At 43.1% G+C, this 144,179-nt stretch overlaps 1 protein-coding gene across 1 annotated transcript; it reads left to right on the top strand.

The window, feature by feature from the left end:
* Positions 1-48,586: 48,586 nt before the first annotated feature.
* KCMF1 (potassium channel modulatory factor 1) lies at positions 48,587-128,578 on the top strand. Its single transcript, XM_073543153.1, has 7 exons — positions 48,587-48,943; positions 108,044-108,211; positions 112,942-113,081; positions 124,180-124,281; positions 125,717-125,891; positions 126,854-127,136; positions 127,867-128,578. Exons 1-7 carry the CDS (start codon positions 48,928-48,930, stop codon positions 128,126-128,128), a joined length of 1,146 nt encoding a protein of 381 aa, XP_073399254.1. The 5' UTR covers positions 48,587-48,927; the 3' UTR covers positions 128,129-128,578.
* Positions 128,579-144,179: the final 15,601 nt, after the last annotated feature.

Here is a 144,179-nt window from a genome sequence, read left to right as displayed (position 1 = left end):
TCTGGTCTCGTCCTCTCTATGTCCTGGAGGATCTGACCCAGAAGTCCAGGTGATCATGTGCTATATCAGGCTACCTCCCCCTGTGGGAGGTGCCTGATTATTGCTGTGCTTCCTGGCTTGGTCGCTTTGGTCCTTGCTTGGCTGCGTGCTATACTCGGGTCCTCTGCCTTTTGCCCAGTCACTGTGCTTTGCTCTGCGTGCCTCCTGGACCTGCTCGGTACCTACGCTCTGCTCTGTGCCCTGTCTGTCCCTTACTTTGGTGTGCTTCCTTACACACATCCTGCTCTGCCCGCTCCCAGGCGTGCTCGCACTCTTTATGGCCCTATACCCTGCGTACTCCTGAGACCACACTTTGCACTCTCCTGTCTCCTGTTTACTCTCCATGGCATCCTGCAAACACACTCATTCCTGTCTCCTGTGAGCCAGCCACCTGGTTCCAACAGTCGTGGTATCTTACCCCCTTGGGCTGCCCCTGACACTCCCTGTATAGGGGGTGATCCTCACTAGGCCAGCTCGACCCAGAGGGTCCACTCCGGAGTCATCACAGTATAACAGTATAATCAGGCCATGGACCTCGCTGGGACCTCTGCGCAGAAGGAACTGGTGTTTATGCGAGAGAACCAGACTCGCATTATGTCTTTCATGAAGACAATGGACTCTCACCTGTCTGCTTTACAGGACGCAGATTCTGGTAATGCCTCCCAGATCACCAGTCTCCAGCAAGAGCTGGTCCAGCAGCGTGATACCCAGTCTCGCATTTTATCTTATATGGCCTCCATGGATGACCGCCTGCTCGCCATGCAGTCTGCTTCTTTGCAGGCGCCATCCCGCATCTCTGATTCCGTGTCTGCACCCCTCCCCCGTCTCGCTAAACCGAAACCGCCTCGTTATGGCGGAGATCCCAAGCTGTGTCGGGGTTTTTTTAATCAATGTTGCCTGCACTTTGAGTTGTAGCCCCAGCAGTACCCCGCCAACCTGGCCAAGGTGGCTTTTATCATGTCACATCTGGAGGGAGAGGCTTTATCTTGGGTGAATCCTCTTTGGGAACGAGACGACCCCATTGTGTCCAGTATTGCTACCTTTTTGGACACTTTTTGGTGAGCCTGGGCGTCTCGCTTCCGCCACAGAGTCCTTCTTTAATCTCCAGCAGGGCACTCTCACGGCCAGACAATTCGCGATCCGCTTTCGCACGTTGTCTTTGGAACGGGGCTGGAACAACGAGACCTTGGTTGGAGCTTTTTGGAGGGGGTTGACTGGCAAGATCAAAGATGAGCTCTCTGGATGGGATACTCCGACCACCTTGGAGGATCTCATTTCTCTCGCCACGCGCATTGATTTGCGCTTTCAAGAGCGTTCACTAGAGGCTGCCAGGGAGAGGAGATCCTTTAGGCCTTCCTCTTCTTCTGTCCATAGACCATCCAGTCCTTGACCTTCGGGTTCCTCCGGCTGCTCTGCGCCTGAGCCTATGCAGGTAGACTGGGTTAAGTTGTCGGAACAACATCGGAGAGAGAGGTTGACACAAGGCTTGTGCTTACACTGCGGTGGAACGTCTTACTTCTTCACTCTTGTCCGGCGAGGCCGGGAAACGCCTCCACCTAGGTCTGGTAAGAGAGGCCTCCCTAGGTGTGTCTGATTCCTCTCTTCCTCTGACTCTTTCTGTTTTGATTGTCCAAGGTCCGAGACGTGGTTCTGAGGTGGCGTACGTGGATTCGGGCGCGGCAGGTAACTTTATTCGGCTTAAGGACATGAAGAAATACCGGATTCCCGTGATCTCCTTAATGCACCCTCGGATGATTGCTTCCATAGATGGTAAACTTCTGCAAGAGCCTGTCACCATGGTCACGGAAGAGGTGGTTTTGCAAATTGGGGCCTTACATCAAGAGAAGATCGCCTTCTATGTTCTGACTAACCTGTCTCATGCACTGCTTCTCGGTCTTCCTTGGCTTCGGACACATGAGTCCATTCTGGATTGGCATTCCGGAAAGGTCCTTCATTGGGGGCATCCTTGTCAAGAGAGATGCTTGGGGCCTGTCAGTCCAGTCATTTCCCCTCAACCCTCTCCAGGCCCTGCAGGACTGCCTTCTGCCTACTGGTCTTTTAGGATGTTTTTGAAAAAAAGGAGGCAGAAACCCTACCACCTCATCGGCCCTACGACTGCCCATTTGAGCTTCGACCGGGAACTACCCCGCCAAGGGGCCGAATATATCCACTCTCTCCGGCCGAGACATCCGCCATGTCCGAGTATATCCATGAGAACCTGGCCAGGGGGTTTATATGAAAATCCTTCCCGCCCGCAGGGGCCGGCTTCTTCTTAGTAACAAAGAAGGACGTTCTCTTCGGCCATGCATCAATTACAGAGGTCTGAATGACATCACGATCAAGAATAAGTAGCCCCTACCGCTCATCTATGAGCTCTTTGATCGCCTGAGAGGGGCCAGGGTGTTCTCCAAATTAGACTTACGTGGAGCCTACAACCTCATTCAAATCCGCCCTGGAGACGAGTGGAAGACCGCGTTTAATACCCGGGACGGTCATTACGAATACCTCGTCATGCCTTTTGGCCTATGTAATGCTCCTGCAGTATTTCAGGAAATTGTCAATGACATCTTCCGGGACCTGCTGTACTCCAGCGTTGTGGTCTACCTAGACGACATCCTCGTCTTCTCCCCGGATCTGTCTTCCCACCGGAGGAGCGTCTGTCTGGTACTACAGCGTCTTTGTGAGAACCGCCTATAAAGCTAAGATGGAGAAGGGCATCTTCAAGCAGTCTTCATTGCCCTTCCTGGCCTACATTGTCTCTGAGTCTGGATTGGAAATGGACCCTGAAAAATAGTCTGCTATCCTTCAGTGGCCACGCCCGGTAGGAGTCAAAGCTATGCAACGTTTCCTCGGTTTTGCCAACTACTACCGTCAGTTTATTCCACATTTCTCATCCATGATCAAGCCAATCTCGTACCTCACTCGAAAAGGAGCCTGCTCCGCAACTTGGTCTCCGGTGGCTGAAGATGTTTTCCAAAGCCTGAAACAAGATTTTGCAGCTGCGCCTGTACTACATCGGCCCGAGGCGAACAAACCTTCATTGGTGCTGGTGCAGTGCTGTCTCAGAGGTCTTCTTCTGGTCAATTGGTCACCTGTGGGTTCTTTTCGAAGGCCTTCTCTCCAGCGGAGTGCAACTATGCCATCAGGGACCAAGAGCTATTAGTCATAAAGATGAGTTTGGAGGAATGGCGCTACCTACTGGAGGGGGCAGTCCATCCTTTTACTATCTTCGCTGACCATGAGAACCTGGCCTACCTTCAGTCAGCTCAGAGGCTAAACCCCCGATAGGCCCGGTGGTCCCTGTACTTTGTCCGATTCGACTTCGAGTTGCATTTCCGTCCTGGTCAGAAGAATGTCAAGGCTGAAGCATTATCTCGGTCTCTCCTGCCTCCAGACTTGGTGGAGGAGCCTTCGCACATTATTGATCCACTCAAAATCGCCACGGCGGTGCCCCTAAAGCTTATCACCTCGCCTCCAGGCTAAACCTTCGTTCTTGAGGCTGATAGGAGAGAGGTTCTGCGTTGGGGTAACTCCTCCAAGATCTGTGGACATGTCGGAGTAAAGAAGACTCTGGATCTCATTTCAAGGTTCTACTGGTGGCCTTCTTTCCGCCAAGACGTGCTTCACTGCTTCATGTCCCTCGGCCAGGCCCTAGCTATTACATCAGCTGCCGAGGTGTGCATTAGCAGCCAACTTAATGGCCAGCCTTGGGGCTTTTGCACCCTGATCCCTCTTGTGCTATGCAGCTAGTGCAGCGTGACCACTACCTCTTACTGCGAACTGCCCACATCACTCGGATGACATTGACTCCATGTGGAGGCCTGAACCTCATCATCCCCCATCACATGATCACACCTCTCCAGTCTGTCCTTAACTCTGCTGCCCTATTATTCCACTTCTGTCCTCACTACTTTTCTACTTCTCCCCTCTGTTGATTCCTTCATTGTCTCCCAGTTCCAGAACATATTCACTTCAAGCTACTAACACTGACCTACAAAGCAGTCCATAATCTGTCTGCCCCATATATCTCTGAACTACTCTCACGATACCTCCCACCACGTAATCTCTGGTCCTCCCAAGACCTCCTTCTCTCTTCCACACGTTCCTTATCCAATCGCCTTCAAGACTTCTCCCGAGTATACCCCATCCTGTAGAATTCTGTGACCTAACACATTCGATTATCCCCTACATTCTGATATTTCAAACGGATCTTGAAAACCTATGTCTTCAGAACAGCTTACTGTCTACAATAGCTCCACTGCCACCTCTCCAACACCAGAACTGCTGACGCCCCCGAACCTACTGTTCCCTTCCCCATTGTTCTCTAGAAAGAAATGCCGCAAGGGTAGGGTCCTCTCTCCTCTGTACCTGTCTATCACTATTAGTTTGTTCATTGTAATTTCTATTTGTGTTTTGTATGTAACCTCTCCTCATGTACAGCAGCATGGAATCAATGATGTTCTAAAAAAATTGCTAATAATAATAATCCTCCATATGATGGTCCATCCAGTCTTCACCGCTGCCCTCCTTACCAGACTACAAACAGCAGAAAGCTGCAGCAGCTGGCACCTGTTTCCTCAACATCAGAGATGTGCTGCGGTGGTCCGCTGACCATTTGCACTACCCCTCCCACGTACTCATACTCCAACACAACAAGTGGTTGGGCATCAGTGCACTTAATTTCTTGACATTGTTGACCAGGTCCAGGTGGATGGCCCTCAGAACCACAACCAGCATAGTCATCAAAAAGCAGAAGTGACTGCTGCATGACTTGAGGCACAAACTGCTTGCCTGTTTTGCAAGGGGTTGAGGTGGAAGACAGATGCCCTTGGGCCGCAGGTGCAAAATCTGCTCTTTCAGTAGGGGATCAGGTGGAAGACCAAGCAAAGGAACTGAAGGCACTTTTAGCCAACCAATCTAAAACAACCTCTACCTATTCTGTCCTCACTTTTCATCAAGCATTACTCGTGCATACAAAATTATGCAGAACGTCCTGACGCCTGCATCCACCAGACAAAGATATTTTATTTGGGCACGTAACAGGCAGGGCCATGGAGATAGTAAGCCAAATCTACGACTCCTCAATAGAGTTGGGCGAATTTGGAACATGTTTGCCAATCTCAAATTCTGCAAGAATGTAGCTTATTCAGATTCCTGTTCAGATTCTCGAGCATTTTCCCTCAAAGTCGGCAGTTCAGTAAATAATCGTATTTCCATTAATGCTATTGTTAGGACTTTGGCTAAGATAGTGGTGCTGTATGATGAATGGGGAGACATGTTTGATGAAGGGAGCGAATGGAGTGAGGTCAGAGGAGCGGCGCGGACTGTTATTTTTTTTTAAATTAATTTAATGTGTGGAGATTCGTGCAGCTATTCAGGGCGCAGAAACCATCCACAATGTCCAGACACAAGGGCTTCTGTCATTGGCTTCTGAAGTCACATGTCCCTCTCCATCTAAAAAGTGGAAATGTTTTGGTAGCACCATTTTGTCACTTTAACAGCGCACAGAGGGTGCTCCTGCTGCTGCAAGTTGTCAGATAGGTGGTTTATTGTCAGCTAATTTAGCTAGATAGTACACTGTGTGAAATTAACTTTCCAGAATCTAACTTTGTGCTATTTGTATTGTGCAGACAGGGGGCAACATTTCCTAATCAAAATGGTTTGGGTTAATATTGTTGCCCAGGCAGGAGGCCACATTTCCTAATCAAAATCATTTGGGCTAATGTTGTTCGGCATCAGGCCACTTTTCCTAATCAAAATTGTTTGGGCTAAAACTGTGGTGCAGGCACCAGGACACATTTCCTAATAAAAATCGCTTGGGCTAATATTGTGCTGCAGGCATGAGGCCAAATTTCCTAATGAAAATGGTTTGGGCTAATATTGTATTGCAGGTACACTGGCCAAATTTCCTAATGAAAATGTTTTGGGCTAATACTGTGGTGCCGGCATGAGGCCACATTTCCTAATAAAAATAGTTTTGGCTAATAGTGTGGTGCAGACATGAGGCCACATTTCCTAATCAAAATCGTTTGGACTAATATTGTGGTGGAGGCACACTATCTCAGCAGATAAATACTGATTGTTAATTTAGTGACAGGTCTGGGTTTAGGGTTGTGAAACAGCTGGTTAAAAGAAGGGAAAGGTACATCCAACATGAGTAGGAAAAAGCGAGGTCGTGGTAGAAGGGGGAATTGGCTTGGTGTTTGACGTCTATGCGGGTTAGGTGATAATGTTACTGAAAGCTCTACTGAACAAACACCGTCCTATTCAAAGTCAACTAACAACATCTGTTACTGGACAGGCTATTCGACTCCCTTTCTTTGTCAGCCACACAGCGGTACGCCTTGTACATGAGAGCTAAAAGATAATGTGTTCCAGTGCAGCAAGCTCTGTATCAAGTGGCCTCTCCTTCTCTTCATCCACCTTTACATCACACACAGTACAATCCTTAGAGGTGGCATCCTAATTACTCTTGTTTCCCCCCAAGTCACAACTCTCCAACAACCCAACTGACTGTGGGGAACCACAGATCGGTCAGTCTGGAGAATTGTTGACACATTCTATTCCTTGGGCATCAGAGGTCAGCTCCAAAGATTCACAGACTCAAGAGGAGGCAAGCATTTGCACCGATGCCCCAAAGATTTCCTGTTGGATCCGGGGTCGGACGAAGTAGAGTCCTAGCAGAATCCAGACTCTCGTCACCAGATGTTAACCCCCAAGGGTGGAGGTGATCCTGATGAGACTTAGATACCTGAGGTGCATGCAGACTGCACTGTGCTGTCAGGGTAGGAAGAGGAGGAGGGTGACTCTCAGGACGAGGAGTGTGAGAACATAGAGAATGATGATGAGGTTGTAAATCCCACTTGGTGTGAAACCAGAGGCACGCAGCTGTGTAGGGTTAAATTTGACCAACGATTTCTCATTTTTTCCCAACAAAATTTACAAAACTATTTTTTTTAGGGACCACCTCACATTTGAAGTGAGTTTGGGAGGTCAATATGACAGAAAATACCCAAAAGTGGCACCATTCTAAAAACTTCATTCCTCAAGGTGCATAAAAACCACATTCAAGAAGTTTATTAACTCTTCAGGTGCTTCATGAGAACTAAAGCAATGTGGAAGGAAAAAATGAACATTTTACTTTTTCACAAAAAAATTTACTTTGACACCAACTTTTTTTTATTTTCACAAGGGTATTAGAAAATGGACCAAAAAATTTGTTGTGAAATTTCTCCTGAGTATGCCGATACCCCATATGTGGGGGAAAGCCACTGTTTGGGAGCATTGCAGGGCTTAGAAAGGAGGGAGCACCGCTTGACTTTTTTAACGCAAAATTGGCTGGAATCAATGGCGGGCGCCATGTCGCATTTATAGGCTCCCTGATGTACCTAAACAGTGGAAACCCCCCAATTCTAACTCCAACCCTAACACAGTCCTAACCCCAACACACCCCTAACCCTAGTCCCAAACCTAACTATAACCACAACCCTAACCCCAACATCACAACCTTAACCTCAACTCTAGACCAACCCTAACCCTAGCTTTAACCCTATCCCCAACCCTAACCCTAGCTCTAACCCTAGTCCCAACCATTACCATAGCCCGAACCCTAACCCTTATTTTTACCTAGCTAAGGCCAGTTTCACATTTGCGTTAAAGGCTGCAGCGTCGGCCTGCGCACGGTCGCCGCTAAGCCACGCCCTTGCCACGCCTCCGCTGGTAGCTCCGCCTTCGGGCGCATGACGCTGCATGCGTCATGCGTCCCCTATCTTTATCACTGAGGGTGCAGGCCATGCGCAGTATGCGTTTGGCGGCGCCTGCGTCCTTTTGACGGTGTGCCGAGCGCAACAAAATTGCAACATGTTGCATTTGGCGCTGGTCGGCACACCGTCAAAAGGACGCAGGCGCCACCAAAACGCATACTGCACACGGCCTGCGTCCTCAGTGATAAAGATAGGGGACGCATGACGCATGCAGCGTCATGCGCCCGGAGGCGGAGCTACCAGCGGAGGTGTGGCAGGGGCGGGGCTTAGCGGTGGCCGTGCGCAGGCCTACGCTGCGGCCTTTAACGCAAATGTGAAACTGGCCTAAGGTGGTGATAAAGAGGGGTTTATGAGTTACTGTTTTTTTATATTGATCACTGTGATAGGGTCTATCACAGTGATCAAAATGAACCAATAGGAGAAATCTTCTATTGCTGCCAGGTGCTGGCTGGCAGATCTCGGCAGGCGCACATCGCAGGTGCCTGCCATTTTCTTCCTGGAAGAAGACGCCGATGGCTGGGGGACAGGACCGGGGAATGCAGGAGGGTCCAGGGACACCAGAGGTACCGGGGGGGGGCTCAGGGGACCCCATTTCTCTCTTCTCTGATGTGCTAGATCATATCATAGGAGAGAGAAATTAAATGGGAAATTGGACTTTTTTTTTTATTCTGTGAATAATGGTGATCGTCACACTGGGGTCAGTAAAAACCAACCCGGATCAAGTTCTCCGTTCCCACAGTAGCCGAGACCCCTTAGAATTTCTAATGGTGATGTGTGCTATAACCTTATTTATCAGCGCCGTTAAAAAGCGGCGCTGAGGAATAAGTACCCTTAACTGCCGCCGTTAAAAGGCGTATCTGCGGTCGTTAAGGGGTTAAAATACAATAACGGGCAATCAAAAGATCGTCTCTGCACTAAAATAGAACCATTAAAAACATCAGCTTGGCATGCAAAAATAAGCCTTCATCCAACTCCAGGTCACGTAAAATGAAGGCGCTACGGGTATTGGAAAATCAAATATAAGAAAGTCCTCAAAATATCAAATAGTTCCAAACAGAACATGAAATCAACAATGTAGATCCAGACAATCACCACTGTCCAGAGCACACAACATGAACCATGAAAACAATTGGTTTCGTTTAAAATTATTATTTTTTTTTATTATTTTTTTATTTTATAAAAAATAATTTTAAACGAAACCAATTGTTTTCATGGTTCATGTTGTGTGCTCTGGACAGTGGTGATTGTCTGGATCCACATTGTTGATTTTACGGGTGTTGGAAAATGGCACAATTTTTTTTTTTATTAAACAAACTTTGGAAATTTTTTTCACCACTTAAATAAAAAAGAATCTATACATGTTTGGTGTCTATGAACTCCTAATGACCTGGAAAATTATAATGGCAGTTCGGTTTTAGCATTTAGTGAACATAGTAAAAAAAAAACAACAACTCTGGGATTACACATTTCTTTTGCAATTTTACCGCATTTCAAATTTTTTTCCCGTTTTCCAATACACGATATGTTAAAACCAATGGTGTCGTTCAAAAGTACAACTCATCCCATAAAAAGCAAGCCCTCACATGGCCATTTTGAAAAGAAAAATGAAAAAGTTATGGCTCTGGGAAGAAGGGGAGCAAAAAACGAAAATGCAAAAACAAAAATACCTCTGGTCATCAAGGAGTTAAATTAATATGCCTTGGAGATCGCAGTCACACAGCTCAAGAGTTGTGGACAGCTATCTAGGCCAAGTTTGAGCAATGGCTGTCTCCACAGCCTGAAATCAGGGAAGGCCCTGTGCGATTACAGTGCAAACCTGGTGGCAGCCTTACAGCGTGGCAACCTCACACATGTGCCTTGCATGCCTCACGTCCTGAACCTGGTGATACAGCAATATATCAGCCACTATCCCTACCTGGATATGCTACTGCAGAAAGCACAGTCGCTGTGCGTTCACTTCCACTGTTCGCACCCCACAGGTCATCGACTTGCATCGTCACAGAAGTCTTTCGGTCTACCGGTTAACCAGTTGATATTTCAGTGTGCTGACATGCAGGAATTCCTCTTTGCACATGTTTCAGAGACCGGAGAAGCAGCAATGAGCCCTCATGCAGTATGTCCTTTTGCATAGCCTGGGCCAACGTAGTACCGATGTGGTACAAATTACGCTTGTGGAGTGGGCACAAATTAAAGACCTCTGCACCCTTCTACACAGTTTCAAAATGGCTACTAAGATGGTTAGCACTGATGATGCCGTCATCAGCATCACTATTCCGGTCTTCCACATACTGGAACACAGTTTGAATAGTCTGCAGGAGGAGGTGGGGGTCCTAAAGGAAGAGGTGAAAGCAGAGTCGGATGCGGAAGGGATAACAATATTTCTATTCCAATAATTTTTATTGAACATTTAAATACAAATAAGAAATGAGGGGAGTGGGACGGGGAAAGGGGGAAGGGGGGGGAGGGGGAAGGGTAATAACAAGGAGAGAACCACAAGGTCCAAACAGGCTCTATATAGTGTCTACATTAAACATATAATCATATAGTCATGCAATCATACAAACATGTAATCAGATGGTTTGAAATCAGTTTGGTGCACATTTATAAACTAGTTCAGTGCGTTGCATATGTTTCCAGCCACTTCGCCCATTTCTTGGCATATTTGTTGAAATAGTCATGGGTAATAGCAAACCTATACTCATATGTTTTGTGTAAATTTATTTTATTTATCACGTCAGAGAAGATAGGAGGATCTGGACTTTTCCAGTGGTAGGCAATTTCATTTTTGACGACCAGAAATATATGGATTATAATAGCTCTCATAGAGGGATTTATATTTTCTATTCCTAGGGACAGGAGTGCTAGCTGCGGAGTGAATATGATTTTGCTCTTGTAAATTTTGTTTATCAACTTGCCAGCTTGGGTCCAAATGTGTTTGATTTTGGGGCACTGCCAAAACATATGAAGCAAGCTCCCATGGCGGCCGCATCCTCTCCAGCAGAGAGGGGAGTTGTTCGGTTCTATGTGTGACATTCGTGCAGGGGTGTAATACCATATTGTAACTGTCTTGAAGTATGTCTCCTGCAGAGACATGGAAATATTAGCCCCATATGAATAGTATATAGCGTTTTTCCATTGTTCAGTGATTTGTGAAGTGAAGTATTCATTTCTTTATCCCATTTAACCATATATGGCAGCCTAGTTATTTCCGTATCGTTATTGAACCATTTATATATGTTCTGCTTGATCCAGAAGATTTTGTGTTTAATATTCCCTAGCAGGTTAATAGTTGCTTCAGTTATTAAAGGTTTACTGCTTAGGAAGTTCTGTATCTGGTCTTTCAGGTGTATAAATTGCATAAATGCGGATGCAGGGAGTTTAAAGTTCTTTTTCAAGTCACTAAAAGTGGTAAATTTATTCCCATTATGAATGTCTCTGATCCTTTTGATATTATTTTCTGGCCAGAAGGGGTTAAGGGCGAGGTTTTGTATTTTTGCCGCTAGGGATATTGGGCAGTTTAAAAGAAATTTAGTTCTGTTCATACCCTTTTTGCTTTTGGATAATTGTTTCCAAGCGTATATTGCTGCTTCAAAAATGGGATGATTTAGGGTGCTAAATTTTTTATTGAGCAGGAGTTTGAAGAGAAGTTCTTTCGGGGATCTATGATTTTTTTATCTTGTGTTCTAGTTCCTTTTCCAAACAATTTTATTAACATTTTATAACAGAGCATACATAAATGCAATATCATGAGGCATTTAAGACACATGAAAGAAAAAATAAAAAAACAACCAGACTATAAATAATAATAATAAGAACTCATGGAAACATTTCCTGCCAGCGAGACCATTTCTTTATAAAGGAAGGAAGACAGCCATTCAGCAACGCCAATTTTTGCTCATATGACTTGTGTAAAGTCAGCTTTGCAATAATATCGAGTGAAGAGGGCACTCGAGTGGATTTCCAATAAAACGCAATTTCATTTTTTGAAACCAAAAGTAAATGAATAACCAATTTCCTAACAGAAGGATTCAAACGACTTGCATCCAACGAGAGCAGGGCGAACTGGGCAGTCAGTGAAAAATCTGATTGATTTAAAATATGAGAAATGAGAGAGGAGATGTCGTCCCAAAAATGCCAAAGACGTGGACAAAACCAAAATAAATGGGAAAGGCTACCATGTTGCCCGCAATCCCTCCAACAGAGAGGGGAAGTGGAAGGGTTGATAAAAGCTAGACAAGATGGTGAGTAATACCATCTCGATATGATTTTAAAGTAGGACTCATGGAGAGCCATAGACATGGTAGCAGAATAGGTTAGAGACATGGTCAGTTCCCAAACATCTGGAGTAACAGAAAAATTCAAAACCGATTCCCATTTTTTCATATATGGGGATTTTATAAATACAGAATCGTTGTTGAACCACTGGTAGATATAACAAGTGGACCAAAAAATATGGCCTGAGTTGCATAAAATATTGACTGCTGGCTTCGATAGCGGAGGGCAACGAGTCACCAGTGGAGTCAAAGTTCCTAGTTCCAGCCAGGCCGGTGTATTGTCATCACATAACCAGTAAACACTTTGTTTTATGAGGTTTGTCAGGTAATATGCAGAAATGTTAGGCAACCCCATTCCTCCAAAGGCCTTGTTTTTATATAGCAATTTGGTAGAGGATCTGGCTTTTTTTCTGAACCAGATAAATGAATTGATTGCCATCTGAATACTACTGAGGTATAAGGTCGATATTTTAAAGGGAAGAGTCCTAAAAATATGTAGTATCTTCGGAAGGATGAAGGTTTTGGTCACCAAATTCCTTCCCCACCATGACAAGTCCCGATTTTCAAAAGAATGGAGATCTCTAGCTATAGTATCAGATAAAATCCTTAAATTGGTGGGCATCAGAACGTTATTGTTCTTAGTAATAGTAATTCTTAAGTATTCAATGTCATTGTCTGTCCAGCTTAACTCTGAGCTTTGGCTTATTTCGTGAATTTGGGATTTATCCATATGGAAATGCAAGATTTTTGATTTTTTTCGTTAATTTAAAAAAAAGAGACTTCCGAGAAGGCCTTAAGGGTACTTTGCAATTCTTTGAGGGATTTTTGGGGATTTGTTAGTGTTAAAATCATATCATCAGCAAAAAGGCTGATCTTGAATTCACGGGATGTTGTTTCAATTCCTTTTATTGCCTTATTCCGCCTTATAATTTGTGCCAGAATAAAGAGAAGGGGTGAAAGGGGGCACCCCTGTCTAGTCCCATTAGATATCTGAAACAGATTAGAGGAATTCAGGTAAAGCTTAGCTTTTGGTTTTGTATATAAGGCCATAATTGTTGTTATGAAGTTTTCTGAGAAGCCATATTTCCTAAGCGAATGTCTTAGGTAATCCCAATTTATACGGTCGAAGGCCTTCTCGGCATCTAGGGTAACTTTAACGGTGGGGTTTTCTGAGGATTGGATTAGTTTAATGGAATTGATTATTCTTCTAGTCCCATTCCGTGGCCTGTCGGCCTTTAACAAATCCAATCTGGTCTTTGTCTATTAGGCTGGGAAGAAGATTTTTAATTCTGTCAGATAGGATTTTCGAATATATCTTCAGGTCAGAGTTGATGAGTGAAATGGGGCGGTAATTAGTTACCTTAGTTAAGTCAGCATTGGGTTTGGGGATTAGGATAATTGTAGATTCTAGCATTTCCTCTGGAAAAGTACCAGATGTGGAGGCCTTGTTGAAGATTTTTGAAAGGTGTGGGGATAGGATTTTGTTGAAGGATTTATAATAGTTGTTCCCAAAACAGTCGGGGCCCGGGGATTTAAATAGTTTTAAGGCCTGTTTCACACCTCCGTTTTTTGACGTCAGTCAAACATAACATCACTGTTTTTTGTGACGTTATAGCGATATTGCTAGCGATATCGCTATGTCTGATACTTACCTCCGACTGCTCCCCCGCTGGTTATCGCTGATCACTCGAGAACGTCCTGGACTGTTTCTCGTCGTCAGCTTCCTGCTGGGCTTCCTGTGGCGCTGATGAGCAACGCGTGGACGCAGGCGGGAGGACGCAGGATCGCCTCGTTTGACAGGTAAGTAGCAACCCCCGACCGCTGCTATGTCGCTGGTGAGATCTGCTTGTGTGGCAGCTCACTAGCGACCACTTAGCGATGCACCAGCGATCCTGACCGCGTCATATCGCTGGTCGGCATTGCTGGTGCATCGCTAAGTGTGACAGTACCTTTAAAGAAGAAGTTACAGGTCTGTGAGAGCCAGAAATCTTGCATGTTTCTAGGTGACCAAATACTTATTTTCCACCATAATTTTCAAAATAAATCTTGCCCAATCAGACAAGGTGATTTTCTGGATTTGTTTTCTAATTTTGACTCTCATAGTTGTGGTCAACCTATGATGTCAATTACAGGCCTCTCTCATCTTTTTAAGTGGGAGAACTTGCATAATTGGTGACTGACTAAATACTTTTTTCCCCACTGTAACTGTAAACTATAACTAATAGCATCAAACTGTATGTAAATATATTTAAAAAAAATAAAAAGTTCATTTTTTCTATATAAAATGGTAAATATGGTTCATGGTGTTAAATTTACTGTTTGCATTCATCACTAGTATAATTTACATGTCTTTTGCATAAGTACTTTGCAGAACTGCAACATATCACATTTGTTTTGTGATTACTTGATGTTGACAGAAGGCACATCGTTTCCGTTTTAGGCTGGTTGTGTTGCTTTTGGAGGCCGTGGGTATCGTAGCAGTGCTGGTGGAAGCTGTTGGTTCACTTTCTTTAGCATGATGTTGGATCCTATTGATAATGGCTGCCGCTCCATCATCTCTGGGTGTTACTTTTCTTTCTTCGATATATGGACTAACTAGTGATTTTCCCAACTCCTCTATAAAAATTATTCTTTTATATAGTTTATTATTTGTGTCTGTGTTCTCTCCAACTGTACTGAAAGTGAAGTAAAGGGTACTTCACACTAAGCGAGATCGCTAACGAGATCGCTGATGCGCCACCGATTTTGTGCGCATCAGCGATCTCGCCAGCGATCTCGCTGTGTGTGCCATGCATCAGCGACCGCCCCCCCCCCCCGGGTATCGCTGATCGTGGGCCATTCCTGGGCCATTTTTTGATCATTGGTCTCCCGCTGGCCAGCACGCATCGCTGCGTGTGGCAGCGGGAGACCAACGATCAGCGAGCTCCCAGTGCTGTAAGCAGACGCTGGGAGCTGGTAACCAGGATAAATAGAGGGTAACTAAGCGCACGCGTACCTTAGTTACCCGCTGTGTACCCTGGATACCAGCGTGCTCGCGTTGGGAGCCGGTATCCAAGGTAAACAGCGGGTATCTAAGCGCCGCACCAACGATCTTGACCAGGTCGTATCGTTGTCGGGATTGCTGGTGGGTCGTTTAGTGTAACGGGACCCTATGTGTATAGACTAGTATGGTAATTGTCTACTGATAAGATCAGAGAAAACATTACCCTTTAGCATAAGATAACCCACTGTAAAACAAACACATTTGCCAGACAGAATTTATTAGTTCTCTTTTCAGGTCAGCATTACACAGTAATAGAACCAGCTAACACAAGGAAAATAAGAAAATCTTTTCATTTACAATGTGAAATGTTGACAACTGAATTTAACTATTTCTATATGAACAGCAGGTTACATAAGATGCAGCGAAAATTTTTTGCACATAACTATACTGGAAGCGAATCATATGCAGTATCGTAATTTGAAAATGTATGTATATGTAAATCTGCAGGGACGAAAAGAACCTACATAAATTAATAAATAGTAGTATATGCAATATATAGTCCAAAATGACATTATAACTCCTTTATTTTACTCAAAAATGGCTGGAGATTAGTATAAAAGGCTATCTGCCATTTTTGACCAAACAGTACAAGTGTAAAAAAAGTGTAAAAAAGTGGAGCAAAAAGTAAATAATAAAAAAATTAAATAAATAAAAAATACCCATAGTAAGAACCCGTCAAATGAGGAAAAGTCAAATAACCATAAGTTTCAGAACCGCATAATGAATATCTAAAAAAAAAAATCAAATTTCAAATTTGGTCATTTTTGACCGAATAGAATAGCAGGTTGTGACAGGGTCACTGGAACGATGTAGGGGAGACGTGTCACGGAGACTGCTTTTCTCCATTATATAGAAACTCATAAGTTTTTAAGCATGATATGTGCTGAAGAAGTTAAGCAGCCATGTTATTGGTGGATTTTTAGGTGAGTAGGTAAGAGATGGGCGGGACGCCTATTCACCATATCTCCACCTCAAGGGTGTGGCTTGGAAGATAAATGTCCAGCCAGTTTTTTTTTCTGTGGTCTGTGTTGTGGAGAGGCAAGCAAAAGCCCTAGACTGACGCTCCTGTGAGAGCTGCCATATTTGTTGGCCCAGAAGTGCTGGGCCGGACTGTCTATGAACTTTTTATTTCCTTTTGAGCCAGAAAGGCTGTATTTCTTTTAACATTTGGGGTTTATGATATAACAAACCACCCAGAGACTTTAACCCCTTTGTGACATTGGACGTACTATTCCATCCATGTGCCCTGGGACTTAATGCCCATGGACGGAATAGTATGTCATACGCGATCAACCTCGCTCAAGGGGGAGTGTGGCTGATTGCGGCCAGATGTCAGCTGATTCTCAATATTATATTCTCAATATGATAATCAATATTTATTCTATCATTAAAGGGAACCTGTCATCAATTTTGCTGCAGCCACCGGCATCAGGGGCTTATCTACAGCATTCTGTAATGCTGTAGATAAGCCGCCGATGTTACCTGAAACAGAAGAATAAAGAGTTAGATTATACTCACCCAGTGGCTTTCCGGGTCCGGAGGGAGTCGCGGTCCGGTCTGGCGCCTCCCATCTTGCAGCGATGACGTCCTCTTCATTCCTGGCCGTCGCGGCTCAGGCGCACTGCTCTGCCCTGTTGAGGTGTTGAGGGCAGAGCAGATTACTGCAGTGCGCAGGCGCCGGAAGAGGTCCAGCGCCTGCGCGCTGCAGGACTCTGCTCTGGCCTCAAGAGGGCAGAGCAATATGCCTGCGCCTGCGTCGCGACAGGAAGGAAAGAATAGGATGTTATCCCTGCAACATGGGAGGCGCCGGACCGGAACGCGACTCCCTCCGGACCCGAATCGGACCCGGAAAGCCCGTGGGTGAGTATAATCTAAGTCTTTTTTCTTCTCTTTCAGGTAACATCGAGGGCTTATCTACAGCATTACAGAATGCTGTAGATAAGCCCCTGATGCCGGTGGCTGCAGCTGATAAGCAAAAAAATTGATGACAGATTCCATTTAAATCAATATTTGACAAGACCTTATATGACTCTGTGGGCCAAAATATGGAAAAATGATAGCTCTCAAAATGTGGTGATGCAAAAACTATTTTTTGCCATAAAAAACGTCTTTTAGTGTGTGACAGCTGCCAAGTATAAAAACCCGCTATAAATAGTAAATCAAACCCCCCTTTATCACCCCTTAGTTAGGGAAAAATAATAAAATAAAAAAATGTATTTATTTCCATTTTCCAATTAGGGTTAGGATTAGGGTTGGGGCAAAATTTAGGTTTAGGGTTGGGGCTAAAGTTAGGGTTTGGGCTAAAGTTAGGGTTGGGGCTAAAGTTAGGGTTGGAGATAGAATTGGGGGGTTTGCACTGTTTAGGCACATCAGGGGCTCTCCAAACGCGACATGCGTCTGATCTCAATTCCAGCCAATTCTGCATTGAAAAAGTCAAATGGTGCTCCTTCCCTTCTGAGCTCTGCCATGCACCCAAACAGTGGTTTACCCCCAAATAGGGGGTATCAGCGTACTCAGGACAAAATGTACAACAACTTTTGGGGTCCAAATTCTCCTGTTACCCTTGGTAAGATAAAGCAAATTGGATCTGAAGTACCGTAATTATTTTGTGAAAAAAGTTAAATGTTTTTGTTTTTTTTAAACATTCCAAAAATTTCTGTGAAGCACCTTAAGGGTTAATAAACTTCTTGAATGTGGTTTTGAGCACCTTCAGAGGGGCAGTTTTTAGAATGGTGTCACTTTTGGGTATTTTCTATCATATAGACCCCTGTTGTGAATTCTCTCTCTGGCTTCCTGAAGATAGTGGAGCTGGTCAGATTGAGAGTTCTTTTTCTGGGCTCCCTCTGGTGGTTACTGGAGGTAGTGGAGCTGATCTGATTGACAGAGGCTTGCCACCTGATAATGAGGAAAACGATTGGAGATCTGCGGTTTCTGATTGGGATTTAAGACAGCTGATTCCCTCTATCCCTGCTGATTTTTTTCCTGTGCCTCCTGAGTGTCATGATCCCAGTGCAGGTTTTTGAGCTGCACACCGGGGGTTAATGTCTGGAGCTCTGTGCAGGTTTTGACCTGCACACTTGGGGTTAATGACTGTGGCCTCTTTCTGGTTCTGGGAGAGCTTCATAAACCTCTGGGTAGCTTCAATCCCTGCCAGTTATACTTTTGCCTTTGGCCTAGTGTGCTGACCCCCGTGTGCCTGTTTGTTGCTATAGCTTGTTTATATGGTTCTGACCCGATTCTGTTTCCCGTTGTGAGTTTGCCTGTTGATTTTGTACTGCGTTATTATCTGTGTATGACTCATTGCCTGTGACCTGACTACTCTCTGCTCGCCCCTCTTGTACCTTGCAGCTATCTCTGTGTGTGACTCATTGGCTACGCCCTGACTATTCTCCCTGTCTATGCCCCTTGGTAACTTTGTCTCGCAGTTACTCTGCTAGGAATTGACTTGAAGCTCCTAGCTCTGTGGAGTTTAGGCCACGCCTCTAACAGTCACGTGCTTCAGGCCCTGCAGCTCTGAAGTACGCATCTATTCGGTTGCTGCCCGCTCCACAGGTATCTTTGAGCACGCTTTCGCTTTACTCAGGGCACGCGCACTGGCTCAGTGAGCAAGTTCAGTGCGGTGTCTCTGACATTATAACTGGCCTACAATTTTTTTTTCTCTTCTCTCTTCTGCAGCATGGACCCAATGTGTGCTTTATCTGAGCAGGTGAAAAGCTTGACTCAGTCACTGCAGAAGCTTAGTTTGGAACACCAAGCTCTGGCCCAGTCCCAACGGCGGGTTGAGGACTCAGTTCAGGGGGTACTTTCCGCTGGCTTCCAGCAGGTGGGGAATAGAGATGTCATTTTAGTCCCACCTGAATCCCCGGTTAAATTACCAGATATGTTTTCTGGTAACAAGGATGATTTCAGGGCATTTAAGGAGGGCTGTAAGCTTTTTTTTTCTTTGAGACCCCGCTCCTCTGGGGATGAGAAACAGAGGGTGGGGGTGGTGATGTCCCTGCTTAGGGGGTCCCCACAAGCCTGGGCATTCTCGCTTTCCTCTTCTGCCCCTGAGAGAATGTCTGTGGATGCATTTTTTGAAGCCTTAGGGCTTATTTATGATGAGCCTGATAGAGTGCGGTTGGCTGAGGACAAAGTGATGAGTGTCTGTCAGGGGGAGCACTCGGCCGAATGGTTCTGTACTGAATTCAGACGTTGGGCAGCGGAGATTTCCTGGAGTGACGCTGCCCTGCGCGGGCTGTTCCACAGAGGCCTGTGTGAACGTCTGAAGGATGCTTTGGCACTTCATCCTCCGCCTGACTCCCTGGAAGATGCCATGGTCCAAGCGGTTCGCATGGATCGCAGGCTGCGGGCTAGAGGCATTATGCAACGGGAAACGCCCTTATTCTTCAGTGGAGATGAACGCTGTCACCTGTGAGGGAAAGGAAAGAAGACGCCGCCGGGAAAAGCAGTTGTGCTTCTATTGTGGGAAATCTGGACATTGGAAGAAGGACTGCCCCTCCTGTCCGTCATCCTCCAAGATGGCGGGAAACGACTAGGTCTGGGTAGTAATCGAGGAGGCTACCCAGACCTTCAGGTACAATTTTCCTCATGTGCAAAAATGGTGCTGCAGGTGGAACTGGAACTTGGTTATGGTCCTGTTCAGACTACTGCTTTTATTGACTGCGGTTCGGCTGTGAACCTGATTGATACCAAGGTTATGACTCTTTATAAGATAGGGACAGTCAGGCTTCACGATCCTGTTAAACTTGTGGCAATTGACTCATCTCCTCTTACCCAAAACGGTATCTGTTGCAGGTCTGAACTTTTTTCTCTAAAAGTGGGTTCCACTCATGTGGAGAAACTAAGTTGTCTGGTGGTAGATAACTTTCCTGCAGGACTGGTACTGGGGATGCCTTGGCTTCAATGCCATAATCCTACCATTGATTGGGTTACAGGGGAAATCACTCAATGGGGATGCAATAGTAAATGTGGTAACCGGGGACATCTTGTTAACGCTGTTAAATCAGTGTCTGTGTCGTCTGTCGATCTGGAAGGTATTCCGGAGTACCTGAAAGATTTTGAAGACGTTTTTTCCGAAAGTGAGGCTGAGGCGCTGCCACCACATAGACCCTATGATTGTGCCATTGATTTAGTACCCGGAGCCAAGTTACCTAAGGCTCGATTGTTCAATTTGTCTGGGCCTGAGCGCCAAGCCATGAAGGAGTACATAGCTGAGAGTCTCCGCAAAGGGCATATCAGGCCTTCTGTGTCACCTGTGGCAGCAGGGTTCTTCTTTGTGAAGAAAAAAGATGGTGGTTTGCGGCCGTGCCTCGACTTTCGGGAACTGAACAAGATAACGATTAGGAACTCTTACCCGCTTCCCCTCATCCCAGACTTATGCAACCAGTTAGCTGGGGCCCAATGGTTCTCCAAGTTGGATCTGCGGGGGGCCTACAATCTGATAAGGGTTCGGGAAGGGGACGAGTGGAAAATGGCATTCCTCACATCAGAAGGACTCTTCGAGAACCTGGTAATGCCATTTGGGTTAACTAATGCACTCGCTATTTTCCAAAACTTCATCAATGTTGTGTTTTCTGATCTGATAGGCCGTTTTGTTATTATTTATTTGGATGATATATTGGTGTATTCCCCGGACAGTCAATCTCACTTGCAACATCTAAAGACAGTTCTCCAGAGACTCAGGGAGAACCAATTGTTCGCCAAATTGGAAAAATGTTCGTTTTTTTGTACAGGAGCTGTCTTTTTTGGGGTTGATTGTGTCCTGTGAGGGGTTTCGTATGGATCCTAAGAAGGTGCTGGCGGTCGCTGACTGGGTTCAGGCTCGAGATCTCAAGGGGCTCCAGCGCTTCTTAGGATTTGCGAACTATTACCGGAGATTCATTAAAGGTTTCTCACAAGTGGTTAAACCACTCACGGATCTTACCCAGAAGGGAGCTGATGTAAAAAATTGGTATGTACTCGCTAAGGAATCCTTCTCAGCTATTAAGAAATGTTTTATGTCTGCCCCGGTGTTGGTGCAACCTGACCCGTCCAAACCATTCATTGTGGAGGTGGATGCTTCTGAAGTGGGGGTGGGGGCTGTGCTGTCCCAGGGTCCGGCCACCCTTACCAATCTCAAACCCTGTGCCTTCTTCTCCAAGAAGTTCTCTTCAGCTGAGAAAAACTATGATGTAGGCAATAGGGAACTTCTTGCTGTCAAGCTGGCATTTGAGGAATGGAGGCACTTTTTGGAAGGGGCGGCTCACCCTATCACGGTTGTCACAGATCACAAAAATTTTGCATACCTTGAATCTGCTAAGAGGCTTACTCCTAGACAGGCCCGTTGGTCAGTTTTTTTTTCACGATTTCAGTTCTCAATTACTTTTCGAACGGGATCCAAAAATGTTAAAGCGGATGCCCTGTCCAGAAGTTTTGATCCAGTGTCTCCCCCTGAGCCGCCGTCCTCCATTCTTCCCCCAGGGGTGGTAGTGGCGGGGGTCTCATCTGAGTTGGAACAAGAAATCCTAAGGGCTCAGGCCCTAGCACCGGCAACCAGGCCAAGCGATAAACTGTTTGTTCCTGATTCATTGCGGCCTATACTTCTGCAGGAGTTTCATGATTCTAGGCTGAGTGCTCATCCAGGTATCACGGCCACTAGAGAGGCAGTAACCAGGGGTTTTTGGTGGCCTTCATTAAGGTCCGATGTCAAGGAATTTGTCTCTGCTTGTGGCATGTGTGCCCGTTCCAAAAGCTCGCATAACCGACCGGCTGGGGAACTCATACCTTTACCGGTTCCTGATAGGCCATGGACTCATCTTTCCATGGATTTTATTACCGGTCTTCCACCTTCCAGGGGCAATACCGTGATCTGGGTGGTGGTGGACAGGTTTTCTAAACAGGCCCATTTCATTCCCTTGGCAGCATTACCTTCAGCAGAAACATTGTCAAGGTTGTTTGTGCTGCATGTAGTCCGATTGCATGGGGTACCCCTGAATGTTGTGTCTGACAGAGGTGTGCAGTTTGTGGCCAAATTTTGGAGGGCGTTCTGTATGAAATTGGGCATCTCACTCTCCTTCTCGTCAGCATATCACCCGGAGAGCAATGGTCAGACGGAACGCACCAATCAATCCCTGGAACAAATTCTCAGGTGTCTGACCTCCGCCAGACAGGAGGATTGGTGTGATGCGTTACCGTTGGCTGAATTCGCTTTTAACAACCAGGTGAGTCAGTCCACCAACATGTCCCTATTTCTGATTAACTACGGCTTTAATCCGCATTTTGGGGAGTTTTCTCGGGTGGATTCCGGTTGTCCAGGAGCAGAGGGGTCCGTTCAGCGGTTAAAAAACCTCTGGGCTGAAGTCCGGCGTAATATCTCTCGGGCCCAGGGGAGATACAAATATTTTGCGGACAAAAAGAGAGCCTCGGGAGACATGTTTCAGGTGGGAGAGAAGGTTTGGCTCTCCACGCGTAACATCAACTTAAAGGTACCATCAGTTAAGTTGGGACCAAAGTTCATTGGTCCGTACGAGATTATGGAGATAGTCAACCCTGTGGCATATAGGTTTGCGTCTCCCCGCCTCCTTAAAAATATCTAATGTGTTCCATAAGTCTCTGTTGAAACCAGCAGGATCTGTCAAAGAGAACTCTGAGACTGTTGTTCCTCCAGTGCTGGTGGAGGGTCAATTGGAGTATGAGGTCGGACATATTGTGGACTCTCGGCGGGTGCGCCGCTCTTTGCAGTACCTGGTCCACTGGAAGGGATATGGACCAGAAGAGTGCTCGTGGGTCCCTGCTCGTTCGGTACATGCAGATCGCCTGGTTCGGGCTTTCCATGCCAAGTACCCGGGGAAGCCTGGGGGTCCAGAGGCCCCCCGTTGAGAGGGGGGTACTGTCATGATCCCAGTGCAGGTTTTTGAGCTGCACACCGGGGGTTAATGTCTGGAGCTCTGTGCAGGTTTTGACCTGCACACTTGGGGTTAATGACTGTGGCCTCTTTCTGGTTCTGGGAGAGCTTCATAAACCTCTGGGTAGCTTCAATCCCTGCCAGTTATACTTTTGCCTTTGGCCTAGTGTGCTGACTCCCGTGTGCCTGTTTGTTGCTATAGCTTGTTTATATGGTTCTGACCCGATTCTGTTTCCCCTTGTGAGTTTGCCTGTTGATTTTGTACTGCGTTATTATCTGTGTATGACTCATTGCCTGTGACCTGACTACTCTCTGCTCGCCCTTCTTGTACCTTGCAGCTATCTCTGTGTGTTACTCATTGGCTACGTCCTGACTATTCTCCCTGTCTATGCCCCTTGGTAACTTTGTCTCGCAGATACTCTGCTAGGAATTGTCTTGCAGCTCCTAGCTCTGTGGAGTTTAGGCCACGCCTCTAGCAGTCACGTGCTTCAGGCCCTGCAGCTCTGAAGTACGCATCTATTCGGTTGCTGCCCGCTCCACAGGTATCTTTGAGCATGCTTTCGCTTTACTCAGGGCACGCGCACTGGCTCAGTGAGCAAGTTCAGTGCGGTGTCTCTGACACTGAGGTCTGATGTCTCCTGCTCTTTCCGTGCATGTTCAGCTAAGTGTTTCATTTGCTATTCTATTTGCATTTGATCTGGTTTTGCTTATTTCTGCTTTGTGTGGGTCAGCTAGCTCCGGCTGGGGCTGTGCTGAATCACCGCCCATATTACTTCATGTGCCAGTTTGTTTTGTCCCCTTTTATATTGGTCTCTTTTTGCTTTGCTTTCAGATTATACCAGAGTGCTGATATAGTGGGGGAGAAGTCGTGTGACTTCAGTGTTTTTTGCATCAGATGTGTTGGACTTTTGCAGGGTTTTTTTGCGTGATTGCAGACAGTGTCTTTCCTTTCCTGTCCTGTCTAGTCAGTGTGGGCCCCATCGTTTGCTCAGTCTATTTTTCTGCCTGCGTTTGTGTTTTCATCTTGTCTCACTGACAATATATGTTTGAGAGCTATTTATTCCTTTGGGGTCTGCTCCGGGGCAGTTTAGATTTCCCCTTTCTTGCTTTAGGCTGTTAGCTCTCCGGCTGTGCCGAGGCGTCTAGGATCATCGTAGGTACGCTCCACAGCTACTGCTAGTTGTGTGGACAGGATCAGGGGGTCTGCGTCTGCTTAGTTACCAACCTTTCTGGTTTTCTGTGGCTTAGCCTGGGCCTGCTATCCTCCTCGGTGACCCATTCATAACAGACCCCTCAAAGTGACTTCAAATGTGATGTGGTCTCTAAAAAAATGGTGTTGTAAAAATGAGAAATCGCTGGTCAACTTTAAACCCTTATAACTTCCTAACAAAAACAAATTTTGGTTCCAAAATTGTACTCGTGTAAAGTAGACATGTGGGAAGTGTTGTTTATTAAGTATTTTGTGTGACATATTTCTCTGGTTTAAGGGCATGAAGATTCAAAGTTGTAAAATTGCAAGATTTTCAAAATTTTCAACAAATTTCCGTTTTTTTTTCACAAAAAAGCAAGTCATATCAAAGAAATATTACCGCTCTCATGAAGTACAATATGTCATGAGAAAACAATGTCAGACTCACCGGGATCCATGGAAGCGTTCCAGAGTTATACCTCATAAAGGGACAGAGGTCAGAATTGTAAAAATTGGCCTGGTCTTTAACATGTGAACCACCATTGGAGGTAAAGGGGTTAACCCACATGTGCCTGTGTCTACCTCATGGAGCAGCTAAGTGAGCTGACCTGCCTCATCTCTGTGAAAAGGTGAGATTTTTGTTTTTTTACTTCTTTTGCAGATGATGAAGGCATTGGAGGAATAGATGAGGTTGTAAGTATGGTTTAATTACGAATATTAAAGAAGACTGTCTCTCTTTCAATTAAAGAACTTTTTTTGGTCTGTGTTTTCTTACAAAGTGACTAAGGTGTTAGTAATGGGGGCATCTTACTGACGCCTCTCCATTACTAACCTTGGGGCTTGATGTCACCTGATAACACAAAGGTGACATCAACCCCCCAAATATCACCCCACTTGCCACCACTAGAGGGCAAGTGGGAAGAGGGAGGCTAAGTACCAGATTTGTCGCATCTTAGAATTGGCATCAATAAGAAAATAAGAGACACCAGACCCAACAATTTAGATGAGTTGAAGGCTGCTATAAAAGCAACCTTGGCTTCCATAACACCTCAGCAGTGCCAAAGGCTGATCGCCTCCATGCCACGCCGCATTGATGCAGTAACTGATGCCAAAGGAGCCCCGACCAAGTATTGAGTGCATTTAATGAATATACATTTCAGTATGCCAACAATTCACATTTTAAAATCATTTTTTCAAGCTGGTGTTTTAAAGTATTTTAATTTACTGAGATATTAACTTTTGAGCTTTCATTGGCTGTAAGCCATAATCATGAAAATTATCAGAAATAAACACTTCAAATACATCATTCTGTTTGTAATGACTATCTAATACATGAGTTTCCCTTTTTTGCATTGAAGAACTGAAATAAATTAACTATTTGATGATATTCTAATTTTTTGAGATGCACGTGTATATATGTGTCACTGACATCGATATATCTATGTAATCTACACTCACTGGCCACTTTATTAGGTACACCATGCTAGTAAGGGGTTGGACCCCCTTTTGCCTTCAGAACTGCCTCAATTCTTCGTGGCAGAGATTCAACAAGGTGCTGGAAGCATTCCTCAGAGATTTTGGACCATATTGACATGATGGCATCACACAGTTGGCGCAGATTTGTCGGCTGCACATCCCTGATGCGAATCTCCCGTTCCACCACATCCCAAAGATGCTCTATTGGATTGAGATCTGGTGACTGAGGAGGCCATTTGAGTACAGTAAACTCATTGTCATGTTCAAGAAACCAATCTGAGATGATTCGAGCTTTATGACATGGCGCATTATCCTGCTGAAAGTAGCCATCAGATGTTGGGTACATTGTGGTCATAAAGGGATGGACATGGTCAGCAACAATACTCAGGTAGGCTGTGGCGTTGCAACGATGCTCAATTGGTACCAAGGGGCCCAAAGAGTGCCCAGAAAAAATTCCCCACACCATGACACCACCACCACCAGCCTGAACCGTTGATACAAGGCAGGATGGATCCATGCTTTCATGTTGTTTACGCCAAATTCTGACCCTACCATCCGAATGTCGCAGCAGAAATCGAGACTCATCAGACCAGGCAACGTTTTTCCAATCTTCTACTGTCCAATTTCGATGAGCTTGTGCAAATTGTAGCCTCAGTTTCCTGTTCTTAGCTGAGAGGAGTGGTACCCAGTGTGGTCTTCTGCTGCTGTAGCCCATCTGCCTCAAAGTTCGACGCACTGTGCGTTCAGAGATGCTCTTCTGCCTACCTTGGTTGTAACGGGTGGCAATTTGAGTCACTGTTGCCTTTCTATCAGCTCGAACCAGTCTGCCCATTCTCCTCTGACCTCTGGCATCAACATGGCATTTCCGGCCACAGAACTGCCGCTCACTGGATTTTTTTTCTTTTTCGGACCATTCTCTGTAAACCCTAGAGACGGTTGTGCGTGAAAATCCCAGTAGATCAGCAGTTTCTGAAATTCTCAGACCAGCCCTTCTGGCACCAACAATCATGCCACGTTCAAAGGCACTCAAATCACCTTTCTTCCCCATACTGATGCTCGGTTTGAACTGCAGGAGATTGTCTTGACCATGTCTACATGCCTAAATGCACTGAGTTGCCGCCATGTGATTGGCTGATTAGAAATTAAGTCTTAACACACAGTTGGACAGGTGTACCTAATAAAGTGGCCAGTGAGTGTATGTGTATATATCTATTCTATCTTTTCTATTCTAACCTGGCAGTGTGATTTTACTGTAGGTGGCACATGAATTGCCGGCTTTTATTCTATCTACTAGTAGAATACCAGCGGAAAATATGTTAAATTGTTGGTTATGGTAGCTAAAGTAAAATTTTCAGTGTCACCCTGAAATTGACATTTTCAGAGTGCTACGGTAATTTTTTTTTCCATTTTAAATTTTTATTATTTTGGCATTTTACTAATTTGTCGTAGCATTGATGTGAACAACTTTTTATATTTCAACATTTTTTATTGATTTTACATATTCAATACATATTGTGTAGTATAAACTATTACAACTATTTTTTTAAACTATTTTTTTATCAAAAATGAAAATGTATGCACCTTACACAAACATATAAAACATTTACACCCAATTAACAACATAGTGCAACCCTTCCCCCCTCCCTCCAGTTTAATCTATAAGTAGTTCACGGACAAGAGTGAAATTGGTTTACAGTGAAACAACTATCTATTGTAGGGCTTTTTGGTAAACAATGTTTCTGGTTTCACCTTCAGGTGCATATATGAAAAGATTTTGGGGGTAACCCACAATAGAGCAAGCACTGTACAACTGTCCATGTGAAAAACACGGGCTCTCCAAATTAATGCCGGGTACTTTAAGTGATTGACCTTTGTGCTTTGTTTATAGACATAGCAAATGCAAGTCGGATTGAGAACTGCAAACGCTTAAAATTGAAGCAAAGGAATACGCGGAATGAAAACATTTGCTCCCTTAGAGTTTCCCATAAGAATAGTGGCTTCAATATCATTGGGCATGAGACTCTTAATGCACAATCTTGTGCCGTTACACATTTTTGGTGGGTCAAGGTTCCGAAGCAAATTATTGAGGCTCCTATTTTTAAAGTGAGCTTATGTTGTGGCATTCCAGGAGGCTACAAAGAATTCAGGAACTCCAATGGATACATTATGGCTTGTTCACTCACCATTACTGAATCAATGGACATGTATCTAATCGCTAGACCAGGCAGCCTTCCATGAATTGGTCGATATATGGAGCTGACACTATCATTTTTAGGCACTAGGATTGCACGTTAACAAATCCATTGATGGTTGTTAAAATTGTTACAAATATCAGGGAAAACTTGGTCAATAAGTTCCATTACCGAAGATGTCATTTTACAAAAATCTTCTGGAAAGGAAATGGACCAGTAGGGAACCTGTCATTTTCAAGGCATAGTAGCTGGTGTGTAAATTTGTCCGCAGTTGTAGTTCCCATCAAATGAATCTGCATATTAGTAGTAAGAGTTTGCTTCTGAACTTGTATCCACAGATAAGATTTTAGACAGGCATTCAGCTCATGCGCTGGTGTTGCTCCCTTAAGAACAGGTAATGTCTGTCAGAAGTCACCTGCAAATATTACAATTACCCCCATTAAACGATCATTTCCCCGCAGATCTTTCAAGGTGCGATCAAGGGCCTCGACTGCTTTCTTGTGCGCCATGGTACATTCATCCCAAACAATTACTTTGCAAGTTTGTAATACCTTAGCTTTCCCAGAGCCCTTAGTGATATTACAGACAGGAGTTTCTGACAGCGCTAGATTAAAGGGCAATCCTAGTGCTGAATGAGCCGTGCGCCCTCCATCTAAAAGAGTGCCCGCAATCCCAGATGATGCAAAAGCCAAGGCAATGTCATTGTTTGAGCGAATTTCTGCAAACAGCAAATTAATTAAAAATGTTTTACCAGTACCTCCTGATGCATCTAAGAAAAATAGTCCTCCATTTCCACTGGAAATCTGAGCCATAATTGCCATATAGGCCGATCTTTGGTCATCAACCAAAAGAGGCTTATTTAATATGACAAATTCTTTACATTTTTCCAAATCATAGCTTTTTTGCAGAATATCTCTGTTCATAATATCAAAGTCTGGTCGATTTGGTGCAGGTAAACCTATTTCTACTAGTAAAGAGTTTTACTCTTGATAGATATGCACCTTTCTTCTAACATAAAGAGGGCTTTGTTGAATATGTCAGCAGTGAAATTTAAGTCTAAGTCTGGATTAACTCTCCTTTGCACTCTAAGAATATCTTCACTAAGATATTCTTTGTATTTGTCCCAAAGCGCACAGGGATTCGAAGGTGCGCATGTTGTAAATATTATCGCGAACAGGTCTCTTAGTTGAGGTGGAAAGCGAGTGAGAGATGCTTCCTGCAATATCAAGTCCTAGTGTTGATCGTCTTCGATCAGACCATGCTTTTGGCATGATTCCCTGTAAGTTTGACACAGCTCTCCATCAACTATTTTCAAATCTGTGAAAGAAGTTGGCCCATGGACAGTATGAAGCTGTAATTGGAGGTAGTAACACTCTGCGTTGTTTGGATGCACTGAATACACACGTCAAGGGCATCACTGGAACGTCTGTCCCATCCTGGGACCCTTGCACCTTGCTTCCTCTTGCAAAACTTTTTTCGATTTATTCCATGTATAATATTTTAGAACATCTGAATTTGATAAAGTCCTTGCAAATGGATCTGCTTGACATAAGAGAAAGAAAGCTTTCAATGTTGTATTGGGTGGTCGAGCAGCTCTTTCCTCTGCATTGTTGGGAGTAAAATAAACTTGTCCATTTTCAAGATGGACACTGAGATGAACTACAGTCGGATGTCTTTCATGGATGAGAAAATTTAGTAATCGCCACACGGCTTCATTACTACTTATATACTTTCCCATTTGATACAGCATAATCTCATCAGATGTACATTTTGGATTATCTAGCTGGAAAATTGCCATACCACTACCCTTGTTAACGTTTGCAAGTGTATTTAATTGACTTAACAGAGTTACAATATTCTACGTTAATGTGCGCATCATTGAAAGCAGTGGAGAGTAAGGTACAACCCATCGATTATCTATTTCAATATCTGTTTTGTTTAACCCTTTTTTATCCAATTGTTGCAGTATATCCTCCCTGTTCAGGTTTCCGTCTTAGGCCTCTTTCACACTTCAGTTTTTTTGCATCAGTTCAAATGCGCCAAAAAGTCAGACAAGCGGATCCGTTCTCAACTGTTGTGAACGGATGGCACAGGAACCGTTTTCAGACGGATCCTGAAATGAGGAAATTTAAAGGAACCGCTGGCCGGGAAGGAGAGAGGAGAGAGAGAGAGAGAGAGAGAGAGAGAGCGAGAGAGAGACTTTTTTTTTGTCCGGCACCCAGAAAGAATTTAGGGTTAAATGAGTGTCTGGAGGATCCGCCAGAGAAAAAAACGTTACAAGCTCCGTTTTGAAATCTTTGAGGATGGTGACGGACAGCAACTTTTGGCGGATCCTCAAAAAAAACGGATGCAACGGACAGCAATCCGTCACAATCCGCCATTAATGAAAGTCAATGGGGAAAAAAAACGGATCCTCAAAAGAAAATTGAGGATCCGTTTTTTTCAAAACCTGGCGGATTGTGACTGATTGTAAAAAACTGAAGTGTGAAAGAGGCCTTAGGTAAAGAGGATAACCATCAACTCCTGTTTGTGTTTCTACAATCAGGTTGCAAGGATACTTTTTAGTACATTTTCCTTCCTTCATACATGGCGATCTTGGGTTAAGTGGCCCACATAGGCCATGTATCATATTTTTAGAAATAGTTTCAAAAATACTGAGTCCTCTTCTGGATTTGGAAGCTCAGCAGAAGTAACACTGTCAATTTGATCAGGGTGTATTTTATCCTTTAGCCATATCAGTAAATGAGCATGTGGAAGATCTCTTTTTTGAAACTAAATTGAATACATTCAACACTGACTTTCACCAAAAGTGTAACAGTTTGTAATTACGTCCATGAGCTTGATCAGTTTTTGTTTAAAAACCCTTGCTGTTAAATCATGTTGATCAGAGGGGCCCTGACCATTCAGAAGTTCTTCCCTTATCTCTGGCCAAGTTGGATTACATACAGTATAACTGTAATAAACAAATCAGGATGACCATATATCCCAACATATGCCCTGAGCATACTTATGCATATGTCTGGGACTTCCTGTAAATGTAGCTGGTAAAATAAACATACGCCCAATGTCAGCCATGTTGCCATCATTAGCAATAGCATCCCTTAAATGAATGTATTCATCCACTCTAAGTTTTTGTTGGTTCAATCGTATGTACAAAAGACGCTCACTTTCCACCTTGGCATACATATCAACTATAAATTGATGAAAAAGTTGCCTACATTGTAAAACGTGGTTAGAAGACCCATGTATGATCATTATTTGGCAGGCATAAAAGTCCATAGCTGATATTTTTTTATTGGTTGGCCTAGCAGTCTTGGGATCAGTCAGTATTAGATTAAAGTGATAGCTTTCTTGGCCATTCTAAAATATTATCGGATATTGCAGAGCATCATTTGATCTATGTGTTTCTGCAATACGTTGAAGATTGTTGCTTCGTCGCTGAATAATTATATCTTGGCTTTGGAAGTCCTGTCCAACCATTACAATAGCTACTTCGCTAACAGTGGGAGAATTAAATCGCCTTTCATGCTCGCCAACCAGTGTCTTGTCTGCTCTTATTACAAACTTGATATTCATCACTTGGCATTCTTTCTAAGGCTATTTTGAAAAGGTTTACTAACTGATTGTGCTGATGGAAAAATCTTTGCAAATTCAACACAATCTCTTTTTTTTGTCTCAAGTATAGCTTCACAACGTCTATCAGCTTGCATTTGTTCTCCCAAAAAATACATTTGTAAAAACTTTGGATCTTGACTGTGTCCGCTTTTGTATGTACCATATATACTCGCGTATAAGCCGAGATTTTCAGCCCATTTTTTTGGGCTGAAAGTCCTCCTCTCGGCTTATACACGAGTCACATACCGAGGGTCGGCGGGGGAGCGGGGATGTCAGAGATCATACTGACCCCCCTGATGCGTCTCTGCAGCCCCGCTTCTCCCACAGTCTCCCTTCTTTCCTTCAGCGGTCATGTGGTACTGCTCATTAAACTCATGAATATGCGCATATTCATGAGTTTAATGAGCGGTACCACATGACCGGTGAAGGATGGAAGGGAGCCCATGGGAGAAGCGGGGCTGCAGAGACCGCGCCAGGAAGGGGTAAGTATATCCAATATTCACCTGTCCCCGGTCCATCGCTGCTTGCCGCTGTCTGCTGCGTCATGTGTCAGTGATGTTTAGGCAGCAGAGGGCGCGATGACTTGGTTAGTGCGCACCGCGCCCTCTGCTGCCTAAACAGGCACTGACAGATGACGCAGCAGACAGCAGCGATGGACTGGGGACAGGTGAATATCTCAGGTGCAGGGTCCTGAGCCAGCTGCGACACCTGTCCCCCATAGCGCGCCGTTGTCCCCGCCTGCTCAGGATCCGGCACCTGGCCTCCAGTGAGGAGAGGTGAGCATGGCATTTTTTTTTTGCAGCAGCATATGGGGTATAATCTATGGAGCATCTTATGGGGGCAGCATATGGGGGCGTAGTTCATGGAGCAGCATATGGGGCATATTCTCTGGAGCAGCATATGGGGGCCTATTCTATGGAGCATCTTATGGGTCATAATCTATGGAGCATCTTATGGGGCAGCATATTGGGCAGAATCTATGGAGCATTTTATGGGGGCATAATCTATAGAGCATCTTATGGGCATAATCTATGGAGCATAATCTGTGGAGCATCTTATGGGGCATATTCTATGGAGCATTTTATGGGGCCATAACCTTTATGGAGCATTATATGGGACATATTATTCTATGGAGCATCTTATGGGGCCATCATGGACTGTATGGAGCATTATATGGGGCTCCTGATTCAATATGGATATTCAAAAACATTTAACCTACTAATGTCTCAATTAATTTTACTTTTATTGGTATCTATAATTATTTTTTAAATTTACCAGCAGCTGCTGCATTTTCCACCCCAGGCTTATACGCGGGTGGTCAATAAGCTCAGGACCCGGCACCTGGCCCCCAGTGAGGAGAGGTGAGTATGGCATTTTTTTTTTGCAGCAGCATATGGGGTATAATCTATGGAGCATCTAATGGGGGCAGCATATGGGGGCATAGTCTATGGAGCAGCATATGGTAGCATATTCTATGGAGCAGCATATGGGGGCATATTCTATGTGGCAGCATATGAGGGCATATTCTATGGAGCATCTTATGGGGGCCTGTTCTATGGAGCATCTTATGGGGGCCTGTTCTATGGAGCATCTTATGGGGCACAATCTATGGAGCATCTTATGGGGCTTAATCTATGGCGCATTTTATGGGGCAGCATATGGGGTATAATCTATGGAACATCTTATGGGGCATAATCTATGGAAAATCTTATGGGGGCATAATCTATGGAGCATCTTATGGGGAATAATCTATGGAGCATCTTATTGGGGCATAATCTATGGAGCATCTTATGGGGCATATTCTATGGAGCATCTTATGAAGCCATTACCTTTATGGAGCATTATCTATAATAATAAATGCCCTAACCAGCTTCCGGTTGTAACAACTTCCGTCCAGTTGTAACCGGTGACGTCACCACACACACGCACATGTTAACCCTCAACACACCACACTGCCTCAACACACACTCCTCTCACCTTTCACCTCCAATCATGTCCACTCACTCTTTCACTCCACATACGTTCCTTTCTCTCACTCCGTTTCTCATACTCACACCGTCATCATCGCTGCCCCGACATCTTCCTCCGCCGCCGCGATCCAGGATCCAGACGTTCTCCAGGCCGCCGACATGTTCTTGCGGGACGCCATCTTGGATTTCGTAAAATCCCGCGATATTCAAGATTGCGTCGTCGCAACATGTCGCTGGCGTGGACGACATCGGGTTCCAAAAAGATGGCGTCGGCGAAATCTCGCGAGATTACGCCGACGCCATCTTGCATTCGTGAAATTGCGTCATTTACCTCACGCCGACTTGCTGTGCGGACGCTTGGCATTGCCTGTACCACCATAACTACTGCTGCCTTGGTCCTATGCCTGTTTATTGCCGGTGTCTAATTACTGGACCAATTTGCCTGTACTGCCATAACTATTGCTACCTTGCTACTCTGCCGGTGTCTAATTACAGGGCTAATTTGCCTATACTGCCATAACTACTGCTGCCTTTGTCCTCTGCAAGTGTCTAATTACAGGGCCAATTTGCCTCTACCGCCAAAACTACTGCTGCCTTGCTCCTCTGCCGGTGTCTAATTACAGGGCCAATTTGCCTCTATCGCCATAACTACTGCTGCTTTGGTCATCTGCCTGTTTACTGCCGGTGTCTAATTACAAGGCCAATTTGCCTCTACCGCCATAACTACTGCTGCCTTGCTCCTCTGCCGGTGTCTAATTACAAGGCTAATTTGCCTCTACCGCCATAACTACTGCTGCATTGCTCCTCTGCAGGTGTCTAATTACAGGGCCAATTTGCCTATACCGCCATAACTACTGCTGCCTTGCTCCTCTGCCGGTGTCTAATTACAGGGCTAATTTGCCTCTACCGCCATAACTACTGCTGCCTTGCTCCTCTGCCGGTGTCTAATTACAGGGCCAATTTGCCTCTACCGCCATAACTACTGCTGCCTTGCTCCTCTGCCGGTGTCTAATTACAGGGCCAATTTGCCTCTACCGCCATAACTACTGCTGCCTTGCTCCTCTGCCGGTGTCTAATTACAGGATCAATTTGCCTCTACCGCCATAACTACTGCTGCATTGCTCCTCTGCTGGTGTCTAATTACAGGGCCAATTTGCCAATACCGCCATAACTACTGCTGCCTTGCTCCTCTGCCGGTGTCTAATTACAGGGCCAATTTGCCTCTACCGCCATAAGTACTGCTGCCTTGCTCCTCTGACTGTTCACTGCCTGTGTCTAATTACAGGGCCAATTTGCCTCTACCGCCATAACTACTGCTGCCTTGCTCCTCTGCCGGTGTCTAATTACAGGGCCAATTTGCCTCTACCGCCATAACTACTGCTGCCTTGCTCCTCTGCCGGTGTCTAATTACTGGGCTAATTTGCCTCTACCGCCATAACTACTGCTGCCTTGCTCCTCTGCCGGTGTCTAATTACAGGGCTAATTTGCCTCTACCGCCATAACTACTGCTGCCTTGCTCCTCTGCCGGTGTCTAATTACAGGGCCAATTTGCCTCTACCGCCACAACTACTGCTGCCTTGCTCCTCTGCCGGTGTCTAATTATAGGATCAATTTGCCTCTACCGTCATAACTACTGCTGCATTGCTCCTCTGCTGGTGTCTAATTACAGGGCCAATTTGCCAATACCGCCATAACTACTGCTGCCTTGCTCCTCTGCCGTATCTAATTACAGGGCCAATTTGCCTCTACCGCCATAAGTACTGCTGCCTTGCTCCTCTGACTGTTCACTGCCTGTGTCTAATTACAGGGCCAATTTGCCTCTACCGCCATAACTACTGCTGCCTTGCTCCTCTGCCGGTGTCTAATTACAGGATCAATTTGCCTCTACCGCCATAACTACTGCTGCATTGCTCCTCTGCCGGTGTCTAATTACAGGGCCAATTTGCCTATACCGCCATAACTACTGCTGCCTTGCTCCTCTGCCGGTGTCTAATTACAGGGCTAATTTGCCTCTACCGCCATAACTACTGCTGCCTTGCTCCTCTGCCGGTGTCTAATTACAGGGCCAATTTGCCTCTACCGCCATAACTACTGCTGCCTTGCTCCTCTGCCGGTGTCTAATTACAGGGCTAATTTGCCTCTACCGCCATAAGTACTGCTGCCTTGCTCCTCTGACTGTTCACTGCCTGTGTCTAATTACAGGGCTAATTTGCCTCTACCGCCATAACTACTGCTGCCTTGCTCCTCGGCCGGTGTCTAATTACAGGGCCAATTTGCCTCTACCGCCATAACTACTGCTGCCTTGCTCCTCTGCCGGTGTCTAATTACAGGGCCAATTTGCCTCTACCGCCATAACTACTGCTGCCTTGCTCCTCTGCCGGTGTCTAATTACAGGATCAATTTGCCTCTACCGCCATAACTACTGCTGCATTGCTCCTCTGCTGGTGTCTAATTACAGGGCCAATTTGCCAATACCGCCATAACTACTGCTGCCTTGCTCCTCTGCCGGTGTCTAATTACAGGGCCAATTTGCCTCTACCGCCATAAGTACTGCTGCCTTGCTCCTCTGACTGTTCACTGCCTGTGTCTAATTACAGGGCCAATTTGCCTCTACCGCCATAACTACTGCTGCCTTGCTCCTCTGCCGGTGTCTAATTACAGGGCCAATTTGCCTCTACCGCCATAACTACTGCTGCCTTGCTCCTCTGCCGGTGTCTAATTACAGGGCCAATTTGCCTCTACCGCCATAACTACTGCTGCCTTGCTCCTCTGCCGGTGTCTAACTACAGGGCCAATTTGCCACTACCACTTCATAACTACTGCTGGGCAATTACAGGGTCAATTAGTATCTGTTTACTCTACAATTCTCCAGGACGCCTTCTTCACTGCCAGATAACTGCCAAATAGACTCCTTTAGGCTGGTTTCACATTAGCGCTTTTGTGCGCAGCGCATCGGGCGCACCAGTGCGCATGCGCACTGCGCACCTATATTTTACATGATGTGCGCATGGTCTTGCGCATATTTGCGCTTTCGTGCGCATGCGTTTTTTTGTCTTTTGCGCCAGGCGCGTCAGACGCAACATGTTGCATTTTTGGTTCCGCCCTGTCTCGTTAAAACAACGCATGCGCACGGAATGCGCACGGAATGCGCAAAAACACCACATTGGAGCCTATGGGAGCGCAATACTTGCGCATGGTCTTGCGTTTTTATGCGCATGCGTTTTTTACATAAACATGACTGAAATTTGGTCTAGACAGTAAAAAAACAAAATTGAACCAAGGTGATAAAATGGTGTGGGCACTGGGATTCCACAATACTTTAAGGATTGCTCACTAGTGGACACACAGCACAAGCTGCACCAATGTAAGTATGAAAAACCTAATGTCTGGCTGAAATTTCAATACATTTCTATGTACTTATGTCTCTTTTTTTTTTTATTGCAGCATGTCTTCATCTGGTGAAGAATATGTCCCCGGGACAGGGCAAGAGGCAGAAGAAGTGAGTACTATGCTTCCGTATGGATTTGAAAAAATAAACACATGTGATTAATTTTTTTGGTTTAATTTTCAGAGCTCATCCTCCATCACGCCACCACCACCGGAGGAACGGCAGGAGCAGCAAGGCCAAGTGCGGGCGGGTAGACGTGATGTAAGTACAGACGGACTGTTTGTTTTTTTTTTTTTACTTATTTTCTAGTCTGGTTTTTTTTTTTTTTTTTTTTTTTTTTTGTATTTTTTAATTTTATTTTTTTTAAATTTTCATGGTTGTTTTTTTCGATGTTTGTTGTTTTTTTTCCATTTATTTCCATTTAAAACAAATAATTTTTTCATGGATTGTTTATCAATATCTAGGGCTCAAAGTGTGTATGTGTGTGTGTGTGTTTGTGTGTGTGTGTGTGTATGTTTGTTTGTTTGGGTATATGGGCACGGGACTATGGGATGGAGGATATATATGATGGGTATATGGGCATGGGATAGAGGATATGTATGATGGTATATGGGCACGGGACTATGGGATGGCGAACATGTATCATGTGTATATGGGCACAGGCATATGAGATGGCGAATATGTATGATGGGTATATGGGCACAGGACTATGGGATGGAGGATATGTATGATGGAATATGGGCACGGGACTATGGGATGGAGGATATATATGATGGGTATATGGGCATGGGATGGAGGATATGTATGATGGTATATGGGCACGGGACTATGGGATGGCGAATATGTATGATGGGTATATGAGCATGGGACTATGGGATGGAGGATGTGTGATGGGTATATGGGCACTGGACTATGGGATGGAGGATATGTATGATGGAATATGGGCACGGGACTATGGGATGGAGGATAATTTTAAATTTATATAACTAACCACAGTTAGTTACTATGCCCGGGCAGCGCCGGGCTCTTCAGCTAGTTATCGATATTTTTTTTTTTTTAAATCTTTCAAAGATTAATGTTTGTCTTTCTTTTCTAGGCTCCACAGCGGGAGGAGGACCTCGCCCTGGACAACGACGAGCTCATCCGTCTAGTCCAGGAGCGAGTCCCGTTGTGGGACACCCGTCACCAACTGCACTCGGACAACGTGGTGATCCGGCGGCTCTGGAACGAGGTGGCCGCATCGCTGATGGATGGCTGGGACAATGCCTCTCCCCGGGTCCGCAAGGATTTTCGTAAGTATTTAAATGCAGTGTGATGCAGCAGTGATCTTGGCCGGGATCACCCAACTGTGTGTGATGCTATTAACTCCATGGAGTTTCTATCATCACACACAGTTGGATGATCACAGCCTCCAGTGCATAGTCTTACTTTTTTTCTTTTTTTTTTTTTTTCCATCACAGTGAACAAAGTCAGAACCCGTTGGCGCTCGATGAAGGACCGCTTCAACAGGGATATCCGTCAGGAGAATAAGGTTCGCAGTGGTGCTGCGGCAAGGACCGGCACGAAGTACCGATACCATCGTGCCTTGGCATTTTTAAGACCGGTCCTTGCCTCCCGAACGTAAGTATTTTCTAGTTGTATTGTGTTTTATTCTGTGCTTTTCTATTCCACAGGAGTTGGCGATTGTTAATTTATGGTAGTAATTTCTTTCTTTTCTTTTCACAGCACCTGGAGCAGCACCCTGCAACCTGGTCCCGAAGCGGTCCTTCATCAAGCTGCCCCGGACCCCTCCCAGCCATCCATCAGCGAGGAAGCACCTTGCAGGTCTGCACCACAGTCATCTGGAGACCAGGAAGCTGGTCGCTCAGGTGTTCCCCTGTCCCAGGTCTCTGCCACTGGTTTTGCGGGCACTTCCCGCCAGCAGCGGCAGAGGACCTTGGACAGGCCTCTCATGCCCGAGTTCGTTGAATTGAGCTCGGTCTTTCAGAGTAGCCTCAAGGCACTCTCCGATAGACTTGAGAGTGGTTTCCTCCTTTTGGACCAACGCTACAAGTCTATCGAGGGTCGCCTTGAGCGCCTGGAAGTCGACCTCGCCAGACCAGCGCATCATTTTTATACCCAAATAGCTCGGGACACGGCGGAACACCTTACCCCTGACCTCCAGTTGACTGTCATGCAGGCCTGCAACAATGCTTTTATGCAGGCTATGCAGCAGAGTAGGATTATGCAGCAGTCAGTGGTGGCATTTCCACCGGTGCCACCACTGACTCGTTTTACAGCATTACCTACTTCTGCTGCATATCACTGCACAGCCACCACACTTCCAAGCCTCGCCGGACACCAATATACCGCCCCAAGTCCGAGTGCAGCTGGACACTTACCCGCCAACACCATGCCAAGCGCTGCTCCTGCCTGGCCCACCACTGCTGCCGCCACCACCACTGGATGGCCCGTCGTCACCACCCCTGCCTTGAGCGCCGCAACCACCACCACCAGCGGGAGGACCACCCCGGTATGGACCGCCACAGCCACCACGCCTGCATGGACCGCCACCACCACCACCACCACCTCGGAGCAGCATCAGCTGGGGGACCCGCATTCAATATTTACGGCCCCTGCCAGGACATCCACCACCTCCAGCATGCCACAGCTGGAACAAGATCCTGGCAGGCGGTCAACAAGTGCCAGGCGGTCCCCCAGCTCCAGCCAGTCCCCAGCCTCCAGGCGTTCCAGAGGCTCAAGGCAGTCCAGAGGCTCAAGGCGGTCCAGAGGCTCAAGGCGGTCCCCGGGGTCTAGCCAGTCCTCAGGCTCAAGCGAGGACAGCAGGAAGACGACGGGCCACCGTCCTAAAAAAACAAAGAGGAGGACTCTTACCCTCCCTCCTCCCTCACCTCCCACTTCACAACTTTCCTTGCCTCAGCTCCCTTCCCCCACTTCTTTGGTTCCTCCTTCCCCTAGAACCCCTTACTCCACCCAAAGCCGTTCCTCATCCCTCCACACCCCCCAGTTTCCAGCAACTAAAAAATAATTTAAATAAATGTTATATTTTTTTTTCAAAATAATGTTTGGTTATTGTGTCTTTCGCCGCCTGCACACACTGCGCCCTACACTATGGTTTGTTTTTCTTTACTTTATACCGGATGGTCAGCCATCCAACTCTGAAAGGGATACTATATTTCTTTTTTTTTTATATATATATATATATATATATATATATATATATATATATATATATATAAATAAAACAAAAATGAAATATAGTATCCCTTTCAGAGTTGGATGGCTGACCATCCGGTAGAAAGTAAAGAAAGGGAAACCACCAAAAAAAACAAAAAATTTATATATATATATATATAAAAATAAATATATAAATAAATATATATATATAAATATATAAATATATATATATATATATATATATATATTTATATATAAATATATATATATATATATATATATTTATATATAAATATATATATATATATATATATATTTATATATATATATATATATATATATATTTATATATATATTATAATATATATATATATATATATATAATATATATATATATATATATATATATTATAATATATATATATATATATATTATAAAATATATATATATATATTTTATAATATAAAATAATTATATATATATTTTATAATATAAAATAATTATATATATATATTATAATATATATATATATATATATTATAATATATATATATATATATATTATAATATATATATATATATATTATAATATATATATATATATATATTATAATATATATATATATATATATATATTATAATATATATATATATATATATATATAATAATATATATATATATATATATATATAATAATATATATATATATATATATAATAATATATATATATATATATATATATAATAATATATATATATATATATATATAATAATATATATATATATATATATATATAATAATATATATATATATATATATATATATATAATAATATATATATATATATATATATATAATAATATATATATATATATATAATAATATATATATATATATATATAATAATATATATATATATATATAATAATATATATATATATATATATAATAATATATATAATAATATATATAATAATATATATATATATATATATATATATATATTATAATATATATATATATATATTATAATATATATATATATATATATTTTTTTTTATGGTGGTTTCCCTTTCTTCAATTTAACCTGGGCAGATGAGTAGTGGAGTTTATTAAGACACAGTACACTGGGTACAGGTATAAAAAACCATGTATTTTATTTTTAACAAACAACAAAACTATTAAACCATTTGATCCTGCCATGCTACACGACCAACATCGGATAAAAAGTAGTCCGCAAATTGGTCCCTCATTTGGGCAACTTCGACTGAGGACCGAAGAGGGTGCTGAGTAAAATCTGGCAAAGGGTTGGCAGCAGGCTCATCCATGTCAAAGTTCGGCCGCTCCTTTGCCATAACAAAATTGTGGAGAACCACGCATGCCTTCACGACCTCATCAACTGTTTCCATTTTGAGATTGATGGCGGTGCTGAGAATTCGCCATCTGGCCACTAGAATGCCAAAGGCGCACTCTACAGTCCTGCGAGCCCTCGTAAGCCTGTAGTTGAAAATTTTCTTGCGGTGGTCCAAGTCACGGCTGGAGTACGGCTTCAGCAGGTTTGGGCACATCTGAAATGCCTCATCCCCAACCACTACAAATGGCAGTGGTGGAGTTTGGGTTTGGGGAAGAGGCCGTGCCAGTGGAAAATTGAAATGGTTGCCGTACAACCTCCAGCCCATATCAGAGTTCTTAAAAGTCTGTGAATCGTTGCCCCGTCCGAATGCCCCTATGTCCACCGCCACAAACCGGCAGTCTGCATCCGCAATGGCCATTAGGACTGTGGAAAAGTACTTCTTGTAGTTGTAGTACTCGGAGCCACTTCTTGCGGGTTTTGTGATGCGGATGTGCTTCCCGTCCACCGCTCCTAGGCAGTTCGGGAAATTGCAGACTGCCCAGAATTTCTCCGATATTTGAAGCCACTTTTCGGCAGTGGGCAATGGCAGAAACTCCGGACACAGAACATCCCACAGAGCCCTGCAGGTGTCGGCAACAATCCCAGATAAAGTTGAGATTCCCAGCCGGTACTGGAAATGCAGGGATGAAAGACTCTCTCCAGTTGCCAGGAACCTGCCAAACATAAAAAGAAAAAATAATTATATTTCTGTCTTGGGTATTACTAAAAACACTGAAAATAAAAAAGTACATGGCCTAACTATTTTGCATGTTTTTTTAATACAACATAGCAAAAAAACATTTTATAAAGGCTTGGGATTAGTACATGCCAGAAGAAAAACCATTATGCAAAAAAGCAATTTCACAAAAATAATGTTAAAAATCAATAGCCAAAAAAAACCTAATTTTTTGGACCAAAAAAAAAAAAAAATAAAAAGCCAAAAAAATTATGCAAACATAACAACATACATACCGTAAGGTGACAAGGAGCCTTTCTTCGGGAGGAATGGCACGCCGGAGCTGAGTGTCCCTTCTCCGGATGTTTCCTTCAACCATACCCAGCAAGTCAAGGAAGCTTTCCTGGGACATCCGTGTATAGTCAGCAAATTTCTCCGGGTTTTCCTGTAGCTCGCTGTACAGCGTGTGATATGCTCCACGGCTTGGCCGGAGTTCGATGATTGGATGTCTCCAAAACCTACGCCGCTGCCGTCTCTGCTGTCTCTCCCTCTCCCTTTCTTGCTGGCAACAAAAGACATACGCCTGAGACAGCGCAATGTCAAGATCCAGCTTGAAGCGGAAATTATCCAGACGCAAGTCCATCTTGACACCGGAAACAGCAGCAAAATCTGATGAATTCAGCAGTACAGGGTCTATAAAACATTCCAATGAAACACGCCCACTGGTGACCCATTGGTGGTCAAAGATTTTGCTATTGTGAAATGTCACACCTAAAAACGCATGCGCATAAAAAACGCAACCGCATGCAAAAACGCATGTAAAACGCAAGTAACACTGCGTTATTTTGACGCATCAGCGTGCGCATGAAGAAAAAAAAACGCACATTTGTTTTGCGTTTTTCTTTGCGTTTTTTATGCGCACGATGCGCTGCGCAAAAAAACGCTAATGTGAAACTAGCCTTACCTGTGCCAACATGAGTCATAACAAAAAGTATGCCAATGCCAGTGAAAGGAAAGCAGCTTTAGCACTACAACAAAAACAACGCCATGCTAATGAGACTCCTGAGGAAAAACACCATCGCCTTGAGAAGATTAAGGCTTATAAACGCCGTCGTCTCACACACGAATCCCCTAACTCTAAATCTATTACATTGGCTGAAGAAGCCTCTACACGCCATCACCGCCAACAACAGACGGCTTCTTCCTCATCATTATTAGTAGACTCACAACAGGATGTTTCCACATCAGCATGTGGAACAAGTTACTACCTCACTTCATCCTATATGCCGTTCACTGACATAACTAAGCAGCAATCTGTTTCTGCCCTATCAATACCACCATTAGTCAATACCAACGCACAGTTTCTTCACATACAAGCTGCAGTTAGCCCGCAGAAAGTGCAACCAAGACAAATATATGTTGGTCTCAAAACTAGGCGCACCCCATCGGTTGGACATGCACTTCTACTACAACCTCACATTTTCACTAATGATGAAAATAGTATTACCGAACACAGCTGTGGTGACATGACCCATGTACAGTGGGGCAAAAAAGTATTTAGTCAGTCAGCAATAGTGCAAGTTCCACCACTTAAAAAGATGAGAGGCGTCTGTAATTTACATCATAGGTAGACCTCAACTATGGGAGACAAACTGAGAAAAAAAAATCCAGAAAATCACATTGTCTGGTTTTGTTTCATTTTATTTGCATATTATGGTGGAAAATAAGTATTTGGTCAGAAACAAAATTTCATCTCAATACTTTGTGATATATCCTTTGTTGGCAATGACAGAGGTCAAACGTTTTCTGTAAGTCTTCACAAGGTTGCCACACACTGTTGTTGGTATGTTGGCCCATTCCTCCATGCAGATCTCCTCTAGAGCAGTGATGTTTTTGGCTTTTCGCTTGGCAACACGGACTTTCAACTCCCTCCAAAGGTTTTCTATAGGGTTGAGATCTGGAGACTGGCTAGGCCACTCCAGGACCTTGAAATGCTTCTTACGAAGCCACTCCTTCGTTGCCCTGGCGGTGTGCTTTGGATCATTGTCATGTTGAAAGACCCAGCCACGTTTCATCTTCAATGCCCTTACTGATGGAAGGAGGTTTGCACTCAAAATCTCATGATACATGGCCCCATTCATTCTTTCATGTACCCGGATCAGTCGTCCTGGCCCCTTTGCAGAGAAACAGCCCCAAAGCATGATGTTTCCACCACCATGCTTTACAGTAGGTATGGTGTTTGATGGATGCAACTCAGTATTCTTTTTCCTCCAAACACGACAAGTTGTGTTTCTACCAAACAGTTCCAGTTTGGTTTCATCAGACCATAGGACATTCTCCCAAAACTCCTCTGGATCATCCAAATGCTCTCTAGCAAACTTCAGACGGGCCCGGACATGTACAGGCTTAAGCAGTGGGACACGTCTGGCACTGCAGGATCTGAGTCCATGGTGGCATAGTGTGTTACTTATGGTAGGCCTTGTTACATTGGTCCCAGCTCTCTGCAGTTCATTCACTAGGTCCCCCCGCGTGGTTCTGGGATTTTTGCTCACCGTTCTTGTGATCATTCTGACCCCACGGGGTGGGACTTTGCGTGGAGCACCAGATCGAGGGAGATTATCAGTTGTATTGTATGTCTTCCATTTTCTAATTATTGCTCCCACAGTTGATTTCTTCACTCCAAGCTGGTTGGCTATTGCAGATTCAGTCTTCCCAGCCTGGTGCAGGGCTACAATTTTGTTTCTGGTGTCCTTTGACAGCTCTTTGGTCTTCACCATAGTGGAGTTTGGAGTCAGACTGTTTGAGGGTGTGCACAGGTGTCTTTTTATACTGATAACAAGTTTAAACAGGTGCCATTACTACAGGTAATGAGTGGAGGAAAGAGGAGACTCTTAAAGAAGATGTTACAGGTCTGTGAGAGCCAGAAATCTTGATTGCTTGTTTCTGACCAAATACTTATTTTCCACCATAATATGCAAATAAAGTGAAACAAAAACAGACAATGTGATTTTCTGGATTTTTTTTCTCAGTTTGTCTCCCATAGTTGAGGTCTACCTATGATGTAAATTACAGACGCCTCTCATCTTTTTAAGTGGTGGAACTTGCACTATTGCTGACTGACTAAATACTTTTTTGCCCCACTGTATGTGAGCATTGCGAAGCTTTGCATTTTGTAGCAGAGATACCTTCTGATAACAACTTTACGCTCTGCTGTCAGAAGGGTAAAGTCCATGTACCCATACTACAATATCCTGATGTCTTTACACGTTTGCTGAAAGGGCAAAGTGAATTTAGCAAAAATTTCATGGATAATATTCGAAGTATTAACAGTTCCTTTGCTTTTGCCTCCATGGGTGCAAATATTTCACCACCTCCTGGATATGGCCCATACTGTTTCCGCATACATGGCCAGATCTATCATAGAACTGAAACACTACATCCCTCAGATGACCAGCAACGCGCATTTGCCCAACTTTACATTCTCGATACCACTACCGCAAACGAACAACGCTTACGATGTAAAGAAAATCAAAAATGTCATCCTACATTGATGAACATTATTGCCCTTCAAATCCAAACTATTAATCCTTTTGTGGAAGCTTATCAAATGTTACGTGATGTGGAAGAACAAGTAAAAATTAAGTCTCTACAAAACGGAACTGTCATGCCAAACATCACTATGGCTATTAAACAAGATCGTACTCAAGACCCTCGACGCTACAATAATCCCACTGTCAGTGAAGTAGCAGTCGTGTTTCAAAATGACAATGGTGAGCCACTAATGTCCACTCGCAGGATTTCAGAATACTCAAGATGGCATGGCTGCAAGAACATGTCGCCGGCGTGGACAATGTCGGGATCCAGGATGGCGCCGGCGGAAGATGTCGGGGATCGTGGAGCAGCGACGATGACGGTGTGAGTATGAGAGACGGAGTGAGAGAAAGGGTCGTATGTGGAGTGAAAGAGTGAATGGACGTGAGTGGAGATGGTGAAAGGTGAGAGGAGTGTGTGTTGAGGCGGTGTGGTGTGTTGAGGAGGTGTGTGTGTATTGAGGGTTAACATGGCAAGAGGTGTGTCACTATCCTCTCGATGCGATAGCATCGGGCCTTAATCTACTATAATAAATGCGCTAAGCAGCTTCCGGGTTGTAACAACTTCCATCCAGTTGTAACTGGTGACGTCACAGCACACCTCTTGTCATGTTAACCCTCAACACACCACTCCTCAACACACACTCCTCTCACCTTTCACTATCTCCACTAATGTCCACTCGCAGGATTTCAGAATACTCAAGATGGCAGGGCCGCAAGAACATGTCGCCGGCACGGACAACGTCGGGATCCAGGATGGCGCCGGCGGAAGATGTCGGGGATCATGGAGCAGCGACGATGACCGTGTGAGTATGAGAGACGGAGTGAGAGAAAGGGTCGTATGTGGAGTGAAAGAGTGAGTGGATGTGAGTGGAGATGGTGAAAGGTGAGAGGAGTGTGTGTTGAGGAGGTGTGTGTGTATTGAGGGTTAACATGGCAAGAGGTGTGTCACTATCCTCTCGATGCGATAGCATCGGGCCTTAATCTAGTATGGGACATATTATTCTATGGAGCATCTTATGGGGCCATTATTAACTTTTATGGAGCATTATATGGGGTGCATTTTGTATGGAGCATCTTATGGGGCCATCATGGACTGTATTGAGCATTATATGGGGCTCCTGATTCAATATGGATGTTCAAAAACATTTAACCTACTGATGTCTCAATTAATTTTACTTTTATTGGCATCTAATTTTATTTTTGAAATTTACCAGCATGCGCCAGTATTTTTCAGCGCAGTCTATGCCCCGGAAGTCTTCACATGCAGGACACACTTCGGGGGCATAGACCGCGCTGAAAAATACTGGTGCATGCGCAGTACCAATTATATGCTTTGCCCACAGTTGGGCAAAGTATACTGCGCAAGCGCCGGAGGCCTTTTTAATGCGCAAGCGTGGAAAACTACGGCATCTGTGATATTCACAGATGAAGATTACGTTCAGCAAGCCGAGGGGGGGGGGACAAGGCGAATAAGCCCCGCCTATCGGATCAGATGGTGGTGATTTCCATACATCTCCACCAAGAAAAAAAAAGTATTTATGCATCAAAGGTGCGAGGTCGGGGGGAATCAAAAGTCCTAATAGGATCCTTATGGGACGCACAATTGGGTGATATCTTTACATGATATCACTAAAAATGCGTTACAGATTCCCTTTAACAGTATGAAGGAGGGGACAGTGATGCCAGAGCTGATTGGACCAGGTTCCCCGCATCATGTTCCCACATGCATCTATTAGCCCTCTGTGTCTGTACTGTTACACACTTAACATTATGGCTGGTCCATACAATCAGGGCTACTGTTACCAACCACCTTTTGTGTCTACATGTTTCCTCATACTGTAGATTGTAAGTTTCTGAGCAGGGCTCTCATTCCTCTTGGTATCTGTTATGATCTATGTGATTATTGTTATGCTGTAATGTCTATCATCTGTACAAGTCCCCTCTGAAATGTAAAGTGCTGCTGAATATGTCGGCGCTATAGAAATAAAATTTATTATTATTATACTATTATTGGACGCAGGGCTCACATGTCATAACAACCGCATGAGAGCCCCGGGACTGCGAGTGCCTACACCGCTGGAACAGCACCGACTCCGGAGGTGAGTATAGGCTTTTTTATTTTATCAGCGCCAAACATTTAGATCAGGTAGGGGCTGTCCTAGAAGTGGACAACCCCTTTAAGCATCTAATGAGCATGTGCAAACATCATTGTGTGAGGAAGGTCAGCTGTGACATCCCTATTGTGACTGATGGATCCTGTGTATAGAGGCGTTACCTGTCCTTGTGATCAGGGCTGCGGAGTCGGTGTCATGGAAATTGAGGAGTCGGAGGTTTGGCTTACCGACTCCACAGCCCTGCTGTAATCCGGTCTCTGCTGATAAAAAAAAACCCTGCTGAAAACTCTTCCTGAAAGGACAGGAATTAGGTCAATAAAAGCCTCACTGGCCAGTGTATTTATGGGTGGATTGCTCTAGCTTTCTAGAACTAGTTTTGGACCAGGCTATTTCCCCCTTTCCTCACAAGGTATATTTTTTCATATATGCCTTTTAATAGTTAAGCATTTTTTTTCTAATTCGGATATTCACATTTTTGTCTTTTTTTCCGGGACATTTATGTGATTTTTATATTCTTTTGATGAAATTGAGAATAATGTAAAGAAAAATAGGGAATAAGTCTATTTTATTTTCTGACATAAAACAACGCTCACAGAAAAAGGGAAACACAAACAGATGAGCTGGAAAATGCCCTGGAAACTGTGGCAAACAGGGATGTAAACATGCAGAACAATCAGCCCGTGAGCGGCCTGTGACCAGGGGACCCCACTGCTGCCCCGGTACACCTGAGGGAGGGCTGACGCCTTCTAATGCCCCCATTATACTACACACGGCTGGCGGAAGATGAGGCTTGTGCCGGGGGGGAAACTGACGAGACGCCCAGAGCGACCAGGCGCAGGCTTCCATTGCGGCCTACTTGGTTGCCAATGGCAACCCCTCAGGAGCGCTGCCAGCTCGCCTCCATAGCGCGCCATTGTGTGTGCCCGGCCCCTGCACAGCTACATTCTGGTCTGTGCCCTCAGTATCACAGGAGTCCGGTGTGAGGAGCGCCCCGTACAGGCAGGCAGCGGAGGCAGTCGGTGCAGTGTGTCAGGAGGAAGAGGAGGGGAGTGAGGAGGAAGCACACCAGTCTCTGCTCTCTCACTAGGAGGAGGAGTCGGAGCAGCAGCTGCAGCGGCGGCGGCCTGAGCGGTAGGATGTCCCGACATGAAGGTGAGAGCCGGGGGGAGGACAGTGGCGAGGACCCGGGCTCCCCGGGTGTAGGCACAGGCTGGCACAGGGCGCCCGCGGCCATTACATAGGCTCCCGCTCAGCTCTCCAGGCCTGGGCCTCCTCCCCCGGCGTAGCCGGCTCCTGTCTCCATGTCCGGGTGGCCTTGTGGTCGCGACATGTCGCCACGTCCCTGCCCGTAGCTGTCGCCCTGTCCTGTGCCCACCTCGCCCAGAGCTTGCTCCTGCGGTGCCCGGGGCCTTCCTTGCCTTGAGGCCGAGGCTTGCGGCCCGGCACCGGAGAGCGGCCGCCCGTGTCACTGTACACACGTGTGGCGCCTGCCTCCCCCACGCACATGCTGGTGTGGAGCTCCGTGTGCCCGGCAGGCGGCTGCCCGGCAGGCTGGGTGACTGGTGGCGGCGGGCAGGAGGGAGAGGCCCGGGAGGAGGGATTGCACTGTCATCCGAGGGAGGAGGGGAGCACACCGGCACACGTCCATGGCCGCTGTGTACATGTGCTGAGGGGCCGTGTCCGGTGCTCGTCTCTTGTGCTATGTGTGGTAATGTCCTGCCATTGTGGCTCACATTCATGAAAGCTGCTGGAGTGGCTCCACTGACCAATCAGACTCCTGCTATCATTCTTGCTGGGCAGGTTCAGAAATGAAACCAGCCTCCTGATTGGTTATGATTAGACCAGCACTCCTAATGGACTAGTTGACGGGTACAGGTTAACCATGCATGTGACCACATAGAGCAGGGACGTGGTATCTAACAATGCGCTCCCTCGCTATGGTAGTAGATGGAAAGGAGCACAAAAAATACTGGAACGGAAAACAGACCCCGACGTGAATTGTAGATTGGCAGCGTACGCCACTTTCATAGACATTTGTAGGAAACCTAAAGTGTTAATGTAGATATTGACTACCTCATTGTGGCATCCGGCCAGCTCCGTGGTGTATATACTGGTAGGATAACCATCTTCTGAGATTTTCTCTCGTTTATGATAAAAACCCTTCAATCCGATGCAAGTCCATGGAGGTGTTAGAGATGAGTATGATGGGAAGGTGAGATGGCTCGCTTATATCCAGTGGGCATAGGTTGTCTTGTCGGCTAGTCATCTACCCACCCTGGGCCTGCTGCAATGACTTAAGGGCTGGTAGACACATATCCCTTTTTGGTATTAGTACAGCTGTTCTTGGATCGTTCTCTCATATACCTTTTTTTCTGATACAGCGTATTGGGTTTATTCACAGATGGGCAGGTACGCTGTGGATTCTTTGTCCCGTGTCTGCAGCATGCAGCTTTTACCGAGTAGCCACTCGGAGTGGATCATCAATTTACATTCTCACTGTGGATAAGTGATTGTGTAAAGCTTTTGCTACAGACAGGCGATGAAATCCCCCAACAAGTTGATAAAGAAAGTCTACCACAAATCTGAGCCCACACCGTTCCATCCACAGCATGTGGGTAAGGCCACATGCACACATTCAGTATTTGGTGAGTTTTTTACCCCAGTATCTGTAAGCCAAAACCAGGAGTGGGTGATAAACACAGAAGTGGTGACGTGTTTCTATTATACTTCTCCTCTGATTGTTCCACTCCTGGTTTTGGCTTACAAATACAGGGGTAAAAAACTCACCAAATACTCTGTGTGCACATTATCCTAACAGTGATGTATCTGGTAACATTGTCCCGACCAATGCAGCCCCTTCATCAGACCCCTACAGATGGCACCAGTGTTGTATATTCTAGTGCTCACACACAGTAAGGATCTCTGTAAGGCCTCATGCACACTTCAGTATTTCCTAAGTATTTGTTTTTAACCATCCGTCTTTTCAAGGAGTGGATCCTGACCTTAAAACTAAAATTTCTACTACTTCCCTTTTTTCGCATACTCTCCTCGAATACTGAAGTGTTGATTGGGCTCTTGTTGGCAAATCTTTTGAAAATGAAAGTGGTTCTTAAAGTAAAGGTTTGCTTTTAGGACCTTGCCCCTGGAACACCGCAGAATATTAAGCAGCTCTCCTCTCAGTACTGTGCCCGTTAGGGTAATGGTGTCTAAGGCTGGTTTCACACTAGCGTTTTGCAGGGTTGCGGATGGCAGCCTTCTTCCTCTGTGAAGCCCCGCCCACTGCCACACCTCTTCCTTCAGCTCCGCCTACATCTGCCTGCCTCCTGCGTACCCTATCTTTAACATTGGGTACGCAGGCCATGCGGATGTATGCGGATGCCTCTGCCTGCGTCGTTTTGACACTGCGACGACCGCAACAAAATGCAACATGTTGCGTACGAAAACAGATTCAGACATCCACATGGCCTGCGTACCCAATGTTACAGATAGGTACGCAGGAGGCAGGCAGACGTAGGCACAGCTGAAGAAAGTAGTGCGGCAGTGGGCAAGGCTTAACAGAGGAACTACGCAGCCATCCGCAGCCCTGCCGAGAGGTAAAGTTTTTCCCGTGGAGAGAGAAGTTGACGTAGGGAGACTTATAGGAAATGCAGAGTTCAAGTGGAATTTGGCTACTAAAGTACTCTTTAGAGGGAAAGAGGACTGAAAATATAGCTCCACATATTAAAGAAGGGTCCCTAAAATTCAATATTGGCTCTTTGAAGGGCCTTGCCACATGACTTGGGATATGAAGCCAAACCATAAATGCCCATTTGCTGACTTGGAAACCCCTCAGCTGAAGTTCCGATTCACTTCTATGAGATGGCGTACACATTGCAGGCTCACATTTCTTCTGCCTATGGGCCTGTATTAAACCCATGTGTCATTATTGTGTAGGTATTTTCATATCAGCATTATGTGACTTGTGGAGGGAACCAACAATCCTTAAGGAACGTCTTGAAAGTGTTGCATCATCTACACATCATGTATACTGATGTCCTGTATCTGCAATACCTCTCTGGTGCTTCAGAACTTTAATGGGAAAAGAGTGAGCAGTCATCTCATGTTTAACTTTCATATTAAAGATGAACTATTGGCTGACAATTTGGGCAGATTTGTTAGGTAAAGTGGCTGACCTATGAGGATAACTTCTGTCAATATGCCCTAATAGGACTTGACATTATACAGGTCAATCACCCACTTGGACCCCCTGCCTCATACTGCTCTGATGGACCTGGCCTTTATTTCATAGGATAGGATGTAATTTTACATTTCCCCTGCTTAGGAAAAATACATGCCACTTTCCATGGTGTTATCGACTGATCACTGCATGAGTCTTTATTCCAGTTTCACACGTCCAAAACAACAAGGACTGTGCTTAGATCGCAGGTCTCGGCCTGACTTTTGGTTCTCCTGATCTGAGTCAAATGCCTTATAGGCCAAGATCAGGAGACCCAACGATCAGGCTGAGTTTTATGGGTATGTGAAACCCCACTGCGGTTTCTTTCGCCGCTGAAGCTGATCTATCTGTTTCCATGCTTTAGAGCTCATACTCACATGCGAGTATCTTGGACTAGTGTCGCACGTCAATACCCGGCACTGCCGCTGGCAGTCGTATCGGAGCATTCAGCGGCATGTATTTCTATGCAGCTGATCGCTCCGCTCCCGAGTGTTGGGTATTGACGTTCGAGACTCATCTGAGTTTCTCGCATGTGAGTATGAGCCCTTAGACAAAGTTCAGACAATGAGTATTTGGTGAGTTTATTTCAGTATCTGTAAGCCAAAACCAGGAGTGGAACAATCAGAGGAAAATTATAATAGAAACACATCACCACTTCTGTATTTATCACCCACTCCTGGTTTTGGCTTACAGATACTGATGTAATACTGACCAAATACTAAATAATAATAATAATAAATTTTATTTTTATATCGCCGACATATTCCGCAGCACTTTACATTTCAGAGGGGATTTGTACAGACAATAGACATTACAGCATAACAATAATCACATACAGTAGATTATAACAAATAACAAGAGGAGTGAGGACCCTGCTCGCAAGCTTACAGTCTATGAGGAAAGAGGGAGACACGAAAGGTGGGTGGCAACAGTTGCTCTGATTGTATGGACCAGCCATAATGTTAAGTGTGTAACAGTACAGACACAGAGGGCTAATGGATGCATAAAGCATGTGGGAACATGATGCTGGGAACCTGGTTATGGTAAAACTTTTGGCTCTGCCACACAGGGATAGGTTAGGTTAATGTGTTGAGGCGATAGGCCAGTCTGAATAAATGCGTTTTCAGGACACGCTTAAAATTGTGGGGATTGGGGACTAATCGTATTGACCTGGGAAGTGCATTCCAAAGAATTGGCGCCGCACGTGTAAAGTCTTGGAGACGGGAGTGGGAGGTTCTGACTATTGAGGATACTAACCTCAGGTCATCAGCAGAACGGAGGGCGCGGGTAGGGTGGTATACTGAAACAAGGGAGGAGATGTAGGGTGGTGCTGAGCCATGGAGGGCTTTGTGGGTGAGGGTAATAAGTTTATACTGAATTCTGGAGTGGATGGGTAGCCAGTGTAATGACTGGCACAAGGTAGAGGCATCGGTGTAACGATTGGCGAGGAATATGATCCTGGCTGCAGCATTCAAGACAGATTGGAGAGGGGAGAGTTTGGTAAGAGGGAGACCGATTAGAAGAGAGTTACAATAGTCGAGACGAGAATGAATAAGAGAAACAGTAAGAGTTTTTGCAGAGTCAAAAGTAAGAAAAGGTCGAATTCTAGAAATGTTTTTGAGGTGCAGATGACAAGAGCGAGCCAGTGATCGAATGTGGGGGGCAAAGGAAAGCTCGGAATCAAGTATGACCCCAAGACAGCGGGCATGTTGCTGGGGAGTAATAGTGGAACCACACACAGAAATAGCAATGTCGGGTATAGGTACATTAGTAGAGGGAGGAAACACCAGGAGTTCAGTCTTTGACAGGTTCAGTTTCAGATATAGTGAGGACATGATATTAGACACAGCGTTTAGACAATCGCCAGTGTTTTCTAGAAAGGCTGGCGTGATGTCAGGAGAAGAAGCGTATAATTGGGTGTCATCAGCATAGAGATGGTACTGGAAACCAAATCTACTGATTGTTTGACCAATAGGGGCAGTGTACAAGGAGAAGAGGAGGGGGCCTAGAACTGATCCTTGAGGAACCCCAACAGTAAGGGGAAGGTGAGAGGAGGAGGAACCGGCAAAAGAAACAGTAAAGGAGCGGTCGGAGAGATAGGAGGAGAACCAGGAGAGAACGGTGTCCTTGAGGCCAATGGAATGGAGCATAGTGAGGAGGAGCTGATGATCCACAGTGTCGAATGCTGCAGAGAGATCCAAGAGAATTAGCATGGAGTAATGACCATTTGATTTAGCTGTTAGCAGATCATTAGAGACTTTAGTGAGGGCAGTTTCAGTGGAGTGTAAAGAGCGGAAACCGGATTGGAGAGGGTCGAGAACAGAGTTTTCTGAGAGATAGCGGATAAGACGGGAGTGGACCAGGCGTTCCAGGAGTTTAGAGATGAAGGGAAGATTAGAGACAGGTCTATAGTTAGCGGCACAGTTTTGGTCGAGGGATGGTTTTTTAAGTAGTGGATGTATGATGGCATGCTTAAATGAGGAGGGAAAAATACCAGAAGAGAGAGAGAGGTTAAATATTTTAGTTAGGTGAGGGGTGACAGCAGGGGAAAGGGACTGGAGGAGATGTGACGGAAATGGGTCACTGGTGCAAGTAGTTGGGCGAGAAGATGCAAGGAGCCTGCTTACTTCTTCTTCTGTGACTGGTTCAAAATCAGAGAGTGAGTTAGATGCAGTGGGGGAGGGAGGACAGTGCATGGTATGAGGGGATTTGGAGATAATTTCCTGTCGGATCTGGTCAATTTTTTCTTTGAAGTAATTGGCCAGATCGTCAGCTCGGAGCTCCGTGGTTGGGGCCTGTACTCTTGGATTGAGTAGAGAATGAAAAGTGTCAAAGAGACGTTTCGGGTTATTGGACAGTGAGGTGATGAGGGTGTTGAAATAGGTTTGTTTGGAGAGGTGAAGGGCAGTGTTGTATGTTCTAAGCATAAACTTAAAATGGATGAAATCTTCGTGTAGATTGGATTTTCTCCACAGACGTTCGGTGCACCTGGAGCACCTCTGCAGGAAACGTGTTTGCACCGTGTGCCAGGGTTGTCGCCGTCTGTGTTGTGGTGTTCTATTTATAGGGGGTGCAAATTCATCCAGGGCACTTTGAAGTGTTTCATTGTAATGCTTCAATGCAGAATCAGGACATGAGAGGGAGGAGATAGGGGCCAATGAAGACTGCAAGTTCTTCAGAAGTTTCTGGGTGTTAATGGCCTGTATGTTTCTATAAGTCTGGACAGTGTGGGTGACCTGAGCAGCCTGGCAGTTCTGTATAGAGAATGAAAGAAGATTGTGGTCAGAGAGCGGGAGAGGGGAGTTTGCAAAATCATCCACTGCACAAAGCCGAGAGAAGACCAAGTCGAGGGAGTTTCCGTCTTCATGCGTTGGAGAATTAGTAAGCTGCGAAAGGCCAAATGAGGAGGTTAGAGATAAAAGGTGAGTAGCAGATGGGGAGAGGGGAAGAGCAATGGGGATGTTGAAATCTCCCATGATGAGGGTAGGGATGTCACAGGAGAGAAAATGTGGAAGCCAAGTGGCAAAATGATCCAGGAACTGATGGGAGGGGCCGGGAGGACGATACACCACCGCCACTTGCATGGAGAAGGGGGTGTAGAGTCTGACGGCATGGACCTCAAAAGAAGGGAAGACAAGTGAGGGTACTTGAGGGAAACCTGAAAGGTACATTTTGGTGATAGGAGCAGACCAACGCCTCCACCAGCTCTATTGTCTGATCTTGGGGTATGAGAGAAGTGTAGCCCCCCGTATGAAAGAGCAGCAGCAGCGGTAGTATCTGACTGCTGGATCCAGGTTTCAGTAAGAGCCAGGAGGTTAAGAGAATTAGAAAGGAAGAAGTCATGAATGAAGGAGAGTTTGTTACACACTGAGCGAGAATTCCAAAGTGCACAATTAAGAGAGACAGATGGCATGCAGGGAATATTAATAAGATTAGAGGGGTTTCTGAGTGTAGCAGTGGGGGGGTTTGACTTTCTATAACATGGGGGACCAGGGTTGGGAGCAATGTCTCTAAATGTGTGAATGTGGTCATACACAGCAGCTCTTTTTGTAGCACATGGTCACAATAAGGCTAGGTTTACACCAATGTATTTTCTCTCATTGGACCCATTATGCAAATGCAAGTTTGATCAGAGAGTGATCCGATTTTCTGGGATGATGAGAAAATGGGGAAAAAAAATCTCTACTTGTCAGTCTCTGAAAATCTGACAGCACTGAGATATTATCTCAGCACAGTTCAATGTTTTCTAAGGATTCCTTGACTTGCATAACCTAGTGTGATCTAAATTTTGGATCAAAGCTGGGCATGCTGCTCAATCCAAGGAAAAAAATCGGACATGTGCATATAGAATAACATTGGTCTGAATGCAATCCAATGTTTTGTCTGGTCACACTCGGACCAAAAATACGGTCATGTGCCTAAACCCTCAGTGAGATTAGTTTGAAGCTGATTTCCCTTACAAGAGTGATAATCATAACAAGCTACAAGTCAGTAAAAAATGTGAAACTATGGGGAGAGTGAGCTTCTTGCCACATGTGGTTGGTTCTGGTCGGCAGAAGCACATCTGGCCCGTGACTTGTTTCCTCCATACAGACAGTACAATATGGTAATGTGATGACTGTCAGTGTGATTGAGGCCGTAGTAGAAGAAAACCGTAGGATCTGCTTGGTAACTGCTTGACTAGCTAAGGCCTGTTTCACACTTCTATTTTTGTGTCCGCCAAACGGATCCGTTGCCGCTTTTTTGACGGAAACTGATGCAAACGGATCTGTTTTTAAAAAAAACGGATCCGTTTTTTTGACGGATCCGCGGTAACCACTAATGGAAGTCTATGGGACAAAAAAAACGGATCCTGCAAAAAAATGGCGGATCCGTTTTTTTACGGAAACCAACGGATTTTGACGGATTTGAAAAAACGGAAGTGTGAAACAGGCCATACCAAATGATAGGCATTTGTATGAAAGAAAGGTCAGTCTATACCAATGCCTTAGGGCCCTGTCACACATAGCGATCTCGCTACCGAGATCGCTGCTAGGTCACAAGTTTTGTGACACTACAGCGATCTCACCAGCGAGATCGCTGTGTGTGGCAGCGATCAGCGACTGGCCCCCCTGCCGGTATCGCTGATCGCTCTTGGAAAGCCCTGGACATTTCTTTGATCGCTGGTCTCCCGCTGGCCAGCACGCATCGCTGTGTGTGACAGGAGAGAGACCAGCGATCCACTGGTAACTAAGGTACACATCGGGTATCTAAGGGACGTGCGTCACTTAGAAACCCGATGTGTACCTTAGTTACCAGCTCCCTGCATCAGCGTACTGGTAGCTAATGTACACAGCGACGCCGCGTGCTCGGCGTCGCTGGTGAAGCTGTCTGTTTGACAGCTCACCAGCGATCACATAGCAACTCACCAGCGATCCTGACACGTTGATATCGTTGTCGGGATCGCTGGTGAGTCGCTATGTGTGACGGGGCCTTTACCATTGATGGCCACTGATGGATCTGTCTGTTTACACAGTGGCCATCAGTCACTGAGGGGCAGGAGCACCAGGCTCATCAACACAGCAAATTGTAATGAAATCTACTGTTTTCTTGCTGTACTATACAATGGTGTAATTTTTTTACCGTTTATACGACATTATATTTATAAAGTGACTACCTTAGGTTGCCATAACACCTTAATTTTAAGGCTGAGTGCAGACGTACTTTTTGGCCCTGCGGATTTTTCCGCGCAGAATGGAAGAAATCCGCAGGTCAAATGACCTGCATTTTTCCTGTGGATTTCTTCCATTTTTCATGCGGTTTTCTTGCAGTTTTTGTGCGGTTTTCCATTGCGGTTTTCCCCCTGCGGATTTGGTGACAGGGGAGATAGAAAACTGCACAAAAGAAGTAACATGCTGTGGATTTTGTACCGCGGAAAAATCCGCAGCGTCTGCACAGCGTTTTTTTTTTTACATTCATTTTAAGGTTACTGTACATCACAATGCGGATATGCAACGTTTCTGCGCGGTAAAATCCGCTGCGGAACCGCTGCAAATCTGCATCGTGTGCACACAGCCTAATATTGCCAGCAAAGTACCAGTATAGGTTGCTTTTTCACTGTTTCAGGAGACACAATCAGAAAGCATATATTACGGTAATATCTATGCGTAAAGGTGATCCGTCCTTACATGCCAGCCCGAAACCAGAACTTACAGCACCCACTCACCTGTACCAATCGTAGCACTTTAATATAAATCCACAGTGCAGTTGTCATCCTCGTACACTTAGACAAGTGCACACCCTCACATCCTTTACTGACCGGTGCTCCAGCATGGAAGTCTCATAGTTTACCCCATGGAACCTCACACCCTGTCAGCTGCTCTGAAATGGTCACATGACTGCTTAGACAGGAGTCCTGACGCTAAGTGGAACTACGTTACACAACCCAGGAAGTGATTTTTTTTTTTTTTTTTTTTTTTTTTTTATAAATAAAGCACTCTCGTTTTACGCTTATGAATGGAATTGCACACCTGGTATAATCCCCTTTTTATTAGGTCTGCCACATACACAATATTGCAGATGCAACCAATTGAAGGGGGTTTCCACCTATTAGGGCCTTTTTTTCCTTATACCGTGTTTAAATGTATGTTTTTGCAGCTAATGATTCTTGCAATTGGGTTTCATTTAAAACTGTTACTTTCTTTTGCTTTTACAGGCTCTTTGATGTTGTCTCTGATGATAAATTTGCAAGCTCCATATCTGACCCTTAGAACCAGCACACAGATGGATTTTTAGTTCATGCATTCTACTGACAGCAATAGACAGTGTAACAATAGACAGTGTAACACAGAGGCTATAGTAGGCAAGCGGTGCAACATTTTTAATGAAGCCCAATTGCAGAAATTATTATTTTTTTTAGTCAAAAATACAAGCATTCTAGTAAGAAAAAAAATGTATCGATAGGTGGGACAACTTGTTGACTAGTCAGATGAAAAAAATAAGTACTTGGAATATGGTGTGGGGCAAATACAGGTGCCCGGAAGAAGATGCACCTAGAAATCTGCATTATTATTATTATTATACATTTTTATAGCGCCATTTATTCCATGGCGCTTTACATATGAAAAGGGGTGGGCAAATATGGACAAGTACAATAAACATTAGCAAAACAAGGCCCACACAAGTACAGAAGGAGAGAGGACTCTGACCGCAAGGGCTCACAGTCTACAGGGGATGGGTGAGGATACACTAGGAGAGGGTAGAGCTGGTCATGCGGCTGTTCAGTAGAATGAAGATCACTGCAGGTTTTAGGCTTGTCGGAAGAGGTGGGTCTTCAGGTTCTTTTTGAAGGTTTCCATGGTAGGCGAGAGTCTGATGTGTTGGGATAGAGAATTCCAGAGTATGGGGGAAGCATGGGAGAAGTCTTGTATGCGGTTGTAGGAAGAAGAGATAAGAGGCAAGTAGAGAAGGAGATGGTTGTAGGAAGAAGATATGAGGCAAGTAGAGAAGGAGATCTTGAGAGGATCGAAGGTTGCGTGTAGGTAAGTACTGGGAGTCCATATCACAGACGTATGGGGGAGACAGGTTGTGGATGGCTTTGTATGTCATAGTTAGGGTTTTGAACTGGAGCCTCTGGATTATAGGAAGCCAATGAAGGGCTTGGTATAGGGGAGGGGCTGGGGAATAATGGGGATAAAGGTGGATTAGACGGGTAGCAGAGTATAGGATGGATTGGAGTGGTGCCAGAGTGCTAGAGGGGAGGCCAGTGAGTAGGAGGTTGCAGTAGTCGATGCGGGAGATAAGGGCATGCACTAGTGTTTTTGTGATTTCATGGTCAAGAAATGCACGGATCTGGGAAATATTTTTGAGTTTGAGATGGCAGGAGGAGGCAAGGGCTTGGATATGTGGCTTGAAAGAGAGGGCAGAATCAAGGATCACCCCAGGGCACCGAGTACGTGGGACTGGGGAAAGTGAACAGCCGTTGACATTGATGGATAGGTCTGGTGGAGGGGTTGAGATAGATGGGGGAAAGATGATGAATTCTGTTTTGTCCATGTTCAGTTTTAGAAAGTGAGCAGAGAAGAAAGCTGAAATAGTAGACCGGCATAGTGGGATTTTGGTCAGTAAGAAGGTGAGGTCAGGTCTAGATAGGTAGATCTGCGTGTCATCAGTGTATAGATGATATTGTAAACCATGGGATTCTATGAGCTGTCCCAGGCCGAAGGTGTAGATGGAGAAGAGTAGGGGTCCTAGAACTGAGCCTTGAGGAACACCGACAGACAGGGGGCGAGGTGAGGAGCTGGTGTCGGAGAGGGAGACACTGAATGTTCGGTCTGTTAGATATGACGAGTTCCAGGATAGGGCCAAGTCTGTGATGCCAAGAGATGAGAGAATCTGTAGCAGGAAGGTATGGTCCACAGTGTCAAAGGCAGAATGCCGGTCCAGGAGGAGGACAGAGTAGTGTCGCTTTTTCTTGGTGGTTAGTAGGTCGTTGGTGACTTTAGTTAGGGCAATTTCAGTTGAGTGATGCAGTCGGAATCCAGATTGTAACTCGTCAAAGAGGGAGCAGGAGAAGAGGGGGGAGGACAGTTCAAGGTGGACATGCTGTTCCAGTAGTTTTGAGGCATAAGGAAAAAGGGATATCGGGCGATAGCTAGACACAGAGGATGGGTCAAGGGTGTTCTTTTTGAGGATGGGTGTGATAGAGGCATGTTTGAAGGATGAGGGGAAGACACCATTTTTAAGGGTCTTTTGGGTTGAAGACTGTGGCGAGGTTAGGGATGAGGTGGGACGGGAGCGGGTCAAGCATGCAAGTGGTGAGGTGTGATCTGGACAGGAGGGTGGAGAGCTGATCTTGATGGAGTAGTTAGTTTTGGTGGAACAGGATTGAGCAGCTAAGAGGGGCATTGGGGCTGCGGGCCAAAGTTTTCTTTGATCGTATCAATCTTCTGCTTAAAGAAAGAGGCAAAGTCTTCAGCAGTGATGAGAGGAGAGGAAGGAGGTGCTGGTGGAAGGAGTAGAGAATTAAAAGTGTTGAAAAGCTGTTTAGGGTTGTGAGACAGGGAGGATATGAGAAATGAGAAGTAGGTTTGTTTTGCGGCAGTGAGCGTGGACTTGAAGCTGGTGAGGGACTGCTTGTATGCCATGAAGTGCTCGGCAGAGTGGGATCTGCATCTGTTCGAGTTGTTTCCTGTTAATGTATATGGTGGTCCTTGGCCACTAAAAGTTCTGGATTTGCTACAACAGCTTCTGAAGTCTATTAAGTTGTAGGGTTACTCCCATATCAGCCATTCACGGCAGAGATGGTGTTTTTGTCTATTTGTGCCATTCTAAATATCACTTATTGACTTCAATGGAAGCGACAGAAATTATAAAGTGCTGCTGTTCTGCTATTTCCCCGAGATCTGACTCTTCATAGCCATAACCTTTGACAAATAAATATCATTTTTGATAGGGTAAAAAGCCCACATAGATGGGGAAATATGTCAAACAGATTGATGCCTAAGCAGAATCCAAGGGCCCCAATGGTGTCTGTCTAGTGCCATTGATGTTTTGCTGTGCAATGGAAGTCACAGCACACTCTGAGCTATTAGAAGATGAAGCCACAAGTCTCTCTTACAATGTGGATCTATGGACCCTCGGTTCTGATGCTCCATTGACTTACATTGAAAAAGCCACTTCAGGTAGTGTGAGCAGGTAAGATTTAGGGAATAAAAACAGGATTGCATCTTTGTTCACATATTGCGTTTTTGCGGCGTTTTGTATTCAAATTTTCAACTGCATTTCACAGCACCAGCAAAGTATGAGATTTCAGAAATCTCATGCACACAGCTTGGTTTTTTTTTTTGATTGTTTGGTTAAAGAGCAGCATGTCACTTCTTTCAGCATTTTTTTTCAGTGTTTTTCACCCATTGAAATTAATTGGTAGTGCAAATACTGCAGGTATCGGTTTTTGCTGTGGTTTTTTTTTTTTTTTGTGCCAAAACCTGATGAAGTTGAATAGATTTTTTTTTTTTTTATGCACTAAACTTTATCAGCATATACACTCACTGGCCACTTTATTAGGTACACCATGCTAGTAAGGGGTTGGACCCCCTTTTGCCTTCAGAACTGCCTCAATTCTTCGTGGCAGAGATTCAACAAGGTGCTGGAAGCATTCCTCAGAGATTTTGGACCATATTGACATGATGGCATCACACAGTTGGCGCAGATTTGTCGGCTGCACATCCCTGATGCGAATCTCCCGTTCCACCACATCCCAAAGATGCTCTATTGGATTGAGATCTGGTGACTGAGGAGGCCATTTGAGTAAAGTAAACTCATTGTCATGTTCAAGAAACCAATCTGAGATGATTCGAGCTTTATGACATGGCGCATTATCCTGCTGAAAGTAGCCATCAGATGTTGGGTACATTGTGGTCATAAAGGGATGGACATGGTCAGCAACAATACTCAGGTAGGCTGTGGCGTTGCAACGATGCTCAATTGGTACCAAGGGGCCCAAAGAGTGCCCAGAAAAAATTCCCCACACCATGACACCACCACCACCAGCCTGAACCGTTGATACAAGGCAGGATGGATCCATGCTTTCATGTTGTTTACGCCAAATTCTGACCCTACCATCCGAATGTCGCAGCAAAAATCGAGACTCATCAGACCAGGCAACGTTTTTCCAATCTTCTACTGTCCAATTTCGATGAGCTTGTGCAAATTGTAGCCTCAGTTTCCTGTTCTTAGCTGAGAGGAGTGGTACCCAGTGTGGTCTTCTGCTGCTGTAGCCCATCTGCCTCAAAGTTCGACGCACTGTGCGTTCAGAGATGCTCTTCTGCCTACCTTGGTTGTAACGGGTGGCAATTTGAGTCACTGTTGCCTTTCTATCAGCTCGAACCAGTCTGCCCATTCTCCTCTGGCATCAACATGGCATTTCCGGCCACAGAACTGCCGCTCACTGGATTTTTTTTCTTTTTCGGACCATTCTCTGTAAACCCTAGAGATGGTTGTGCGTGAAAATCCCAGTAGATCAGCAGTTTCTGAAATTCTCAGACCAGCCCTTCTGGCACCAACAATCATGCCACGTTCAAAGGCACTCAAATCACCTTTCTTCCCCATACTGATGCTCGGTTTGAACTGCAGGAGATTGTCTTGACCATGTCTACATGCCTAAATACACTGAGTTGCCGCCATGTGATTGGCTGATTAGAAATTAAGTCTTAACACACAGTTGGACAGGTGTACCTAATAAAGTGGCCAGTGAGTGTACAAGAGACTAATGGACCCTGACAAAAATGCGTCTCTCCGCAAAACCTGCTTTTGTGATGTTGCTTCTTTAGTGCCAAGAGAGCAGGTTTTGGCTGCGGGGAAAAAAATGCAATGTGTGAACATAGCTTTAAGTGGCCATAGACCTTAGCAGTCAGCTGATATACAGCTGCTTCTCCCGACCTCCCCATATAATGCACACTGAGCTCAGGTGTGTAATACCTTTGTGAAGGGGATCACAGTGAGCAAACTACCATAAGAAGAGAGAGGCCATTGATTTTTTTTTTTTTTTTTTTTATTTTAAATTTCCCTCTTGACAACTGCTGCTGTCTGGTGTGGGGGTGTAGTCAGTGTCACAGACAAAACCACTTGAAATCATGTAATCAGTATAATTATTTGGCTTTCTCTACTCAGTCACTAGACTAGGTGTGGACTGAAGGTGTGGACTATTTATAACACTACATTCTTTAACATAAAAATGTCACCTGAAAGTTACTGGATTTTTTTTATTTGTTTTAAATTATTTTTTTTTTTAAATGTTTCCATCCTACAAGTATTACTAGAGTAATAATTGCTAGCGCATCCCATTATCATAGTGGTTTGCTGTTGTCTTTTCTGTGGTATAGACGCCATGCATTGTGGATCTATGGATTTCTGAGGGTTCTCATGTAGGAAAATATAAAAGTAATGCCGTAGTGTGCACTTCTTCAGTATATAATGGCAAGACTTGGTGCTAGGCCTAGCTGAAAGGTTCCCATAGTCATCAGTGTGTGGAGTGAAGCATGAATCACAGCTTCTAGTCCTTCCCTGTCTCACATGTTTCTAAACATTTCCTGCTTTTTCCTTCCTCCTTTGTGAAGTGTTTCTTCACTTAGTCATTTCATGAAGCTCCTTATTGTACGCATGTTTCTGAGATTTCAGATTCTGGGGCCGTTAATAATATTGCCTTTAAGTGGAACCTGTCAGCAGGATTTTGCACAGTCACCTACGGACAGTGTCAGGTCGGCATCATTACAGTGATACCTGGGTGGTGAAATCCGTCTTGTGGTTGTGTAATCTTTATTTTCAGTTTTTAAGTAAAAGAGCCACCTTCAGCAGCACTAAGGCTGCATTCTGTGAAGGTGGCTCTTCTGTTTCTGATCCATAGTAACACTGAAATAATGACTTTTATAAATTGCTCCCCATACCTATATTGTGTCCCATAGGTATGGTGTGTCCCCTTGTATCAGCTGCCTCCCAGCCGTCTATCATCCCCCTGTTGCTTCTGTGCGCCACTGACACCTGTGTTGCTGTTACATGCCGACGCCTGCACTGTGCCAACAGTTCTCGGGCATGTGCAGTGCGCGCTGCCCGGGAACTGACATCAGGCGCAGCTATAGTTGCTCACTGCGCAGGCGCCAGATTCCCAGTCCCACAGTGTGAATACATCATAACACACTGCGGGGTGGGATCTGGGGCCTCCGCAACACGCAGGCGCAATAGCCTGATGTCAGTTCCCGGGCAGCGCGCACTGCACATGCCCGAGAACTGTTGGCACAGGGCAAGCACTGGCATGTAACAGCAACACAGACGCAACAGATGGACGGCTGGGAGGCGGCTGATACAGGGGGACACACTATACCTCTGGGACTCAATACAGGTATGGGGAGCCATTTATAAAAGTCAATATTTCATTGTTACTAGGGATCAGAAACAGAAGAGCCACCAATTTTCCGTGCAGAATCTGCTATTTTTTTTGGCCAGAATCCGCAGGTCAAAATCTGCGTGTCTTTCCTGCGGATTTTGTGCGTAATTGGCATGCGGTTTTACACTTGCGGATTCCTGTAATGGAATGGGTGTAAAAACGCTGTGGAATCCGCACAAATAAATGACATGCTGCGGAAAATAAACGCTGCGTTTCCGCGCGTTTTTTTCCGCCGCATGTGCACAGCGTTTTTTATTTCCCATAGATTAACATTGTACTGTAAATCACTAGCAAATCTGTAGCGGATCTGCAGCAAATCCGTAACGTGTGCACATACCCTTAATGATAACATTTTTGTGCAGATACGTTCTTTTGATCGCCCGTTATTGCATTTTAATGCAATGTCACAGTGACCAAAAAACCATAATTCTGGCGTTTTGATTTTTTTTTCTCGCTACGCTGTTTAGCGATCAGGTTAATCCTTTTTTTTTTTTTTTTTATTGATCGGGCGATTCTGAACGCGGTGATGCCTAATCTGTGTATGTGTGATTTTTTTTTTTATTTTTTTTATTTTTTTTAATTTTGAATGGGGCTTTCGCCCCCTCATTCAGGGGGTGATTTAAACTTTTATATTTTTATTTTTTTTTCATATTTTTTAAAACATTTTTTTTTTTAAATTTTGTCATGCTTCAATAGCCTCCATGGGAGGCTAGAAGCTTCCCATAGTTGATTAGCTCTGCTACATACAGGCGATGAGCAGATCGCCTATATGTAGCAGAATTACTGCATTGCCATGGGAAAGATGTATATCTTTGTACCGTGTTAGCCAGTAGATAGAAAAATATTCAGGATTGAGAGTCCTCAGTGGTTGATACCTTTTAATGGCTAACTGAAAAGATGGTAATACATTGCAAGCTTTCGAGACTACTCAGGTCTCTTCATCAGGCTAGACTAATACAAAATCTGAAGTCACATATTTATGCACAATACAGCCTAGAAAAAATGCAATAGATAAGACAAGTGACGTGAAGCAGAACTATCAATATGGGAGAGGGAGAAACATAAATATAAACATTGGACCAGTTCATAGATAAGGAGTCTGGATGTTTTATGGTCCTCTGATTGGGGTCTAGTTCTGTGTTGCCCCGCAAGGTTTTAAAAGGAAATTCCTTAATTGATGTAAAAAGACATAAATCCATGCGACACATTCATTCCAGCACTGAGAGTGTCAAAGTTCGTCATAAATTTGTACTCCCAAACTCGTCTCTCTCTCTGAGATGTGAAGTTACCTTTCAATACCAGTAATTTCATATCCATGCTGCTGTGATCAGGGATACAGAAATGTTTTGCCACAGGTAGATCCATTCTTTTTTCTCTTATAGTGTGACGATGAGCATTCATCCTTGTTCTAAGCTTTTGCCCTGTCTCCCCCACATACAGACCCCCAGTTGGACATTTAGTACAAATAATTAAGTACACCACATTAGATGTAATGCAGGTGAAAGTACCTGGGATCTTGTAGTCCTGATGTGAGTTGGGGATCTTTATCTTGTCCGTGGTCATTATAAATGGACAGGTTTTACATTTTTTCTGGTTGCAAGGAAAGGTTCCTGCAGCTGTTGGAGAGGACAGGGAACTTCTGACAATGATGCTTCTTAAATTTGGGGGCTGCCTAAAACACAGTAGTGGGGGGTCTGGAAAAATGGATTTTAATCGGGCATCTTTTTGTAGTAAAGGTTGTAATTTCCGTGCAGCTCCCCTTAGCACCTCCAGATTTGGGTTGTAGGTGACTACTAGAGGCACTCGGTTATTTTCTTCTTTAGCTTTGTAATGTAGCAGGTGATTCCTTGACAATCTGGTGGCTCTTGTAATTTGGTTTTCAATTGTTCTTGGATGGTAACCCTGATTCAAAAAGGTCTTTTTGAGGCGACCAAGGTGTTTGTCTCTATCCATGGGGTTGGAACATATACGATTGTATCTGATGGCTTGGCTATAGATAATAGAGTTCTTTATGTGTTTTGGATGGAAACTGTCCCATTTAAGGTATGTTGGACTGTCGATTGGCTTCTGATACAGGGATGTCTCTATTTCATTGTTTTTTAGCCTAATGATGGTGTCCAAAAAATTAATCTCGGTACTGGAGTAGTTGAGTGTTAAATTGATGGTGGGATGAAATTGATTAAACTGTTCGTGGAACGTCTTTAGCTGTTGCTCAGACTCCGTCCAGATGATTAAAATATCATCAATGAAGCGGTAGTAGCCCAGGGGCCTGATGGGGCATGAGGACAAAAAATCGCTTTCAAGCTTGGCCATGAAAAGGTTTGCATACTGTGGAGCCATTTTACTTCCCATAGCTGTGCCAGTCTCCTGTAGATAGATCCTGTTGTCAAATTCAAAGTAATTGTGGGTGAGGATGAATTTTATAAGTTTCACCACAGCATCAGCATCAGTCCCTGTGTTTTCCATGAAGAATTTGCAGGCATGTAAACCATCTTGGTGTGGGATATTAGAGTACAAAGATTCCACATCCATGGTGGCCAGGATGGTTCCTTCTGGTAGAGGACCTATTGCTGCTAGTTTATTCAATAGGTCAGTTGTGTCCTGAATGTAGCTGGATGTATCCTTCACCAGTGGTTTAAGAATGCCGACCACAGGGTGGTGCTCATAGCAATGCGGCATCAACAACCATAGAGGTCTCCAGGAGACCTTTGGTTGTTATGCCAACGCATCGCTGACCCTCGACGCATCGGTGACCCAAAGCTGACATGTCCCGGCTTTGATGCGGGCTCACCACTGGAGCCCTCATCAAAGCAGGGGAGACGTCCAATGCGGGCATTCGATGTTAAGGGGTTAAATGTGCAACTTTTTTATTGAAATAACTAAACACTCCAGAAAAGGGTGCCAGTGTTAATGAAGAGGTTCCTATAACCAGGACTGTGAAGCCGGTGTCATGGAAATTGAGGAGTCTGAGGTTTGGCTTACTGACTCCACAGCCCTGCCTATAACAACATATTAATGAAAAACCTTTTTGATTTCACATGATTGGATGTCATGTTCTGCATAATGAATTGTAGAAGAAAAAAATGGAATTGCATTCAATTTTTTTCCTGTTACTTAGATTTTTTGTTTTTTGAACATTTATATTACATTATGTTGTAAAGTGAATAAGTGTCTTTCAAAAGTGCAAAAAACAAGCTATGTCAACAAGAAAAAATTACTATTGGAGGTAAATGAAAGGGGAAGATAATGAAAATCGTTACAGGCAGAAACGATGGCCGTGTTAGGGTATGTGCACACCATGCGGATTCTGCTTCGGATCCGCAGCGTTTCTGCAGCTGCGGGTCCGCCGCAGATTTAGGAGCGTTGTACAGTACCATTTTCAATGGTAAACTGGAAAACGCTGTGCACATGCTGCGGATTTTTCCGCGCGGTTTACAATCCGCAGTATGTCAATTCTTTAGTGCAGAAATGCTGCAGTTTCACACTCCATCCATTATGAGGTGTAAAACCGCAGGACTATAGTCCTGCGGATTTATCTGCAGTTTTTACTACAAAATCCGCAGAGCCAAAAAACTGTGTGCACATAGCCTAAAGGGCATGTCACACTAAGAGATATCGCTAGCAATATCGCTATAACTAGTGACGTTATAGCGATATTGCTAGCGATATCGCTGTGTCTGATACTTACCTACGACCGGCTCCCCCGCTGGTTATCGCTGATCGCGCGAGAACGTTCAGGACTGTTTCTCGTCGTCAGCTTCCTGTGGCGCTTCCTGCTGTGAGGACGAGCGACGCGTGGAGCCGGGCGGGAGGACGCAGGATCGCCTAGTGTGACAGGTAAGTAGCGATCCCCTTCCCCAGCGATGTCGCTAGTGAGATCTGCCTGTGTGGCAGCTCACTAGCGACCACTTAGCGATGTACCAGCGATCCTGACCGCGTCATATCGCTGGTCGGGATCGCTGGTACATCGCTAAGTGTGACAGTACCTTTAGGCCTTATTTACTGCCAGCACTTTGCATTATTACTTGAAGCTCAAACCAGGAGGGTTTCCAAAGTGTTAGATTTTATAAATTTACCTCCGTAGGTTATTCTCCTGATTTTGACTTACAAATACTGAAGCCTCATTCAGACAACCATGAATTTTCAATTAAAGACGTTGTCCACTACTTGAACAGCTCCTTCTCGTTCTCCACGCTTGGCCCCGATAAAATAAAAAAAGCTTATACTCTCCTCCCAGGACTCTCACGTGCGGTTGCATGACACGTGAGCCCGGCGCCCAATCAGCGGTGGCGTTGCTGTCCCCTGCTTCAGACAAATTGAAGTTCAATTCATTGTGAGGCGGGCACAGTGACGCCACTGCTAATGGGCGCCGGGCATCACGTGTCCTGCAACCTCACGAGAGCCCCTGTTCCGACACTGCCGGAATGGAGCCAGCACAGGAAGTGAGTACAGACTTATTCATTTTATCGGGGCCAAGCGTGTCCTCTTAATGAGCAACCCCTTTAAACATAAATCGTTTTTTTAAATCAGCGTTTTGCATCAGAATTTTATCAGCGTTTGGTCAGTGTCAGTTTTTACCATCTGTGTTTCATCAGTGATTTTCTTATGACAATATACCGTAAATAAACAAAGCTTCTCCTATACGTTAGTGTTAATCATGGACAGTGCGTGGATTTCACTCTGATGCCATCCCTGTCCTGTCCCATTTTCATGGTCCCATAGACTTCTATGGGTAATTTTGATCTGACACGTCAAACCATGATTTTGTTTTGCGGATGCACCAGGAATACTACCAATCTAGCACATGCTTCAGTTGGGATGTGCACACAGTTAGAATGAATGTTGGTTGATAGCTTTGATAGTCTTATGATTGTCACACTTGTCCTCCAACATGTGTTTTTTTTATAGTCTTATGATTGTCACACTTGTCCTCCAACATGTTTTTTTTTTTGGGTTTTTTTTATGAGGAAAAATTGAATAAGTTTTTTTTTGTCTGATCTTTGGTGACCGTACACTTTACAAAGTGGTCATCTGAACGCTTCCTGCTGAGTACCCTGATACATCAACATTCTTGGCTTAGACAGATGTACATGTATTCTCATGGAGAGGCGGGACTAAGCTGCCACTATATTTCTCTGGCAGTGCCTATCTCCTTTGAGAGCAAAATGATCAGTCATGTTGAAATCTAGCATGCCAAATTCTTTTTTTTTTCCTGCGTGTACCTATATTATCTATAATAAATAATAATATAATAATAATAGTTATAATTTATAAACTACCGAAAATCTAATTTCTGTAGAGTCCTCGCCAATCAGAACATGCTTAGCCTTCATCTTTTGCTGCATTCAGACCTTGGTGGTTTTTCTGGCATGCATGCCAAAAGAGGTTCGGTTTTCATCAATGTTTTTGATTCTATTTCCATCAGTTTTTACCATTTGTGTTACATCAGTAATCTTTCTTGTATTAGAAAACAGATAAAAGGCAAAGCTTCTACCCATTACAGTGTTAATCGTGGACTGCACATGGATTGCACACAGATGAGTGTGCTGCTACTGACTTTTCACAAACCCGCAGACTTGCATGGGTAATTTTGACCCATAACCAAATAAAAAACAAACATGTCTCTGAGTTTATTATGGACACACTTTCTGTAAAAAAAAACAAAAAACAAAAAAACATACCTATGAACAGCTATAACTCTAAGGCTATGTGCACACGTACCGGAACTCTCGCGGAAATTACCGCGAGAATTCCGGAATTCCATTCCGCGGGAAAATTGCATTTTAATTTCCCGCGATTTTCCCGTGGAAAAAATAGCATTTTGCAAGTGTAGTTAGCTTGCAAAATGCTAGCGTTTTCCAAGCGATCTGTAGCATCGCTTGGAGAACTGATTGACAGGTTGGTCACACTTGTCAAACATAGTGTTTGACAAGTGTGACCAACTTTTTACTACTGAGGCCGCCTATGCAGCATCAGTAGTAAAAGATAAAATGTAAAATAAAAAATGGTGTTCTTACCTTCCGACGTCCCGCGCAGCCGTTCCCAGTAATCCTTTGCGAAAATGCCCGCGATGACGTCCGTTCTCGCAGGATCGCGATGTCTCGCGGTAATTCGCGATGACCACGAGACTTCGCGATCCCGCGAGAACGGACGTCATCGCGGGCATTTTCGCAAAGGATTACTGGGAGCGAGAGCGTGGAGAGAAGCGGGAAGGCTGCACGGGACGCCGGAAGATAAGAATAACAATATTTTTTATTTTAAATTCTATTTTTTACAGGGATATGGTACCCAAAGTCCGGAGGACAGTCTCCTCTCCTCCGGACCGTGGGTACCATCCGCAAATGTTCTGCTTACTTTCCGCATGGTGTGCACAGCCACATGCGGGAAGTAAGCGGAACAATGCATTCCTATGGGTGCGGGATCGCCGCGATTCCGCAAAATTAATGAGCATGCTGCGGTTTTTACCGCGAAGCGATTCCGCCGCGGTAAAAACCGCAGCATTAGCACAGCATTGCGGAATCCCATAGGAATGCATGGGATGCTTATTTTTCGCGGCAAAATCGCGCGGTTAAAACCGCCGCGGAAACGCGAAAAAAACGCCACGTGTGAACTCGGCCTTAGATGCATGATCCTTTGTTGTAAGGGAGAATAGATGTCCCCAAAGGTGTCTCTGCTGATTATTCCTCTCTTCCCATGGAGAAAACATGAATGCTCAGCAGAATTGTACCTTCATGTGTATGGAGAGTTGAGGGAGAGCTCCTTTAACCACATAATTGACAGATATCAAATTTCTAAGCTGTTGCCTCAAGTTCCTAAATGGATAATTCGGAAAGTGCTTGTAAAAACGTGGAATTGAAAATTATTTTCTTTCTTAAGAATGGAGGGAATTTAAATTTTTATTAGTGTAAGATTGTTGACAAGGCATTGTGCTCCTGAAGCTTGATCTTAAGACAACCCCTTTAAGATGGGGCTTTGTAAAGCGTTATGAAAAAAGGGACTCTGTACCTATGCAGAAATGCTGCTGTTACCATAACGATAGGATAACATGGGAAATAAGGAGAAGCGGTTGCGGAAAATACCTCCATTTACTGTACTTACGCCTAATGTAAAACACTGGTGGTGTCTTTCAATAACATCAGCCCTCCAACCTGCAATGGTGGGGAGAAAAAGAGCACCAGGTCAGAGGTCTGCAGAAGGGAAAATTGGTTTAAATATACTGTAGCTTATTCATTAATATAGGAGGCTGTAGTGGGAAATCTAATGAGAATACATGATACTCACTGAAACAACAAGTCTTGTGTAGCTAACACTTTGATTCTGAATCAGCAGCGTCATTGTGTTATCTGTACTCCATTTGCTTCTAGTCTTGTTAAAATGCATTTACACTGCACTTTACACTGAATTTTCATTCCTAGGAACACTCATCTGATATTCACCCAGTGTAAACAGGCCATTGGTAATCCTACTATCAAGCCAAATTCTTGTTCATTGGGTTAAATTAAAAAGTATTTTCAGCTTGCTAAAAAAAATCCTCACTTATGGCAATGCATCATCCTGTGTAAACAGGACGTGCTGCAGAGAACCTATGACGGCCTATGCTCACAGAATGATCTAGTATAGATCATTTTGTGCAAGCTGAAAACGTGGTCGACCTGTCTAAATGATCGCAGAATGACAGTCATTTAAAGGGAATCTGTCACCCTTTTTTTCGAATATGAGCTGCCGGCACTGACATCAGGTGCTTATCTACAGCATTCTGTAATGCAGTAGATAAGCCCCCGATGTAACCTGAAAGATAAGAAAAAAGAGTTATATTATACTCACCCTGGCGTTCGGTCCGGGTCCGATGGGTGTTGCCGTCTGGTGCCTCCCATCTTCTAACTGTGACATCCTCCTCTTTGCTGCCTGTCGTGGCTCCTGTGCAGGCGCACTGCTCTGCCCTATTCAGGGCAGAGCAGAGTCCTGCAGTGCGCAGGCGCCGGGAGAGGTCCTGCGCCTGCGCACTGCAGTATTCTGCTCTGCCCTCAACAGGGCAGAGCAGTGCGCCTGCGCAGGAGCCACGATGGGCAGCAAAGAAGAAGACGTCACTGTTAGAAGGGAGGCGCCGGACCGCCCCCCCGGTGAGTATAATCTAACCTTTTTTTCCTTATCTTTCAGCTTACATCGGGGGGGGGGGGGCTTATCTACAGCATTACAGGAGGTCTGACTATGGCATACACCAAAGACCCATTTCGATGGGCCAATAATTGGGGAGTGAGTATTTACAACTATTGGTCTGTCTAAGGAGGCCGGCAAATGGCTGACTGACAAGCAAAATGCTCATTGGGTGTGATTTATTAGCTTGCTTAAAGGCGTTGTTTGGTGAAAACAAGTTATCACCTGTCCATAGCTTAGGTCTCATGCTGGGAACTGCACCAATCAACAACTGGAAACTCTTACAACAGTTAAAATGGTGCGGCAGTGAGCATGCTCAATCCCTGCTCTTCATTCCAATAGGGCTGCACTCTACTATTTTCCATCAGGCCATTAGCTATTACTAGAATGGCAGTCGAATGATCTATTGTGGACCAAAATAACCAAAGGAGAGAAAAAGGAGAGGACTCCAGATAATCTGAAAAATGAAGGTCACGACTGCCCAAATTTATGAATAAAAAAATTAATTTTTTTTAACCGCTTAAAAAGATCAAAGCAATTATTACTGTAGATGATACCAAGACAAAATGTAAAAAGGATCAAAGGTAAGGCTGTGTTCCCACAATGAGATTTTGGTGCATTTTTGTTGCAGAATTTTTGCACAAACTATGTAAATTACCATATATACTCGTGTATAAGCCGAGTTTTTCAGCACATTTTTTATGTACTGAAAACACCCCCCTTGGCTTATACACGAGTCAGTTGTCCAGAAAGCCGGCAGGTGAGGGGCAGCAGCGAGTCACAGGAGGCAGGAACCGGTAGCTGTAACTGTGCCCAGTGCTAAAGAGACTGCTCACCCACCAAGCGTGCCCTCGCAGCGATTCTGTGGTCCCGGCGTCTTCGTAGCATCGCCATGGTTCCAGCTTCCAGCAGCTCTTCTGGCGCAATCACGTGGTGCCGCTCATTAAGGTAATGAATATGCACGCGTCTCCACTACCATAGGGGGATGGGAGAGCCATGCATACAATGACAGTGACCGGGGGAAACATGCATGGTAAATTAGGTGCCGCGCGGCACTTAGAAACTCGCTATTTACCTTGGTTACCAGCTCCCTGCACCAGCACGCTGGTAACTAAGCGAGGTGCGCGCTTGTTTCCCTGCGTCGTCGCTGTCCTGATCGCTGCTGAGATCTGCCTGTTTGGCAGCTCACCAGCGATCATATATCGACACACCAGCGATCCTGACAAGGTCATATCGTTGTCGGGAGCGCTGGTGCGTCGCTATGTGCGACGGGGCCCTAACTGTTGAGTGCAGTCTTAACCAGCCATTGCTGCAGACCTTATTGGTAGTGCCGTCTGGTTAGTAACTACACATGTATGCACAAATGATAAAGAATCTGAGCTTCCATGTTGTGATCGTTCTGGAGTTTTGCACTATATTGGCTGAACTGCTCACCTTTTTAGAAGTATTTTGTGTCAGTGCTCACTTGCGTGGCCCCTACTATAGCAGTGAAGGTTCATCTTACTTGTTAGGGGCATATGTGTGTGTATCGGCCACACTCACTCCACATAGCCCCACACAATTACTAAGCATCTTTCATTTCACTAGTGCTGTTTAAAAGAAGCTGAGCTGTGATTGGTTGCTATGAGCAACAGTTTTCCCACTCCACAACAACTCAGCAGACAATGACCGGGTGGGAGAAATCTAGCATCCCCGGGAACATAAGCTCCCAGCCATTGTCTGCCCCCAGAAAGGAGCAGAGAGCACATGACAGAAATGAATCCCCCCCCCCCCCCCCCCATGCTTATCGCACATCCTCCATCCCATAGTCCCATAGGCACATCTTCCCTCTTAAAGGGATCATTGGTATGGAAGTTGGGGCAAATCCACTCTACGTTTTGGTACTGACCCCAGGCCTCCCTTAAAGGGATCTCCGCTATGGAAGTTGGGGCAAATCCCTCAGCGCTCTGATTCTGGCCACAGGCTTCTATTAACCCCTTCACCCCCAAGGGTGGTTTGCACGTTCATGACCGGGCCAATTTTTACAATTCTGACCACTGTCCTTTTATGAGGTAATAACTCTGGAACGCTTCCATGGATCCCGGTGATTATGACATTGCTTTCTCGTGACATATTGTACTTCATGTTAGTGGTAAAATTTCATTCATATAACTTACGTTTATTTGTGAAAAAAACGGAAATTTGGCGAAAATTTTGAAAATTTCGCAATTTTCCAACTTTGAATTTTTATGCCCTTAAATCACAGAGATACGGCACACAAAAAACTTAAGTAACATTTCCCACATGTTTACTTTACATCAGCACAATTTTGGAACCAAATTTTTTTTTTTGTTAGTCACTTATAAGGGTTAAAAGTTGACCAGCGATTTCTCATTTTTACAACACCATTTTATTTTTACGGACCACATCACATTTGAAGCCAATTTGAGGGGTCTATATGATAGAAAATATCCAAAAGTGACACCATTCTAAAAACTGCACCCCTCAAGGTGCTCAAAACCACATTCAAGAAGTTTATTAACCCTTCAGGTGCTTCACAGGAATTTTTTGTATATTTAAAAAAAAAAATGAACATTTAACTTTTTTTCACAAAAAAAATAATTCAGGTTCTATTTTTTTTTATTTTACCAAGGGTAAAAGGAGAAATTGGAGTGGAAAAGTTATTGTGCAATTTGTCCTGAGTACGCTGATACCTGATATGTGGGGGGGAACCACTGTTTCGGCGCATGGCAGAGCTCAGAAGGGAAGGAGCGCCGTTTGACTTTTTCAATGCAAAATTGGCTGGAATTCTGATCGGATGCCATGTCACGTTTGGAGAGCCCCTGATGTACCTAAACAGTGGAAACCCCCCACAAGTGACCCCATTTTGGAAACTAGACCCCCCAAGGAACTTATCTAGATATGTGGTGAGAACTTTGAACCCACAAGGGCTTCACAGAAGTTTATAACGTACAGCGGTACAATTAAAAAATATTTTTTCCACAAAAATGATCTTTTCACCCTCAATTCTTACTTTCCCAAGGGTAACAGGACCCTAAAAGTTATTGTGCAATTTATCCTGAGTACACTGATACCCCACATGTGGGGGTAAACCACTATTTGGGCGCATGGCAGAGCTTGGAAGGGAAACGGTGCCATTTGACTTTTTTGGCTGGAATTGAGATCGGACACCATGTCACGTTTGGAAAGCCCCTGATGTAACTAAACAGTGGAATCCCCCCACAAGTGACACCATTTTGGAAACTAGACCCCCTAAGGAACTTATCTAGATGTGTGGTGAGCACTTTGAACTCCCCAGTGCTTCACAGAAGTTTATAACGCCCGGGCGTGAAAATAAAAAAGGCCTTCATCAGGTATATAAAAAATGATTTTGTTGTAAGCTATTTATACCCCATTTTCCTTGCTACTGGGTGTGGTTATAATAACTGAGGAACCAATCACTAATTATCAAACTCTTTAGCAGTTAAAATACATATATTGTAACTTCATCCCCAATAAAAGAATGTTGTGCACACATATTAAATATCATCCCTCCTTCACGGTTAAAACAGTACAGTATATCTGTAAATTTTAGGTAATCAGACATGTCATTGTACATGTTCCACAAAAAAAAAAAAAAACTTGTTCATGTGCCTGATTAAACACCTCACTTCTCTTGGTGCAAGCAGTCAGGCGGTAAACTAGAAGCACTGCAGGTACTAAAGATCGGGGACGTCGGAAGGTGAGGAAAAACACGATTTTTTATTATTTTTAACATTAGATCTTTTTACTACTGATGCTGCATTGGCAGCCTCAATAGTAAAAAGTTGGTCACACTGGTCAAACACTGTTTGAGTGTGACCAACCTGTCAATCAGTTCTCCAATCGATGCTACAGATCGCTTGGAAAACGCTAGCATTCTGCAAGCTAATTACGCTTGCAAATCGCTAGTTTTTCCGCGGGAATTTAAAATGTGGTTTTCCAGCGGAATGGAATTCTCGCGGTGACTTCCGTGGGAGATCCGCAACGTGTGCACATAGCCTTATAACTAACCGTAGTTAATTACTATGCCTGGGAAACGCCGGGCTCTTCAGCTAGTAGTGAATAAAAACAAGCAAAATCTTAAAACAAACTAAAGTGAAATTGTAGGCAACATTCTGATCATCTTAATTAGAAATATCCTATGATGATTAGTTTCCACAGCTCCTATGCAGTTTATGCGTCTCCATGATAACAAGCATCAAGCACAGTCGAAGTAGAGTAACTCTGCGGACTTGCAGTGTCATACTTTCTTCTGTTTGTCTCCTACTTTGTTCTTCAGACGTTGAGTACATTAGTCATATTTGCAAAATGGATAAGAGGGAATATAACTTTGGGAGTCTCACTAAATGAGGTTTGTTCTCATGGAGATATATAGTAACTATAAAAAAGCAGGACACAGTTCTTAGTCTTTGTGAGAACCTAACAAATTATATTTCTTCAGCTCAAAGCTACAGTACTTGTAGCATTAAACTAATAAATGTTGGACCAAATTAGCTAAAGGTAAAAATTTAATTGTTCTCTTCCCTGCAATTTCCCACCTTCCGCTTGTGTAATGTTGATCACAGCTTGTTAATGAAATGACATAGACCCATCTAAATGCAGCTGCATCAATGCAGAATAAGCTGTTTGCACAAAATTGTGCAGTAATTCTTATATTTTTATAGATTGGGAGATCCTGAATGCGGCGATACCAAATATGTATTTTTCAGGGCTGTGGAGTCTGAGTCGGTGCTCATTTTGGTGGAGTCGGTATAAAATGGACCGACTCCTAAAATATATAATAAATTGGGTACAGTAGTTCAATGCAGAATGTGCTGAATATTTTTTCATAGGAATTTGGGAAAGTTATGAAATGCCCTATAAATGGCTGTTCTATTCCTGATCTAAGGCTACATTCACACACAGCATTTTTTCTGCGTTTTTTGTGGATACGTTTTTCAGCTGCAAAAGCCGATCAGATTTTTAAAAAAACGCATGACCTGAAAGGTTTTTGAGCTCATAGATAATGTTTTCAGTATCAGAGCAGATTTCTAATCTGCTTTTATCTATCCATTTATCCATATCTGTCTCCATATCTTATCTGTACCAAAAAGAATGAAAGCCGGGTAGCACACATACTAACACTTCCTGCCAGGCAAAGGAGGAGGAAAGAGCATCTCAAACATCATTAACAAGATATTTTGTAAGTGACAAAGTTACTGTAACAATGACAGCAGATATGTATAAAAGACAGCTCATACAGCTTGTTGTGAAGGACGGTGTACCATTAACATTATTTGCACGACCAGCTTTTACAGCTCTTAATGGAGAAATGGCCCCCAAACTTGGTGTTTCTCTGGAAAGAGAAAGTATTAGAAAATTAGTGATTGAAGAAGCTCTTAAACAAAAGGAAGATCTTAAAAAGACTCTCAAAAGACGCTTCATGTTTCTTAAAATGGATGCCTGCACACGTCACAGAGTGAACTATTTTGCCATCAATGTTCGATATGTTTGTGACAACAAAAATTGTTACCAACACGCTGGCAGTAAAAGATACTAAAGCTCATCACAACAGCCAGTTTCTCCAGGCCTTAGTTGAAAAAGTTCTGCAAGATTACGAACTCAAAAAAGAACAGGTTCTTGCTATTGTAACGGACAATGCTTCAAACATAAGTACAATTACACTGATCAATGAGAGTAATGAACAACAGCTAGAGGAACATTTAGGATTCAGTATGTTTGAGATGGATGGCCACAGTGCTGTTCATGTAACTGAGGAACAAACAGGTATTACAACAGAAGAACAGCAAAATTATACTGTAGAAATAGATGATCTTGTTGAAGCTGCTTCAAAACACTTTCCTAGTCATCACATGCACTGTGTTGTGTACACGCTGCAGCTGGCAATAAGAGATAGTCTGCAAGAGGGACATGCTGGAAATCTGATTGGAAAAGTGAGGAAATTGGTTATTGCCGCCAGAACCCCTAAAATTGATTCCATCTTGAAGAGACGTGCTGGAAAAGGGCAATTGTTGATCAACTAAAACCGTTTCTTACAGATATGGCGAACCCTCAGGTAACCCTAAATGAAGGTCAATGGACACAGGTGGCTGAATTGAAGGAATTTCTTAATCACCCATTTACTGTGACTAAAAAATTACAAGCTGAGGATTTAACTCCTGGCATTTTCATGAGGGAGCGGAAGAACTTGCTATTTTGCTGTTTAATCGCAGATGGCATTTCTGCTTCAATGAAACGGGGAGAGAGACACAGCTATTGGAAGATAAAATGTTTCTGGCAGCTGTTTATGTGGACCCAGGTCATTGTATATTGCTTGATGATCAACAGCTTACTAAAGGAAAAGAAGCTCTGACTGATGTAGCAGTTAGGAAGAGTGGCCTACAGGAGGACTGCCAGGTGCAAGAGGACTCGGATCCTGACAGTGCTACTGCTGCCATATCTTCATCCTCATCAGATGAGGAGTTTGACTTTGACAAGTATTTGTATGACATGGAGCAGGCAAAGCGTTGCCGCAAGGAAAAAGATTTCACTCTGTCTCCTATAGCAAACAGATTGACCCTATTTCAAATGTTTCACTTGTTCTCAAAGAAATAGAAAAATTCAACCGTTCATCAAAACTTGACTGTGCATGAGGCAATTCCTTTATACCCGGAAATTGTTAGAGATGTTGCCCATGTGGTTACGGCTTTCCCTCCAACCCAAGTTACTGTAGAGAGGTTGTTCTCTAGCCTTAAAATTATTAGGTCAGATTTGAGGTCATCTATGAAGGAGGACCTGATGGAGGCAATTTTATTTTTTAGAACAAATTCATAGACTGCACAAATGTTATTTCGTATGTTTTTGTTGAAAACTGTTTTTTGCCACTTATAGTTTATTACATAGAGATATATATATATATATATATACACATATGTAATCGATATTACATAGTGTATTACATGTTTACAATTTATTACAATTTTTTGTGTTCTAAAGTTGTATTCCAATAAATATTATGTTCTATCTAAATATCTTGATTATTGTATCATAAAAATGATTTAATGTCTGATGTTCACATTGTACTAGAATAAATTTTTCACTTAAATATAAGCAATATATGTGGGAGTCGGAGTTGGAGTCAGTGTAAGGGAAACTGAGGAGTCGGAGTCGCATGTTTGGCTTACCGACTCCACAGCCCTGGTATTTTTTTTATTTTGTTTTACTTTGAATGGGGTGAATGGAAGGTGATTATATATACTAGATGGAGGCCTGCTGCTATTGGATCGGGAGGGCGATAATGTCACGATGGGGGCAGGCTTTGCATCGTTGAGAATCTCCCCCCCCCCCCCCCCCCCGCATGTCCTCACCCACTTATCCACTCTCTCTTTCACCATGTGCTGACTTCTCCAGTCTGTGCTCTCTTCTTAGACTTGTCTACCCCTTGTGCAATTCCCCTTGTCTGCTGTCTCTCCTTCCTGTGCTGTGTTCTCCCCTCATGTGCGGTCCCGTTTGAGCTGTCTCCCCCCTGTGCTCTGTCTCTCACCCCTGTGTCTGACCGTGTTCAGAACATACCACAGCTCCTGGGCAGGGGAGGAAGCAAAAGACATTACAGCAGTGGATCGCAGAGGATACGTTTTGTGAGGCAAAAATATTGTTTAAAAAACAGTCAGTGAAATGTCAGTATTGTCTTTTCCTTCCTCCCCTGCCCAGGATATGTGGTATGCTCCGTACACGGTCAGACATGGACAATTTTTAAAATGAACTTTCGTTCGTTGGAAAACCCCTTTAATGTGACCGGCTTCCTCTGCCTGTAGACACGTCGCGCATCTGCCGCCAGGATCAGCCAAATGATTCACTGCGCCTGCGTGGAATTCTTGCAGGCGCAGTGTGACGGTGTTCCGCTGGTGGTACCGTGCAAGAGGCCGAGTGTGAGTGGTGCGACGGTGTTCCGCTGGTGGTGCCGCGCAATAGGTTGGTACCAACAGCAGTTTCCATATTGTGACACCCATCACTTGGGTGTCCCAATATGGCTGTCGGTGAACTTACTCCGCTTGGAATTCTGGGATACGGTGACATCTGGACAGAACAGGAATTGAAAACATTACAAGGCAAATATATATATAATTTTTTTTTTATATTATTATAGCGCCATTTGTTCCATGGCGCTTTACATGTGAGGAGGGGTATACATAATATATACAAGTACAGTAATCTTAAACAATACAAGTCACGACTGGTACAGGATGAGAGAGGACCCTGCCCGCGAGGGCTCACAATCTACAACGGGATGGGTGAGGATACAGTAGGCGAGGGTAGAGCTGCTCGTGCAGCGGTTTGGTGGATCGGTGGTTACTGCAAGTTGTAGGCTTGTCGGAAGGGGTAGGTCTTCACGTTCTTTTTGAAGGTTTCCATGGTAGGCGAGAGTCTGATATGTTGTGGTAGAGAGTTCCAGAGTAGAGGGGATGCGCAGGAGAAATCTTGTATGCGATTGTGGGAAGAGGAGATAAGAAGGGAGTACAGAAGGAGATCTTGTGAGGATCGGAGATTTCATGCAGGTAAGTACCGTAGCGGGAGACTAGGTCACAGATGTACGGAGGACTCAGGTTGTGGCTGGCTTTGTATGTCATGGTTAGGGTTTTGAACTGGAGTCTTTGGGTAATGGGGAGCCAGTGCAGGGATTGACAGAGGGGAGAGGATATATATATATGTATGTATGTAATTTTTTACTTTTTGCATTCTTCAATAATCTCCATGGGAGACTAGAAGCTGCGATAATCCGATCGCCTCTGTGTAGCAGAAATGCTCACTTGCTATGAGTGCTGCTGGTTGGTGCTCTTAGCAATCCAGCAATGACAACCATAGGGGTCTTCTGCAGACCCCACAATGTCATGCCAACCCATTGGCGACTTGCGGTCATGTGACATGGGCGCGCCGATGGGCGAGATTGACGCGCTTCCGGCGCGATTACATTAAATGCCGCATTTAACAGGTTAACAGCTGCGGGTGGATCGCGATTCCACCCACAGCTGTTAAAGGCACATGTCAACTGTTAAAAACAGCTACCATGTGCCGGGAAAGATGTGGGCTCACCGCCTGAGTCCACATCAAAGGGAGGGACAGGACATGCAGTGTACATGTACGACGTTGTTATGATTGAGTCACCGAGGAGAAAAGCAAGACCAAGCTAAGCCACAAAACCAGAGAGGTTGGTAACTAAGCGGATTGCAGAACCCTGATCCTATCCACACAACTAGCAGTAGCCGTGGAGCGTATCTACCATCGATGATTCTAGACGCCTTGACAGAGCCGGAGAACTAAATAAGCCTAAAGCAAGAAAGGAGAAATCTAAACTGCCCTAGAGCAGACCCCAAAGGAATAGATAGCCCCCCAAACATATATTGTCGGTGAGACAAGATGAAAACACAAACGCAGGTAGGAAAATAGGCTGAGCAAACGATGGGGCCCACACTAACTAGACAGGAAAGGAAAGACACTGTCTGCAATCACGCAAAAAACCCTGCAAAAAATGTCCAACACGTCTGATAGAAAAATACTGAAGTCGCTAGACTTCGCCCACTATATCAGCACTCTGGCATATTCTGAAAGCAGAGCAAAAAGAGGCCTATCTAATAAGGGACAAAAACAAACTGGCACAAGCAGTAACATAAGGATGGAAATTCAGCATAGCCCCAGCCGGGGCTGGCTGACCACACAAAACTGAATAGACAAAACCAAATCAAATGTGAACAATAGCAAAAGAACACTTAGCTTGACCATGCAGGGACTGAACTGGAAACTAGCACCTCAGGAGGCAGGAAAAAAATCACCAGCAGGGATTGAGGGAGTCGGCTGTCTTAAATCCAGTCAAAAACTCCAGATGTTCAATCGTCGTCCTCATTATCAGGTGGCAGGCCTCTGTTAATTAGATCAGCTCCATTACCTCCTATAACCACCAGAGGGAGCCCGGAAAGAGAACTCGCGACCCCTCTGTCAATATAGCCAGCTCCACTACCTTCACTAGTAACCAGAGGTAGGCCAGAAAGTGAATTCACAACATGGCGTGTTATGAATGGGTCACCGAGGAGGATGTCAGGAACAGGCTAAGCCACCAGAAGACCAGAGAGGTTGGTAACTAAGCGGATTGCAGACCCCTGATCCTATCCACACAACTAGCAGTAGCCGTGGAGCGTTCCTACGATGCCCTAGATGCTTCGTCACAGCCGGAGGACTAACTAAGCCTAAAGACGGAAAGATGAACTCTAAACTGCCCAGGAGCAGATCCCCAAAGGAATAGACAGCCCCCAAACATATATTGTCGGTTAGACAAGATGAGACACAAACACAGGCAGAGAACAGACTGAGCAAACGGTGGGGCCCAAGCTGTCTAGACAGGACAGAAAAGATACTGTCTGCAATCACGCACAAAACCCTGAAAAAGTCCAACACTTCTGATATACAAAAAACCTGAGGTCATACGACCTCACCCCGCTAGATCAGCACTCTGGTATAATCTGGCAGCAAAGCAAAAAGATACTAACATAATGGAGACTGAACAAGCTGCAACATATGAAGCAGGGCCCAGCGCTGAACCCTAGCAGCAAAACAGAAAGCAAAAAAAGACACAACCAGATTAGATGCAAAGGATTAGCAAAAGAATCACTTAGCTGAACCACGCAGATCAGGCAGGGGACAAAAGAACTCCAAAATCTGCACAGAGGAAATCACCAGCATCCTCTAAGAGCAGCCTGCTCAATTCTATGCTCCCAGCCAGTAATCCCAAGTTCCCAATTATTGTAGTCAGGTGGAGAACTTCCATCAAACTGGCCTGCTCCACTACTCTCAGTAACCACCAGAGGGAACAGAGGGAGCTTCGGCTCATAACTTCGAGCAAGGGAATTCACAACAACGGCACATGTCGTGAAGGGGTTAAAGGGAAGCTGCCTCCTGATTTATGCTGCCCAGACATTGGGCAGCCTGAATCACAGCCTTGCTGCATGATTGTAGCCAGGCGTCGTTTTCTTGGGAATGCTCCTGCATTCGAGAGAAAATAGATTTAGAGGAGAGACTAGTGTGTTGCCAACCCCAGCTGGATCTTCTACCTATATTTTCTTTGAGAAAGACATGCCTTCCTGCATTTCTGAAGGCAGACTGTGATTAATGCTGCCCAAATCACTTTCACCTTGAGTCAGGTGACAGGTTCACGTTAAAGGTTTGTTCACATGTGTATTTGCTGAAGATTTTACTGCAGAAAGTTCTTAAAAATGTCCCAATAATATGAAAGATCCCCATTCAGATGAACAAATTTCCAGTTGAAGAAATGTCTGCAACAAAATCTGCAGTATGGGAATTTGATGCTGATATACTGCATATAAAGAGGGAGATGGTTCATTTCTTTTCCCCTTAAAACTCTCATTATGGTAGGCGTTGCAGGCTCCATAGCAGATCATGAGCTTGGTAAGGCGTGAGACAAGCTGACTGGCATACAAGACGAAAAGTGCAGAACTGACGTTCCTTAATGGGCAGCTTATGCTGTGAAATGCTCATAAGAGCTATTTACAGCATGACCTTGTAAAACCAAGCAACAGGCATAGCTCTTATTAGTTTCTTGTGAGTGAATTGTTGTAAAATACGTATATACCAACTAAGTAGCTCTGCCAGTGTACATCTCCATAGATTAATCCCTTTGCCAATTTTTTTTTACATCCCCTTCTGTCAACATACATCAGCCAATATGGGAGCTTGTTTTTGTGGGACAAGTCATTCATCAGACTGATGTGGAAAAAAAAAACACCTCACATGTGGAATTAACTGGCAAAAAAATGCAATTTGCATTTGTTTTTTTTTTTTTTCATTATTATTTTTAGGCCCTCAGTGTATGTTGGCAATGACCTGAAGGTGCGATTCTCCATGTCAGTACCATTCTGGCTATAGCACACGTATAGGCTGAGACCTGTCAATCAAGAGCAGCAGGTGGGGAGAGGACCAAGTTGACTGGCTAGTCTCCTGTGTGGCTCCGTCCCAAGTGGCTATTATGTCTTTCTCTGGAACGCCCACAGCGTTTGAGTCAAACATACCCAGCTGAGATCATACAGCCAGTGCTCATAGGTTCACATTAAGAAGGGCAGCATAAAAATATTTCTCTGACAGGTCTGTTGGGGACTACAGTGCATCGTTTTAAATGCTAAAAAGAAAAGCAGAGGAGAAACCTACTGATTGTGTTGTACATGTGAATAAACTTTGGATGGGTCATAAGTGGCATAAATTCATCTACAACTATATCACCCGAAGATCACTGAAAAAACAAAAACCTTTTAAATGTTAACCCCCTTCCCAAAGCCAAAACTCTTTAATTTTCTGTCCCCATAGAGGTGAGGGCTTATTATTTTGCGGGACGAGTTATGTTTGTGAATGACAGTTTATCACTTGGTGTACTGGAAAATGGGGAAAAAAATTTCCAAATGGGGAGAAATTGTGACCCCCCCCCACACACACACACACACAAAATGCAATTCTTTCATTTGTTTTTTGGAATTATGATTCTGCTCATCAGTACAATTACAGCCATATGAAACTGAAACACGTCCAGTTTTAAAAAAAAAAAATTTTTAGTGGTGAAATTAAATCTGGAGTTTAAAAAATAAATTTGGGAGTTTCGTCGCCCTTTTCCAAGACACACAACGTTTTCAGTCCATGGAGCTGTATGATGTCTTATTATTTTTGACGGATAAGACTACAGTTTTTGATAGTATTTTCAGATAGCTATGCCATTTTGATCGCTTGTTAAAGTATTTTTTGTGGTATTGCAGCCATAAAATCCTTAATTTTGGCGTTCTTGAATATTTTTCTGTTTACAGTGTTTGATTGGGTTAATTTTATATTTTGACAGATCTGACTTCTCTGAACGCGGCGATACCACATGTTTTTAATTTTTAATGGAGTGAAAGGGTGGTGATTGGAACCTTTTTGTTTCATTATTTAAAACTTTTTTTTCTTCTACTTTTAGCTGTACTTGGTAGTTTCCGCTAGGGACTTGAACATGTGATCATGTGCTATATACAGCAATACCACAATACATGTGGAGACCACCTGCTGTCATAACACAACGGCGACCCACGATCACGTCACAGGCGCACCAGTAGGCACATGAAATGACTTGTCTCCCTGCCGACACGCTGTTAATGCCTGTCAGTTTGACAGTGGCATTTAACAGGTTAAAGAAAACCTGGAAGATAAAGGCTATGTGTCACAGCCAGGACCTGCCTTTAAAGGCAATCTGTCACCACTTTTTTCACATATAAAAATATGATTAGATTCAGTGTCAACTATGCATTTATACCAGTACTTTTCATACCCCTTGACTCCCCACCTTTGATCAATAAATGCCTTTTGTATTCCTCCCGCGGTGTATGTAAATCTCCCTGGTCCGGTCCGATGGGCGTTGCTTATTGTTCCTCTCCTCCCCCCCCCCCACCTTCCTGGTTTGCTCTGTGCATTTATTTGGTGTAATTCCTTTGTTCACGTAGACCAGGGGTGGGGAACCTCAGGTCCCCGGGCCATTTACAGCCCTCGATGACCTTTTATTCGGCCCCAGGGCAGATTCTCAGGGACCGCAGTGCTTTGGCAGGGAGCTGCATTTTTATTGCCACCAGCTAATTAATTTCATCTTGCTCTGTTAGCACACACACGCAGTGTTCACTACTGATCACTGAAGGGCATGCAATGAAAGATTACGTCCTGACACCAGTGCCAGCGTCAGGATGTACTTTGTGGGCAGAGTTTGTACAGCCCCCGGTGGATGGTATAAATATCCAAATGGCCCTTGGCAGAAAAAACATTCCCCACCCCTGACGTAGACCATGCTTTTTACAAACCTCTTTCATGCGTCTTGGCATGCTTTCCACCAGTCTTTCACACGGCTTCTGGCTCAAAAATGTAAGCAGTTCTTCTTAGTTTGATGGCTTGTGACTATCCATCATTCTCTTGATTACATTGCAGAGGTTTTCAATGGGGTTCAGGTCTGGAGAATGGGCTGCCCATGACAGGGTTTTGATGTGGTGGTCTTAATTTTTGCCAGAGCTGTATATTTTACGAATTACGATTGTCTTTTTGTGATTGGAGGCTGCTTACCACATGACTAGCAGGAACGGAGATGTATAGCCAGTGATTGTTTAAACTTGTATGCAATGAATAAGGTTTAAATTCCAAAATGCGTTTGCCAGACTGGCATATTTTTTTGTCTTACCCATGCACATTGGTGCGACTTTTAATGGAACATTTTCAATAATGACTTCTACTTTTTACTACGTTGGAGTTTTCTCAATTTTTTCCATGGTTGCTCTGACTGCAGCACTGCGAGAATCTTCACTAAGATAGTTCTGGAGGTGACGGCACATTTCCGGGAAAAGAAAGTGTTAGTAGTGCCATATCTGGACGATTTTTTAGTGATCGACAGAACACCAATGCAGTTCTCAGCTAAATGACATCCAAGCCACTATGTCAAAACTTGGTTGGACGATAAATATTGAAAAGTCGAGGCTGCAGCCCCTGAAGGTTCAATCTTTCCTGGGGCTTATTTTGGACTTGAGAGGCAGGTCTGTCTCCTAGCAGAGGAAGAGAGAGAATTATAGGCCTAGTGTCAGCAGTATTGACCAACCTGATCATGTCCCTGAGGAAAGCCATGTCCCTGCTAGAATGAATGACGTCATGCATCCCAGCGGAACAGTGGGCCCAGTGTCATTCCAGGGTCCTATAGCAGGATGTCCTAGATCTGTGATTTCGAACCTATGACACGCGTGTCAGCAGTGACACGCGTAGCCGTTTTCGATAACACGCATCCGCATACAGAGAAGTATGGGGCTGCATGCAGAGAAGGACGTTTTCATCCTTTGCTCCTGCACAGCCAGATGCAGTAGTCAAGGATAGAGATGGGCGAACCCGAACAGATAAGTCGGGTTAGGCTGCGCGAACACCATGTGTTTGTCACGCTGTCATGTGCTTGGCAGCACAGCAAACACCGCTTCTGAAATTATCCCCGCTGGTCAGACAGCTGCGGTTCCTACGCTGTCAAAAGACAGCGTGAGCGCTCAGCTGTGATCGGAGGTACAAAGTTCACCTCCGGTCACTGGTGTCAGCTGATGGGACAACCGCTCCCATCATCCGACACCTGCTGCCGCTAATAACAATATGAGCAGGAGTAAATGATGGGAATATTCGTCCTGCGCTGTCAATAAATAAATAATTTAAAAAAAATAATAAAATAAATGCATGGCCTCACCCCTAACCTGCAACCCTCAGCTGTCAGCGTTAGCAAGGTTGTCAAGGTTATCAAGAATAGAGGGGTCCCCACGCTTCTGTTTTTAATTATTTAAATAAATTTTTAAACGGTGGGAGGTCCCCCTTATTTTTGACAACCAGCCTTGCTAAAGCTGACAGCTGGGGCTGGTATTCTCAGGCTGGAAAGGGGCCATGGACATTGACCCCCCCAGCTTAAAAATAGCGCCCCGCAGCTGCTCAGAAAAGGCACATCTATTAGATGCGCCAATTCTGTCGCTTTGCCTGGCTCTTCCCACTTGCCCTGTAGCGGTGGCAAGTGGGGGTTTATATTTGTGAGGTTGATGTTACCTATGTAGTGGCTTCAATAAGACGCCCCCATTACTCACCCCATTGTCACATTGTATAAAAACACATACCAAGAATAAAGTCCTTTCATCGAAAAAATGACAGACTCCTTTAATAATCTTAATTAAACCATACTTACAACCTCGCCTAATTCCACCGAAGCTCTAACAATTTACCATACCTGTCTGTCGTTCTGTCCCACACTGTAATCCATGTCTGGGGCATTAATAGTTTTCAACCTGGACGGTGCCATGATGCGACCGTCCAGGCTGAGAACCACTGGTGAATGAAATGCTGCGAGCGTAGCCTCAGTGACTAGCGGTGATGTCACAGAGGCTCCGTTCTCAGCCTGGCTGAACTGCGGTTACCTCGGTGAGATCCCCGCTATCACCGTAAGAAGAACCTCACAATGCTAGCAGGGTTTTCACGGCAGTTCAGTCCGGCCGGGAACGGAGCCTAACTGACCGGAGGTAATCTCGATGACGTCAGCACCGGTCTCTGAGGCTGCGCTCGAAACAGTTCAGTCACCAGTGTTTCTCAGCCTGGATGGTCGCATCTTAGCACTGTCCAGGTTGAAAACTGTTTATTCCCCAGACATGGATTACGGTGTGGGACAGAACGAAGGACAGGTATGGTATACTGTTGTTTTTTTTTATTTTAGTTTTATTACAGGAGAACGAGGGCTTTGGTGGAATTAGTAGTTTAAATAAAAATGGAAAACTGTTCAGACTTATTTCAAATAAAGATTTTAATGTGGCTGTCTTTATTTACCATACTGTAGGATTAGTAATGGATATGTGTCTTACAGACGCCTCTCCATTACTAAGCCGTGGGCTTGATGTCACCTGACAATGCAAAGGTGACATCAACCCAACAAATATGAACCCCACTTGCTACCACTACAGGGCAAGTGGTAAGAGCCGGGCAAAGTGCCAGAATTGGAGCATTTAATAGATGTGCCTTTTCTGGGCAGATGCGGGCTGCTATTTTTAGGCTGGGGGGTGACAGTATCCATGGCCCCTTACCAGCCTGAGAATACCAGCTGTCAGCTTTAGCAAGACTGGTTGTTAAAAATGAGGGGGACTCCTCTATTCTTGATAACCAGCCTTGTAGACACTTACAGCTGAGGGTTGCAGCCCTCAGCTCTGAGTTTTGCCTGGCTTGTTATCAAAAATGCAGGTGAACCAAACCCTTTTTTTTTTAATTTATTTATTTACAGCGCAGGAACGGCTGATGAATATACCCATCCTTCGCTCCTGCTGTCATTGTTATTAGCAGCTGCAGGTGTTGAATGATGGGATCAGTATTCCCATCAGCTGACTCCAGTGACCGAAGGTAAACTTTTATACCTCCAATCACAGCTTAGCGCCAGGGCTGTGGAGTCGGTATAAAATGGACCGACTCCCAAAATATATAATAAATTGGGTACAGTAGTTCAATGCAGAAAGTGCTGAATATTTTTTCATAGGAATTTGGGAAAGCAGGGCTGTGGAGTCGGAGTTGTGGAGTCGGAGTCGGTGCTCATTTTGGTGGAATCGGTATAAAATGGACCGACTCCGACTCCTAAAATATATGATAAATTGGGTACAGTAGTTCTATGCAGAATGTGCTGAATATTTTTTCATAGGAATTTGGGAAAGTTATGAAATGCCCTATAAATGGCTGTTCTATTCCTGATCTAAGGCTACATTCACACACAGTGTTTTTGCTGTGTTTTTTGAGGATATGTTTTTCAGCTGCAAAAGCAGATCAGCTTTTTAAAAAACCACATCACCTGAAAGGATTTTGAGCTCATAGATAATGTTTTCAATAGCAAAAGCAGATTAGAAAAACGCCACACAAACTGACATGCTCATTCAGCCCAAAAACGGATCCTCACAAAACAATGTGTCTGAATGTCATATATTGAAACCCATTGACTTTGCTGAGATGCCCAGAGTCACTCCATTTTACTGCAAAAAACTGATCCGTAAAAACGCTGTGTGTGAATCATGGCCGTAGCCAGCGAGGGGCATGGGGGGCAGCTGCCCCCCCTAGAAGCAGGGGCACGCACCTATCAAAACTCGCATGCTGCAGTGCTCCCGTCCTGCACCGGCTCCAGACTGCAGGCGGCAATCTCCCCTCCTCTGTCCTGTCTTCTGCCGTCTTCACCAGAGAGAGGAGGGGGAGGGGTGCCTGCCCTGCACAGGATCCAATTCCTGGGCACCGAGCAGGAGAAAGTGAGAAAGTTGTGCACACGCTGCAGCTGGCAATAAGAGATGGTCTGCAAGAGGGACATGCTGGAAATCTGATTGGAAAAGTGAGGAAATTGGTTATTGCCGCCAGAACCCCTAAAATTGATTCCATCTTGAAGAGACGTGCTGGGAAAGGGGCAATTGTCGATCAAGCCACTCGGTGGGGCAGCACTTATTTAATGATTGAGCGATTGCTTGAACTAAAACAGTTTCTTATAGATATGGCGAACCCTCAGGTAACCCTAAATGAAGGTCAATGGACACAGGTGGCTGAATTGAAGGAATTGCTTAATCACCCATTTACAGTGACTAAAAAATTACAAGCTGAGGATTTAACTCCTGGCATTTTCTTAAGGGAGTGGAAGAACTTGCTATTTTGCCTGTCCCAAAGAGGAGGTTTAATCGCAGATGGCATTTCTGCTTCAATGAAACGGAGAGAGACACAGCTATTGGGAAATTAAAAATTTTCTGGCAGCTGTTTATGTGGACCCAAGTCATCGTGTATTGCTTGATGATCAACAGCTTATTAAAGGAAAAGAAGCTTTGACTGAGGTAGCAGTTAGGATGAATGGCCTACTGGAGAACTGCCAGGTGCAAGAGGACTTGGGTCCTGACAGTGCTACTGCTGCCATATCTTCATCTTCATCCTCATCAGATGAGGAGTTTGACTTTGATAAGTATTTGGATACATGGAGCAGGCAAAGCGTTGCCGCAATGAAAAAGATTTCACTCCGTCTCCTATAGCAAGCAGATTGACTGACTGTATTTCAGCAAAATGTTTCACTTGCTCTCAAAGAAATAGAAAAATTCAACCGTTCATCAAAACTGACTGTGCATGAGGCAATTAATTTATACCCAGAAATTGTTAGAGATGTTGTCCATGTGGTTACGGCTGTGCCTCCAACCCAAGTTAGTGTAGAGAGGTTGTTCTCTAGCCTTAAAATTATTAGGTCAGAGTTGAAGTCATATATGAAGTAGGATCTGATGGAGGCAATTCTATTTCTTAGAACAAATTCATAGACTGCACAAATGTTATTGCGTATGTTTTTGTTGAAAACTGTTTTTTTGCCACTTACATAGTTTATTACATAGTGATATATATATATATATATATATATATATATATATTACACTATGTAATATCGATTACATATATACTACATATTTACAATTTATTAGTTTTTTTGTGTTCTAAAGTTGTATTCCAATAAATATATATTATGTAGTATCTAAATATCTTGATTATTGTATCATAAAAATGATTGAATGTCTGATGTTCACACTGTACTACAATAAATTTTTCACTTAAATATAAACAATATATGTGGGAGTCGGTGTAAGGGAAATTGAGGAGTCGGGAGTCGCAGGTTTGGCTTACCGACTCCACAGCCCTGCTTAGCGCTCAAGGTGTCTTTTGACCACCCAGGTTATACTCGATTTTTTGACGAATTTTGACACATCAAGCTCAAAAGATTGCCCATTACTGTCCTAGGAAGCTTGCTGGACACCTAGAGGGAAAGATTATGCTCTCCCGAGAAGCAGTAGACTCCATGGCCTTGTGGCGGGATTCAAGGAATCTGTTGCAGGGTGTTCCATGGTCCCACCAGATATCGGATGTGATCTTGACTGATGGGACGCGCATTTCAGGGACCATATAATTAGGGATCTGGTCAGAGGCAGAAGCGGGTGTTTTCCCAAACTTACAAGAAGCTGCTGGCTATAAAGAAGGCAGTAATAGAGTTCCTTCCCCATTTATAAGGAAACCATGTTCGAATAATGTCAAACAATCGAACTTCAGTTGCCTATATCAATCACCAGGGGGGCATAAAATCCTGGCCCCTAACGTGGCTAGCTCGGGAAATTCTCCAGATGATGGAGGAACATCAGCTACAAATATCGGCCCTACACATAAAGGGAAAGGAAAATACGAAAGCAGATTTCCTCAGCCGGACAACCTTCAAACAGGGGGGAATGGTAACTGGATCAGTCAATTTTTCAGCAGATTGTGGATCTTTGGAGGCAGCCAGACATACTTGTTTGCCATCAGGAAGACAAAAATCTTCTGCTCTCTAAACCCAAGAGAAAAACCATGCACAGTGGATGCACTACAGATTCCTTGGGGTTTCCAACTGGCTTGCATTTCCCCGTTAATGTTGAATCCCGGCAGTTCTGAGGAAAATTCAGGAGGAAGGAGCAGGTGTCATCCTCATTGCTCTGTTTTGGCCCAAGAGACCATGGTTCTCATTGATGAGGAGGATGTCCTTAGCGGATCCCTTGATTCTCCCGGACGTTCCGGATCTCCTCAGGCAGGTCCCAGTTTCACATCCGTAGAAATCAGGTCTTCATTTGACGACCTGGATTTTGAGAAGGCCCTTGTAGCACAGAAAGGTTTTTTCCGGCCTTGGCCGCTACCCTGATTCAGAGTAGGAAGCTTAAACAACTAGGATATATATATATATATATATATATATATATATATATATATATATATATATATATATATATAGTTTTGGCTTTTTCAGGGCAGTTTGTTGGGGGTACGATCCCAATCAGAGCTATTTTAGAGTCCCTTCAGAGTGATATGGAGATGGGCCTAGCCACCAGCATCCTTAAGGTGCAGGTGTCCGCCTTAGCGGCCCTATACAACTATAACCTGGCGGCGGATAGTTGGGTGGCTAGGTTCATTAAAGCATGCCAGAGGTCTAGGCCGATGCCTCCGTGGGACTTAAATCTAGTCCTGGAAGCCTTTACAAAATTGCCCTTTAAGCCCCTACATGAAGTGTCACACATTAAAATACTAACACTAAAAACAGTGATACTAGTGACCCTGATGATGGCCCGCAGGGTTAGTGGTTTACAAGTCCCATCTATCAATCATTAGAGATGGGCCAACACCTGGATGTGCGGGTTTGGCCTAACAGTTACAAAAAGTTTGGGTGCCAGAATAGTACCCGGACCCGAACCCCATTCACTTGAATGGGGGACCTGAACATCCAGTGTTTGCTGCGCTGTAATGTGCATGACAGCACTGCAAACACCGCTGCTGATCGGCGGGGAAATCATCCCCGCAGGTCAGAGAGCTGCGGTTCCCATGCTGTTAAAAGACAGCATGAGCACTTAGCTGTGATCGAAGGTATTAAGTTTACCTCCAGTCACTGGTGTCAGCTGATGGGACTACTGATCCCATCATACGACACCTGCTACCGCTAATTACATTGAGATCAAAGCTCCTAGCTGCATACTAAATGCAGGGGCGGCAACATGAATCATGACCCACCCCAGAAACCAACACCCACTCCAAAAATCATGAGGACAAGAGGAGAAAATAGAAGTAACAGGTGATATAGAGTAAAATCAGATGTAAAATTTATTAAATATCATGTAAAAGAGTAAAGCGCAATTCGATAGCACAATACCAAGACAATACAAATGAACCAAAGTCACCCAAAACAGAAGGCTGAAAGAGTAAAGTGTCACTAAGTATATCAAAGATAGTTACATATGGTCAGCCATAAACCGCATGGTGAGCCCAGACAGGTTGACCACCAAAAGCCAAAGAAACGTATAACAGTCAGTTACTCAATAATAAATGCTCCTGGAGGGCATAGCTTACCAGTGGTATAAAGTTACCAAGGACCATATAATAAACCCCGATGCGCTTTTCGTGGGTATTGCACACCGCTTTCTCAAGGAGATGTATCCTGGTGTCCAAAAAGGACCTTCAGGTAGTCCTGGTAACTGTTCACATGGTCACAATCAGACCAATTACAAAGCCGTATTCGGTGCCTGCGCATTGCGCCCACCGGGTCCTGCAAATGCAGTGCAGGATGTCATGAATCACAGCGCACGCGCAGGGACCAAGAATCCCTCAGCATGTACCGGAGACACAGAGCCACCTCATATATGGACTACTGTTTCCTGGTGAGAGTTTTTTGTACACACACATACACATACTCTATATACACATTCACACATACAATTATGGCAAAAATTAAGTGACAATTGCACAGTTGTATAAATATCAGCTTCTCTACATGTCTGACAGCCATTCCATTACAGTGTCAGTGGAATTCCAACCAGAGTACACCTCACTCTATTTAATCTGCTTCTGATTAGGTGATCACCTGAACCAAATCTTATTTAATGAAGGAAGTAGGCATAAAAAAACCCTGCTGTGGCGTTAACAATCCTCTTGCAATAGGACAAGCTGAATGGCAAAGCAAGTGCTAGTAATATCTCAAAAGTAATAGGAATGAAAAAATAACTTTTAACCATGCCAAAGAAATTGAAAAGAAAAGTCTTGAGTGAGGAAAAGAAGGGCTCAATTCTGGCTTTACTAGCAGAGGGATACAGTGAGCGTCATGTTGCCTCCATCCATAACCCATTTCTGACCCTAGACGTACTATTCCATCCATGTGACCTGGGCCCCTATGACCATGGATGGAATAGTATGTCATACGCGATCAGTCGCGCTCAAGGGGGGAGTGCGGCTGATCGCAGCCCAGTGTCAACTGATTCTCACAGCTGACACCCGGCGTTAAGTGTCAGGAGCAGTCACGGACCGCTCCCGACACTTTAACCCCCAGAACACCGCGATCAAACATGATCGCAGCGTTCCAGGAGCAGGCAGAGGAGCTGTCTGCTCTGACAGCCCCTCTGCCTTTGGATCCAAGATCCCATGGCATGACTCGGGGTCCAGATCACTCCCATGGTAACCCGATGTTGTCATGGCGACATCCGGACTACCAGTGCTCAGAGACTTCCTGTCATGCGCAGTGCATGTCAGGTAGTCTCTGAGGTCAGTGTGCTCCGAGTGCAGTGCTGACAGGTTATATGGCATGGAGTTGTGCATGCCATGTAAGCGATTAGCCTGCACAAGATGAGTGTCCCATAGTGGGATACAGTTTAAAAGTTAGAATGAAATAAAAAAAAAAAATTAATTGTAAAAATAATCAATATTTATGCAATCATTAAATATATAAATAAAAAATTGAAACAATTAAAGTACACATATTTAGTTTCGCCGCTAACGACCCGACCTATAAAACTGTTAACCCCTTTTGTGAACACCATTTAAAAAAGGCAAAAAAAAACCATGCTTTGTCATCATACCGCCGAACAAAAAGTGGAATAACACGCGATCAAAAAGACGGATATAAAAAAATGTGGTACTGCTGAAAACGTCATCTTGTCCCGCAAAAAACAACCCGCCATATAGCTCCATCACCGGAAAAATAAAAAAAGTTCTAGCTCTCGTTGTTAAAGCGATGCTAAAATATTTTTTTCTATGCAAATTATTGCTCTCAAAAAGTGTCTTAGTGTGTGACAGCTGCCAAACCTAAAAACCTGCTTTAAAAACACGCTATAAATAGTAAATCAAACCTCCGCTTTATCACCCCCTTATTTAGGGGAAAAATAATAAAATAAAAAATTGTATTTATTTCCATTTTCCCGTTAGGGTTGGGATATTAGAGTTAGGGGTGTGTTGGGGTTAGGGTTGGCATTAGAATTGGAGGGTTTCCACTGTTTAGGCAAATCAGGGGCTCTCCAAACGCGACATGCATGCGTCTGATCTCAATTCCAGCTAATTCTGCGTTGACAAAGTCAAACAGTGCTCCTTCCTTTCCAAGCTCTGCCATGCGCTCAAACAGTGGGGTATCCGCATACTCAGGACAAATTGCACAACAACTTTTGGGGTCCAGTTTCTCCTGTTACCCTTGGGAAAATAAAAAATTGGGGGCGAAAAGATAATTTTTGTGAAATTTTTTTTTTTTTTTTTTTTTTTTTTTTACAGCTCTACATTATGAAGTTCTGTGAAGCACTTGGGGGTTCAAAATGCTCACCACACATCTAGATAAGTTCCTTAGGGGGTCTACTTTCCAAAATGGTGTCACTTGTGACGGGGTTTCCACTGTTTAGGCACATCAGGGGCTCTCCAAACGCGACCTGGCGTTCGATCTCCATTCCAGCAGATTCTGCATTGAAAAGTCAAACGGCGCTCCTTCCTTTCCGAGCTCTGCCATGCGCCCAAACAGTGGTTTACCTGCATATATGGGGTATCGGCGTACTTAAGACAAATTTTACAACAATTTTTGAGGTCCAATTTCTCCTGTTACCATTAATAAAAGAAAACAAATTGGATCTGAAGTAAATTTTTTGTGGAAAAAAAGTTAAATGTACATTTTTTTTAAACATTCCAAAAATTCCTGTGAAGCACCTGAAGGGTTAATAAACTTCTTGAATGTGGTTTTGAGGACTTTCAGGGGTGCAGTTTTTAGAATGGTGTCACTTTTGGGTATTTTCTATCATATAAACCCCTCAAAGTGACTTCAAATGTGAGGTGGTCCCTAAAAAAAACAACCAAAAACTGGTGTTGCAATAATGGTAAATCGCTGGTCAACACAAAAAAATTTGGTTCCAAAATTGTGCTAATGTAAATGTTATTTATTAACTCTTTTTTGTGACATTTTTCTATGTTGTAAGGGCATGAAAATTCAAAGTTGTGAAACTTTCAAAATTATTGCCAATTTTCCGTTTTTTTCACAAATAAGCTAAAGTCATGTCAAAGAAATTTTACCACTATCATGAAGTACAACATTTCACGAGAAAACAATGTCAGAATCGCTGGGATCCATGGAAGCGTTTCAGAGTTACTACCTCATAAAGGGACAGTGGTCAGAATTGTAAAAATTGGCATGGTCATTAACATGCAAATCACCCTGGGGGGATAAAGGGGTTAAAATTTCTAAGACTGCAGTCCATTACGAGATCGAGCAGCAGACATTGGGGACAACAAAGCTACAGACCGGCAGAGGGTGAAAACGACTCTCCACTGACCGGGATGACCATCATCTTATTAGAAAGTCACTCAGCAACCACAGGATGACATCAAGTGACCTACAAAAGGAATGGCAAATGGCAGCTGGGGTGAAGTGCACAGTAAGAACAGTTCGTTACAGGCTCCTAGAGACGTGGCTCAAGTCTTGTAAAGGTAGAAAAAATCCTTTCATCAATGAGAAGGAAAGGAGAGCCAGGCTGCAGTTTATCAAAGGCCATAATGATTAGACCATAGAGGACTGGAGTAAGGTAATCTTCTCTGATGAGTCTAATTTTCAGCTTTGCCCAACACCTGGTTGTCTAATGGTTAGACGGAGACCTGGAGAGACGTACAAGCCACAGTGTTGTCTTGCACCCTCTGTAAAATTTGGTGGAGGATTGGTGATGATCTGGGGATGCTTCAGCAAGGCTGGAATTTTGCAGGTTATTCTTTGGCAAGGACGTATGAATCAAGCCGCATACAAGGTTATCCTGGAAAGACAGCTGATTCCTTCTGCTCAGGCAATGTTCCCCAACTCTGAGGACTGGTTTTCCAGCAGGACAATGCGCCCTGTCACAAAGCTAGGTCAATCAATGTGTGGATGAAGGACCACCACATCAAATCGCTGTCATGGCCATTCTAATCTCCAGACCTGAACCCCATTGAAAACCTCTGGAATGTAATCAAGAGGAAGATGGATAGTCACAAGCCATCATATAAAGAACTGCTTACATTTTTGTACCAGGAGAGGCATAAGGTCACCCAAATCAGTGTGAAATGACTGGTGGAAAGCTTGCCGAGACTCTTGAAAGCTGTGATTTAACCCCTTCATGACCCAGCCTATTTTGACCTTAATGACCTGGCCATTTTTGGCAATTCTGACCAGTGTCCCTTTATGAGGTAATAACTCAGGAACGCTTCAACGGATCCTAGCGATTCTGAGAGTGTTTTTTCGTGACATATTGGGCTTCATGTTAGTGGTAAATTTAGGTCGATAATGTTTGCATTTATTTGTGAAAAAACGGAAATTTGGCAAAAATTTTGAAAATTTCGCAATTTTCACATTTTGAATTTTTATTCCGTTAAACCAGAGAGTTATGTGACACAAAATAGTTAATAAATAACATTTCCCACATGTCTACTTTACATCAGCACAATTTTGTAAACCATTTTTTTTAGGACGTAAGGCCGGTTTCACATTAGCGCTTTTTAAGCGCATGCACGGCCGGGGGTAGCTCCGCCCCCGAGCCGGCTCTCTGCCCGGCGTGCCCGCCCCTTGCTTATAGCGCCGCCTCCTAGCGGACAGCGGCGCCTGCGATCGGCGCACCCTATCTTTAGCATAGGGTGCGCAGATCGTGCGCAGGCCGTGCGCTTTGACCTGCGCTGCGCACTTCTGACAGTGCGCCGTGCGCGCCAAAATCCGAAAAGTTCGATTTTGGCACGCACGGCGCACCGTCAAAAGTGCGCAGCGCAGGTCAAAGCGCAACTAGAGCACGGCCTGCGCACGATCTGCGCACCCTATGCTAAAGATAGGGTGCGCCGATCGCAGGCGCCGCTGTCCGCTAGGAGGCGGCGCTATAAGCAAGGGGCGGGCACGCCGGGCAGAGAGCCGGCTCGGGGGCGGAGCTACCCCCGGCCGTGCGTGCGCTTAAAAAGCGCTAATGTGAAACCGGCCTTATAAGGGTTAAAAGTTGACCAGCGATTTCTCATTTTTACACCAAAATGTACAAATCCATTATTTTAGGGACCACCTTACATTTGAAGTCACTTTGAGGGGTCTATATGGCAGAAAATACCCAAAAGTGACACCATTCTAAAAACTGCACCCCTCAAGCTACTCAAAACTACATTCAAGAAGATTATCAGGTGCTTCACAGCAACTAAAGCAATGTGGAAGGAAAAAATGGACATTTTAATTTTTCCAAAATTTTCTTTTAGCATCAATTTTTTCATTTTCACATGGGTAACAGGATAAAATGGATCCTAAAATTTGGTTATAAACTACTGTTTGGGTGCACGGCAGGGCCTGGAAGGGAAGGAGCACCATTTGACTTTTTGAATGGAAAATATGCTGGAATATTTAGCGGTTGCCATGTCGAGTTTGGAGAGTCCCTGTGTGCCTAAACATTGGAGCTCCCCCACAAGTGACCCCATTTTGGAAACTAGACCCCATCCAAGGAACTTATCCAGATTCATAGTGAGCACTTTGAACCCCCAGGTGCTTCACAAATTGATCCGTAAAAAAAAGGACTTTTTTTTCACAATTTTATTTTAGCCTCAGTTTTTTCATTTTCACTTGGGCAACAGGATAAAATGGATCCTAAAATTAGTTGGGCAATTTCTCCTGAGTACACCGATACCACATATGTGGTCATAAACCACTGTTTGGGCGCACGGCAGGGCCCGGAAGGGAAGGAGCACCATTTGACTTTTTGAATGGAAAATTAGCTCCAATCGTTAGCGGACACCATGTCGTGTTTGGAGAGCCCCTGTGTACCTAAACATTGGAGCTCCCCCACAAGTGACGCCATTTTGGAAACTAGACCCCCTAAGGAACTTATCTAGATGTGTGGTGAGCACTTGGAACCCACAAGTGCTTCAAAGAAGTTTATAACGCAGAGCAGTGAAAATAAAAAATCATTTTTTTTCCTCAAAAATTATATTTTAGCCCGGTATTTTTTATTTTCACAAGGCTAACAGGAGAAATTGGACCACAAAAGTTGTTGTGCAATTTGTCCTGAGTACACCGATACCCCATATGTGGGGGAACCACTGTTTGGGCGCATAGGAGAGCTCAGAAGGGAAGGAGCGCGATTTTGGAATGCAGACTGATGGAATGTTCTGCGGGCATCATGTTGCGTTTGCAGAGTCCCTGATGTGCCTAAACAGTAGAAACCCCCCACAAGTGACCCCATTTTGGAAACTAGACCCGCGAAGGATATTATCTAGATGTGTAGTGAGCACTTTGAACCCTCAAGTGCTTCACAGAAGTTTATAAACCCAGAGCCATGAAAATAAAAAAATCATTTTTTTTCCTCAAAAATGATTTTTTAGCCCGCTATTTATTTTCACAAGGGTAACAGGATAAATTGGACCCCTAAAGTTGTTGTTCAGTTTGTCCTGAATACGCTGGTATCCCATATATGGGGGGGAACCACTATTTGGGCGCACGGCAGGGCTCAGAAGGGAAGGAGCGCCATTTGACTTTTTGAATGGAAAATTGGCTCCAATCGCTAGGGGACACCATGTCGTGTTTGGAGAGGCCCTGTCTGCCTACACTTAGGAGCTCCCCCCACAAATGACCCCATTTTGGAAACTAGACCCCCTAAGGAACTTATCTATATGCATCGTGAGCACTTTGAACCTCCAGGTGCTTTACAGAAGTGTATAACAGAGCCGTGAAAATAAAAATAATTTTTTTTCCTCCAAAAAAGAATTTTTTTAGCCCGCTATTTTTTATTTTCACAATGGTAACAGGAGAAATTGGACCCCAAAAGTTGTTGTCCAGTTTGTCCTGAGTATGCTGGTACCCCATATGTGGGGGGGGGGACCACTGTTTGGGCACACGTCGGGGCTCGGAAGGGAAGTAGTGACGTTTTGAAATACCGACTTGATGGAATGGTCTGCAGGCGTCATGTTACGTTTGCAGAGCCTCTGATGTGCCTAAACAGTGGAAACCCCCCAACAAGTGACCCCATTTTGGAAACTAGACCCCCCCAAGGAACTTATCTAGATGTGTGGTGAGCACTTTGAACCCCCAAGTGCTTCACAGAAGTTTATAATGCAGAGCCGTGAAAATAAAAAATCATTTTTTTTCACAAATCATTTTTTTAGCCCCCTATTTATTTTCCCAAGGGTAACAGGAGAAATTAGACCTCCAAAGTTGTTGTGCAATTTTTACTGAGTACGCTGATACCCCATATGTGGGAGTAAACCACTGTTTGGGCACACGTTGGGGCTCGGAATGGAGGGAGTGCTGTTTGACATTTTGAACGCAAAATTGGCTGGAATAAATCGTGGCGCCATGTCGCGTTCGGAGACCCCGTGATGTGCCTAAACAGTCGAAATCCCTCAATTCCAACTGTAACCCCAATACACCCCTAACTCTAACCCAAACCTAATCATAACACTAACCACAACCCTAACCCCAACACACTCCTAAACCTAATCCCAGCTCTAACCCTAACCACAAACCTTACCCTAATCCCAAACCAAACCCACCCCTAACCCTAACCTTAACCCTAATTCCAGCCCCTAACCCTAATTCCAGCCCCTAACCGAAAAAAAAAATATTTTTTTTTTTATTATTTGTGCCTGGCTATGAGGGTGATAAACGGGGGGTGTATTTACTTTTTTTTTTTTTCATTTTGATCACAATAGGCGCGATCAGAATCGAGATCTGCTCGCGCCTATTAACTAGTTAAATCCCGCTGTGAAACGCTGACAGTAGGGCATTTAACTACCGCTTCCGGACCGGAAGTGAGCACATCGCCGACCCCCGTCGCGTGATCGGGGGTCGGCGACGCGTTGCCTTGACAACCCGGTGGTTGGCGCTCATAGCAATGCAGTAAATCTACATATGGGTGATCTGCTCATCGCCCATATGTAGCAGAGCCGATCAAGTGTGGCATGCTTCTAGCCTCCTATGGGAGGCTATTGAAGTATGTCAAAAGTGGGGAAAAAGTGTTTAAAAATTAAAAAAAAAAAAGCCCTAAAAGTTCAAATCCCCCTTTCTCCATCAAAAGATCGTATTTGCACAAAAGTAGTATCATTAAAAACATCAGCCCGGCACACAAAAAAATAAGCCCTCACCCGAACTGAAATCACGAAAAATGGAGACACTACAGATCTCGGAAATTGCACATTTTTTCTTTTTTTGTTGAATTTATTTTCACCACTAGATAAAAGAGAACATAGATATGTTTGGTGTCTATGAACTCATAATGACCTGGAGAATCATAATGGCAGGTCAGTTTTAGCATTTAGTGAACCTAGCAAAAAACAAGTGTGGGATTGCACTTTTTTTGCAATTTCACCGCACTTGGAATTTTTTCCCATTTTTGAGTACACGACATGCTAAAACCAATGATGTCGTTCAAAAGTACAATTCGTCCCGCAAAAAATAAGCCCTCACATGGCCATATTGACGGAAAAATAAAGTTATGGCTCTGGAAAGAAGGGGAGCGAAAAACGAAAAATCGAAAAAAGCTGCAGTCATGAAGAGATGAATTGATCATGTGATTCTGAGATTTCACATAGAATGACTTCAGTTGCAAAGGAAGCAAATGCTTCCAAAACCTAGAGTTTGCTGCAAGGTTTTAGTCTGATGCTTTTTTTGCAAAGTAGCAGACAACATAATGGAAACAAGTGGAATGCTTCTAATTCCATGTGCATCCAGATCCATCATCGTCGTGACTCATAAAATAGAACAGACATGTAGTGGAAAAACATAGGTGTAAACGGAGCCTAATACTTTTTATGCAGGTTAATTTTAATAATTGCAATTTTGACATTAACCCCTTTACCCCCAGGGGTGGTTTGCATGTTAATGACCAGGACAATTTGTACAATTCTGACCACTGTCCCTTTTTGAGGTAATAACTCTGGAACGCTTCCATGGATCCCGGTGATTCTGATTTTCTCGTGACATATTGTATTTCATGTTAGTGGTAAAATTTTCATGCCCTTAAATCACAGAGATATGGCACACACAAAACTTAAGTAACGTTTCCCACATGTTTACTTTACATCAGCACAATTTTGGAGCCAAAATTTTTTTTCGGTCCATGACTGCTCCTGGCATATAGTGCCGGGTGTCTGCTGTGACAATCAGCTGACACCCGGCAGCGATCAGCCGCGCTCCCTTCATGAGCGCAGCTGATCGCGTATGACATACTATCCCGTCCATGGGTATTTAGGCCCAAGGCACCTGGACAGGATAGTACGTCAATGTCAGAAAGGGGTTAAAGGCATTCTGCTAGTTCAAAACTTTTTTTCATCAACATATACACAGTCATTAAATTGACAAAATACTCAACTACTTGGAATGTTGATGAAAATAACATTTGCATCTCTTCAGTCCATGATGGCAGAAGTGACTAGTTTGTTGCTGGGTGGTTTGTCTCTCGAGATGGCATTATTGTAGCAAGCTCCTTTGTCCATTATGGTGTTGTGGACTTCTGCTTCTTGTTTCCATGGCTAAGATAGATTCTACCTACTCAACCTGCTGATCCGCCTGTACAGTTATTATCCAGTGCCACAAAGTCCAAGAGCACAGTTACATGCAGATTATGCAGCAAGAGAAGTAATGAAAAACCCCTAAGGGTGTGTGCACATGCTGCGGATCTGCAGCGGTGTTGGCCCTGCGGATGCACAACAGAAACTGTACAGTACCATAATATCCTATGGGAAATGGAAACCGCAGTGCAGACGGTGCGGATTTATCCGTGCGGATTTGCTGCAGTTTTTAATCCGCAGAAAGAATGGACATGTCCATTCTGCGGATTCCGCTGCGGTTTACCATCTCCTCCATTGTAGAGGTGAAAAACCGCAGGCTAAACCGCAGATGTACCGCAGGTCTTTTTACCTGCGGATTTTTCAAAATCCGCGCGGATCAATCCGCAGCAGAATCCACAGCGTGTGCACACCCTAAAACTAGTGAGATATAAAAAATTACTTTCCTGTTAATTTCCTGCTGCTCCAATGCTGATGTTCCAGTGACTCTGCTGGTCAATTTCCTGGAACAGTGCCATGTTGTACAACCACATGACCACTGAAGTTAATGACTGGTCATTGTCTGCTACATTTACGTGGATGCAAGCCACTTAAAGTAATCATGGCAGTACGAATTGATTTACAGGACACTAGTCCAGCAACCACGTCGGTAGTCTATGCCTGCCAGACTGGCCCTGCAATATGCCTACCTGTCAGCATTTCCGGCTCCTCTTTTGATTTGTAGTCCTGGCATGATTTTGTCATTGTTACATATGCATGACGTTGTACCAGGACTTCAAATCAAAAGCGGAGCCATATACCATCACTGACCGCCCCGGGTGAGTATAATAAATCTTGTTTTCTTATCTTTCAGGTTAGATCGGGGGGTTTATCTACAAGCATTCTAGAATGCTGACGATAAGCCCTAAAAGGCAGTGGCCGCGGCTCATAGCTCAAAAACGAGATGACAGGTTCCCTTTAATAATGCTCTTAATCATATAAAGAGAATAATGGGAAATTTTCTTAGCGCACCTACAGCTACTGGGAGACAGAATGTAATACAGAGCCTAGCTTACGAAAAGAAGTGTCTTTAAAGGGGTTGTTTAGCCTTCAGGCCACAAGTCTGCAGTCATTCTGTGACCACAGATTTGTGAATCCTCATATTGTGCTCGCAGTGAGGATTCTCCGAAGCCAGAGCCGGAAGCAAGCGGGCACATGACTGCAAGTATGTGTTTTGCGTACTTCCAACCACATTGCAACTACACTTGAATTGAGCCAGGTCGTGGCCGACTATTTAGATTGTGACCACGAGCATTGGAGAATCCTCAAAGCGTACAGTGTGCGCGGTGTGTTGATTCGGAAGTCTGCAGCCACATTGTGACTGTAGACTTGTAGCCTAACATCGGACAACCTATAAACTGGACCTCAATCAATTTTTCTAAATTTAAACAAAGTAGCTACTCAAATTGCCACTTCCCCTCTCTTTCTGGGATAGTTTTTTTTTTTTTGTTATATATGCCTTTCCGTCCCAAAGTTGTACACCCCACAGTAAGGCTGTGTGCACACATTGCGTTTTCGCAGCGTTTTTCCGTTGCAGAATCGCCGTGAAAACGCATCCCATGCAATTCTATGGGATTCCGCAATGCTGTGCTAATGCTGCGGATTTTTCCGCTGCGAAATCGCATAGCGGAAAAATATGCGCAGCAGGCTCATTCTTTTTGTGGAGTCGCGGCGATTCCACACCCATAGGAAAGCATTGATCCGCTTACTTTCCGCATGTGGCTATGCCCACCATGCGCAATGTAATCCGATCATGTGTGGATGGTACCCAGGGCCTGGAGGAGAGGAGACTCTCTCCTCCAGGCCCTGGGTACCATAATCCTGTAAAAAATACAATAAAAATAAAAAATAGAGATATAATCACCCTCCGGTGGCCCCTGAAGTCCTTCCCACCACTCTCCCGGCATCTTCCGGTCCTAGTAATGCTTTGCGCGAATGACTGCTAATGACGTCGCGCTCTCGTGAGCGTGATGTCATCTCGGGTCCTTCGCGCAAAGCATTACTGGGACCGGGAGTGCCGCAGAGCAGATCGGAGGCCATCGGAAGGTGAGAATAATGATATTTTTTTATTATTTTTAACATCCTATCACTTTTCCAAGCGATGCTTGAAATGGCTTTGAATGCGAAAGCGAAAAACGCTTGTTTTTCGCGGGAAAAGCGCATGCGGGAGTTGCGGAAATTTCTGCAGCATTTCTGCACATGTGCACATAGCATAATAGTTTTTCCTTCAACCAACTGGGCGTATACCACAGAACTTCTCTGTGGGCGTTTACCTTTTATCCTCTGAAGCTGGCAAATCAAAACAGAAGTTCTATGGTAAGGGAAGATTTGCATGTTTATTGCTCAGGGACATAACTTTGCAACAGACGACCACAGGAAAAAAAAATAAAAACTGTTCCTGAAATATTGGATTAGCAGCAATTAGAAGAGGTACTTAAAATAAATAAAAATCCAGTGAGAGATCCTCTTTAAGGCTACAGTTATTTTCATATCTGTATCAGAGGCTCAGTTTTATTCCATACGGCCTCCCAATAACAGTAAGTTCTATAGGAAGAACTCCCAGCAACAGATGTATCCTTACATTATTTATTGTAGTCTGAACATCTGCTCCCTGGCATATCCACAGCCATGTTTGCATTTATATGATCAATAGTTAATATAGTGCCACTTTTAATAATTTATAGATTAGGGTCACTTTCTATTAGCCAAAGCAGAGAACTACTGCAAAGCACATTTAACCCTTTAGGGTATGTGCACACGTTGAGTATTTGCTAGCAGAAATTGCTGCAAGGTTTCTGCATCTCTTGGCAGCAAAAACGCTGTGGCAAAAACTTTTGGTTTTGTTCCATTTTTGCATGCGGTTTTTATGCCTTTTTGAACAGCACTGAATACTTCTTGGAGCTAAATGAAGATATTTTAAAAAAGGTTTAGTGATGTAATTTCCTTGTTCAACCCCTTCTTTTTCATGCTTATTTGCCCTGTCCCAGGCTAAATATACCAGCCATCAGCTGCCCCAGAAATAGCACTTCAAATTTGAAGCACCAGTTCTTTCACTTTGAGTCAGGACTTCAGGAAGATCCTGGGCTGTCACATCGGTGTAATGGGATTTCAGAGGTTGGTGTTGGCATTTGTCGCTGACACCAAACCCTAGGTTTAGTAATGAAAAGATGTCAGCCAGACACCCTCATTAATAAACCTGTAAGTAAAGGTTTAAATAAACACACACACCGAGAATATAGAATCATAGCATGCTGCGATTGTCCTCGTATATCGTCCGAAAGTCGCCAATGCAAGTCATTGGTTGTGAGAAAAATAAAATTGCACGTCACTTGGACCATGCAAGTTCCGTCCCGACAAAATAGAATAGATGTATACACATAGATATAAAGATATCAGTCACATATATAATTAGTACAGTGCATGTGAAGCTTACTATACATGTATTTAATAAATTATTTTTCTTAAAAAAAAAAAAAAAAAGTGTGGCCTCACGTGTAATTTTCATAACCAACAGAGGGAAAGCAGACAGCTGGGGACAGATGTTTATAGCCTGGGAAGAGGGTAATACCCATGGATCTTCCCAGGCTATTAATATCAGTTCACAGCTGTAATCTTAGCCTTTCCTGGTTATTACAATGGGGAATCCCCCCACATTGTGACCCAAAAAAAATGTACTGATCATGTGCACAGCACTTCAGGATCCTCATTGACTTTGCTGGCATAAGGATTTCCTAGCGTTTTTGGGCCAACTCTGTGAGGGAAAAAACACACCAAAAACGCACCTTGTGCACACATCCTTAGAAGAAACATGATGGCTATTCAATTGACATTGGGTAGTGTGTTATGATTACTTTATCCTGTAGGAGGTAGTAATGAATACTTGTGTGCTTCTGGGGAATTGCAACTGAACATGATGGTCCCATCCCAGCAGCACCCCCTCTGTGATTAGAACTCTTTAGGCTCTTTATATTTAGTGTTATTGTTACTTTCCATTTCTAACCTAGTTATTTGTATTATATAGGTGTCAGCTGCGATGCATGTTTAAAAGGAAACTTCAGAGGCAGACGATACAAGTGCTTAATTTGCTATGACTATGACCTTTGTGCATCTTGCTATGAAAGTGGCGCAACAACAACAAGACACACAACTGACCATCCAATGCAGTGCATATTAACAAGGGTAGACTTTGGTAAGAATGCTTTTATTCCTATTTTTCACCATTGTTGGAAATCATTGTGAATGTATCCTCTGGCCTGCTGGCCCATAATATTAGATGTTCTCAGTAAATTAAAATTTTTTCGTATTCGGCCTATAAGAAATGCAACCCCCGCCCCCACAAAAAAAAAAAAAAAAACACTTCTTATTGTAATATAATGAAAATGCATACTAGTTTTTCCAAAGTTATAGCCAAAATCCTGCGTATAGGGGCTCTGAACTTTTTACTACACTAGGCTGAACCTCTCACATCAGTGACTATGTTGTTAAAGGGTTTTCCGGGCTAAACAGAAATTTTTCCAGTCATTGTGCAGATTGTAGAATCCTGACCATGTACATTATGCACACTGTCAAGAGTCCAATCTATTGCCAGCTTAAGCTATTTGTGGTACAGTGCCGTACGAAAGTATTCAGCTCCCTGGAACTTTTCAACCTTTTCCCACATATCATGCTTCAAACATAAAGATACCAAATATAAATTGTTGGTGAAGAATCAACAAGTGGGACACAATTGTGAAGTTGAACGAAATGTAATGGTTATTTTAAATTTTTGTGGAAATTCAAAAACTGAAAAGTGGGGCGTGCAATATTATTCGGCCCCATTACTTTCAGTGTAGCAAACTCACTCCAGAAGTTCATTGTGGATCTCTGAATGATCCAATGTTGTCCTAAATGACTAATAATGATAAATGTAATCCACCTGTGTGTAATCAAGTCTCCGTATAAATGCACCTGCTCTGTGATAGTCTCATGGTTCTGTTTGATGCACAGAGAGCATCATGAAGACCAAGGAACACAACAGGCAGGTCCGTGATACTGTTGTGGAGACGTTTAAGGCCGGATTTGGATACCAAATGATTTCCAAAGCTTTAAACATCCCAAGGAGCACTGTGCAAGCGATCATATTGAAATGGAAGGAGTATCATACCATTGCAAATCTACCAAGACATAAACCAGTGGTTCCCAAACTCCAGTCCTCGCGGACCCCAAGATGTCATGTTTTCAGTATTTACATAGTGTTACACATGTGAGAGAATTCCTGATGCCTTGATGATACATCCATCACCTGTGAAATAGTAAGGAAATCCTGAAGACATGACATGTTAGGCCTCTTTCACACATCCGTTCGTCTCCATCAGTCAAAATCCGCTGTTTTGCAAAAAAAAAAAAAACTGATCCGCCATTTTTCTTGGCGGAGCCGGGTTTTTTTTTTTTTCCCATTGACTTGAATTATCGGCGGATCTTGACGGATGGTCATCCATTGGATCCGTTTTTTTACGGATCCACCAAAATTTTGGCGTCCGCTGACATGACTGGACGGACAATGAAACTTTTTTTTTTTTTGGCTGGCCGGATCCGCATTTTTCACTGCGCATGCCCGGAAGAATTCCCTTTGGTAGAAAGTTAACCCTAAACCACCCAGTTCTGGCGGCGGAAAAAATCTCTCGTCAAAACAACGGTCCGGTGCCACCCGTTTCATTCAATCCGCCTACGGATCCATTTTCCGCCATTTTAGCGGATTTCGACTGAGTTGAAAAACGGTTGTGTGAAATAGGCCTTAAGGTCCGTGAGGACTGGAGTTTTTGAAACACTGCTCTAAACTGTCATCTCAAACGAGAAGACTGATCAGAGGTGCAGCCAAGAGGCCCATGATCAGGTGGGACAGTCTGTCCATAGGACAACAATCTCAGTCGTACACTGCACAAATCTGGCATTTATGGAAGAGTGGCAAGAAGAAAGCCATTTCTCAAAGATATCCATAAAAAGTGTTGTTTAACGTTTGCAACAAGCCACCTGGGAGACACCAAACATGTGGAAGAAGGTGCTCTGGTCAGATGAAACCAAAATCGAACTTTTTGACAACAATGCCAAGCGATATGTTTGGTGTAAAGGTAACACAGCTCATCACCCTGAACACACTATCCCCACTGTCAAACATGGTGGCGGCAGCATCATGGTTTGGGCCTGCTTCAGCAGGGACAGGGAAGATGGTTAAAATTGATGGGAAGATGGATGGAGCCAAATACAGGACCATTCTTGAAAACCTGTTGGAGTCAGCAAAAGACCTGAGACTGGGACGGAGATTTGTCTTCCAACAAGACAATGATTCCAAACATAAAGCAAAACCTACAATGGAATGGTTCACAAATAAACGTATCCAGGTGTTAGAATGGCCAAGTCAAAGTCCAGACCTGAATCCAATCGAGAATCTGTGGAAAGAGCTGAAAACTGCTGTTCACAAACGATCTCCATCAAACCTCGCTGAGCTCGAGCTGTTTGCCAAGGAAGAATGGGCAAGAATTTCAGTCTCTCCATGTACAAAATTGATAGAGACATACCCCAAGTGACTTGCAGCTGTAATCGCAGCAAAAGGTGGCGCAACAAAGTATTAAGTTAAAGGGACCGAATAATAATGCACGCCCCACTTTTCAGTTTTTGAATTTCCACAAAAATTTAAAATAACCAATAAATTTCGTTCAACTTCACAATTGTGTCCCACTTGTTGATTCATCTCCAAAAATTTACATTTTGTATCTTTATGTTTTGAAGCATGATATGTGGGAAAAGGTTGAAAAGTTCCAGGGAGCCGAGTACTTTCGCAAGGCATTGTAACTTCCAAGCTATCTACCTCTTCCTCATTCAATGTTCTTTGGAGAGAAGGCGATTTAGAATCTACAAATGCTTCTCACTAAATTAGAATATCATTGAAAAGTTTATATATTATGAGTTTCACTTTTTTTGTATTGAAGAACTGATATTCTGATTTAGTGAGAATCACTTGTAGTTGCCATTCTGCAAATCGCGTACTTGTGGCAATCAATCAACAGAGCAGAATCTTGACAGTACATATAATGCACGCTGTCAACATTCTGCGATCTGTAGTCTCAATGACTGCAGAAACTTGTTCAACCAGGAAACCCCCCCCCTTTTTTTTTCCTGCTTTTGTTTTTTGTTAACACAAATTTTCAGCTTTGTATTACAGTACCAGCAAAGTCGGAGATTTCAGAAATCTCATGCACACAGCTTTTTTTTTTTTTTTTCTTTGTCCTCCGGATTTTGTGCTTTGCTTGTTTTTGCAGAATAGAGCATGTCTCTTTCAAAGTTTTTTACCCATTGAAAGTAACAGATGTTGCAATAACATATATCCAGGTATCAGGTTTTGCTGTGTTTTTTTTGTGCCAAAACCTTATGAAGCAGAATGATTTTTTTTTTTTTTTTTTTTGGCAACTAAAGTTTATCAGCATGCACAAAAGACAAATTTGCAGCAAAAAAACTAGCAAAAGCTGCAGAAACGCCACATGTGAACATAACTTAATGTTGTTAATGTGTTACTACTTGGCAGAGAGAACACAGATTGATGCTGCGAGCAGGTTGTCTGATGTGTGCATTCATGGCCAAAAGTTTTGAGTGGTTCAAACTTTGGATTTGATTTCACAAAAATTGCAGCTTCAGTGTTTTTCAATCGTTTAGTCAGATTTTTGTATTTTAAGTTTATACACTTTTACAGAAAAATATTCTTTAAAACTTCTGCAATTTGCTCTAATTAGTGTTTGGAGTTTATTACAATTTCTTTATTTTTGTTTGTCCACCGGCTTTTTGAGGATTAACCACAGGTTCTCAATGGATTTAACATCTGGGGAGTGTCCTTGCAATGGACCCAACATTTTTTTTTTTTCCACCCAGCAACTTGGTGATCACCTTTACCTTTGGCATGGGGCTCAATCATGCGTGAAATGTTCATCACCAAATCCTGAATTGGTGGGAGAAGTTTCTATTGGAGGATGTTTAGATAGCATTCTTTATTCATGGCTCCATTTTTATGAAAAATTGTGAGTGAGCACATCCCCACACATGAATGGTCTCAAGAGGTTTTACCGTTGATATGACACAGGACTCACGTTAGTGCTCACCTTTTCTTCTCTGGACAAACAGTCTGAAGGGGCTTCATCAGAGCAAATATCGTTTACATCAGTCCTGTGCAGTTTAATCCCTGTACTTCATGCAGAATGTCATTTTGTCCATGATGCTTTTCTTGGGAGAGAAGTGACTTCTTTACTGTCCTCTTGAAACCAGGCCAGCCTCCAAAAGCCTTTGTCTCGCTGTGCATGCAGATGCACTGACACCTGCCTGCTGCCATTATGGGGCAAGCGCTGCACTGACGTTGAATCTATCCTTACTTGAAGGAAACTGTCCTGGCACCTGCTAGACTTTCTTGGAAGCCCTGAAGTAGTCTTTGCATTTATTTAACTTCTCTCCTTGAATGGCATTTTTGTGATTAAGTTAATTTTCGTGGCAAGGACCTTGCATTTTTTTGTTTTGTAGTCCATCTGATCCGAAGCAGAAAACTTTGTGAAAACCAAAATTTGTGTTGGTCTTGAAACTTTTGGCCATCTGCTGTATGTGTCTTCGACTTGAATCTTCAGCAAACAGAGTTGTGAAATCTTCACTCCATTTCACTAGTTTCAATTTAATCTTTTTTTTGTGTAGAGGGGGGGGATTTAGTAGTTATGTTTCATGGATACAATTTCTTTGTTAAAGGACAATTTATATGAGAAATGGACCACTGCTTGGCAGCCTTATGGGCAATATCTGCAGTTAGGTGGTAACACATTAAATATGAATCCATTATATTCTGTGGCAATTTAAATTATGACTGCTTCCTGTTTTGAAGTTCATTTTCAGCAGCAGATATTTTCTTCACAGATTTATACTATGGTGGGGAAGCTTTCTCAGTTGAGCAGCCACAGTCTTTTACTTGTCCTTATTGTGGTAAAATGGGTTATACTGAGACCTCTCTACAAGAGCATGTGACTTCAGAGCACGCAGAGACCTCAACAGAAGTGGTAAGTCGATGCAATATTGTCCTAAATCAAAGAATATCATAGCTCTGATTCCGTTATTATTACGGTATTTTTTTTTTATAACTTAATTTTTGTTTCAAAAATAAAATTACAGAATAACACACCATAGAATTCAAAATATTAGCAAACAAGTTGCATAGATTGACTGAATCAGTAACAATGAGTAAACTGAACACTGAAAAGTTCACATTTTACAATTAAATGTGGACTATAACCAGACCAGCCAAGATAGTGATACATAAGAAGAGGGAGAAGAATTGAAGAGGAGTTCTGGTTCTACACCTACTACATACTTTTCGTAACCATGTACAGTATATACTCGTGTATAAGCCGACCCGTGTATAAACCGACCCCCCCCCCCCACACACACACAATTTTGCCACAAAAAACTGGGAAAACTTATTGACTTGTGTATAAGCCGAGGATGGAATCCGTAGACTATGCCCCCATATGCTGCTCCATAGATTATGCCCCCATATGCTGCTCCATAGATTATGCCCCCATATGCTTCTCCATAGTTTATGCCCTCATATGCTTCTCCATAGTTTATGCCCTCATATGCTTCTCCATAGTTTCTGCCCCCCATATGCTGCTCCATAGAATATGCCCCCATATGCTGCTCCGTAGAATATGCCCCCATATGCTGCTCCGTAGAATATGCCCCCATATGCTGCTCCGTAGAATATGCCCCCTTATGCTGCTCCATAGACTATGCCCTCTTATGCTGCTCCTAAGAATATGCCCCCATATGCTTCTCCATAGAATATGCCCCATATACTGCTCCATAGACTATGCCCCCATATGCTGCCCCATAGAATATGCCCCCATAGACTATGCCCCATATGCTGCCCCATAGATTATGCCCCCATATACTGCTCCATAGACTATGCCCCCATATACTGCTCCATAGACTATGCCCCCATATACTGCTCCATAGACTATGCCCCCATATACTGCTCCATAGACTATGCCCCCATATAATGCTCCATAGACTATGCCCCCATATAATGCTCCATAGACTATGCCCCCATATAATGCTCCATAGACTATGCCCCCATATGCTGCCCCATAGACTATGCCCCCATATGCTGCCCCATAGACTATGCCCCCATATGCTGCCCCATAGAATATGCCCCCATATGCTGCTCTGCAGAATATGCCCCCATATGCTGCTCTGCAGAATATGCCCCATATGCTGCAAAAAAAAAGGCACACTCACCTCTCCTGGGTCCACCGCCGCTGTCTGCCGCTTCTTGTGTCAGCCAGCAGAAGGGCGGCACGCACTAATCACGTCACCTGCCCCCTGCTGCCTAAAACGTCACTGACACAGGATGCAGCACAGACAGCAGTGAGCAGCGATGGACCGGGGGACAGGTGAATATCGCTATACTCACCCATCCTGCCGCGGTCTCTGCAGCCTCGCTCACTTCTCCACTGTTTCCCTTCCCTTCCTGTCTTCAGCGGTCACGTGGTACCGCTCATTACCATTCATGAGTGGTAATGAGCGGCACCACGTGACCGCTGAAGACAAGAAGGGAGACAGTGGAGAAGCAAGCGATGCTGCAGAGACCGTGGCAGGACAGAAAAATGGGCTGAAAATCTCGGCTTATACACGAGTATATACGGTACATTAAAATTCCCTTTGTACCGTTTGTGTCCCAAGGGGCTCAGATCGCTCTGTTATTTAATAGAGCTGTGAGATATTCCATACTTGGCACATCCTATACATACTTTATTAACTTTGTATTTGATGGAGGTAGAGTTAATTATCACTTATGAGCTATCAGACACATACATAAGTATTTGATCTCTTGCTGATTTTGTAAGTTTGCCCACTGACAAAGACATCAACAGTCTATAATTTTAAGGGTAGGTTAATTTTAACAGCGAGCGATAGAATATCAAAAATAAAATCCAGAAAATCACGTATAAATTATATAAATGTATTTGCATTTTGCCGTTAGAAATAAGTATTTGATCCCCTACCAACCATTAAAGGGAATCTGTCACCCTTATTTTCGGCTTGCGGCTGCCGGCATAGACATCGGGGGCTTATCTACAGCAGTCTGTAATGCTGTAGATAAGCCTCCAATGTAACCTGAAAGAGAAGAAAAACACGTTATATTATACTCACCGGGGTGGGCGGTCCGGTCCGATAGGCGTTGCGGTCCGGTCCGACGCCTCCCTTCTTCATGCGATGACGTCCTCTTCTCCCGTCCTGTAATGGCTGCGGCGCAAGCGCACTGCTCTGCACTGTTGAGGGCAGAGCAGAGTCCTGCAGTGCGCAGGTGTCACGAGAGGTCCGGCGCCTGCACACTGCAGAATTCTACTCTGCCCTCAACAGGGCAGAGCAGTGCACTTGCGCCACAACCATTACAGGACGGGAGAAGATGACGTCATCGCATGAAGAAGGGAGGCGTCGGACCGGACCAGACCGCCCACCCTGGTGAGTATAATATAAACGTGTTTTTCTTCTCTTTCAGGTTACGTCGGAGGCTTATCTACAGCATTACAGAATGCTGTAGATAAGCCCCTGATGTCTATGCCGGCAGCTAATAGGGCACAAAAAGGGTGACAGATTCCCTTTAAGAGTTCTGGCTCCTACAGACCAGTTAGACGCTCCTAATCAACTCATTACCTGCATTAAAGACAGCTGTCTTACATAGTCACCTTTTATAAAAGACACCTGTCCACAGACTTTCTGACGCTAACCTCTACAACATGGGCAAGACCAAAGAGCTTTCTAAGGATGTCAGGGACAAGATCATAGACCTACACAAGGCTGGAATGGGCTACAAAACCATATGTAAGACGCTGGGTGAGAAGGAGACAACTGTTGGTGCACTAGTAAGAAAATGGAAGAAATACAAAATGATTATCAATCAACATCGATCTGGGGCACCATGCAAAATCTCACCTCGTTGGGTATCCTTGATCATGAAGGTGAGAGATCAGCCTTTGCGCGACAAAAATGATTGATTTTGGCCATATTTTCACGTGGAGTAAAAAACGCAATAATCAAAGAGGAGCCCGCAACCAAAAAATGTTTAAATAAAAACGCACTAATATGGACGGATGGACTACGGATTCTGAATCTAGTAATAATGAAGACCAGATGGAAGCAAGCAACAGTTCCTCAACTATCAATGCAGAAACACCACTCCCTTTAGCAAAACAAGAAGAGGGGGAAAATATCATAATTGTGGGGACAAAACGATAACATGTGTCTTGGAGGAAATAATGACCTCTGCTGAAAACCAAATTTTGAACGTTACTCTGAAACACCTGACAGAGGCTCACAGAATTTTTATACACCTGAACCGTTTAATCTGGCTGAGTTTAACATCGATCTATTTAAAAGTACAAGAAAGTTGCATCTAATTAAAGCTTTTTCCAACAGGACTTCTGATAATGCTCCTGACACTTTAGAAGGAGAAATTCCAACTACCATTGGTAGCCTGGGTTTCATGGCAGAATCTGTAGATTGCAGAGGAGATGCCGCTCTATTGTTGAGTCTATCAAAGGGAGACTAGTCCGATTCAAGTAGCGACGGTGCCCCTACCTCCTTTGTACCATTTAAAGGAGGCATACAGTCTAATTATATGCTACCTATTTCACCTGGAAATATGATTGATTTATTTGAAGAGATGGTTATAAAGGATGTAGAAGCGTTGTTTTGCAAACAACCTAAAAGCTATTTGAACCCATCTGAAACAAAAGCCCTTAATGAAATGAAGAAATGGGATAATGTTATTTTCAGAAAGGCATATAAAGGGGGTAACCTAGTTCTTTTGGAAAGGGATTATTATATGTTTGAGGCTCTGACACAATTAAATCACAAAATGTATTTATTTTTATTTATTTTACTCATTTATATAGGGCCATTAATTCCACAGCGCTTTACAGACATTATTGGCCTATATATTACCTATATTGCATTGGATAGAGATCCTACCCAGAATTTTAAAAATAAATTAAGAACATTTCTGAGGAAATATGTAGAAAGAGGATCCTGTCTAAGAAAAGGGCTTAGAAATTATAACCCGAATATCCCGAAAAAACCACATTGGTACAGCATCCACAAAATTCACAGATTTAAACAAATACCGCAAGGTTGCCCAATTATCTCAGGAATTAATTCACTAAAGGAACCACTCTCTCAATACCTTGATTGGTTTATTAAAACCTTTGTTAAAACCCATTCCATCTTTTTTTAAAGGATTCAGGTGATTTTTTTTTTAAAGAAATAGAAGATCTTGTCTATGTACCCGTATTCCACAGAAAAAGGGTATTGAAGTGATAAGTAAAATTCTATCTAATGCTAAGAAAAGACAGGAATATATTTGTTTCAGAATCCTTGGAGTTTGTATTGTCTCACAATGCATTTAACTTCTTAGATAAATGGTACCTGCAACAGGTTGGTTCAGCAATGGGTACACCTGTTGCATGTGTTTTGCTCATTTATTCTTGGCATTTTTTGAAGAATATATTTTGGGAATATCTAATCCATATTTAAAACGTGCAAACTTTTTTGAGGTTTGTGGATGATATTTTTATAGTGTGGGATGTTACACAAAGTGAATTTTTTAAATTTGTGGATTATCTGAATGCATCTAATACAGAAAATATGCGTTTCGCAGCTTGTTTCGGGGGAATACCGTAATTTGGAATTTCTTGATGTTTAACGTAATATCGTTGATGGCAACATTATTTCCAGAGTCTTTAGAAAACCCATGGCTACTAATATGATGCTTCATTATAACAGTGCACACTCAATACATACAAGAAAGCTTACCATACATTCAGATGCAGAGATTAAGGAAGATAAATCACAACGAAATTTTTTTTAAAAACAAATAGCAGAATTAAAAAACAGATTTGTAGAAAGAGGTTATCCATCCATGATATTAAAACAAAGCACATAACGAAGTAAAAAAAAAAAAAAAAATCACAAAAAGATTTGTTATATTGCAATAAGTATACAAATAAAGAAAAAAAATTAATGGGTGAAGAAACGCTGAAATTTATTTAATTTCAAGCATAATCCTGGTGAAAATATTGTATATGTGGCTATACGAAAAAATTGGAAATTCCGACAAGGAGATAAAGACTTGCAAAAAAAAAAGCTTTGCTAAACCTAGTTTTTCATATCGTAGAAAAGCTATCAAGGTCATACATTGGTCCACAATCGTTAGTCACCCTCTGATCAAAATTGGTTAAAGACAAACTAAAGGGCAATTTTGGTAACTCTGAGCTGTCACTTGCATCATATCCGGAATCCTCTTCGCATAGGACCAGTTACCCTCAAATTGTCCGATTTAAATTCCTGCAAAACTAATTTTGTAGTTTATATTATTTTTTTGTCCCTGTTACTACTTTTATATAGGGAACACAATTAGACCATTATCCACCAGGTTTTGTGAGCATTATTGCTCAATAAAATCAGGGAAAGGGTCATTAAGGCTGATACGCCACATACAGGAAAAACATGAGTCAAACCCAGAAATGTTAAGATTTGCAGGTTTAGTAGTCGTACCATATTCTCCACAGAAACCATAATAAGATTTTATTAAGACATGAAGCACATTGGATATTAAAAACCTATGCACAGGGGCCGCTCGATAGGACTGATTTATCGATCTTCCTCTAAAAATACATCTGATAACTTGTTGCTACCTGCTATTAAATAGTAATTACTAATTTTGATATATCATAGTTTGTTTTTTTTGTCACTGTATCTGCAAATTTTTGTTGACTAAAATGATTGTTTTCATTGGTCTACCCTATAAAAAGGAAATGACCTCATGTAATTGCTCACCTGACCTGTTGAAGCAGTCAGTCGTGAAACGGCCGTTGTGCACTTTTCCTCCCCCTGCATTCCTCTTTTTGGACCTGCACATCCACATGTCGCTTGAACACACCATGAAGGGTGTAATAAAGGACTGAATATTTTGTTTTCATTCTGGTGAGTGCCGCTGTTTTTCTCCTTTCTCGATGATTTCGGAGAGATCAGCCTAAAACTACACAGGGGGATCTTGTTAATGATCTTAAGGCAGCTGAGACCACAGTCACCAAGAAAACCATTGTCAACACATTTCACCGTAAAGGTTTAAAATCCTGCAGTGCCTGCAAGGTCCCCCTGCTCAAGAAGGCACATGTGCAGACTCGTCTGAAGTCTGCCAATGAACACCTAGATGATAACTCTTTGACATTAACTCAACTCCCCATGTTTGGAGGAAGAGAAATGCTGCCCAGGACCCAAAGAACACTGTCAAGCATGGTGGTGGAAACCTTATATTTTGGAGGTGTTTCTCTAAAGGCACAGGACTACATCACCACATTAATCGGAGAATGGAGCCATTCCCTCGTCCAGGACATTAAAAATGGGTTGTGGCTGGGTCTTCCAGCAAGACAGTGACCCAAAACATACAGCCAAGGCCACAAAGGAGTGGCTCATAAAGATGCATATAATGTCATTGAGTGGCCTAGCCAGTCTCCAGACCTTAATCCCATAGAAAACTTATGGAGGGAGTTGAAGGTCTGAGTTGCCAGGTGACAGCCTCAAAATCTTAATGATTTAGAGATAATCTGCAAAGAGGAGTGGACCAAAATTCCTCCTGACGTGTGCAAACCTCATCATCACCCACAAAAAACATCTGACTGCTGTGCTTGCCAACAAGGGTTTTGCACACCAAGTATTAAATCTTGTTTGCCAGAGGGATCAAATACTTATTTCTCACTGCAAAATGCAAATTTATATAATTTATACAATGTGATTTTCAGGATTTTATTTTTGATATTCTGTCTCTCTATATGGGATCAAATACTTATTTCCCTCACTGTAGCAGCACTGTTCATGTCATTTAAAAGTTGTCGGTTTTTATGATTGATTTTATACAGTGGGATATTATGTAGATAAAATTTAGAATCAAGGCTACTTGAAGACCAATGACTTTAATAAGCTTTGTAACAAAAGCCTAAAATACCTGTACAAGACCAGAGCAAGTGAGGTAAATCCCCCTCAGAGTTAGCACATCTTCAGCACCAGTTGGGAATATTGGGATTAAGTTTCTGTAATGGGGAAGGCGTGTGATACCAATACATAAGTAGATTATGTTGTTTTTCCCTATAGGTTAAGCATGTAGAGGTCTTGGCAAGTAATAGGGAAGAGCTCAGCCAAGTACTAAGCAAGAGGGATTCCCTCAGAAGGCTTTCCGATTTGCTTATATGAGTGTTTCAAGTGATCTTCTACATAGCGGTCCACTACTTGAACAGCTTCTTGTCATACCTCTCGCTTGGTCCCCATAAAATAATAAAACCCAGACTTAGTCTTCATGTACGATTTGTCTGAAGAAGTGGGCAATTACTTCATCGCTGACTGGATGCCGGTGTCACAACAACCCCAGGTTTGGGTTCGCCTACCAGAACAGTACCCAGACTCCATTCACTTGAATAGCGGGACTAAACATCCAGTGTTTTCCATGCTGTCATATGCATGATGACTGCTGGGCAAACACTGCCTCTGATCGGCCATGAAATCATTACTGCCAGTCAAATGACAGCATGAGCCCCCGCAGCTGCGATCAGAGGTAAAAAGTTTACCTCCGGTCACTGGCGTTGGCTGATGGGACTACTACTCCCATCAGCCTACGTGTGCTGCCACTAATAACAGCGTGAGCAGGTGCGGCGGATGGGAGTATTCGTCAGCTTGCACTCTAAATGAATAATTAAAAAAAAAAAAACCTGCTTGGGTTCCTCTGTAAATTTGATAGCCAGGCAACACTGTCAGCTGCGGACTGCAGCTCTAGCAAGAATAGAGGGGTTCCCAGGCGTGTTTTTTTTTTTTTTTTTTTTTTTTAATTTAAGTTAAATAATTAAAAAAAAAAAAAAAAAAACTGGCATGGGATTGGCATTTTTGACAACCAGCCAAGTTAAAGCTAGGGGCTGGTATTCTCATACTGGTAAGGGCCCCCCAGTCTAAAAATAGCAGTCCACAACTGCCCAATTCTGGCGCTTTGCCCGACTTTTCTCATTTGCTTTGTGTCGGTGGCATGTGGGGATGCTGTCACCTTTGTATTGTCCGGTGACATCTAGCCCAAGGTTTATTATTGGAAAAGCGTCAATAAGACACCTATCCATTACTAATCCTATAGTTATATTGTAAATAAACACACAGACAGAATAAAGTTCTTTTTTTGAAATGGAAAAAAAAAACGCACACTTTTTTACTTTATTTAAAAATAAGTTATACTCTCCTAACGCCCTTTCCACTAAAGCCAACTTCACCGGTAAAAAAAAAAATTAAATAACCTTATACCTCTCCTGTTCTTTGTTTTGTCCCATGCAGTAATCCATGTCTGGGAATAAACTGTATTCAACCTCGACCGTCCCAAAATGTGTCCGTTTTTCTCAAAGTGCTAGCGGTGATCTCACCAATGTCCTTACAGTGACCTGCAGTAACCTCGATTACGTTACCGCTAGTCACTGAAGCTGAGCTCGTGGTAGCTCATTCCCCAGTGGTTCTCAGCCTGGATGGTCGCATCTTGGCACCGTTAAAGGGAACCTGTCACCTCCCAGGGTGTTTTTAAGTAAAAGAGACACTTTCAGCAGAACTAAGGCTGCATTCTGTGAAGGTGGCTCTTATGTTTCTCATCCCTAGTTTCTCAGAGCCATCAATACAGGTCTAGATAGAGGGATAGTGAATTAGTAACACAAAAGGTGACTTTATTGTATATACACTGCTGTAATTTAATTTTAATATAACATCAACAAGGAAAGTTTCTTTCCACATCTTAGGTGATAAGCTGAGCTGCCAGTGAACTCCTGCTTCACTAAGACGCATGTAACAGGAACACAGGAGGCGGCGCACAAGAGGGAGATTATTGATGGCTCTGAGGCGGTTGACACAGGGGGAGAAAACATACCCCCTCGGACACAATGGATGTATGGCAGGGAATTTATAAAAGCCAGTATTTCAGCGATACTAGGGATGAGAAACATAAAAGCCACCTTCACAGAGTGCAGCCTTAGTGCTGCTGAAGGTGGCTCTTTTACTTAAAAGCGCCCTGGGGGGGTGTGGCAGGTTCCCTTTAAGATTGAAAACGGTTTCTACCTACACATGGATTATGACGTGGGACAGAACAACAGACAGGTGAGGGATATGGTTGGTATATATATATATATATATATATATATATATATATATATATATATATATAACTTTTTTATCGGCTTCAGTAGAATGGGCATTAGGTGAGTATAACTGTGCTTTGTTTTTAAATAAAAAGCTGTGTGTTTTATTTAAAATGAATACTTTTATTCTGGCTGTATTTCTACAATATAACTGCAAGATTAGTAATGGATAAGCATCTTATAGATGCCTCTCTGTTACTAAGGTGACGTCAACCCCACAAATATTGATCCCACTTGTCACCGCTACAGTACACGATACAGCCAGGCAAAGCGCCAGAATTTTCGCATCTAATAGATGCACCTTCTGTGGGCAGCTGCAGGTTGCTATTTTTAGGCTGGGGATGACCAATATCCATGGCCCCTTACCAGCCTGAGAATTCCAGTCCCCAGCTGTCTGCTTTAGCTGGGCTGGTTGTCAAAAATGATGCACCCCATGCAGTTTTTTTTATTTATTTAACTAATTTTAAAAAACCTCATGGGGACCCCTCTATTCTTGATAACCAGCCTTTGTAATGCTGACAGCTGAGGGTTGCAACCAGCCAGGCAAAACTGATAGCTGCGGGCTATCAAAAACACAGGGGAACCCACGCCATTTTCTATTTATTTAGAACGCAGGCACCTGCTCTCGCTGTTTGTAGCCGCAGCAGATGTGGGCTGAAGGGAGTGGAGTTGTAGTCCCATCAGCAGACACCAGTAACCAGAGGTAAATTTTTTACCTCCGATCACAGCTGCAGGGTGATGCTGTCACAGTGTGAGAACCGCACCTGTCTGACTGGCGGTAATGATTTTACCGCCAATCGGTGGCAGTCTTTTCCGCGCTGTCATGGACATGACAGCGTTAGAAACACCCGATGTTCAGGGTGCCGAACCCGAATAGTGACACTGACAGCCTGAAGTCAGTGTTCGGGGTCTGTGCCCAAGCAGTAGGTGTTTAGTTTGTTTAGGTTCGTCCATCTCTATCTGTGTAGAAAGTGCTCAAAGAGTGTACTAGGCAAGAATATGACGTAATTGAGTTGGGCAATAGTGTTAACATACGGTACATCTAGCCCACCTCTGATTTTACTTGTTAAAATGTGATTCTTGATTTTATTCCTTTTATAGGCTCAGATGAATTGGAGAATAGATGACTGTAGGCTTCTCAGTTCAATATAGGGAACTCGAAGGGGTAACATTTCAAATAGTATAGAATCTTAGGAACTATGGTAATTTTACCTGAAGAGATTCTCCCAAACGTATGTAGTGGCAGACCGTTTTATTTGTTAAGTAACCATTTGAGTTTGAATTACTGAAGGTAGTTATGTTGATTAGAATGATTTATACTTGGAAGTTAGTTGAACCTCCAGATATTTTAGAAAAGTATCTTTCCATCTATAATTATTATTTTTTTTTTTTTTTATTAACGAGTGAAATGATGTGTTGGAGACATTGACAGGGAGGGCCTGATTCCTTTATTTTATTATGTGAGTAGTCACATTGTAAACTCTTCAGTCGCTTTGGTTTCTGCTCTGACTAGATATTAAAATCTTATACGTAATTTAAGTGTAGCAAACTCTAAGCCTCTGTTCACATCACAGTGACTTTGTCTGCATCTACACAATAAATGACTCTTTCAGCACGTATGCCCAAATCCCATTTTCCATGGCTGCAGAAGTAAACCCTGACACAGTCCAGGTAAAATGTGATGTGGACATGACTTAAATGTAAAATTAATGTAGGTGTTGTATGAAAGTATGGTTGCTGAAAACTATTTTTCCAGTCTGAGTAAACATGGGTAACGAGTAACTGGCAACAAAGGACCCATCTATATTCCATTGCACAATAATTTGTTTCACTATAGCTCTCTCATCTGAAAAGTGACCTTTTTTTAAGTCCATGTTTATCTTTGCAGATTTGTCCAATTTGTGCAGCATTACCAGGGGGAGATCCAAATCACGTCACAGATGATTTTGCTGCCCACCTTACACTTGAACACAGAGCTCCCAGGGATCTAATATCCTTTTCTTAAAATTTGCAGTGTTCTAAAATTTAGCAAACTTGTTTATACCATGAATTCAGAATGTGATTGATATTTGCAAAATATATATATACCCAGTTGATCATTGAAAAGTTTTGCAGCTCTACAATATGCTTTCTGCTGCAGTTCCTCAGCATTTTAAGATCTTTGCAGCTCTTTTTCCTCTCACTATAAGGGTATGTGCAGCGGATTCTTCTGCGGATCCGCAGCGGATTTGGCCCTGCGGATCCGCAAGCAATATACAGTACCATGTTAGCCAATGGGATTTCAAAACCGCAGTGCCCACGGATTTGCTGCGGTTTTAAATCCGCAGCATGTCAGTTCTTTCTGCGGATTCCGCAGCGGTTTGACACCTGTTCCATTGTCCAGGTGTCAATCTGCAGGGTAAAACCGCAGGTCACTTTACCTGCAAATCCACGCGGAAAAATCCGCAGGTGAATCCGCACTGTTCGCACTCACCCTAAGATGCACTGTTTAGCTAGAGGTAATTGATGAAAAGCGTGGGCATTTTATAGTGACTGGAAGGCGGTGTCCTCTGTGATCGAGAGAAGACCTCCTAGAACGTCCTTCCCGATCACTGAGAACCATGCAGTGTCCCAGTTCTATCTTGTCCTGCCCAACATTGATCTGATCAGTACAGGAGACGTCACCTCTGCGTCTAGTGAACAATGCCTTCTCTAAACCAAAGTAAATGCAGTCTGGAGTTGACTCGGACATTTGAAAAGATTTTTTTTTTCTTTCCTTTTGCTGTAAGCAGCCTCCAGAAGTTTATTATTTTTTTTTTTTATGACTGTAGAGCCCATCATTTTATTATAGGGCATGTAGCAAAGATAAAGTGTAATAGAAAGACTGTAATGGTTTTATCTTTTGAATCTTGTTTTTCTGGTTTTGGATAACTATTGTCCCCCAACTGCAGTTTGTCTTTAAAAAAAAAAAACAAACCAACAAAAAAAACCCACACCCTTCCTTCTTATGCAACTTCTCCGATTCCAGTGTTGACTCTGCATCCAGTGTTTGTCTGTAGCGCTGAGGTCAGGTTGACAGCACTGCAGTCAATGAGTTCTGTGGCTTTTACAGGCAAGTCAAGCTGAACTGCTGAGCTTTGTTGACTGCAGCACTGTTGACATGACGCCAGCGCTGCAGACAATAGTAGACACCCTGGGGTAGTGGCAGAGATTCATTACTGGACCTGGGGAAGGTGATAAAAAAACAAAACAAACTGTAGCTGAACTGGGGCAGGAGATTTCTGCAACTGGTAAATCCACTTTAATGCTAAGGTATGATAAATATGTGAAGAAAGATCTTTTATTTTCTTATGTATTAAGATTGCAAACACAGAAAACGAACTAAGTTTGATAATTTACTTTTTTGGGCTGTCATTTCATTTTTGTCTTCCTTAACTGTTTCTTATGATGAATCCAGTGGAGTTCGACACGTACGAAGGATGTTTCACCCCGGCCGAGGGTTAGGTGGTCCACGAGCTCGCAGATCAAACATGCACTTTACTAGCAGTTCCACTGGAGGGCTTTCATCCTCACAGAGCTCTTACTCACCAAGCAATAGGGAAGCCATGGATCCTATAGCTGGTATGTTACCCATGTTAGAAATCTTGAACATAGTCAACAAAATAAAATCTAGCTGTTAGTGTTGTGATGCAGGGCATTGCTTTATTGAGAACACAGAAGATGGACACATTGACACAATTGCAGCATATTTTGCTGTTCTATATCTAGATACCGTATATATGTATAGATATATAATTTGTGTGTATATTTGTATATATACCGTATTTTTTTTTTGGATAAGACACTCTTTTTTTTCCTCGAAATTTGGGGGGGGGGAATGGGGGTGCGTCTTATAATGCATATATACCTTACCGGTACCGTTGCTGCAGGCCACAGGCTGAGATTGAGGGGGTGTTCGGTGGTGGTACGGGGGTGTCCGGCGGTGCTGCTGTGGGTGTCTCCCGTGCTCACCTGGCCATACCTAACGATGATTGTTTAAAAGCAATAACCCTAACAAGCTTATTAAGGTCTGAAACCTTGGTCAAAGTTATCTGCGCACACATCTCCAAGTGAATCCAAACTTTTGCTTCAGACCATTTTCCTTTTTATAATTTTTAAAATGTAAAAAATAACCAACATTTTTTTCTTCCTAAAATACAAAGGAAATGTAGTATTGTTAGAGATCATTTAATCTTCGACTTACTTAACTGTTCACAATTACAGTAACTTTGACCAAGAGGGTTCAAACTTTTACGATGGTTATATATAGAGAGATCCATTTCTATATATAAATATATATATAAATTATAATATATAAATATATGTAAACATAATTATATATCCATTTATATATATAAATTATTTGCCTTTTTAATTTTAATCTTTTCTTGGGGGTGACACTTTGTAGCTTTACAAACGTTAGTTTTTTACAGGGTTTTGGTGCCAATATTGTGTACAAGAAAACAAGTTAGTATTGTAACTTGAAGGCCACTGTACTTGTATACATTTATTATATGTTCATACTTTGTTTTCTTTTTCTACAGAGCTATTATCCCAGTTATCAGGGGTGAGGCGCTCAACGGGTGGGCAACTTAACTCCTCGGGTCCTTCTGCCTCTCAGTTGCAACAACTTCAGATGCAGTTACAGCTAGAGAGGCAGCAGGCACAAGCAGCACGGCAACAATTAGAAACCGCGCGCAACGCCACCAGGCGCAACAATGCAAGTAGTGTCACCACAACAATCACGCAATCAACAGCAGCAACCAACACATCCAATACAGAAAACAATCAGCAAACAATACAGAATTCACAGTTTCTCCTTACAAGGTATGCTTGCTTGATGGATAAGTTATGTGTTTTTCCAATATGTTCTTTAAAGATGTGTTGAGTTTGATCCATTCTCACATCATAACACCTAACTGTGAAGCTTAACCCAAACATTTAAGAGGTCTATTTCCCTGCACCGCCACAATAGGGAAAATGAAGCTTTACACAGTGTCTATCCACTGGTGTATACAGACTGAAGAGAGCCAGTGTTCCAAGGACAGAAAATGACCCTTTTTGAGTCCAATAGCTGAACATAATGCATAATTACACCTGCTTTGGAGGTGGAGATGGGCTCCCCTTATCTCTTGGGCCTCTGCATGTTTACACCAATGATATGTCCGCCCCGGTGCCCATTCATATCAATTGGTTTTATGGGTTGTGCTAACAGGACAGATTCTCCAGAGAGAGAGAGATTCTGTGTAACCAGTCTCCTCAATGGCCAAAGAATGAGAATCCTGACCTAAGGACACCTCTATATTAAATCAGAATTCACTATAGGTCATATTTTTTTTTTTTCTACACTGTAAACCACTTTAAGAATATTAAACCTATCATTTGGTTTACTAACAACTTGTGTGAAGTTTTGGGTATATTAGATTTGTGTATGATGCTCTTTGTTGACACTGTTAACATTTCATGTAGCCTATATTATTAGTCAATATGAAATCTAAAATTGACAATTTTTTCGCCTCTGATTTGACTGAATCCTTCCAATTTAACCCATTTGCAGGTTGAACGACCCGAAGATGACAGAAGCTGAGCGACAGTCTTTAGAAAGTGAAAGGGCTGATCGTAGCCTATTCGTCCAAGAGCTGCTGCTTTCCACATTGATGCAGGAAGAAAGCTCTTCCTCCGATGAGGACGAGCGGGGAGAAATAGCCGATTTTGGGGCAATGGGTTGTGTAGATATAATGCCTTTAGATGTTGCTTTAGAAAACTTAAATCTAAAAGCAAGTAATAAAGGAAACGAGCCTCCGCCACCTCCTCTTTGATGACATCCCCCTTTGCAGACAATGTCCTCTGTGCTGTAACTGCCAATGAAAGTGGACAAACAACTATCTTTGGGTTTGTTTTGGTGATTGTAATTTCCGGTCTGTCACTCTTGTTACATTGTGTACATTCAAAAAAAGGAAAAAAAATGTAAAAAAAAAAATGAATAAAAACAAAAAAATTTGAAAAGACAGAGGCAAATATATATGACAAAATCACTTAACTAATTTTTACTTCTAGCCGATATAAATAGGTAGCAGTACCAGAGGCAGCTGTCTGCTTCCTGTACCTTGACGTAAACGAAAAAAAAACTTAAAAAAAAAAAAAGCTCTCCTAATCTCCCACATTCGAACTGAACATGGAAAACAAAGTATATGGAAAAATCTCTAATGAAGCTGCTGTGTGTATTTATGAATATTAATTAATAAAACTGCTTGGATGGTTTACCATAACTACTGCATGAGGTTTTTTGCAGCGTGCATGAGGTTTTAGTGACATTGTCATTAGGGAAACAAGAGACGTAAAACTGGCTTAAATTTTAAGTCCTTAATTAAGCCATAAATCCCAAAGCTTTCCTAAACATTATTCAAAAGGTTACAGCACCCGATGACATGAAGCAGTACCCCAGACTGATGGGTTGTGGCTTTGTATCTTTTGAATAATGTGTGACTGATTTATGTTATGCAAGTTCTACAGTGGCATTAACTGAATATATTATGCCCTATAAGACAAAAGCAAAAATTGCAGCCTTTCAGATTGCTTTAAAAACAATCGAAAATGATATCTATAATCCACTTATCGTCGCATAGCGTTTCTTTCAGGTCTTTAAAAAAAGAAAAAAAGTCATTGGCTAGTGTAAACCAAATACTTGGACTTATCCAACAGAACTGATCGAAAATAATTGTATAAAAAAGGAACGTATGCACTCCAAATCCATAATAATTGTTTGAGTCTTTAACACTTCCTGTAAAATGACGTAGCAGTTAACCCACTGTTTGAAATTGCACAATTTGTGATCCCTCAAACCAATCCTTTTCTGTGTTTAGAAGGTTTTTTTTGTTGCTTATTTTCTTATTTTATGTGGTTGTTTATTAAAAAAAATATACAAAAAAGCAAAAACTGTTAAACTTGTTTTATCCAGGTATAGGCTGATTCCTTTAAATGCTGTTTGAAAACAAGTTAGCCCAGATGTTGTCTTAGTTTTTAAAGAAGCCTCTTTTTCCCACATTCTTCATATTTTTTCTTAATTCTCTTATTTATGTAGTTGCTTAATAATTTGCAGAGACTTTTCAGCAAAAGGAGAGCTTGAGGATTTCCCCCACCCTGCCCTCCCGAATTTTTGTCAATATACTATTCGTAATTCCTTATGCTAATGTTGGCACTTTTTATTTATTGTTACTTTTGATTATTCTTTCGGCAGCCTTTGATTACAAATCATGCCACCTACATGCCTATACTATTAATCCTATTTGTAAAAATATGTACAGTTTTCTTTTTGTGCATAGACTTTCATAAAGGGCCTGACACATTGGGTAGCAGTTTTAATATTTTTTTTTCTTCTTGTTTTGCAATGTAAAGTTAGAATATAATGACAATAAAAAGACACACGGCTTTCTGAATTTACAAGTATAAGACCATGTATGCGTTTGCTCCTCTTCCCTTTCCCTCACCTATTTTTAAATTGGTCTGTTTTTGCAGCATCACATTGTGTACAATCGGGGGGGAAAGCAAATGAACAGTGGTGTGTGTAAACCACGGTAACACTTAATGTTAATGCCGGTTTCCCCGCACTTTTGCCCCAAATACCGCATTTTTGCTCATTCTGGCACTTGAATGTTTTATCCCATCCATTAGAGGGTTATGGTGCTAAAAGGGTTAAGAGGAGATGCCGCTTAGTTATTGTAGTCATTTAGCAGAGGGGTTTATTTTTCTTTTTTTTTTTTTTTTTGTTTTATATTTTGTTGAGGATTTCTGAAAATGAATCCACCACCGTGCTTCAAGCTGTAGTCTTTTCAAACACATTCTGCACATTACAGCTATTCATTCAGTTCAATAAAGTATTTTCAAGACTGTTGCCCACTTGCATTTCTTTTCGATCCTTTTCATTGCAGAAGTTATCAGTTTTAGTTTTGTGAACAAGCGAAGTGTATAATACAGGAATGGTCCCACTGACAAATTGCTCTCTTAGTAGTCGAATTTTCAGTTTGCATGTCAATTATTTATTTGCATTTAAAATTCAATAGTACATTTTTATATTACACATTATAGGAAAAATGAAACATCTAATTCTCCTATCATATAGAGACACTGTTGACCTAAGTGACAGCAAAAGCTTTATTTACTTTGTCAATGGCTTTGCTTTTAGGCAGCAAAAGTATAAGTTATTACATCACAGGGACACGTAATGCTGCTTGATTAAAACAGTTTGGGGAATATTCTTTTCTTTCCATCAGTCAGCATAAATGGAGAATTTAGGGCAGCAGACGGAATCTGTTTAGTCTATCTGGGGTCTCCATTATGATAATAGATGTGTTGGAAGGATTTTAAAATTATATTCATGCCCATTTTCAATTATCTAGCATTACCTAAAGAAGCCAGTTTTCAAATCTTTCATTATAATTTCTTCTCGATAGAATAGAACTAGATATATTTCTCGATTAGATCGAGAGAAAAATATCTAGATGTATATATTCTCTAGAGTGTATATATATTTAGAGATGGATATATATTTTTATCTAATATATATCTATGAAAATTGGCTTCTTTAGGTGATAGATAATTGAATGCGTCATAAATATAATTTTAATATATATACCGTATATATTTCTCCAGGAAATTGTGTATTTATCATTCTTTTGTGGTTTTGTTAGTATTTTAAGCTGTACATTGTGCAGCCTAGCGGCATAAGAATTTAGCGATATTTGCTATCTTAGAGGTTGTCTCCATCTCAATAAACCCTCTCTATGTACCCATTTGACACGTTTAGAAGGGCTCATCTCAGGTATGCTTTGAGCTTTATTGTAGAGACTTTAAAGAGTGTAGCTCCTACCTTGATGTATTTTGTGGTGTTTTCTTGGGGCAGCTCCTGCAAGAAGACTGACCATTCACAGCTTTCTTTGGCAATGCCATCATATCACCAGGAGAAATTCTTGACGGCTGACTAACAAAGGTGTCTTCAGGCAGAGAACAGTTTGTCAGATGGGACAAGTTGACTGATATTTTATTTGCTGCTTCCTTGAACTTGGAGTTTCCACCTTAGTTATAAAAGAATGCATGAATGCAATGTTTTAGAGGTTGGCCACTACTAGGACAACACCTTAAAACTAAATGTTCGGCACCCATAAAATAAAACCTATACTCTCCTCTCGTGCTGGCGCCGTTCCTACTGTGTCAGCACTCTTAGTCCCGGGACTGTGATGCAGTGTTGTGACGCTGGTGCCCTGTCAGCGCTAGTATCACTGTCTCCACCTTCGGACAAACTGAACATGAAGAGGCCGTCCCGGCTGCAGCTGATCCCTGGCTTCATCTTCATGTTCAGTTTGTCCAGAGGTGGAGACAGGGATTCCAGCACTGATTGGGCACCGGCATCACGCGTCTCAACACCACATCACAGCCTCGAGGAGTCATCACAGCCACTGTGGGAACGGCGCCGGCACGGGAGGCGAGTATAGGCATAATTATTTTATGAGGGCTGAACATTTAGTTTAAGAAGTGGTTGTCCTAGTAGTGGGACTAGAGACAACCCCTTTAAGAATTATTTGAATTTTAGACTTGCTTCAATACTCTAGAATTGTGTGGGGTTTTTTTTGTTTTTTTTTTAAATATTGAATATAAAGGTGGCATGTCTTCGTATAGAATAAAAGAGCAGGGCTGCAGTAAAACAATATTTATTTTTACTTAGTACTAAGAGTCATCCTAAATTCAGACAAAGACCTTTTATAACTGTTTATCACAGATGGACTTTGCTTCCATCCTTGGGGTTTTCTCTGTCTTTAGATTAATATCGTTCATTTTAGCAAATGTAATAATCTTTATTTTTATATAGTGCTAACATATTCCGCAGCGCTTTACAGTTTGCACACTGTCCCCGATGGGGCTCACAATCTAAATTCCCTATCAGTATGTCTTTTTGGAACATAAACAATTCTACTAATGTAACTAAATTTCTGTAATTGAGCATTTGATGGATAGTATAGTTGCTTATTATATTCCATTCATTTTGCGAGATTTCTTTCACTCTTTTTATGTAAAGATTTGTTGCCCGATTCATGCTGCAAAAACAGTGCTATACGGATGAATGCAACAGATTTTCAGTCTTCAATCTGACATCATACCTGAAGACTATTCTTGCCAATATACAGAAATGTTCTGGTACAGGCCTGAAGTACTAGTTTTGTACTGTAGTTACCCCTTTTTGTGGGTGTTTCCTCTAAAAGTTGTAAGTTCTAGTTTATATTTATTTAGTGGATGACTTCTAATGGCACCCTTCTTAAAGGGTATGTTTACACGCACCATTTATGTCCTTGACTAAGTGAAAGCTGACTGATGCAAAGGGTTTATATAGATGTATACACTAGTCCCTAGTTTGTTGCAGTTAAAATTTGAGCTGTAAAAAATATATATACTACATTACTTTCCATCTTTCACCATTGCGTTTTGTTTTTAAACGGCACAGAATAAAGCCAAAACCATTGAGAAGGTGCAAAGATACATGCAAAATACATTTTATGTTGATGAGATAGCTAGTGTTAATATTATGGCTTCGTACAACTCTGATGTACAGAGCTCTACTACAGTTCCCAAAGATGTCCAGAAGGGTTATACTGTCCCTCAATAGTCCTTTATTTTCACATGACCTCTATTTGAGATCAGATTACAGGGATACTTTACATATTCTGGAACTGTAAGGAGAAACCATATGGCGGCACCGTGTGGCACTGAGCCCACGGTGCTTTAACACAGTGTGCATGAAGCTTAAAAATGGCACTTTGATGTAAAGTTATGCTTGTGTTTACCGGCATCAAACTGATCATGTATAGACTCCCCAGGGTATATTCACGCCTCGAGGGTCTTTTTCCAAAGCATACGTTTTTGACCAGGTATTATTTTAGTCTTCCCATTGACTTTTATTGTAAATTACTCTGATCGTCTTCCCAGCTGGAAACAGCAGAAGAATGTACATGTTTCTACTTTTAACAGCTTGGTGTTTTTTGAAAGCGTGAAGCGAAAAAAGGAAAAATACATTTTCAAGAATGTAACCGTATGAGCAATTTTTTTTTTTTTCTTTACCACTTTACCATCCAAATTAATACTCACAATCTTTGAATACTGTAATTCTTTTTGCACTTTTTCAGTGTTTTTTTTTTCCTCCTGTAGGCCCACTCAAAAAGGCAGAAAAAGGAACAATGTGAACATGACCTTAGTTTCTCGCTCAGAACCTCGAACATGTATTAAGCTGGCTATACGCAGTTTGCATTTACCTAAAACCAGAAAGGAATAACCATAGGTATCAATGTATGTGTTCAAGTAATATAAAGCCAGAATAATCTCAGAATTAGGGCACAGTCACGGCCGTACATGGACTGGCCAGCGGCTCTCCTGACCCAAGCATGATAGCTGCATGGTGATAAGATCGTGCTCGAGTCAGGAGAGCCGCCGGCCAGTCCGTGCACTGCAATCGTCCGTGTTATACGGCTGTCTGACTGTATCTTTTTGTCACCCAGAGTATAACAACACAGTTAATAATAATCTTTTGCAGACCTCTTCTAGGATTTCTATTTGTATCGCCACAACATGTCACCAGCAGTTCCACATAAACAAAAGTCCGAATTGCTGCGAGTCCCAAGCTATGGTTAATCAAATCTTTTGGTATAAACTAAAAAGGGTTTGTCCACGGTTAGAAAAACATGGCTGTTTACTGCAGTTCCACACTTTAATACTTGATGGAAAGATTTCTAGCCTGTTGTAACCTGGTATTGTATTTAATGATGTCCTGCTTTTTATGACCTGCAAACAGTCTAAGGCTCCCAAGCGTTTGTGTGGACCAGAAGTCACTTTCTCAAAATAAGACTATGGAGCCTCATTCTGTGGCTTTAGGAGGGTATGTTCTCACGGTCAGTAAACGCTGCGGATTGGACACTGCGTGTACAGCCGCAGCGGCCAGATGTTACAGCATGGTGGATAGGATTTAATGAAATCCCATCTCTACTATGCGTGCACGTGTAAACGGACATGCGGCGCATCTTTCCAGACCGCAACATGTCAATTTATCTTGCAGAGACGCTCAGTCTCCTCAAGATAAATATCACTGTCCAATGTATTCCTATACTGACCGGGGGAACATACCCTTATTGGCTTACACTGAAGGAAGTCTCCGCCACACACAAAGGTCACTGAAAGAGCGGTCACGTGGGACCGGAATGGCACGGGAAACTGGAATAGATGGTGATCAGTATGGTAATGCTCTTACACCTCATTACATAGGTAATTAGGATGGATTATGAAATAAAAATTTTAATGGGGCATCTTCATAAAGTCCACTAATTATTATCCCATGCCGCTGACACTTTATTTTGGCAAAATATGGTCTCTAGGAGAATGTTCCATTTTCATGAACATTGTATAAGTGAGTCAACATAAAATTAGACTGAATTGCCAAGAACAGGGTATCGGGCTAGGTGCATGACAGGTGGGGAGACGGCGCATATGGTCAAATGGAGTTATGCAAATTATTTTTTAATTTTGCTGACCGAATCCCGCAGAACACGTCACTTCCAGAATCGTTCTCTTACCTTCTTTGTACAGCCACAGGATTCACACTTTTCTTCTCACATGCTCTGTATGTAACCCATTTACCTCGATCACTTGAATGGCTTTTCTGTATATAATTCTGACTAATATGTCTGTTATTCATAAACCTCTGTAGACTGTAAGCTCCCTGGGGCAGGAGCCTCTGCCTTATGTCTTCAGTTCTCTGTGAATATACCTGTACTTTCTTATTTGTACATTACTCCCTTTACTGTATTCTTGTAAATTTTGCTATATAAATAAACTTGTACATACACACACATATACAACATAACATATATTTATTAAAAGTAAATGGCTTTGTCCTCAGGCGGAGTGTTATCAGTTGGTATTCATGGTTGATTTTTTTTCTTTCATTTATGGAGGGACAATAAATTAGTACATCTTGTCTACATGTGCAGTTGAATACAATGTATTATTCCCTGTAAACTGCTATTTAAGGCTGTGGAGAGACTGATTAAAACTCTTTAATTAAAGGTTTGGTGCACTACTGGGCAATCCCTTATTAATAGGTCTAAGTTACAATGAAATAGTCGTGTTCGAAATAATAGCAGTGTTTTAAAAAACATGAGAATCTCAAAATCTTCATACTAGTTTTTATTTGGGAACATTGCACACTGTTCTAATTCAAAACATGAAGAGAAATGTATATAATTTAAAGACTTTACAGAAAACAGCAAAAAATGAACATTAGGCCGTTCTAAAAAAAAGTAGCAGTGTCTGCATTTTTCTCTTTACAACCTCACAATATGTCCTTTTTTGTGGATTTAGCATTTTTAGAACTGCTTCACATCAATGTTGCCTAGAGTCAGCCAACGTCTGGCACCTGTCAACTGCTTTGACTACATCCCACGATTTTTTGGGGCTTTCAGATTAAGGTCCGGGTATTGGGCTGGCCACTCCAAAGGCTCAATTTTTTTTTTTTTTTTTTACTGGAACCAAGATTTTGCTTGTTTATTGGTGTGTTTAGGGGGTTGTCTTGTTGAAACACCCATTTCAAGGGCATATCCTCTTCAGCGTGAGGCAACATGACCTCTTCAATTGTTTTAATATATGCAAACCGGTCCATGATCCCTGCTATGCGGTAAATATGGCCATGTTTCTTTCTATGGTGTCGGACCTATCATTATACTTGCACCACCATGCTTCAGTGTCTTTAGAGTGTAGTGTGGCTTGAATGCAGAGTTTGGGGGTCGTCTGACGAACTGTCTGCGGCCCTTCGACTCAAAAAGAACAATTTTACTTTCGTTGGTCCACAAAATGTTTCTTCGTTTCTCTTTAGGCCAGTTGATGTGTTCTTTGGCAGATTGTATCCGCTTCAGTACCTTTTTTTTTTTTTCTTTTTAACAGACTTTGCAGGGACTTTTCAGGGACTCATTTCCAAGAGATTAGCTTCACACAGGTGTCTTCTGTCACAGTACTCACAGGTAACTTGAAACTTGTCTTTGATCATCCTGGGAAATCAATTGCTGTGACTCAGCGCACACGCTAATAGGAATGTTTTTCAAAAAGTGATTAACAAGTTTATTAAGGTTCACCAAAGTTTGCCATAATACATGCCATGAACAAAAATAAAAGAAACTGAAAACCCGACATTTAAATCCCTCCTGGGTCTTAATCATGGGGTTACTATGGAAACAAAGAGAAAAACATGTAAGATAAAAACAACAATTGTGTAATGAAGACAACAACAAAAGATGTACAAATTAAAATAATGAAAATCGATACCAAAAGATATAAAGTTTCATATTTATATACAATCAGTATGTTCAGGGACGATTGCGGGTCCCAAAGAAGAACCACAAAAAAATGGTGCATATATCCAGTGACATAAATTGCAGGAACAAGATGGGACAATAATAGGAACAGTATAGTCAATTACCTTGGTTTTGAGAAAGTATGTATAAGGGCAAAAAGGAAGAGAAGTGCAGACCCTTTTGTATATTTCCAGGCACTGTGATGAATAATGAGAGTTATGGTATTAAATCCAGAAAGAAAATCGGTAAGGAAGTATAAAATATAAGATACCTTATTGCATAAGACAGGTTAATAGGAATGGTTGCCGTCTTTTCAATATAGGGCCTAAGGTAGTATAAGAAGTACCATTAGAAGGAGCCATACAGTCATGAGAATGACACAAATATTAATTTTTACAAAGTCTACTGCTTCATTTTTTCTAATGGCAATTTGCATATACTCCAGAATGTTATAAAGAGTGATCAGCTTAACAGCAATTACTTGCAAAGTCAATATTTGCCTAGAAAATTAACTTTATCCCCCAAAACACATTTCAACATCATTGCAGCCCTGCCTTAAAAGGACCAGCTAACATCGTTTCAGTGATTGCTCCATTGACACAGGTGTGAGTGTTGATGAGGACAGGGCTGGAGATCAATCTGTCATGATTAAGTAAGAATGACACCACTGGACACCTTAAAAGGAGGCTGGTGCTTGGCATCATTGTTTCTCTTCTGTTAACCATGGTTATCTCTAAAGAAACACGTGCAGTCATCATTGCACTGCACAAAAATGGCCTAACAGGGAAGAGTATCGCAGCTAGAAAGCTTGCACCTCAGTCAACAATCTATCGCATCATCAAAAACTTCAAGGAGAGAGGTTCCCTTGTTGCCAAAAAGGCTCCAGGGCGCCCAAGAAAGACCAGCAAGCGCCAGCAGCGTCTCTTAAAAGTGTTTCAGCTGCGGGATCGGGCTACCAGCAGTGCAGAGCTTGCTCAGGAATGGCAGCAGGCAGGTGTGAGTGCATCTGCACGCACTGTGAGGCGGAGACTCTTGGAGCAAGGCCTGGTCTCAAGGAGGGCAGCAAAGAAGCCACTTCTCTCCAGAAAAAACATCATGGACAGACTCATATTCTGCAAGAGGTACAGGGAGTGGACTGCTGAGGACTGGGGTAAAGTCATTTTCTCTGATGAATCCCCTTTTCGATTGTTTGGGACATCTGGAAAATGGCTTATTCGGAGAAGACCAGGTGAGCGCTACCACCAGTCTTGTCTCATGCCAACTGTCAAGCATCCTGAAACCATTCATGTGTGGGGTTGCTTCTCAGCCAAGGGAATGGGCTCTCTCTCAGTCTTGCCTAAAAACACATCCATGAATAAAGAATGGTACCAGAATGTCCTCCAAGAGCAACTTCTCCCAACCGTCCAAGAGTAGTTTGGCGATCAACAATGCCTTTTTCAACATGATGGAGCACCTTGCCATAAAGCAAAGGTGATAACTAAATGGCTCAGGGAACAAAACATAGAGATTTTGGGACCATGGCCTGGAAACTCCCCAGATCTTAATCCCATTGAGAACTTGTGGTCAATCATCAAGAGACGGGTGGATGAACAAAAACCTTCAAATTCAGACAAAATAAAAGCATTGATTTTGCAAGAATGGACTGCTATCAGTCAGGATTTGATCCAGAAGTTGATTGAGAGCATGCCAGGGAGAATTGCTGAGGTCCTGAAGAAGAAGGGTCAACACTGCAAATATTGACTTGCTGCATTAACTCATTCTAACTGTCAATATAACCTTTTGTTACTCATAATATGATTGCAATTATATTTCTGTATGTGATAAAAACATCTGACAAACATAAAAACCAGAGGGCAGCAGATCATGTGAAAATATAATATTTGTGTCATTCTCTAAACGTTTGGCCATGACTGTATATATGTGGAGTAGTTGTAGGTAGGTGGGTTACCACATAGGTAAAGAGTGCCAGTACCTTTCAGTGGGGGAATGGTCACCAATATTTAAGGCCGTCCTGCCAGTTTTGGGCCTAAAATAACATGGAAGTAGATGAGAGCGGTATTGAATAGGGTAATAGTGGACTCGGCCGCTGTCAGAAGGCTTGGTTTTCTGGTATGAGCTGTAGGCATGTGCGGTGCTCCCGAGCCCTGCTGAATGTCTTGGCATGGAGGGAAGTGAGTGACAGCATGTTTACATATAGTGCCGTGCACTGCCGGACCGGAAGTGACGCGGCGCAGAGAGGCGTGGCGTGGCCACTCATGCGCGGTGTCCACGAGAGGAAGGGCTGCTTAGGAGCTAAGCTGACATGATGGAGAGGGCGGTATTAAATGAAATAAGTGTGCATCCGTGCAGAACGCTACAGCCTAAATGTGGGACAAAGGCTTAAACGGCAATTGCTTAAAGATAGAAAAATGTTAATGGAGTGTGGTTTGTCATATTAAGAGAGGCATTACTTAAACATATAATTATGACATAATTATCTCAAAATATTAACCCCCAAGGGTGGTTTACACGTTCATGACCGGGCCAATTTTTACAATTCTGACCACTGTCCCTTTATGAGGTAATAACTCTGAAACGCTTCCATGGATCCCGGTGATTCTGATATTGTTTTCTCGTGACATATTGTACTTCATGTTAGTGGTAAAATTTCATTCAAATAACTTGCGTTTATTTGTGAAAAAATGGAAATTTGGCGAAAATTTTGAAAATTTCGCCATTTTCCAACTTTGAATTTTTATGCCCTTAAATCACAGAGATATGGCACACAAAAAAAACTTAAGTAACATTTCCCACATGTCTACTTTACATCAGCACAATTTTGGAACCAAATTTTTTTTTGTTAGGAAGTTATAAGGGTTAAAAGTTAACCAGTGATTTCTCATTTTTGCAACACCATTTTATTTTTACGGACCACATCACATTTGAAGTCACTTTGAGGGGTCTATATGATAGAAAATACCCAAAAGTGACACCATTCTAAAAACTGCACACCTTAAGGTGCTCAATACCACATTCAAGAAGTTTATTAACCCTTCAGGTGCTTCACAGGAATTTTTTGAATGTTTAAAAAAAAAATTAACATTTAACTTTTTTTCACAAAAAAATAACTTCAGGTCCAATTTTTTTTATTTTACCAAGGGTAACAGGAGAAATTGGACTGCAAAAGTTATTGTGCAATTTGTCCTGAGTACACTGATACCTGATATGTGGGGGGAACCACTGTTTCAGCGCATGGCAAACCTCAGAAGGGAAGGAGCGCCGTTTGACTTTTTCAATGCAAAATTGGCTGGAATTCAGATCGGACGCCATGTCACGTTTGGAGAGCCCCTGATGTGCCTAAACAGTGGAAACCCCCCACAAGTGACCCCATTTTGGAAACTAGACCCCCCAACTTATCTAGATGTGTGGTGAGAACTTTGAACCCCCAAGGGCTTCACAAAAGTTTATAACGTACAGCCGTACAATTAAAAAATCATATTTTTTCCACAAAAATCTTTTCACCCTCAATTTTTATTTTTCCAAAGGTAACAGGACCCCAAAAGTTATTGCGCAATTTGTCCTGATACCCCATATGTGGGGGTAAACCACTATTTGGGCGCATGGCAGGGATCGGAAGGGAAGCAGCGCCGTTTGACTTTTTTGGCTGGAATTGGGATTGGATGCCATGCCGTGTTTGGAAAGCCCCTGATGTGCCTAAACAGTGGAAACCCCCCACAAATGACACCATTTTGGAAACGATCCCCCAAGGAACTTATCTAGATGTGTGGTGAGCACTTTTGAACCCCCAAGGGCTTCACAGAAGTTTATAATGCCCGGGCGTGAAAATAAACAAATCATATTTTTTCCACAAACATGATCTTTTAGTCCCCAATTTTTTTATTTTTCCAAGGGTAACAGAAATTGGACCCCAAAAGTTGTCCAATTTGTCCTGAGTGCGCTGATACCCCATATGTGGAAGAAAACTACTGTATGGGCACACGTGTAGGGCTCGGAAGGGAAGTAGTGACGTTTTGGAATGCAGACTGATGGAATGGAGAGCCTCTGATGTGCCTAAACTGTTGAAACTCCCAAAATCTGACCCCATTTTGGAAACTAGACCCCCCACGCAACTTATCTAGATGTGTGGTGAGCACTTTGAACCCCCAAGTGCTTCACAGAAGTTTATAATGCCCGGGCATGAAAATAAAAAAAAATTTTTTCCACAAAAATGATATTTTTGCCCCCAATTTTTTATTTTCCTAAGGGTAACAGGAGAAATTGGACCCAAAAAGTTGTTTTGCAACTTGTCCTGAGTAGGCTAATACCCCATATGTTGGGGTAAAACACTTTGGGTGAATGGCAGAGCTTGGAAGGGAAGGAGCACCATTTGACTTTTTCAACGCAGAATTGGCTGGAATTGAGATCAGACGCCATGTTGCATTTGGAGAGCCCCTGATGTGCCCAAACAGTGGAAACCCCCCAATTCTAACTCCATCCCTAACCCCAACACACCCCTAACCCTAAGCTCAGCCCTAGCCCTAATGGGAAAATGGAAATAAATACATTTTTTAATTTTATTATTTTTCCATAACTAAGGGGGTGATAAAGGGGGTTTGATTTACTATTTGTAGCTGGGTTTTTATTTTTGGCAGCTTTTTATTGTAAAAATAGTTTTTGCATCACCACATTTTGAGAGCTATAATTTTTCCGTATTTTGACCCACCGAGTCATATCGGTCTTATTTTTTGCGGGACGAGTTGACATTTTTATTGTTACCATTTTCGGGCACGTGACTTTTTTGATCGCTTTTTATTCCGATTTTTGGGACGCAGAATAAACAAAACCAGCGATTCATGAATTTCTTTTGGTGGTGCGCTTACACCGTTCCGCGTGCGGTAAAATTGATAAGGTGGTTTTATTCTTTGGGTCAGTACGATTACAGCGATACCTCATTTATGTCTTTTTTTATGTTTTGGCGCTTTTATGCAATGAAAACAATTTTATATAAAAAATAATTATTTTTGCATCGCTTTATTCTGCGAGCTATAACTTTTTTATGTTTTTGCTGATGAGGCTGTGTGGCAGCTCGTTTTTTGCGGGACAAGATGACGTTTTCAGCAGTACCATGGATATTTATATCCGTCTTTTTGATCGCGCGTTATTGCACTTTTTGTTCGGCGGTATGATGATAAAGCATTATTTCTTACTTTGTTTTTTATTTTTATTTTTTAAGGAGTTCGCTAAAGGGGTTAACTAATGGGACAGATGTATAGGGTGGGTCGTTACGGACGCAGCGATACCAAATATGTGTACTTTTATTGTTTTTTTGGTTTTTTTTTTATTTCCAAAAATTGAATTTATTAGGGAATATTTTTTTTTATTTATTTAGCGATTTTTTTATAAATTATTTTTTACACTTTTTTTTTTTTTTTTAACTTTGTTACATTGTCCCAGGGGGGACATAACTGTCAGGTGACAGTCACATCACAGATCGCTGTGACAGATCAGCGATCTGTCCCAGTTGGGAGTAGGACAAAACGACAATCCCTTTTGTAGTAGAGCCAATTCCGCAGGGGAGAGCGTGTAACTCGAGATGTTGATCACCGGGTTGGATGTCTTACCTGGGAGCGAGTTGTCATTCTTTTTCTCCTTGATCTTCTCGATCAAAATAAATCTTGCTAAATCAGACAAGGTGATTTTCTGAAATTGTTTCCTCATTTTGACTCTCCCAGTTGTGGTCTACCTATGATGTCAATTACAGGCATCTCTCATCTTTTTAAGTGTGAGAACTTGCACTGGTGGCTGACTAAATACTTTTTTTTCCCCACTGTACATATTCCCCATTTTATGGCACAGCCAGGGCCACTGAGCTGGGTCACGGCCCCGTGCCTTCCCCAAAGAACTGTCCGACCCGGTTCCGTGTATCCCACGGCCCTGGTGGGAGTGTTATTTAGCTTGCAAAAAAGGAGGAGACTTAATAGCTGACTACAAGTATATGAAGGAATGTCATAGTGAAGAGGGATCATCCTTATTCTTTGCACGTGGAAACACGAGAATCAATGGAATGAAACTGAAATATCTCAAGGGCTGCCACAGAGTAGAGGGATCATCATTATTCTCATTTGCACAAAGAAAGACTAGAAGCAATGGGATGAAATTGAATGGGAAGAGATACATATTAGAAAAAACTTTTTGACAGTAAGGGTGATCAATGATCGGAGCAGGCTGCCCTGAGAGATGGCGAATTCTTCTTCAATGGCAGTCTTCAAACAGAGGCTGTACAGACATCTATCTGAGATGGTTTAGTTAATCCTGCACTGTATTGAGCAGGGACTTTGACATGATGACCCTTGAGGTCCCTTGCTCTTCTAGCATTCTATGATTTTATAAAATCTAGCATTTGGTGATGTTCATGGCTTCCAAACCTAAGGCAGAAAATGATTCTCTGCAAAGTATTAAAAAATGAACATTTTATTAACCCCTTCACGACCAATGCGTATATGTACGTCATCGACCATTTGATGTGGGATCACACGCTGAGTCCACATCTCTCCCAACACTCATAAAGTGAATCTACCAGCTGCAGGTGGATCCGAGATCCACCTGTGACCTTTAATGAGTTAAATGCTACTGTCAGTCACGGACAGCAGCATTTAACATGCGCAGACAGGAAGCGCATGATCGTGGGGTGCCAATGGGTTGTCATGACTTCCAGGGGGTCTACTGAAGACCCCCATGTTTGTCATCATGATCCTCTTATTAATGCTGTCTCATGGTCGGTATTCATAGGAGATTGAGATTTTTTTCTATAAATAGGAAGCACTTTATCATTGTCCAGGCTACAGTAGGGTATGAACCCTGGTCCGACCCCTCCTGTGTTAAGCGGCTCAGTGTCTCTAGACAATGTACAGTTGTGGCCAAAAGTATTGACACCCCTGCAATTCTGTCAGATAATACTCAGTTTCTTCCTGAAAATGATTGCAAACACAAATTCTTTGATATTATCTTCATTTAATTTATCTTAAATGAAAAAACACAAAAGAGAATGACGCAAAAAGCAAAACATTGATCATTTCACACAAAAATCCAAAAATGGGCCAGACAAAAGTATTGGCACCCTCAGCCTTATACTTGGTTGCACAACCTTTAGCCAAAATAACTTCGACCAACCGCTTCCGGTAACCATCAATGAGTTTCTTACAATGCTCTGCTGGAATTTTAGACCATTCTTCTTTTGCAAACTGCTCCAGGTCCCTGATAATAGAAGTGTGCCTTCTCCAAACTGCCATTTTTAGATCTCTCCACAGGTGTTCTATGGGATTCAGGTCTGGACTCATTGCTGGCCACCTTAGAAGTCTCCAGTGCTTTCTCTCAAACCATTTTCTAGTGCTTTTTGAAGTTTGTTTTGGGTCATTGTCCTGCTGGAAGACCCATGACCTCTGCGGGAGACCCAGCTTTCTCACACTGGGCCCTACATTATGCTTCAAAATTTGTTGGTAGTCTTCAGACT

This window comes from Dendrobates tinctorius, unplaced genomic scaffold (assembly GCF_039654945.1).
Source record: "Dendrobates tinctorius isolate UK_male_01 unplaced genomic scaffold, ASM3965494v1 ptg000011l, whole genome shotgun sequence".
Classification (NCBI taxonomy): Eukaryota; Metazoa; Chordata; class Amphibia; order Anura; family Dendrobatidae; genus Dendrobates; species Dendrobates tinctorius.
Note: the sequence above shows the minus strand (reverse complement) of the source record. Positions and strands in the feature narration are given on the sequence as shown.

Coding starts and splice junctions, on each gene's coding strand:
- KCMF1 (XM_073543153.1), top strand. Junction 108,212..112,941: donor ATTAACAAGGGTAGACTTTG/GTAAGAATGCTT, acceptor TTTTCTTCACAG/ATTTATACTATGGTGGGGAA. Junction 127,137..127,866: donor TCACAGTTTCTCCTTACAAG/GTATGCTTGCTT, acceptor ACCCATTTGCAG/GTTGAACGACCCGAAGATGA.